The sequence below is a fragment of the Gambusia affinis genome, linkage group LG16 (assembly GCF_019740435.1).
Source record: "Gambusia affinis linkage group LG16, SWU_Gaff_1.0, whole genome shotgun sequence".
NCBI lineage: Eukaryota > Metazoa > Chordata > Actinopteri > Cyprinodontiformes > Poeciliidae > Gambusia > Gambusia affinis.
Window position 1 is genome coordinate 22,093,981 of NC_057883.1, and position 144,179 is coordinate 22,238,159.

The following is a 144,179-nucleotide window of genomic DNA, read 5'->3' on the forward strand; positions in this document are numbered from 1 at the left end:
TTTTCTCATGTATTTTGATATTTTTTGCTATCATTTTCTTCCTTAAACTAAACATATTTTTACATTAGCATTTGAGTTTTTCCATTTTCTCCCTGTTTTTTTAAATAAAGCATAAAACGCTTATTTCAACAAGATGTAATTGTTCTGCATGTTACATTTTGATGTGTTATTAAGTTAATTAAAAGCAGAGTTGAAAACTAATCAACTTTATACATCATGTGGCATATATAATATTCCTTTTTTACTTCTCTTCAGGCTTGTTGGGCCTTGTAGTTTATACACACTTTTATGTCTGAGGATGAGAAAACGTAAATTATTATCAAACTCCAAAGGTAAGCCTAAGGCAGCCAAGAACACCGCTGAAAATTAACAAGGAGTAAAAATGCTACAAGTGGAACATTATGTTATACAAAATGATAGAACTGATAGCAAAGACTCCAGCTCCAGAGTGAGTCCACAATGTGATGATTTACATGAACAGTAAGAAAACATGTTATCTGAGGGCTTGGATACTTACAAAACCGGCACCCTATTGAGAAATTAAAAGTACTGGTGGTGAAATCAATCTATCTGTAATTCAGCAGTGTCATAAATGATTGCTTATGATTAAAACTGTAATTTAAAAACCAACATTTTAGCAGCATTCAGGAAAATATTGTAATATCTACTGAGGAACCAACACATAATATTATACATTTTAATTAGCAATAATTATTTTGCACATAGTTTTAATCTCTTCTTTTTTATCATGGTAAGTAGGTCCACAAATACACAACAGCTTTTTACTCAAAAACAGACACTTTCATGACTAAATACATGAAGGCATTTCGAATAACGTTTCTGTTGTTGCTGAGACTAAAACATTTTCTACACCAACAAAATAAAAAACATTCAACCCAAAGAGTTAGGAAACAGTTTTTTAAGAGAAACATTTGAGACAGTTCTCAGGTCAACAATATTTTTTTGTTTTCATAAAAACTGCATTTTGTTCCAATTCAAAATAAAGTTTTTAATGGATAACATTATGTTGATTTTGGTCAGGTCAGGTACAAAAGGTTTGAACACAACTTATTTCAAGCTTAAAATTATAGTAGAACGGCTGATTGTGATTAATTTGTCTCATATTTTTAAGATTTTAAGTTTTTTTCTCTAAAAGATATTGAAATTTGCCTATTACCCTTATCACCTCAAATATAAATATTTAACTAAGCTGTTTAGGATTTTGTTTGGAGTTTTATCTGTTGCAGCACTCCATAAAAGTGATCATAACCTCTTGTATCTCTACAATGAATATATTCTTGGCATTACTTCATTTATGTGTCACGCAATAACTTTTTATGTTTTCCACAGACCGCCACTGGCCTTCATCCTTACAAGTGGGGAATCTCTGATCTGTAATCCAGGACCTGACCTGATTGCTACTCTTCATTGCAACTGGAACCCGATGGTCAACTCTACATGATGTGGGGCCCATTGGCACTCACTCAGCTCCACAACTATTATTAGCTAAGTTAGCGCCGCCTCTCACAACAGCTGTTGCTGCCCTATAGCCAGCCATGGCTCCCACTGAGGCACAAATTCAAGTCATCTCACAATGGAAAGCTCCACAAGCATCGCCACAATGTGCAGAATTCACACAGCCACACAGATCAGCATGGCTCAGATAAGCACAGGACGTCTGGCTCCTTTCTGCTTTCTTCAGGTTGAGTCACTGCGTCACAATCAGACGCAATTTTCTTAAAGTGGGCTTCATGGAGCTCAAGTTTGTCCTTGTGCGTCTTCGTCTCACCACATCACTATTATGGCAGGCCAACAAAGGCTTTTATGCTGCACTGAGCTGCACAACAAAAGCTACACAAACATGGCGATAGCTCTCTGTTGACGAGGGGGGAAAAAAGAGAGACCGTGGAAGGCAGAGAAAAGGCCAAGTCTGAGGAAGGAAGGGAAAGACAATTATAGCAGAGGAAAGGCAGCATGATGCTGTTTTTGGATTGTGTTTGAGGAGAACATGCTGAATAAAGGGAAAGACACAGTGATTAGTTGCACCTGAGAGAAATGACAAACCGACAGTCTAAAAGGAATCCAGCATGGAGAGAAAGGAAGCGAAGGAGAGAGGTTGTGTGGCTTGCGTCGAGACGGACGGACGGACGGAGGGAAATGGGATGTTGTGTCACTTTGCAAAAAAGATTTAGGATCTGTTATCTACAGAGGGAGGAGAAAACTGAAGATGAAACTCCATTCTTAGCTTTTCTTCTTCCTCTGGAGTGAAAAACAAGAGAATCGAGCCGACAGCTGTCACCTAACAACATCACCACACTCCCTTATCTGAACAAACAAGCTGAATGGGAATGCCCCAGTTTACTTGTAATTTCTACCCCTGTTGAAAATCCCATAATTCATCCATGAGGGTCACACTTGATCACACTGATCAAAGCCGGATTGTGTGTTGCAAGTTTCGGCTCCAACCAGTGACAGATTTATTAAGCATTCAGGAAGTCTTCATCCATCTTCCCCTTTATCAGTCACTTCCTCTTTTTATTTTGTCTCTTGCTTCTTCTCTTGTTGCTCTTATTTTGGTGGTTGTGGTTTGCTCTCAGAAGGCAGGTTGTTAGAATCTGCAGCGAGGGGATTGTGATGTGCAACAGAAATAAATGCTGACCTGGGAACGATTGCTCTTTTTCACATATGCCTATAGACTTCATCCTCATCTGGGGAGAAATTCAGATGTGTCCAACAGAATGGCACAGTGGAGATTTACCTACTTAGCTGTAATAATTCAAAATCCTCATAAATCACTTTGCAATATATTTCAGACTGATATTATTGTTTCCTATCTGTTCTTTACAGAGTCCCCTAGGGGACATGGAGGATTTCTTTTCTTTTGCGTTACCTCACAAAAGTATTGTATTCCTTTTTGCACCAAAGAATCAAGAATATATACACACGCTTTCATTGATGCTCTTTAAATGTGTATATATTTGCAATTTAAAATTTATACAGACATGCATTTGTGTCTGTATACAAAATAGACCTGGGTGTATTTGCTAATTTAATGTGAGGGAACACAAAACTTATTATGAGGGAATGCAATACTTTTGCAAGGTAGCACAAAAGAAAATTTTTCCTGAGGGGCTCCGTAGTTCTTGTATTTCCATGTATCTGTGTTTTATTTAGGTCATTTGGTGTACTTCATGTTGTCACACACGTTCTATGTAAGTCATTTCTTGATTAAGTTCTGGCAATAATCATAACTGGGTGTGACTAGAGTAACTGAGGTCAATGACAGTTAATTCAGTATGTCTGTTATGGAAATATGATTGAAAGCTAAAATGTATGTGTAACGGTGGATTTATCCTTCAGTGTTTTTGATTGTTGCTTTGATTCTTTCTGTGAAACGTCAGACCCTCCCACAGCATCAATGCCTCTCTGGGCAGATTCAATCAGAGAGAATCCTCTGCCTCTTTCCCTTTCGTTACTCTTCCTTTGCAGTGCTTTCTTTTTTCTGTGATCTGTTTTTCTTCTCCTCCTCTCAGGTTTTATCTCTCGCAAACACTCATTTCTTTCCCCGCTATGGGTTAGCGAGCACGCTCACACAGGCAGGTAAACAAATGCGGAGCGGATCCTCGCTGTTAACAATTTGAGACAGACGTAGCGTCAGCTGGACTTCTCTGAGCTGTAATGACACCAGCGAGCTCTCCACAAGGAGGAGGATGAGGAGGGTGTGGAACTTGTTTATCTCTGGCCACTTTTAAGTTTCCCTTCCTGTGATTTTTATGTGTGTTGTGCAGGTTAAAGGTAGGAATCCAGACGGGAGGTTTTCCCATCTCAGCCGTCTGTCATAAGTAACTCCAGCTGTCCTCCTCGCCGTGTCTCAGGCGCGCCAACAGGTACTTCCATCAGCAGATTGCCAAACCATTGGACCGTCTCCTCTACAACACCCAAGGTGACCTTTAACAAAATGCAGAACGGTGTACGGCGGAGAGGAAAGGGTTATTGGAAACACTGCAGAGCTGGAATGTAGCACCAGCTGAATGAATTGTGATAGATATTTATTTCCTCATTTTATTGTTCAGAAATAATCCAACAGAAACTACAACCTTTTTCTGCAGCATAGTCTCATTTGTGAAAAACTGAAACAACAAAAAAAATCTATACTATCCTCTCTCTCTTTTTTTAAGAATCTAGGATTCACTTCGATTTTTGGAAATTGAATAAATTAATTTATGTTCCCAGATGCAACATTTCTACCTTTTCAGGTATAGACCTGCAAAACAATTCTCCCACTTTATAAAATCATGGCAAGATTCTAGGATCAGCTAAAGTATTCACACCCCTTGAACATTTTTACATTTTAGGTTGTTCTATTGTGATTTGACGATAGACCCAAACAAAAAATGCACAACTGTAATGGGAAATACATATTCTATGATCTTCAAAGTCTGACATATATTTGTGTTCAGCCATTTTACTCTGGTTACTGTGGCACATGGTGGTAGCAGCATAATACTGTGGGGTAAAAGTTGATGTGAAGATGAACAGAGCTAAATACTAAACAGAGGCTGCAAAAACAATTGAGATTGGAAAGGAGGGGTACCTTCCATCTGGAAAATGATCCTAAAAATGCATTGATCAAAGCATATGCATGCATTGGAATGGCCTAGTCAAAGTCAAGATGTAAATCCAATAGAATCTATGATTGTTTGTTAGTTTCATAGATGTTTTTTATGTAATCAGACATTTCATGTTCCTTAAACTTTATGTTTGTGAGTGACATACTTTACTGAGACCAACAAAATAAAACAAATACCAATAAAATAAATAAATTGAAACTGTCGTGATCTGTGTTTTTTGGGTTTATTTTGAAGTTTCCTGTGTGTCTGAGTCTCTGTGTTGTCCTGTCTCCCCGTGATTAGTCCCCAGGTGTGTCTCGTTCCCTGATTACCCTCTTGTGTATTTAGTGTCACCTGTGTGTGTCTGTCTTCGTCGGGTCCTACGTCAGTGTCAGTCAGTGTACGTCTTGCTTCGTCCGTTTATGTCAAGGTACGTCTAGTCCTCGTAAAACCTGTTGCTACCTGTTGTGAGCTTTAGCCTTCCGCTCGTCAGTGCTGCCAGGTCTGTGGACTGTATTTTCTGTTGATTTTTCATCATTAAACTCCTCACCTCACCTCATCTGGGTTCTACTGCGTTTGCCTCACCACCACCACAACACCACTTCATGACAGAAGGACCCGACCAAGCTGAAAGGTGAGCAGCAGAATCTATTATGGACCCAGAGGAGTGGCAGGAGTTATTAGAGACCATACGGGAGTATGAGGCTGCCATGGCCAAGCCGTACGCGGCAACAAGACGGCTTGGATTCGCCATCCGTTTGGGTCTGTTGCTGGACTTCTGGGTTCCCCGTTTTCCACATCCTGGGCTGGTGGCATTACAGAGGGAGGCAGAGTGGGAGCGTGAGGCAGCGCTAGCTGTCATGGCTGGAGAACCGCTGCCTCCCAGACCCAAGACTCTGTCCTCCCGATCCACCACCCCCGTTCCGTCGCCTGAAGAGCCAGCAGCAGACCCTCCGCGGCGAAGCCGCCAGCAGCGCTTCCACCACCGAGCCCGTTCCTGCGCGCTCCGGCGGCGCCAGCGTTCCTGCCGCCCGCAGCAGCGCCAGCTTCCTGCCGCCGCTCCAGCGGCGCACCAGCCCCGTTCCTGCCGCCGCTCAGCCGGCGCGCAGCTCCCGTTCCTGCCGCCGCTCCAGCAGCGCACCCGAACCGTTCCTGCCGCCGCTCCGCGCAGCGCGGCTCCCGTTCCTGCCGCCGCTCCAGCGCGCGCAGCTCCCGTTCCTGCCGCCGCTCCGGCAGCGCGCGCTCCCGTTCCTGCCGCCCGCTCCAGCAGCGCAGCTCCCGTTCCTGCGCCGCTCCCCGGCGCTGGACGTTCCTGCCGCCGCTCCAGCGGCGCCAGCTCCGTTCCTGCCCGCTCCCAGCGACTCCTAGTGCTTCCCGAGACTCCTAGTGCTTCCCGAGACTCCTAGTGCTTCCCGAGACTCCTAGTGCTTCCCGAGACTCCTAGTGCTTCCCCGAGACTCCTAGTGCTTCCCCGAGACTCCTAGTGCTTCCCCGAGCCCCCTAGTGCTTTCCCCGAGACTCCTAGTGCTTTCCCCGAGACTCCTAGTGCTTTCCCCGAGACTCCTAGTGCTTTCCCCGAGACTCCTAGTGCTTTCCCCGAGACTCCTAGTGCTCCCCCAGAGACTCCTAGTGCTCCCTCAGAGACTCCTAGTGCTCCCCCAGAGACTCCTAGTGCTCCCCCAGAGACTCCTAGTGCTCCCCCAGAGACTCCTAGTGCTCCCCCAGAGACTCCTAGTGCTCCCCAGAGACTCTAGTGCTCCCCAGAGACTCCTAGTGCTCCCCAGAGACTCCTAGTGCTCCCCAGAGACTCCTAGTGCTCCCCAGAGACTCCTAGTGCTCCCCAGAGACTCCTAGTGCTCCCCAGAGACTCCCTGTGCCAGTCCCGAGCCTCCTCACGCCCAGGCGGCCCCAGAGACTCCTGTGCTCCTCGTGCCGCAGCCCCAGAGACTCCCCAGTGCTCCTCGTCACGCCGCCTGCGCGCCCCAGAGACTCCTGTGCTCCTCGCCGCCGGCGGCCCCAGAGACTCCCTGTGCTCCTCGTCACCGCTCTGCGGCGGCCCCAGAGACTCCCTGTGCTCCTCGTCGCCGCCCCCGTGCGGCCCCAGAGACTCCCTGTGCTCCTCGTCGCCGCCCCCGTGCGGCCCCAGAGACTCCCTGTGCTCCTCGTCGCCGCCTCGTGGCGGCCCCAGAGACTCCTGTGCTCCTTCGCCGCCGCCTGCGGCGCTCCCCAGAGACTCCCTGTCGCCGCCCCGTGCGGCCTAGAGACTCCTGCCGCCTGACGCCGCCGGACAGCCTCCGTGGTTCCCGCCTCCCTGCGCCGCGACGGCCGCCGGACCGCCTCCTCCGCCTCCTGCGCGCGCGAGCCGCTGACCGCCTCCGTGGCTCCCGCCTCCTGCGCCGAGTCGGCCCCCTGACCGCCTCCGTGGCTCCCGCCTCCTGCGCCAGTGGTTCCCGCCTTCCCGTGTTTCCGCCCACCCAGTTGGGTTTGTTTTGTTTGTTTTTGGACTCTTGGCCTTCGTGTGCCTCCGCCCACCCGGTTGGGTTTGTTTTTTGTTGTGTTGGACTCTGGCCCCCCGTCCAGCTCCCCTCCACCCACCCTTGTTGTGTTTTTCTGTTTTGGGCGTCTGGGAGCCGCCCTTTGAGGGGGGGGTACTGTCGTGATCTGTGTTTTTTGGGTTTATTTTGAAGTTTCCTGTGTGTCTGAGTCTCTGTGTTGTCCTGTCTCCCCGTGATTAGTCCCCAGGTGTGTCTCGTTCCCTGATTACCCTCTTGTGTATTTAGTGTCACCTGTGTGTGTCTGTCTTCGTCGGGTCCTACGTCAGTGTCAGTCAGTGTACGTCTTGCTTCGTCCGTTTATGTCAAGGTACGTCTAGTCCTCGTAAAACCTGTTGCTACCTGTTGTGAGCTTTAGCCTTCCGCTCGTCAGTGCTGCCAGGTCTGTGGACTGTATTTTCTGTTGATTTTTCATCATTAAACTCCTCACCTCACCTCATCTGGGTTCTACTGCGTTTGCCTCACCACCACCACAACACCACTTCATGACAGAAACTTGTGTTTATATTCTAACACCAGTACTCACTCTGTGCAGGATAGTCGTTTGGTTTTCCAGTCAGTCTGCATCTGTTTAATTGCTCCAAGCCCTACAGCTAAATGCATTAGTTATTACCACAGTTTGTGTTTCTGTAAGCTTACTAAAACGAGAGGTAAAATGAAGTCGGAACAGAGCGATTTGGGTTGATTAAAATCTCTGACAGATGGCTGAGATGTTCATCAGTGCTGCCAACAGATTTCTGTCGCCCAGAGTTGTGTGAAACACAACTTGTGTGTGCTTGCTGATTGAATCTTTACGAACGCAGTATAACCATTTGTTTCTTAAAGGTTATTATCACTGTTTTTATATAAACAAATGGAGTATTATGAGTGGGCTACTTTACTGTTCAGCCTTGTCTTGCATTGAATGTGTAGTAAAATCATCTCAGACTAAGAATAATCCTTCTACATCTCTTCCATGTGGTTAATTTCTCTCAGTGAGAGGCCTGAGGCTGCGTCTCAACACAGTCAGGCACATATGTTGCATCCTGTCTTAATGGCTGAAACATTTTTATTGTTTCTTCAATAATGGCATCAAAAACAAGGCGTGCACAGAGCAAGTTAAAGCTTCTTACTGAATTTTTCTTTACAGACTACAAAGTAAGCCCTGTGGGGTTAGCTAACTTTGCCCAGCAGGAGCTACCTTTGCTTTTATTTTTTTGTCCCATTAGTTTTGCTCTCATCCTCCATATCTTTGTGTTGCTTTCAGTGATCTGTAGATAAACAATCTCCAGTCGCTAACAAATGCAATAGAATGTTGTTCCGAGCAATTTGGGCTGGTGAAACAAGCAATACCCTCACCGGCCACTTTATTAGGTACACAAGTTCACAAATCAGCCAATCACATGGTGTGATGAAGTTGGCTTCAAAGTGAGCATCGGCCTGAACAGGAAAGGTGATTAAATTGACTTTAAAGCTGGCGTGGTTGTTAGTGCCAGACAGGCTGCTGTGAGTATTTCAGTAACTGCTGATCTCCTGGGATTTTCATACTCAGCCATTACTCCGGTAAACTGAGACGAATAGTTCAAATGAGGCATTTTATGAAGATAGCACAGTTTGAATTTGTCTCACGTATTAAGGTGACAGTACTTGGAAAAATGTAATGTTTCAATTGTTGATTTGTTTTGCATGTTTTGTGATGTAAAGCACTGGGACTGCATTGTTGCAGATGTGCTATACAAATAAACTTGACTGATTGATTTATTGCATCAAATAGATCACCAAAAATATATTTAAACAGATATAATTATACATTGAAATGTTTCATTTAATGCAGTGTAAAATCTCAAACTAAAATTTATTTTTATGAAAAATTTCATAATTGTTTTCAATTGATATGAAGGGAATACGAATGTACAAATGCCATGCGATTGTTTACATCCATCGCTGCCATGATATCGCATGACAAGCTTTTTCACATGTGATTTTAATTTAATTTCTTACTGAATGGAAGCACCGCAATTGCAAAATTGTGCTTTTTCTATGAGGACTTGCACTCATTTATAATGGAAACGCAGCATCAAATGTGCACAGATGTGCAGTAAGCAAATCTGCAGCAGCTGCATGAAACTATCATTTAATTTGGACAAAGAACTATTGAATCTATGCCACCAAGAATTAAAACAGTTCTGGAGGTAAAACGGGCTCCAACCTGTTTCTAGTAAGGTGTATGTAATAAAGTGGCTGTTGATGTTGCAATGATTGATAGGTGTGTACTCTCTCTTTATTGTCTGTGTATGTTTTAGTTTCTAGAGAGGCATTTATTTAATTTCTGCTTCACTCCCATCTTCCTCAAGATGTAAATGACCTAGATTCTGCCAGCACGTTTTCCCCACAGTCCCCAAACTCACAAGTCAGAAGAAAGAATGAGCGATGTTGTTCTTGTTTGTATATCAGAGGCTGTTTGCCTCCTTCACAGCCACAGGCATTATCAGAACTGAACCATACCTCACCATCACCGGCTCCCGCTCACTTCCTGTGCCTGCGGCCCCCAAGGCAAATTGCAGCAAGCTTCGGGGCCCCTGCTGAGAAGCCCGATTGTCTCCATCAGCATACTTTGAGTCGAAAACCCAGGGCGCTCTCTCCGAGCTCATTGTGACTGTGCTAACAGCCTCTCCTCAAAAGAGGTTGAACGCATGTTCATTAATTATCTGAATCCTTGTTAATTGGATTAATTGTTGAATAGAAACCGTGTTATTAAAAATGACGAAAACACAAGGGCAGGGGGAGCAAAAAGGGGGATTAATATTGTTTCTGTTTACTCTGAGGGTGTCAGAACAGAAGGAGACGGCACATACACTCACACACACACACACACACACACACACAGGTTTAGGAGCGCACTGCCACATCACTCTAACTTTCTATCATTATTTCACACAAATCTAACGTTTACACACATGCTGCATGTGACCCTCCTCAGAAGAATGAGCGAGAGGCAAGGTGCAAATTACCATGCACACCGTCAGCGATAAGAACTAAACCCATTTTCAAAGCTCAAAATAAATGCCAGATTCTTTTTGATGCTGGAGGACTGTGACTTTTCCGATGCTTACAGTCAAACAGGAAGCATGGAAGAAAGGGAAACGTGAAGTCAAAACCGTGAACAATTTAGCTATCTCCAAGCCACATGTTAAACTTGGTTTCTTATTCCTGTAGTCTATCTGCAAAGTCTTATCCGATAAAATCACTTATCAGCTTTTGACTTCAAGGGATGCTTCATCATCCCTGCTTTAAGATGGCGCACTGATGCTGCAGACCGTCTGGATGATGGGATGGGACGATGATTTCATGTGGCCTGAGTAATTGGTGGTGGTGGAAATGACAATATGATAAATTCAGTTGTCTGTCATTTCCTGGCATTGTAGATTTTGAGCCAGATAGTAAATCCTTGACTCTTTGACTACTTGCTTTTTAATTATAATTAATAAAATGTAGAAGAAGTATCTTTGGGCTGAAAAGTACTGACACCTAGCAGCCAATTTCACTGAACTCACTCAGTGATGCTTAATTTTAATCGCGTTCAATAGTAGTTTTTGCCTTTTTTTTTAGTTTGTGTCAAAACAGTCAGCATCCAAATGCACTGCAGGAGCCATGAAGGTCACTGGATATTGACCTTCAGCGACCTTTTATTGTGTTTCATACAAAAGTATTAACATCCATTGAACTGCTCCACAATTTGTCACATTTTTTTAAATTTGATTGTGTTGAATTGGAATTTTATATAATAGATAGACAAAAACAAAGGATAATAGTGAAGTAGGAGGAAAATCTTCTGGCTTATGAAACCTTTTTTTTTCTTTTTTTTTAATAAAATAAAGCTCAAAAGTTTTAGTTTTCAGAGGAGCCAATCACATTCAAAAGTAATTTATTTTTTTAAAAAGTAGTAGGAACATCTGCTTTTCTTTAGCACAAAGATGAAGCTTTTTACTTTTTAGTGTATAGGGAGATAGATGAAAGCTGAAAAGGACTGAGGACCTATGGACAGCAACGCTAAACCTTCAGTGTTACTAAAGAATGGGCTAGATAAGAGCATATCGATGACATAGAATGACCGAGTCAAGTCCAGAATCAAAACTAAACTTTGCAACAAAATATGAAAAGATGATGTCTTTCTGTACTGACTAAGAAAAAGATTGAGTCGAAATTTCAATGTGCAAAACTAGTTGCGAAATACCTCAAAAACTTGCAACTGTAATTGCAGTAAAATGTGATTCCACAAATTGTTGACTCAGGGGACAGAATACAAATGCATGTGTTGATCTATCACATAAAACCCAAATAAAATACTTTGAAGTTTAAAGTGACAAAATGTGGAAATGTTCAAAGGACATTAATATTTTACTATAAGGTGTTGAAGGTAAAAAAAAAAGTATCAAATGTCACGTAAGCCTGGCTCACTGTGTTTCTGTTGCAATTAGGAAGACATGCCCCCATACAAGGGTGGCAACACATTTATTCTGCAGACAAAAACTGCTGCCACTTGATCAAAACTGTACTTGTGACCAGTGTTAGAGGTCATCACTCTGTAACTGATGAAAACACACACACACACACACGCACACACACACACACTGCCACTGAGACTCCTTTGATGCTCTGCCAGAGACTGAGAGGATGCCACATTTCTGTGAAGATAAAAAGCGCACAATTCCCTTTTATTAAACTGTGTTAGCATAGTTTGGAAAAATTCAGCTTCTACTTTCACTGCAGCATTTAAACCTGATGATGTGATGATATTATGACTATGTCCTTCTTCAGGTGTCAAATTACATCTAAAATTACTTTTTAGTCATGGGATTTTACCATGAAGGATGACTTGAAGCTTTTGTGATTGGGAATGCAAAACATTTGTGGCCATAAAAATAATCAAAGGCATCTTGGATAGAAATGTTTTATTTTACATAATAATTCAAATAAAATAATTGTTATTCATCAGGGTCATTGGTTGCTGGTTAAAAAACAAAATAAAACAAAAATCCTCCACCAACCAGCAAACTCAATGATGACTAAAGAGCAAAAAGTAAAATTAAACTCATTTTGAAAAACGTAAATCAACAAATGGGACAAATACAATAAAAAAACATCAGAAAAAAGAAAAAATCACTGATTATCATGTGCAATGATGTAAATCATGTTTTTTATAAACTATATTGTTCTTTATGTATGAAAACAATAAGAGATTATTTCATTATTAAGTTCAGGATAATATGTTGCTCTCTACTAAACCGCAAGGCAGTTGTTTACACTGTTGAAATGCAACAAGTTGTTGGGTTTAAATCCCAGCTGGGGTTCTCAGAGTGGCCTCTCTCTGGGTACTCCAGATCCCTCCTTTTTCCATAAATATGCACATTAGGTTCATTAGTCTCTCCAGGTTGCCATTGTAAATAAGTATTTATATGCATGGTGTGCCCCCCAACCCCAAGCTAATCTGCAATCCGGAAAGGATAAGCAGTTACAACAGAGAGCAACTGATTAACAACTCAATAGCTCAAATAATATCTGACCCAAATCCCAGAATAGTTGAAAATGAGGCTTTGTGGGTGCAGAGCAGGACCAAAGAGCAGAGAGAGATGGAGGGAGTTCATGTGCAATGAACTCCCTCCAAATCTGTCAATCACAATGGGCAAAGATAATTTCCCCTACTCCAACATCTTTCAAACCATTCAGCCAGAAGGGAATTTAAAGAGGACTAGCAAAAGCAAATTATTTGGCTTAGTGATTACTGGTACTTGCCAACAACTGATGGTGTCACTGAGGAAACATTACTGCCCCGATATTGAGCTGGGCAGTAATCATCTTGACTATGCCTACTCAGGAGACTAGTGAGAGACCTCTTCAGATTCTTTGCGAGACATTTTCTTGAATAATATGCTTTCCCTTTGGGATAGGTGACATATTCTTGAATTGAATTGAACTGAAAGTTAGATGTCTGAACAATCCAAAAGGTCTCACCATCTTATATCTCTTTTGTACATAATGTTTTGCCAAAGCATAACCACATTACATTTTGTGTTACGTAATTCTGTCTTTAAAGGACCAGTATTATGTAAATTTTACTTTTTTGAGCTTTACATCAAGTTATAGTTATTCCCTCTTCAAAAATATACCCGGAATGCTACCTCCATTCTTTTATGCATTTTTAAGCACCTTAGTCCTGCAACTCCCCCACTCAGCTCCTTCAGACTAGCCAGCAGCAATTAACAAACAATTGGTGGAACTGCACATCTGCTGAGCTTATAATACAAACTACTCTTCAGTGAAACTCTAGTAAAAATGTTGTTAAAAGGTTAATAGAGGAGCAATTTTGTGATGTTGTGATAACTTCCTGAAGGCAGAGTTTCAGAAAGAGCAAAGGTTTTTAAATAGAAAGAGGCCCAATTTCAAAGTCAAACGTCTTTTAAGTTATGTTTAATATATGTATAGTATTTCTATAACAACTGAGGGTAACAGTTATTTGATTGTGCTATCAAATGGCACTCTGTACATGTGGGGCATTCTGTGGCGGTGCAGGGGGTAAGCTCACCCCACGCTTGGAGGCCTTAGTCCTCAACGCAGACGTCGTGGGTTTGACTCCCAGTCCTGACGACCTTTGCCGCATGTCTTCTGCCCTCTTTCCTGTCCGCCTACTGTCGCAAAAATACAAGCCACTAGGGCCGCAAAAACTCTTCGAAGAAAATGCACAATACTGCCTTCTAAATCTTTTGTTTCTCCATCTTACACAAGCACAGAACAATATACAGTATTTGTTGGGGTAATAAAACAGCTCCTGCTTACAAGACCTTTATCCAGTCGACCATAAGAATACTGTAGACTGCTAGCAGAAGGATTATAGTCAATACCAGAAATGGTATTTGACTGTAGAACTGTAAGAGTTTTCACAAATGCATGGAGACAAACTGCAGCTACAGGTTTCTGGTGCAGTTGTTTAAGCGCTCATGCACCCATGTAGCCACAGCACTTCCAAGCACTTCACTGGGTCAGCGGACAAATTGAATGGCGGACAAGGTCAGGGCTCAGATTTAGCCGGGTGCCTCTCAACCAACAGGTGTTACAATCAGAATGTACCCCTTGTGGTTCATCATAGCAGGACGTGAATACCTGAAAGTCATTGTGTGTTGCATTGATCAAGTATGCTAATCTCTGGAGCATTTGTGGAAAGGTGCTTCCAAGGACAGGACAATGAAAGGCAACATTGATCAGTGGAGTGCTGATCAATCAATCAGTGGGTAACAAGATATCTTGAGGTATAGGATTCTTGTCAAGAAATAGACTTAATGTTTTTAGTTTAATTCTCATTTCAACAACATAACTGAAACTCACACATAAATGATTTCATGTTCCTATTCGTGGGCTGGTCTTGGCAACTGAGGAGCTACAGTATGTCTGTCACACAAAATCCTGTGTTTGAAGCAAAAGACTGAACACACACTCAACCCACGTATGAGTATTCATACCAGCTCACTACACCAGATTAGGAGACCTGTACGAGTCATTTCAAAAACCTTACATCTTTACCAAACCTACGGATTATGGGAAGGGAATCCTCTGAATTGCTGTATCACTACTTGCACAAATGTGAGTCATTTGTGCAACATATAATAAAATAAAACCAAATCTATTTTTCTAGCATTTGAAACAAAGAAGAATGATGTCAATAACTTTATGAACTAAAACGTTTAAAACTAAAGTTATTAAATAAGCTATTATGATGTATGGAATCGTAGAACTATTGATGAGGAGCCAAATAATTAGTAGAAACTATGTAATTTAATCACATTTTGCTTGCTTTGCAAATCATTATTGCTTTTTATCCTTTTCTTAGAATATCTTGTAAAAGCAATAACACATCTTGAACTATTGAATATTTTATCTTATATCCACAAACTAATTAGGTTTGTGGTGGTTTTCATGTGATAGACCAACACAACTAGTATATATTTGTGGTAGGACAATGAAACATGGTTCTAAATTTTTTGTTTTGTTTTGTTTTGTTTACAAATATACAACCTGAGGTTCAAGAGGTTGTATGTTTCCACAGCTTTCCACATCTGGATATAAAACATCAGTTTACAAGTCTTTCATCCATTTTCTGGAGCATGAATGTGCTTCGATATAAACCATTCCATTTCTGCTCCAGCTGAATGTTTAACTCAGTTCAGTTCAATTCATTTTAAAAATACTTCATTTATCCCAGACTGAAATTATATGTTAACATAACACATATTACTCTAAGATCTTAAAAGAGTCGATGAGGAGGTTGATGCTGTGGGAAGGTAGTGTTGTTGTCCTGCTGGAAGATGAACCTCTGCCCCATTTTCAAATCTTCTAAGCAACTTTAGGTTCTCTTCTGGACTATCTAATTTCTGTCCCTGCTGAAAGAAAGCATATCTTCAGCAAATTGCTGTCATCACCTTGTTTGGGTGAAGTGTTTATTTTGTGTTAGATGCTCACCTTGCCTTTCATGTCTTTCCAGCCATTTCGCCCCTTTTTGGGAGAACGTTCCTTCACATATCCCCTTGTCTTTACCCCCTATGGACTTTTTGTGTCTTTATCTTTGACTTATGCTTACAGTTCAAGGTAAGCGGTCCTCTCTCCTTATGGTTCAACTTCGGCGGAATGAGCACGTTCAGAAATATGCCAGTAGCCGTAAACGGCGTAAGGAAGAAATAAATAATTTTCTTAATTCTGTGTTGACAACACTTCGGTGGCATTATGTGCATTCCTGCATACAGCTCGCTTTTGGTTGCAACCCCTGTCCATCATTCGATGTAAAAATTTCTCTCCGCCCTCTTGGCATCAACGCTCAATTTGATTGGTTTAAAAATTAGTCCCCGAAACACAAGCTGACCAATAAACATTTAGGGGGCGGGTTCCTTTCTACAGTGGTGGAATCGAACGTCCCCGAGCGCACACGGCGTAAAGGAGAGTCTGTGGAAGGGACATAACGGTTTTCTTTTCGGCCCCCCTCTCCACTCAGACAACAAGAACCAACAAAACCCTGAATTTTAGAGGGGCTTACACAATCTTCTTCTGCTCTAAAGGAGGAGGGAAGCGAGGGATTGAAGCAGCAAGTTCTTTTTTTCTTTTTCTTTTTTTTTTCTCTTTTTCTTAAAAGAGGATTTTGTGTTTTCACGGTGGTTCGCTCTTCGCTCTCGCCGCAAAGATGATGGTCGGAGAGGTCGAAGTGAAGGAGCGACCGAGGCCGAGTCCGGACTATTTGATGCAATTATTAAACGAAAAGAAGCTTATGACCAGTTTGCCAAATCTCTGCGGGATCTTCACGCACCTGGAGCGGCTTCTGGATGAAGGTAAGCTGCGTTTGGATCATGCGGGTGGCGGGGGGTGGCGCCGTGGAAGGGGGAGCGTGACCACGGCGCAGTCCGATTTCGGTACCACTTCTCCGGGTGTCCCCGCTGCGGAACGGGCGCTCCCATACTGTCTGGAGTAGCAGGGACACTAAACTTAAAAAAATAACCCCACCCGAATAAAAAAAATCCAGTTCTGCCCAGTTTGAGATTACATCGAGGGAGTTTTGTTTTGGAGCAAACGGAGTTGGGCGAGCGGAAAACTTTGCTAGACTCACTTAGAGAAAGCAAAACCACATAATACCCTTCAAAAGTATTCTGAGACGAGTGGGTAAAGGGTTAGTTGGGGTTAGGAAGTCGTGGTTTTTTATCGACAGAGCTTCTTCTCACATGTTTCACAGCAGTTTAGCTTGTTAGCCACATTTGAAGCTAGCTGAAGACTCCTGCGTTCCGCTGAACTCTCGGTACGTTTCTGAAGTTGGTAGCCGATTCGATACTTCTCCTTAGGCTCAAGACTAAAGATCTTGTTTCATTTTATTTAACCAAGATACCTTTGATCTGCACTAGTATGATACATAAACCACTTCGTGTGGTCAAATTATATTGGAATATTACTTAAAATGATATAAATTCTTGCCAATACAACTTGTGATCTGTTAAAACTTAAAAGCTGAAAATGTTATCCCTTTATGTCCTCAGATGAGATTGAAATTGCAAACTAAAATGCAAAGGTCACACCAGAACAGAATATTTTTATTCAAATTATACAAGTTATATAAAGTACGCCTAGTGGTTTGTAAAAGCTGTTCTTTTAAGGAATTCATTTTTGGTTTAGCTTCTTTGACAAAAAACAGCATCCTTAAAAAGGTCAAAGCCAGACAAAAATATATCTACAACATCACATTTTATATACAATGTAAATTATTTTTTGTATAACTTTTATTCTGATTCTGAAAACTCACTAAGACTATTTGGATTTGCTTTTTATTGCTTCTTTACCCTTTTTAGATAGGTCCAGAACTACGGTAAGTAGACAGGTCAAACCTGGACAAAATTATTCAACACTGATCACAACTATGAAATACAATTTGTGAAACATCAAAGTTGATTTTTGCAAGGTATGCGACTTCTTAAGTAACTTGGATGAGGATTAACTTGAAAACTAGATATACAATGGCTGGTAAAGCCTTGAAATTAAGAGGAAAAACACAGTTTAGTTTAATTTTCTTGCCTCCTTATTGGTGTAAATGGAGGTTCATCTTGAAACCAAGAGGTGAAGAGGCCAACAAACCTTAAAATGGCCCCATTTCCAGTTCAAGTTTGACCAGATTCTCATCCAGTTTGGTCACGCTTCGAATCGGACACCAACTTCAGCGTCGTCAATTCAGCTACGTACGTCTTCAAAACTCGACCAGGGCTTTAGCTTTATTTCTGCCACTGGATGATGTATTTTTTCTGAATTCCGCCTCCAGTTGTGCCCTTTATTTAGTCCAGGCCAGGTTTAGTTGTCCCCCAGCTGCGGAGGCTACCAGCGCGGTGGAATGTGCAGCTTGTTGCCCGAACAATGGGCAGCGAGGTGCCGCCGCTGGGAGGGAGGAGGGGGGGTTCACCGAGATTACTCAGCCCTCCAACTTTTTCTCCAAACGTGGCGCCGCGTAGTTTCTCCTCTGCTTGAACGTTTGTCCCACCAGCCACGATTTGCTTTAAATACACCCCCTTTTTTTCTCGTGTACTACTCGTATTTATGTATTTTTTTTAATATACATTTTCTTATTGGCAGTCAAAATTATCCTTTGCATGGTGGGTTTTCCCTTCCTCTGGTGGGCTTTATCTGGTTTCATGCTTTTCTGTTGATAGTATCAAAAACATAAGCTGGTCGGAGCGGTATGTTGGTCCTATGGTTTATGTAAGGAAGTAGAGGACACTAGAGAGCGCCACTGTCCCCGTATTGTGGGAAACGTTTGACCTGGACAGGACAGTAAATAAGCATAATGTGTGATGATATACTATTTAGGAAGCTACAGGATAAGCAGGGATTACTCCAAGCAGCGGAGGAGGCAAAGAGCAGCGCATACTTTGTGGTTTCGGTTGCATGTCTGGATGAGTTGGCTCTGTAGTATGTAGTTGCTAAACCGGTCTGAAAGGATTTTTTTGCCTGCTCTGATAGCTGATAAACAAGACACTTAGGACAGAAATAGACAGCACGTCTTCATTTTAGCTCCAAGAAGAAGAAAAAAAAAACCCAATATAGACATTTATGAACCAGTTTTTAATTTTATTTTTAAATTTGTGCAAACCAGAAGAAATGGTGCTTCATATTCATATTTAAGCTCTCATAGATCATGCAGGTATGCAGATGTGTTCTGACGGGGATATTTAAGTCTGGGAGAAAGAGACTGGATTAGAAAACAATTATGCTTCTTCATATTGCTTTTCAGACCTTTTTTAGATTAATGAATTTATAAGACTTTTAATGTGTGTATATGTAGGCGGCACATGTTCAAAGTAAAGCCGAGGATCAATCAAAACTTCTGAAAATTTAGCATTTAGAGTTCTATCCACACACCCAGTGCAAGCTTAACTGTAACTTTTCTAATTTTTTCTGTTGAAGTGTGTTTGTGGTTTGATTTAAGAGGTTTTCAGTCGGCTTCTCTTGTTGCTGGTGTAACTGAAAACAAGAAGCTTCTTTATTGCTTAAGAGAGGTCAGGAGATTTTCGCTTTGATGCGATGTAAAAAATAAAATTTCACTTCCGTTTGGTTTTCCCTCAAAGCGGTTGGTTATTAGAAGGTTTCTGCAGTCAAAATGTTTCCTCACTGAGCTCATGGTGACACTTTTAGAAAGACAGCTAATGTAAGAGCATGAGGAAAAAATGAGCTTTAGCAGGTTGAGAAGCTGTAGGAAAGGGAAATAATTTGGCGGCACACTTGAAACTTTCAGCCCCAGTTGCCCTGGTCTAAACGGACGCCTCCTGAGGTTTACATGCGTCTCCACAGCGCCCGTCCAAACTTTACCCTACTGCCAAAAAGTGCATTTGAGCTGAAGGCCAACCCGGAGCAGCTTGTTGGACTGGTGGTGTTTTTGTGCAGGTTTGTTTACTTTGTGGATGTGGAATTTTTGGGGTCAGGCTCTTAACCCCGTTGTTCTCCTTCACAAGTAAACGGATGACGCCATGTCTAGTTCAGTCCAGATTATTGTACTTCAAAAGCAGCGAAGAATATCAGCTAAGATTATTTTACCACAATAGTCTTGTTGATTATTAATTTTTAGTAATATTACTTGTTTTCTTGTGCGTTTGATTCTCGGTCTGTCTTATCTCAGTGAAATCAGCAGCTTTGTCACGACAACAAATAATGCAGCAGCAATTTGAAAAGTTGTTGAAATTAGGTCAGCAATCCATGGAGAACGTAAAACATTCTTTCCACAAGCGTTTACCCTTCTGGTCATGCTCAAAGCGCTCTCAGTAAGATCAACATGTGATCTCAGATTTGTTGTTGGAATGTGACCATCCAACCTTAGGCCAGTGAATAAGATCTCCAGCGTCTTGTAGCACTTCTAACTTTGTGTCCGGCTCACGACAGCTGCACGTCTCCTTCACCCACCCAACATTTCATGCATGTCTGCACAGCTGTTTCCATGGCGGAAGAAAACCGACACCTCCCTTGTGCGCGGCGGCTGCTCCCACCCTGCTCTGTTGGTGTGTGTGTGTGTGTGTGTGCGTGTGCGTGTGTGTGTGTGTGTGTGTGTGTGTGTGTGTGTGTGTGCCTGGCCGTCCTTACTGTCCCGATATGTGGCCCCTGAAGGTCACGCCGCCCGATTGACAGGCCTCTTTAGAAATCCCATTGCGCTGCAGTTGTTCATCTCCTTGAAGTGACACCTGCTGTGGAGGGTTTTTTTGTATTTTATGTATTTTATTTTTCTTTACGAGGTGCCTGCCAACAAGCTGCTTCAAATTGCTATATATTTTTTTCTTGGCAGATGTAGTTGGACCGTATACCATCTAGCGTTGCAGCTTGCCAGCGAGGAGTGCTGTTTTGAAGCAGCAGGGCACTTAAGGAGGCCGATTGGATGAGCTTAATTTACCAGTTTAAGACATTGTGGTTTATTTGGACATGATCCTGAGAGTTGGGGGCGTCTCTGTTGGCTCGGAGGAATATAATCATATTAATCTGGACATCTGTAGCTGTTTCAGGTTTAGGAAGAATCCCAGTGGAGAACTGACAGTCTGCACAGAATTAAGGAGTATTTTGCTTGTTGGCTGATCAGCCCAGCTGTTTGGCACCTGAGATGTAAACGGAAGCAACACGGTTCAGATGGAAACTTCTGGGTCATTGTCACCGAGGCACACAAAAGCAAAGTTTTTAATGTTTCTGTTTATAGTTACAGGACACAAATGACAACAATCATGATTATTTTCTGAAGGTTCATAGACAGAGGCCTGGCTATGAGTTTTGCCCAGTAGACTGAGGATGCATTCACACCAGCCCTGTTCAATCTAGTTTAAATGAACTCTAGTTTGTTTGCCCAGAAAGTCTTGTTTGTTTCGGGAGGTGTGAATGCGCAAAGGCAAACTCTGGTTCGCCTAAAACCTCAGTCTTGGTTTGGTTGAAGTGATTTGTGGTTTGAATGCACAAGTGAACGCCAAGTTTACTGGAAATTGCTCCTAAAGCAGAAAATGAACTATAGTGCAGAGCATTCTGGGTAAATACAATCAAAACAAACGTGCTGGTCTAGCACTTGCAGTAGAAATGCCTTGTGTTTTTCTTACCAAAAACTAAAGAGAAAAAATACAATCGCTAAAATCTTTTGCCACTCCATTTTTGTTTTCATTTCATGAAGAATTAAATTTCCTTGTTCTTCTTCAGAGGTTTTTGTTTCCTTCGGTGGTTCTTGGTTCTGCACCGCCACATGCGAGGGGTGGAATAGGATTTTGAAAAGGTTTGTTTTGTTTGAAACAGTGGAGTGTGAAAGCAACTGCACTTACTGAAAATGTAACAAATGTTGCAATTTTTGCTCCCCATTCCAACCAAGTCTGCAGAACTATCTGGTGTGTAAACACCCAGAATGAAGCATTGTTTTGTCCGAACATGGCCGCTGTGGAAAATGTTCCCCGTGTTTGTATCTGCACTGCCAGACAGTTTTGAATCTGCTCGCTGCATCTCTGCATCAGGATTTTACCGGGAAATTCCCGGGAGAACTGTCAGCGTTTGGAGGACAAACTGTCTGCAGAGAAGCGCTCCCCTGGGAAAAACTGTTTAGGGAGCGGATTGTGATGAATGGGAGAATGCTAAAAGTCTGTGTTCAGATCTGCTTTTATTCTGAACATCTTTGTTTTGTTTTGTACAAGCACTACACTGGCTAAGCTGACCCAATGTGATACTCCTTCCATTGAGGACCTCCAGTAACCTTTTGACCTGTAGTCAGTTTAGCACATTCATGAGTGAGATGCTGCTTAAAGCTGAGGGAACGCAGATAAAGACAGACAGACTGGGAGATCTGGGGATGTTAGGCCAGGATTGTTGTAGCAGGAAGGAACCTGTTAAACTCCAACCCTTTCTCCTCTCCCTGAACTCCACTTAGAAGCTGGCATTTAATTAACTAAGAGCCATTCTATGAGATGGTTTAGTGAGCTGCAGCCACCAGTGTGAAGAGAGAAGTGGAAGCTTTGTGTTGTCTGCCACTAGCTTCTCCACATGTGGCCCCTCTTCGCTTCCCCTCTGCGGGGATAAATTATCTCTGCACTCTGTTAGTGCTAAAAATTTGACTTCTCCAAGTGTCAAGTTGAAAATGACATTAAGAGAACCAAGTTCAGTGTCTAATGAGCCAGATAGCAGGATTAAAGATTGTGATTATCAGTAACAAACATTGGCACGTAGACGGCTTTGCTTGTCAAAGATTTTGTGATAAATGAATTATTTCATCTTGCCATATTCCTACTCAAACACATGGTCAGCAGCTCTACAATTTTGTACTGACATTTATTACTTAATCCACTGCCTGCAAATTTATACCTGCATTTGCAAACCTCTGGAGTTAAACTGTAGAGTAGAGCAATAATTGAAATGTCAGTGTTCGCCATGTTTCAGTCATAAAGTCCTGTTTGAATAAAATTTAACATTTCAGGCGCCTTGCATTCTAACTCACTAGAATGCAAGGCACATTGCATTTTAGTGGTTAAAATATATTTTAACCACTTTGGTTTTTCAGTGAAGGTTCAGCTAATATTGAGTTATCCCAATCAATGTGGTTTGTCCTTTTGTTAAGCTATTGGAATTTATGAAATAACTCAGTGCTTTTAAAGAGTTTCAAATTAAGTTTTTAATCGCAAGACTGAGAATTTAGTAGGAAAAAAAAAAAGACCTTTTCTATTAATGTTACCATTGAATCAACTGTCGGGGGGCGGGGAGCAGCAATCAGTAGCTGCATTTCCATTACAAAGGTGCCCAAAACTTTGTTGATATTCCCCTAATGTTGATACAAAAACACAGTTGCAGTGTTTCCATGAACTGAAAAACAAATAAAATCACATATGAATACTTTTATTCACACGATAAGTCATTACAGTCAGTCTCCTACCATTTCCTCCTCCTTCTTCTTTTTCAATGATTGTTGGTGGTTGACAAACAACAAAATTGGTGTATTACCCCACCGAATGGTTCCTGCCACTGCCTTAGTCATTTCCAGCAGAATTGTTTCCGTTGGTGGAAAAAGTGTTTCCATTGCACTTATATCAAACTTGTCTAAAAACTTGACTTTTTCCAAAAATTTCTGTGTTTCCATTAAGCAAATTTATTTTTGTGATTTGAGTTTGCACTATTTTATTATCTGTGGAAACCCCGCTAGTCTGGCAGTAAATATGACGAAGTTGCTAAGTAATAAAAATAAAACAAATCTGCAGAATATGCCATTTTTTATATCGCATTAATCGATAAAATAATCAATTATAAAATCAATCATTAGTTACAGCCATAGTATGGTTGTGTACGTACTCTGCTTAGTAATAATTGTGGGTGTTAACGATTAAAACCTTTGAGAGTTTGTGTCTTATTCAACCATTGCTACTTCAGTGCTCTGAAATAGCTTTGTGAACATGGTCCGTCAGTGTTTAATGCTTCAGATGGTTTCTGTTGCTAACAGTTGTTGCCAAAACAAATAGTGAATCCTGCTGTTTTTCTGCTTTGCAACTAACAACCTGTGAACTCTGATGTGACGTCAATCCTGTTAATGTCTGACTGCTGAGTTAAATTAAATGCAGCTCAGTGATTGGTTGAGCTCCAACATCTGCGGCAAACTGAAGGCCCAATAAGCCTGCCGGGGTGAGGTTGGCAGCTTTACACCAGGAAAGGAACCATCCTCTGCTCCGGTTTCTGTGTTGACTCCAGCTTTGGAACCTCGTCACTCCCTCTGCTCTGCCTTGGCCACTCCTATCTGGGATGCTGTATGATAAAGTCATCCAGCGACGGCTCAGCGCTCTTATCAGGCCTCCATCCCATGAGTGCTGGGCCTCCTTATCGCCGCTGCCTCCGCCTGGCCTTCTGTCTTCTGCCCTGCCCCAACCGCCTGCCTGGCTGCCTATCTGACTGTCACCAACACTTAGAGTCGTCCCCTATATGTCGTTTTTGCAAGAGCATGTTTATCTTTCTTTCTTTCTCCCCTGAAGCATTTAAAGTCGAGCGGTTGTATCAAAACCAACAGAGAATGAGCAGAAGGTAACCTGGCTGCACGAGGATTATTCCTGACAATGTTTAGCCGCTTGCTAAAGCTCGAGTCCGAGCTCTGAGTGTTTACTACACAATGACAAACAGGGTTATAGAGGAAGATGTGGAAGAGGATGTTGCAATCATTCTATTACAACAGTCTCCTGACTCAGACTTGTTCTTTAAATTGAGGTACTTTTCTCTTCTTTTTTTGTGAACACTGTGCTCCACCCTGCATGAAACTTGTGTGTGTTTTTGCCAATGAAAACAACATGTACGGAAAGTTACAGGCTTTTCAGGCCGGGAGGACAAGTCAGTGGTTTGTTTTTCTGACTGACAGACATGGAGGAGGAGGAAGAAAGGGGGCTCTTTTCTCACTGGGGTGACAACAGAAGCTCCTCTTCTCTAATTCTTCTCCACAGAGATGGTCTGTCTGAGATTTCCTTTGAATTGTTTAGGTTGCATCACAGATCTTCTCTCATCGCATACCTCCATTAACTCATTTGCGTGCATAAAGAAGTTAAACAGCATTTCTCTTTTCAAAGTGCTCTCCCACCCTGTTGCATTCTTGGAGTGCTTCAGATAGCTCTCCCACTCATATTGGTGTAGTACCCTTCACAGAACCCCCTCCCCTTTCTTTCTCTCACTGTAGTTTGCAGGTTTCTGCGCTGTCACAACAGGTACAGCTTCTGACAATAGTGTTTTCTCAGGAATAATATCTGCAGTTTTCCAGCATTTCCTGAATTTTTTCTCGCTTGTCATAAGAGCTAAAAAATAAATAAATAAATAAATTCTTGAATGCTGCCTCTGTTCCGCTCCTCCTCGCCCACCAGTCTGCATTCATTTTCTCTCTGGGTTCAGAGGAGGAATGGCAGGCGAGCGTTGGCAGCCGGCTCAGAAATTTTACCAGGAGCACAGTCAGAGCACTTAACCTCCAGCCTGATGTGTGTTTACCCCACAAACTCTCACATAGTGCATCTTAGCTCAGTTTAATATGAGTGCCAAAGTGAAGTATTTCAACTTCTGCTTTGGGTTCAGTGACTGAAAATAATTTCTTAAGTTAACTCGCGTCTTGACTGAAAACGTGAATCATCAGTTCGCTGGAAGATAAAAATAAAAAGTGATGCTTTAGTTTTCTGTGACTCTCTAACGTTATTTCTATGTTTTCGACTAAAGGTTGGCAAACTCAGTTTGACTTGAGGCCAAGTCCAGAGGTCAGTCTGTGTTGGTTTAATGTTTTGTGAAAAAGAAATGTTCTTTTAGTGACTTATTTCAAAATATTCATACATACATGTTAAATAAGCAATAACTAGCTAAATAAAACTAATTGCTACTTGTGTAGACCAGCAACCCAAACATAAAGCTACTAATGCTTCACCTTACTGCTGATTGGAGTCAGTCACTGGAGCACACTGACCTCCTTATGGGGCTGGAAGTTTATCAGTGTTTTGACTTTGAGTTGTGAAAATGCTCAGGCCTGAAGGTACGTGCATCAGTGATCTGACTCTGTACTATTTTTATCTTTTCCATGTATGATTATATGTGAATGCAAAGCTGGAAGAGCACTTTGACATTTTTAGTTGATTTTACATCTAAGGATTAAACTTCTTAGCTAAAATGTCATCATGCATGTTCCTCGTGTGTTGCAGGCTTTCTGACCCAACTCCAGTTACATCTGTTGCACAGTTGTATTTTTTCCTCTGGCTTTCTGCCTCACACTCTTGTGCTCTAATGTAAAACACGGTTTGTTTAGCATAATTTATACCCACAAGCAGCACACCCAGCAACAGTTGCAGCACATAAATGAAGTCTGGGTTGTGCAACAGCTAGCAAACCAGTTTTGCGTCTTGTTAGTTATTTGCTAAAAACTGTCATACTTGTAGTAGCACTTAAAGTGGGTCTAACCTGATCACTGGACTGATTTGGAGATTAGACAGTTGCTGTTGTGTGATTTAGCTTTGATTAGTTAGACAAAGAGCCTCTGTAGCCCACAGTGCAACAGGAAGGACTGACATCAGAATTTTACAGATAACTAGCAGGAAAGAATGTGTTGACTAAAGGCTTAGTGTGTGTGTGACCCTCAGTGCCGCTTTGTCGATCGATTATGTCGACTGTGAGCAAAAATGGCAACCAAGGTTGCGCGTGGGGGGAGACGGCGTTTCTGTGCTCTGTGAATGAGGTCATCTGGTTGGATATGAACAGGGCCACTGACCCCTCCTCAGCTCCACAGGCCGGCCCTCTGTGTCCTCTGCAAACGTTACACAATGGCTTTTTGTGCTTTAATGGGCCTGACACACTGACACTGTAGCATTCCAGCAAGTTCACATAGAAGAATGCACACAAGCATTGTTCTAGCCCACAACAATGCATTGCATTTGTTACTTTCTGCATTTATTTGTCTTAGCTGCAACATTCATCCAACTCGAAATCTTTTGTACATTTTAAACACATTGTCTGGATTTAGTTATTTGCCTTCCAATCTACAACATTGTCGCTCCTAAACCAAATACAGTAAATGGTATTTGGAGACAAATTGAACTCCAATATTAAGTGTGATAAATTGGGTGCAAATATTTTGCTTGACTGGATATCTGCAATGAAAGTGGAACCATAGCTACTGTGCTCACACTGTAATACACGCTGTACATTGTTTTGGTTTTCAATTTGAATATATTGCAGTCGTGGAAATAACAAATAGTTGTTTTTGTTTGTGCTTTTGGATTATCAGTTAACAACAAATAATAATAATTTGTCAAGATTCAGAAACAATGCAACTAGGACTTCACCCATCAGTAACATTATATCATAACATGAATGTAATTCTCATATTTTTAATTTGTTTTATAGCAGTAATATGTTATTTATGTCATCTATCTCTTTTTGTTGCCTTTTTATTAGGAAATGTTGGCACCATCCTTTGTGTATGTGGGGGATAACATAAGAAGTAAGTAGATTAAAATAAATAAGAATAGTAAAAAAAAAATTGTAGGAATAATAGGAAAAATGATGATTGAAAAAAAAATGGAAAAAGTAAGAAAATAAAACAAATTGAGAAATATAAAAAAAGAAAATTAATATGTGAAAAATAAGAAATGAAAAAATAACAAGAAGACTGACAAATATAAAAAATAAAGAGGAATAAAGGAAATGAGAACAATATATAAACATGAACAAATAAAAAAGGGGGAAAAAATGGGAATAATGGTGCGAAAAAAACTACAATAATGCAACAAATCAAATGGCCAGAGATCTAAATGGGACAAATTTCTGACTGTTAATCAGTAGGCAAAGTATTGAAAAAAGTCTGATGTCTCTTTCTGTTCATTAAATTCGTCGTTTAAAATCTGACCCAGCAGGTCAGACTTCACTGAGAATCTGAATTCTGTCGGCCAGGAAGAGCACGATTGCTTCATCCGTTATTGCAACATTGCTTCACAGTCTTCATACGCCACACAAAAAACTGTCCAGCAGAAATGTCTGAATCAATGTGTGCATCTGTGTCTCTAGTGTTTTCAGCATGTAATGCACCGTTGGGTCCAGCTGACCCCATTAATGCTTTTATTTTTCAGCCGAATCAACATATTGAATTAGTATCGGGAAGGCCTCTAAGTGCGACCCCTGTTTGCTTGTTTAGTGCTGTGAATGAACTGTGTTGCAACTTAATGCGCAATTAACTCTACTGCTTTTCGATGCGTGAAGCTTAATAATCACATAACAATCCATATTATGTGTTGGTTTAAAGTGTAACAGGTTCTCAGCCTAATTATATTATCAGCTATGTTGGCTGCTTCAAACCTCATCCAATATTCCTTTATCTGCACAGTTCATGTTTGTAATTTTGCGAGTTATGTATAGCGTGTCACTCTGCTCTGTGTTGCATGTATATGTCCTCTCACAGGCACATGTTGTACATTCTTCCTGGGTGTTGGATGTCATTGCAGTCTGTCCAGATGCTGGCGATATAATACAGTAGCTGCCAGCTCATCTTGGTGTTTTAGAGCTTTACCTCATTGATGCTTTTCCCCTCTGATCCTACCATGCTCGTAAATCCTGGGGCTTGAATTTGGGATTTGAGCTTTGGGTCATAGCAGTGACTAATACATTGTTTTAGCTTTCTTTTAGCTACACGGCTTGCGGGGTGGTTTTCTCTGCAGGAGTTAGCATAACACAGTGAGGATAGTTGCTATGCGTAAAAGTAAACGTGATAATACTGTGACCATATTTGTGTAATTGTTCTGACTGGGTATAATGTGTCAAACAGTGAAACTAGCGACTTCCTACTTTGTGGCAACACTGAAACTGACCAATGTAGGGTTTGTTAATGCCAATAATATTTCAGTTGGCCAAACAGGTTGTTTTGTTTTTTTCTTCAACTTGGGATCACTTTTTTTTCTGCATTCGTTCACATTAAACATGTGGAGTGTAAGTGGATTGACTCACTTTCCCTTCTGCAATTGTGGTAGTGGAAATATATAACTTGCTCAACATTGTTTGCTTTCATTTTTAAAAGATACAGTAAAAAAACGAAGCACCCTAAAAGAATGTTCTTCTTTTCCAGTAAGAGGATATTTACATATAGATTTCCTTCCAGTGTCATCTGTGTTGTTAGACAGCACTACTCTCATCTGAAAGCCTCAATGTGCAGAACATCACACAGCAGATGATGCTAATTAGTACTCACACATCTGATTGTGTAAAAAAACAACAAAGGGCTCTTATTTTGCAAAAATGTCAGTTATTCATTCATAGTCCTTTCCTTTTTGTTCAAGTTACAATCAGACTTTTGGCATTAAGTGTCACCAGCCCAACATGTTAAATATCAGAAAATCTGTGAAAGTGCGGCACGTTGTCTATAAATGCTCCTGTATATAACATTAGTGTCTGCCTCGTGAGAAAATAAATGTTTCCTATTTCTCTCTCTCAGAGACTGAGTGAGCTCTCTGCTTATAAACGCATACATGGAGCTACACGTTTTGAGTGACTGATATCTCAAACCGAATGCCAGCTGGAAACCAATCGTAATTAAGAAACTTCCAAACATTAGCCATGTTTTTCTCTAAAAGTTGCATTTGATATTTAATATACTAAGAAATTGGTCAGAAAAATAAGATTATAAATCATCCCCTTTTGCTTTGCAGTTGTTTTTCCAGTAGCTGGCAAAAACCGGCAGAGTGCTCATCTAAATGGTTTATTTGCTGGTCAGTAGAAAAGATAATGTTCACTTGAAGACAACAGCAGGAACAATGTGTTACCCAAAGATATGCCTGTTAAAAATTTGGAAAGTATGCACCGTTGCAAAAAAAAAAAGCACAAATTTATATCAGCCAACCCTCAATATGGAGAAGATTCTGAAACTGCATACCTAGGCCACCAGGATACACAATATCAGAAAAAAACATCCAATTTGGATGAATGTCATAACAATAACGGGATTTGCAATAAACAAATACTTATGTCTTCTGTTTTGGGTTTATTGCAGCCGCAGACCCCCAAGAGGGAGCAACATAGAATTTATATTATGAGGTAATATTTAACACGGTGCAAGAAGTTCATTCTGACAGTTACAATCAGCTGTTGGCACAAACAAGAAATTTGACTTTGGTTTCAGGTTCTCACTGCGTCAGACTGTGAGTTTAAATATAAAACCTTCAGTTGTTTTAAAATAAGAATAGGGGAACAACGTATAGATGTATTTGCAGCCATACTTTTATACAGAAGGAACAAAAGAAAGATTGTGACAGTGAAAATATGGTTACGTTTTTCACCGGAGAGTAGTTGACTCCTCCAGTGTTCTTTGTGTTCAGACTGGGGGGAAGAAACTCTCTGTGGAGGCAGGTTTTTGCTAAGAGAACAAGTTTTGCTGGATGATGAATCGTCCCAGAAACTATTGTGATAAAGGCTAATATTGTCATTTTGAGACCATTTTCAAGTAATATAATGATAAAGGTATTGTAATCCAAATACAATAAGCTTTAATTTCCGGAGAACATTTAGCACTGAAAGTAGAATACTTTTTAAATAGATCCAAAATAAATAATCGAAACAACTACAACGATGAATAAAACGATAAACTGTGTCAAATGTTGGCAGCATTTTTCAAAATGGTGGCTTTTCAATCATAAAGGGCATCATCACGTACATGAACTACAAAAACTATCATGGAAGTGGAAATCATCACACTCATCTTCATTTATAGCGTGATTAATTGATGTATTGCTTATTGTGAGAGGCTTAGTTGCAGTCTGATTATATTGTGATAATATTGCACACAGATATGGAAATGATTGTGATATAATCAGCTACCCTTACACTTCACTTAAAGATTTTCAGCTCAAACTTTAAGCACCGTTTAGTACAATAATTTTAAATCTACTGGAACATTGATGAATCGTTTCATCCCCAGCCCCAACAGCCTCCTCTTTGCCTCTGAGTTTTCTTTTCTGCGATGGTGGTGACTTTGCGAATCGACCGACAAATGTTTAAAATTTAAATTTGATCCTCTTGACGCTTGCGCAAAGTTTATAAATAGATCAATTTCCTTTAAATATGAATGACCCTTTGGGGAAGGGAAGATTGACTGCAGCTGAGGATGGACAGCAGCAGGTGGGGCAGGTGTGGGCATGATGAAGGTGCCAGCTGCTGTTGACACCTTAAGGTGAAGAATAGTCTGGTAGGAGATGGACTTGTCTCATTCTGTCCCCTTTAATCTTCCTCCCTCTGTTCTTCTCCTCCTCTCCCACCGTTCAAGTTTAGCCTGTTGTTGTGGGTGTTCTCCCCGCAACCTTATTTTTATTGAGTAACTGACACTGTCGATAAAAACTCGGTTTTATCGACGCTCTATGTAAAACCCTGGGCTGTTCACCTCCGACAGACACATTCACTTTACTTTCTTCTTTATCTTTAAGCCTTAAACATGCAGAAATCCTTCTGTTCGTCCTCCTTATTTACAATGCAGCAGTCAATACAAGAACTGTTTAATTGTAGTGGTGTTTCCAGCGTGGTTTCTCCCGAGGGGATGACTCATTTTTCCCTGCTTTGTCATTTTCTTCTCTATTTATTTTAGCAGAGTCCCTCCACCGCTCCCACCACCTTCATGTCTTTTCCGTCTTGATGTTTTCTTATTTTTCCAATGTTTTTTTTTTCCCCCCTTTTCAGCTTCCTTCTGTGTATGTGCGACTGTGTGGTAAAAATCCAGCCTTGGGGCTACATTGCCTCTTTCATGTGAGGACCAGTGGTGACATTAAAGGCCTGCATCGCGCTCTGTCTGTTTGCATCAGCCCGGCTCTCAGTAACTGCGCTCAGGGATCGCAGCATCTGCTCGCCTCTGCTACTCACTCTTGGCCGGCCTCAGACATCAGTTAGCGGAGACGACGTGTCCTCACCCGCCGGCTGTAATTGTGTACATGCATATATGCACTTGCAGATTTGTTAAGCCCTCACACCCAAGTGCTTTGAGGCAGATCAATGTTTAAAAGCTTAAGCTTAGTGAAAGCATGGTTAATGACAGTTGAGTCAGCAAGAAGGGTTCTTGCCTTTTCTTTTATCCCGCTCCTTCCCTCCCAGTCTAGCATTCTGACCCAGAAGATATGACGCTTCCTTCTTTCATTTTAGCTCTAAAAACGAGATCATCCTTTCTTGGCAGACTAAACAGATGATGAAGGTAATCTTCAGCAGATGCACAACAAACGGCTTCTGTTATGATCTGTAAATAGATGCGAGAAGATCGGGGGCAGACCTCGTTTCCTTTTTTTACTGCTGCAGTTTCTCCCCGTTGCTAATCTGCAGGCTTATTGACAGGCAAATGTGCTTGCAGTCCATCTTATTATTATTATTATTTTTTTTTAGACTTCTGGAGAAATTCAGGAAGAAAAAAAAACAAATCTGGCATTAAGACTCAACAATGGCTGTGATTTGATTGTTAGTGAATGCCTGGGACTGGGATTGGCAGTCCGATGGGAGCTTCAGATAAAGCAGCAGGTCCCAACCCGCCTCAGCTGGCTCTTGAGATCAACGCAGACAGGCTGTTTGTTGTGTAACCTGTTTGTCTTCCTTCCTGACTCCTGTTCTTTCTAGAATTTTTCTGTGAAGGAGGGGGAGTCTTAATGCGCACACTTGACTATATTGCCAACAAACGTAATGTTAATTATGGAGGCGTATAAAGTGCCTTCAAAAATGTTTTACTCCCCTTGAACTTTTTCACATTTCACTGTTTTCTGAATGTCGTCTCCTCCGTCCCAGTCTCAGGTCTGCAGCCTCTAACAGGTTATGCTGTTGAAAAGTTCAGTTCAGGTCTTATCTGGCCAGAGCACATTCTTCCTCATGTTTGCTGTCTTTCCTACACAGTTTCCATCGAACAGCAAGCAGGACTCTTGTCTTTCTTTCAACAATGGCTTTTATGTTGTGGAGGACAAATTCTCCCACCTGAGATGTGGATCTCTACAGACCATGAGCCTTTCGGCTGCTTCCATTTTGTTGTGATCTGTGCTGTATTGTAGAGATACACCAATCCACTTTTTTCATTACCGATATCTGAGGTTTAGTATCGGCTGATACAGAAAAACGGTGCTGAATTGACTTAAAACGTTTCTTTCTTTAAAACAGACATAGATGTACTGAATTATACATGTATTTGACAACTTTAATTTGTTCGTTCAGTGGAATTAGGACTTTAATAGTAAATGTAAAATAGATAATAAAGAAACATAAACGGGTTGACTTCTTTGGTCAAATATGTAAAAATAAATTGCAACAAAAACTTTGAAGTGTTTCAGAAAGCATAATTACAAATTCAAAATCTAAAATAAATATAGTATGCTGTCGCTCAGAACACAAAGTCCTTATGGATCAGGCACATTGTCACCAATACCCAATCTAGAATTTTTTTTTTCCAATATCGGGACCAATACAGATATTGGAGATGAACTAATCATATGTTTACAGCTTGCAATATTATTTTCTAACCTGACTGCTTTAAGCTTGTCCATAACTTCCTTCCTGACCTGTTTGCTGTGGTTCTAAGGCTTAATGATGCTGCTGTCACTAGAAAACAATCGGTTGGACTAGATTTTATTTGCGGGTAACAGAGAATACAAGTCCATGCCACACTTTTCAGATTTTTATATTTAAAATATTATAACTATTCATCCATTCCCTATATGTTTAGTATGCTGATAAAATACATTGAAATTTGTGGTTGTGACATGAGAAAATGTGAAACGGTATCAATACTTTTGCAAAACACTGCCAATAAGGGCCTGAAAATATGATGTTTTTCCTCTTGTTTGCTGTTAACAATCATATGAAATAATTTAGACTTTAGTTTCACTTTATGTTTTCAGTGAACCATTTAGTTCGACTTTAAGTCATCCTTTAATGCAGAGGTTTCCAAGCAAATGATGTTCTCCTTTTTATTTTATAGGAAAGGAATGTTATTCAATGTAGATCCAAATGAAAAATTATTTTTGCAAGTTTGCTGTGTAAAAAAAAAAAAAAAAAAAAAAAAAGGCATTTAGTTTTTAAATTCCTTTTGGCTTCGGTGAACAAATGTATTCTGAGTCATAAAAACAAGATTTGGGTCACTTTCTTCAAAATGCTTGCTGTATTTAACTGAGTTTAATGTAGATAAAACTGACTTAGGTGCAGCAAAGTCTGCTTTTCAATAAAAGCTGACCAGTATGTTGTAGGAAAATGATGTTGGTAATAATTTCACCCTGATTAAAAATAAAAAGTTTAATAAACATATGTTCCTGGGCTACCCCTGATTTAAAGTGATGTCATTAATCCCATTGAGATCAGTGATGCCTCGCGGTTGGTGACTGAGTTTTAACTCTGCTCTCCAGACCGACAGACAGGAGAACGGATGTTTAAAATAAAAACCAGACCCAAACACTGATCTTTTTGTTCCGACAGCATTCGCCTGTTGTGATCTTGTGACGCGATTCCCTGATAATGAGGAAAAATGACGTGATTTTACCTCATTCTGTCAGTCACCAGCCTACCAAACGTACAACCAATAAAGCTGTGTATGATATTGCATTTTTTTTCCTGTGACTCTGGCTGCTGCCTCCATCTGTTACTTAAAAAATCATGAGCTCCAATCATGCAAAGATTCTTCCAACATTTACAGTAAGGATGTCTTTGACTGTGTTGTTTTCCATATGTAAATAGCTACATTGTATTTTTTCTGCTCTGTCCTACTTATATACATTCATAATGACAGGCCAAATACAGATTTGACCTTTCACATCTGTATTTGAAAGGCCAAAAACAAAATGATTTTATTTTATAAACAGAATGATGTCTGTAAACATCATTTTGGCTATGATGTTTATAAATCCATCATAGCTAAAACTCTTACCGTTTTCAGCCCGCAGCATGCACTTTGAACTTTTTTTAAAAAGTCAGATAATAGTTGAGGACTGAAGCTTTGATGCAGAAATGGGAGTGATCTTATAATTCTTTCATGTTCGGTTTGATTCAAAGCTCCTCCAATTTAGTTTTTTGTGTTCCAGTTTGAGTCTGACCTCAAAGAAAACGGCCAGTTGTTATCAGGCAGGAAACCTCAGATCAGGGCATTTAAAAAAAGAGCTGGATCACTTGAAATGTATATTACACAGATGGTCAAAATCAAGCATGACAGATTTTCCTATTGTCCGTTCCTGCTGGAGGTTGTGTGGACTGTGGTCGCCTGGGCGACCGGGTGGGAACAGGAAGTGCAATGCGTCTTATCATGTCCTCTCACGTCCCCATCCTTTTCCTCTGCTGTTTCCTCTCTTGACAGCTGGACCTTTCCTGTTATTGTTGTGGGACCAAAGAGGCGGCCATGTGTAAACACACTCACAGAGAACAATGACCATCATTTTCGAACTATTTTTGGTCCTCCTTATTTAAACTGCTATTTATTCTGTGTAACTCTTACTTCATTATTTATTCAGACCTGTTGTTTTAATTCTGAGATGGTTTGAAGAACTGCTGCACGTTTCCCTGCGTACTCCAGACTGAAACGGGACCAAGGACTGCTCAGATCCACAGTTCATACTCAGACATAACACCCCATGGGCATGCTTCCTGACTTTGCATCCTGTTATTCTTAACATTCCTTATCTTATATTCTCACATCTTGTTGGAGACATCCTGTACTTCATTTCACTCAGAACCCCTCCCCTCAAACACATTCCTGTGGTGTGTGTGTGTGTATGGGAAATATAAATACTTGTTTGTAAGGCTGTGACTCCAGGTGCCTACTTGGTCAGGTAGAGACATTTCTGACATCCAGACTCCTTCTTTTTCTTAACAACTATGACCTGATAATTATTGTTTACTTTTACCTACATTAACATATTTAGCCCTATGTTGACCAAAAATGATCAAATCAAATTTTTTTTTTAAATATTTATTTATCAGACACTTCTGATGTCAGAGGTGCGACATCAGACTTATCAGTTATATCACTGCAATATCAGCTTATTGAATAATATTTTATGTTTTGTAAAATGAAAGCATAAAAATACACCTATCAATCTCATCATATTCTGCTCTTACCCTTTAATAAAAATGCTGCTGATTTTAGTAGGATTACTGTGATTTTCACGCACTATTTGCCAATCAATCCCACTTTTGGTTTAATAAGCTGCAAACTTTCTGTTTTTTCTACATTCTCTGTAAGTGTGTACTTTCACTTAAAGAAAATAGATCCAATCTCCCTTTCTAAAAGTTTAAGCATACCCAGAAATTAAGTACTTACTCAATATTCTGAATCAGAATCATGTTTATTTGCCAGGTTTGCACACAAACAACAAATCTAACTTTGGTACCACATCAGTCTCGGTGAAGAAATTTAAAGTATAAATATTTAAAAGGTGACAAAACTGTCAGTGTTGTGACAGCCTCAATGTAAAAGTCGAAACAGTTTGTGTCCAGGATGTGTGGTATCTGCTTTCTTCCTGACACTAGACCCATACAAGTCCTGAATGGAGGGAAGGTCAGCCCCTTCCGGTTGTGTAACGCGGGTAGAAATGAGGAGAAAATTATTGGAGCCGTGTCGGGTTATTGAGTTAAACACTGAAATCAGAACTAAGTACTTTTTTCTGCTCTTTGTGCTGCTTAAACACCTCATTCTAGCTGCTCCTCTCTCAACATTTGTACGTTTTTATTTCATAAAACCTCTGCTCTCTGATGCCTAATTGAGGCGGTTTCTTTTCTTCTGTTTTGACAGTATGTACTCTGTGAAATTTGTGAAACCATTTTAAGCTCATGAGGCTTCTCTGAAAGCCAGGCTGTTAAATGACAATCGCTTTAGATTCCAATTTAACGCTACATCCGCCTCTCCTTTAGGTGGAGGAAACTGCGCTCAAGTCGTCTGCATTCGCTTGATATTTTTGAAGGAGTCTGAGTCTGCAATTGTGTGCATTAGGTTGGTTGATTTGGCTGAGGTAGCAAATTGGTTTGCTTTACAAAGTGAAGCAAGAAGAAAGGGAGCTGCAGAGAACTTCTTAAAAATTACTAAAAGGTTAAAGCTGTGAGGAAAAACTGCTGGCTTCCTATTCCTACCACACTACTTCTTGAATGTCCATCTATCTCCCATCTTGGGGTGACTCCCTCAAACGTGCACAAGTGACTGTACATATAGAAACACACCCCCACTGCCCCCCAGCCTCCTGCTGGGAGTTTTAAAGCTTAGCCACTTGCAGCAGCCATTAGAAGCGAACCATTATGGTCCTGTATCAAGTTAACCCTCCCTTTCAGTACCAGCACGCTCTGTGGCAGACCCCAATAAGTGCAGAAAACTGCCACTCCCACGGCTCATTGACCCGCCAGCTTGCCCCCCCCCCACTAACAGACAGCCCCATAAAGCAGTTCCACATCATCAAAGATGGAGATGATCCCGTTTTTCTAATTTTAGATCGGGGTCCTAATGGCTCTCTAGATACTATCGGAAACGCTTTTACTTTTAAGCTGGGAGCTTTGATGGTGTGGTTGTGTCTGGGAGAGAGAAGTTTTATCTCACAGCCCTGATTACGTTTATATTAGCATATTTAATTCAGTTTAAAAAAATTCACAAATGACACTGTAAACTACACCCTTTTTCTAGTTATATTGTTTCTTCTGTTGCTGGTAGTAAATTACAACAAGATGCACTGATTAGGATTTTCATGTTTTTGATGCATTCCTAGACCAAAGATGTTGAGTTGTTGTTGTTGACCTGCTGATCCCAGATCAGAGTTGTTCAAAGAAGAAATGTCTGATTCTGACCAACTGATTGATTGGTGTTTTAAAATATACCCATCAGGCTTTTCTAGTCTGTACATATTTCAGTTTGAGGTCCAACCTGCCATTTTGGGGAGGATATTAAACTAGAATTTAATATTCTAGATTCTGAGATGAAGGTAGTTATTTTGATATTCTGAATAAAAGAACTTGATGGACAAAAAAAAATAAAAAATCCTCATTTAAGCATCAAGCCATCAGCTCCAAAACTTTATCTGCTTTTTAAGAAACTGAATACTCTGTTTAGTTATCTCTTAGTTTAAAACCATTAAATTAAAAGTTAAAAAAACCCCAAACAAACAGATTTTACTTGAAAGAAAATTGGGTGATTCCAATCACTGATCAATTGATTAGTATATCTGCATGCTGAGTATTGCTTAGCATGCAATACTTAGCTGTTAGAAAGACATTAAGTCTAATGTCTAACAGCATTAGACTGTTAACAAATCTAATGCTGTTAGACGTTAGACTTAATGTCTTTCTAACAGCTAAGTTTTAATAAAGCCAGCATTAGATGTAAAAATAGTTTTTTCTTTACAATGTTACATTTTTAAAGGCCCCCTTGAGAGCTTTCTTCAGGTCGCTTACCTGCTAATGGCTCCAAGAGCGATTCTCCGTTTCCTGTCATGGGCGATAGTTTGGCTCCAATTGTATGATTAAGACTCCGGCCATCCTGCAGAATTAATTTGAGTCTAATCAGACGTCTACATGATCGTATTACGTGGATAAGAATCTGAACATCTCCAGAGATTTGATAGTTTCTCTTGTCTCCGTTTCTGCCTCTCACCCGTCTCTGTTTAGCTCTGCCTTTTCTTTTCTCCTTGTCTGCATCATCTGTTTGCTTTGTTTAATCACCAAACTAACACGCTCTGACACTTTTTTTCTAGCACGCTGTCCCCATTACTGCCAGCAGTCACAGAAAGCCCTATTCAGCCAGGGATCTTTTTTTTCTCTTCCTGCATCCAGTCACGCTGACAGCCCCAGAAAACATTGCGTTTGCCACCGATTATGATAAATGGCTTTGGTGATTGCTGTTCTTGGCCATCACCACACCTACATGTTCCCATTTTAGAATACATATTCTCAAGGCTTCAGGCAGAATAGAAGATGCTCTAGACTTCTTGTTGTTTCTGACTTACAAGAAAGTAACAATTAGAGGTGCATCAATCAGACAATTTTGCAGTACCAATTTCTGGTTTCTAAAAGATCTTAACAGATTGATTCTGGCTTTGACAAGTTAAGTAATGCCAGGTTTTTGATAGAGATAGAAATAGTTACCCGTTTTCTTTGTTTGTTTGTTTTTTGCCCCCAAGAAAACTAAAAAAATAAGGCTGAGCTAGATCTGTTGTGATTAAACATGGTCTGACTAAAATACTAAAAGAAAAAGAAAAAATCTCTTAATTTGCTAAATTTACTCTGGTTTTTCTTAATATAAACCGATTTAAAATGTAAACGATGCAAAACAGTGCTCCATTTCTGGTAGGAATCTCCAGTCAGTAACAAGGTTTGTGGATTTTGAAAGGGAACACTGTTTGTTTTTTTTCTTTTCTTTTAATTTTTTTATTTAAACCCCTCATTGTCTGAATTTGTTTCATTATATAAAATAGTAAATTGTTAATGTTTTTAAATGTAGGTTATTTTTAATATTACCAAACCCAACAAATTAGGATTAGGGTTAATTATTGAATATGCAAATTACCGGATTTAAAATTGGTAAATCCGATCAAAAGAATCGGACATAACTCTGAACACTAGATGGCAGCAAAGTATTTCCAGTTAACTGCTTGGTATGCATAGATTATGCATCAAGAGCCGTTACTGCTATTCAATCACTACCTTGGTTCTGTGGTAGTTCAAAATGAATATGAATCAAAAGTTTAAAGCAGTTTTAAGTTAATATTTCCATTGATAATAATAGATTTTGAAAGAAAATTAGGAATTTAAGTATTGAAATAAGAGAATGGATATGCATTGTAAACTGGCTGTAAAACATGCTAGTCTTTATCCTATGTCTTCAAACTTCAGTATTGTTTATGGGGAACAGTGCATGCAGTTTAGGTATTTGTTTTGTTTATAATAATCTGGATTATTAGAGCTCTATGGCGTTCTGTTTTAAATCTCTCAATCTGTAACTTGAACATGAACTGGTGGCTAGTAACTCAAGCTAGTGGAACTTCCTCCTGTATTTGTTTAAGAGCTCTTTCTCCCAGGCAGTCTTCTTCCTCCCTCCGTTATTTCTGTGGGTTCATGCTCTCAGGGGAGCCTTGTCTACAAACGCTCACAGGCTCATTAGCTCGTGTGTGTGGGTGTTTTAATGTTTAGTTAGGAGTTAGGTGTTTGTTTTTTTAGTCTTGTATGTATACTTGAAGTTTTTGCGGGGACACTGTCCAGGACAGTGTTGGCTGTAGTTGTTTTCTAGCCTGTGTTGTTATTTTCAGCAGCTGCAGCTCATTATTGAGGATCACAGAGCAGAACGTGCTGCTTTCAAGGATGGAGTTGGCTGAGTTATGCATATATGTTCATGTGCACACATAAAGCCAGCATTTTTAGGCACACACACAAACACGGTTTGCTTCAGAAAGGTTGTGTTTCTGTTACGGTGTGTAAGCAGTTTTCTAGAAGACAAAGCCTGTCCTCAATTTGTGTGGATGAATAACTCCTATGCTGATTTTCTGTTTACCCATGTGCTGGTGTGTGTTTATTTTTTACCTGACTCAGACAGAGGAGTCCAGAAGCCTTCTTAGGTCAGTTCCATACTTTGTGGCCTTTCCCGATCCTGAACATTGTCACTTTACCTGCTTTAATAAAAAATATTGAGACAAAATCTTCTCCTTGGAATAAAAGTGTGTCTCTTTCCTCCTGAAGACTTGTTTTCAGTGGCTTTCCTAGACGGTCTGTGAATATATTGGAATAATGTCTGGCTTTAAAGCTGAGACTTTTAACAATAACTTTATAAAGGCTGTCATTAAAAGTTTGACCTCTTATGAATGAGTTATACTAATTAGTTTTGTCGTGAATGCAGCCAAACTAGTGTCCAAATTACCACAAATGTTGTTTGATACATACTCCTCTCTAGCTAAGAATACTGTTAAAAGTGCTTTTATATCATCTAGATGTTGGTTAAAAAAACATTCTAGAGATTCTACATTGTTGACAAGAGCAGATCTATTCAGTCTAATTCCATGCTTTGTAATTGTTCTGTATTGGTGCAGTTATCAAATAAGTTTTTTCATTCAGTACATTTATGTCTGTTTTTTAAAAATAGAAACATTTTAAGTTCATTCAGTAATTTCTGCATTGGACTGGGATCGGTCGACACGGTACTAAGCCTCAGGTATTTTTATCGTTATTAAAAAGTGGTGCATCCCTAATTTTGAGTGGCTAAATTTCAGTTTGTATTTAAGGTTGACTCATACTGCTGACTATACAGATTAACTAAAAGTGAAGCACAATTCAAGCTCAATGTGATCTAATCTGGACCCATACACTTTAAGAGCCCAGTGGCAGCAGTACACTATAAACCCCACAGTGTACTATAGCTCTAGGAGCAGGAAAAATAAAATCAATATTCATTTGTTTGAGTCAAAACTTCAATGTAGTAGCTTTCATATTCCAGCTTGGTTGCTATCTGCTTTTAGTTCTCAGGATGTGCCTACATATGTTACAATTTTGTATGACTTGACTCACAGGTTTTGAAGACTTTTGTTCCTGTTGTGGAAAATTTCTTCTGTTGCTTTGCGAAAGCAAAATGCCTGAAGCAGCAGTTTCAGAGTCCCGAAAGAATTTGTGATGAAATCCCCATTCCTTTTTCTGTGTCCAAAGTTCAGCCTAGCTGTATTACATTTTTTTCTATTTTCCAGTCGCTGTTTTATAACAGAGTTAGAACTGTGGTCCAGGTTACTTTCTCGTGCATACGGAGGATAGACAAGACGGATTCACCAGTTAGAAACTGGTAGGCTGTGATGAATTATTGAAAGCAGCGCCTACTTGGATTATGCATTTCAAAATGAGTTTTGATGTTAGATTTAACAATCTTCACAGCTTGACTAAGGCTATTTCACAACCTTCATTAGGCTGGATTGGTTGTGAAACAGTGCATTACAGATGTTATTTATTGTGGTTTAGTTAAGTATTATGTACAAAGTCACAGATTGACAGTTAGGATCATTAGTTTAGTTGTGGTTAACAGTGGGAAGGAAAATCCAGATGGTTAATATAGATTTGTAAACCAATGTCCTGCCAAGATGGATAATTACCATTTTTTTTGCTTCAGCAACTAAATATGACAACAATATAGAGTGGACCTTCAGTATCCATAAGGGTTAGGAACCACAGCTGGCCACTGGTTGCTAAAATCCACAAATAGTTGAGAACCTTTTAAAAAACACTTGTAACATATTTTAGTAATCCAATCACCAAATATACATTAATATCCATTAATACAGTGGAAATTGTCTTGGCAATTCTGCACTACAGAAGCGAACATCCTCAGTCTTCCTTTTTTCCACAAAGGAAAATGAATGCTGCTCCTGGATTGGCTGCTTTGGAAATTCCAGCCAATAGCATCTCAAGCAGCATTGCGTCTAGGTGTTTCTGGTTCCCAAGCTAGATGTTCTTTCAGATATTTTAGAAATGCCCTACGAAACAAGCCGCTAATGGTCAAATTTTAAAGTCAAATTTTACAGAAAATCTGTGAATACTGAACTGCAAAAAGGCTGGGGTCTGCTGTATCTGGATAAAATGATAAACCGTCTTAGTAAAGGTTTCTCTTAAAACAGAGGTTCTTTTTCTAACTTCACCAGGGATTACGTCAAGTAACCCAACGTTTTCAAAAAGCAGACCAAAGTTACATAGCTGTCTTTTTCTGCATGGAGCCATATAGACATACAGACATATCTGTTCTATTAAACCTCTACTGAAAACGATAACATACCATGACACAATACAGCTCACTCAATACAGCCTCCAGTTTTTGGCACTTTTGAAAATAGATTACAAAATATAACATTTTTTTTTTTTTCCAACAAGTTCCACAAAAATAACTTATTGACAAAAAGACTGATTTTCTGTCATGTATTTGATTTGCTGTTGTAGTGTGTGTGAGAGGAAAGTTTGTTACACAGCTCTGTTGTGTCATAACATTTTGTATTTCAAAACACACAGAAATGATTAGAAGTGACATTCTGAAGTTTAGAGACCATGACCCTTGTAATTTCTGGATCAACTTTCCCTGATCCAGAATCTTCTGGACTGGAATTTGACTTATTAGAATTATAAAACTAATGCACATCTATTGGTTGCTGCAGCATATTTCATAACTTATACGTATTTTTAATTTTAAGAATGAAGGACAAACTATGCTTAACTGTGTTGTGAGCACACAAAGTCATTGAAGGAACGGGAATAGTTTTAAGTGTGAATATCAAAAGATTATGCAGCTGCAGACAGAGACAGAGAGCGAGGAAAGATGGGCTGTGAGTTGATAAAACCTAGAAATACAGACACTTTTAAGTTTCAGTCTTCTCCGAAATGCACAGTAGACTTCCGCTTTAAAAGCTCACTCCCTCTCCTATATGCTTGTCCTGCCAGAGCCTTAAACGGCTAAGGCGGAGTGTCATCTTGGATAAAGTTGTCTGCGCCGTGAATAAAGGCCAGGAATGCATTAAACACCCAAATCCTTTCAGTTTGCAAAGGGTAACCAGGCTTTGTGATGGCTAAAGTGCTCAGCTTTAAAGTGAAAAAGCGTGTTTCTCCAGAGAGTCTTGTTTTACCTACCACCGCCACATTTAGGCGCCTTTATGATTGCAGTAGCTTCCTTTTTTTTTGAGGGAATCTCATTACCTTACCTGAACTTGTTAGAAGTTCTCCTCCCCGGTGGAAACGATGGCTGAAGCAAAGCGACTTGTGCAAGCGGATAAAAATGGCCTGCATCTGAACAGTTTTTGATCTTAATATCACCCCACGAAAGAAGACTTTCAAACTGTCTGCAGGACTCTGAACACTTGATCATTTTGGTTTACAGATTAATTGTTGTTGGAATCGGATCTGTTTCAGGTGCCAGATTTTATCAGCCTAATACCAGGCATCACAAGGCAACCAAAGCAGCTTTTCTCTTGTAAAGCGGACAGCATTGATTATTTGGCCATTATGCTCCTTTGCTCTGGTGCTCTGCTCTCCTTTTCTCTGCTTTGCGTGCGGACAGAGGTGCGCTGCTTGGTCAGAGGATGGTTGGCTCTGAGCCCACGCGCCGAGGACAAAGCAGTTACAGAGCACGTCTATTTTTGGCCTCTTAACGGACCTGTTCCCATTCTCCTATGGAGCAGCTCTCATTGTGTGATGTTCACCTGTCTTTAACCTGATTACAGCAGCTCCTCCTGGACCTATCCAATGTTTTTTAATATAGCGCTTGGTTTTTTGAGGTTGTGAATAAAGTTTCTCCCTTGAAGCATCCTGCTGTCAGACCTCGGACCCCTCCACCTGTCATTCTCCCCTCTTTCTCCCTGGGAACGAGATAACGGAAGATGAGGAGAAATCATTTCTTTCCCTGACAAAGGGCAGCTAGATATGCAGGCACTGTCTGTAACATTTTCCTTTTCTCTTCAGAGTTTGACAACCGCAGCAACTGAGCGAAACAAAAAGAGATGGATAAAGTGAGACATGTCTTAACTTTTATCAAGGCAGAAAGGAGCTGTTAGAGTCTAGAGGCACATCTAAGCCTGAATCACTCCACTCTGGCTTTAAATTTTACTTTTTTGATCTAATCGACCTTCCACACACCCTATAACAATGATAAAGATTGATGTTTTGTCTTTTGTTTAATTTTCTTTCATATTTAGCCCTCGGGATCCTTTCATTTTGTGCTCCACCTGTTTCCCTTTGATACAAAATTGTCAAGAAAATATCTGCTATATATGGTGAGAAATGGAAAAAAAATACTGGAACAAAAAGTTGATGCCAGATAATGGTTTTCTGCTTCAAACACCTCCAATGCCAGTTTTAGCGATTAAAGTCTCTCTTTGTTTTAGACAAAAAACATCACCAAGTTGAAAGTTGATTTGGGGACCACAGCCACACAAATAGGTAAAATAAGTTAATACTTGAGACTCCTTCTCAAATGCTTTGGACTGCTTAGTTTAATAGTTGAAACATTAAATATGCATTAATACATGCAATGGACACCATCTTACCAATACAGCGGAAGTTAATAGAAGCTCCAAGTCTAATATTTATACAAATTGATTTGTAATACATCAAAAATAAATTTGCCTAGTGGAAAATGTTGGCATACACTTCACAAATTTCATCCAGGAAGATGGAAATAAAAACAGAAATAACATAAATTGTTCCATTTGGTTTCAAAAACCCATATGAAGTCACTTTAAAATACTAACCTCTGAAGACACTACAAAGTTCCTTTAACTTCCTTCCTAGTATGTACAGTATTTACTAAGACCACATGGGATGGATGTTTTTGTGGGTGACTACTATTTTAACCATTGGTCATCATTTTTTAAATGTAGTTTTCTGTTGCGAGAACCTGTAAATTATTAGAAGCAACACCAAAGGTTTATGGTACTGACCACCAATTCCTGCACAGTGATTGATTGATTGATTATGCTGGACTTCAACATAACGGACAGTTGAAGTCCATTAATACTTTCTGTTTTTGCAAACTGCAGCACAATGTGTCCAATGTGTGTTAATGGCGATGAAGTATGCAGAACACGATGTGGATGTGTTTTAACTTGCTGAAACTTGCTGGTCCAGAGTGGCACATGTCTTCATGGTTCTGAGGAAAACAGAGCTCTGCTTAGCATGATCTGTTAGCAGACACTGGAGACGACTCTGCCCTCAAAATCTGCTTGTAACAGAGTTCAGTGAAAGTCCTTTTCTGACAACCCAGTTTATTTTCTCCTTCTTTTGTTTATTCCTTCCTCTTTTAACACCGCCTCTCTCACTCAAGTTGGTGATCCACACTTAAAACCCATGTCTCCACACTTATGAGGCTTTCTGCCGGGGTGGACAGATAGATAAATGATTTTTGTCTGCCTTGTGAAGCAGGGGGTAATTTTTAGGTGAATGCAGTGCTTCAGAAAAGAGTTGCAGCACTAAAATTAGAGGTTGTCAAATGCCGCACGTCTCCGTTGATGGCCCGGTTCGGCCCCCTTATGTTAATGTGGCATTTCAGCAAGAGGAAATAACAGTTTGGAAGAGGTGGGATTGCTACTGGTGCTTGTTGGGTTGCATTGTCAAATGTGAATAAGGCTTTTTTTCTCACCTTTTATCAGAGGACAAATACTGTTTAGATACTTTGGATCTGTAGTGTTTTTCTTCTAAATAATGTAACTTTTAAAATGAGGTAATGATCTAAGTTGCACAATATTAGCTCATCTTGTCTCTTAACTGTTTGCAACAATTCAACGTTTGTGTTGCAGGGTTTGTAAATGTTCACTTAAAGAGACAAAACATGTAATTCTCAAAACTGTAAGCTGAATAGTCATTACAGAGATAGAAGTAGGGCATAATGTGGCTTGCCTCCTGTGTAGAAGGGATATAATCTTATTTCTGGGTTAGATACCAGGAGAAGGAAGTCATCATATGGAAAGACTGAGACTATCTTTGAATCCTGCAGAGCTAAGGTCATGTGACTCGTAAAAGTGTCACTCTGAAGCTATCCAAGTAGACTAGAGATGACTTAAGCAGGTGTTTTTTTTTTTTTGGTTTTTTTTTTTTGTTTTTTACAGTTTTAGGATAGGTTTTTTTTTCTAACAGAAATTCCATCAGATTTATTTTCCTGTCCATTCCTTGAATCCATTCATTGGAAATTGTGTACTGGAAAAGTACACAATTTCCAAATACCAAATATGTTTCAGAATGACAGTAAAATCTAATGCAAGTCTGGCCTGGCTTCAGGTTTTCCATCATTTCTTTGGCGGTCAGGGAGGCTGGGCTTAGTGCAACTATAGTTAGCTTTGGGTTAATTTAGAAGCTCCTACAGGGGAAAAATTTCAGGATGATGCCTAACTTCCTCCTTAAATCCTCCTGAGACACTGACTCTTTTCTCTCTTAAACCTGTCGCCTCCGATCTCTGCCTATTGATCAGATTTTTCTTTCTCTTTTCGCTCGGTGACAGTGTGATTGTGCGGTAATAGCGTCTTGGCAAGTTGCTGTGTAACCCGAGTCTTTTGTCTTTTTATGTATGTCATAACTGCGGCTGTCGGCCTTCAGTGACATTTCCACACGTGGACATTCAAAAAAGCAACATTTCTTTGTCTTGACTCTTTTGTTCTGTTGTGGGAGGTTGTTGGTCTTGCAATCACCTGGAAATGGTTTTTCATGCATGTGTGTAACAAAGTTTTTCAGTAAGAAGAAGTGCATTAGTTAGACAGGGCTGTCTGGTCTTATTATTTTCCATCTCTCTCAGATTTCTGAGGAGAACAGCAGTGGTCTTAACCCTTAGAGTTGCTGTGGTACAGATGCACAGTATATTAAATTGCATTGCAATCGCAAAGGAAGTGCTTGGGTGCAATACAATAAGCTCAATACTTTCTATTTACTGTTTTTCTCTTTTCTTTTTCTCTGTCTATCGAAAACTGAATGGCTGAAGTCTGGTGCTTTGGTCACAACTAGCCTCCTTTTTTGAATGACATTTTGTTTACAGAGACTTGATAATTCATTTTATTTATAGTTTAAATTGAATTGAATTTGTATATTTAAAATATCGTCCAGCTGTGTTAAATGTTCATTAGAATGCAAAGTTTATTGATGTTTGTGAATATGTTCTTAGATTATTATACCACCATTACCATTATCGTACTTGAAAAGGGTATCGTTTATCACAATAACATTTTTTGTTACATTGTGACAGGCCTACTATTATGTTTATTACCGCATTCTCGTATTATAAAGAATCAGTTTAAATAAATGATTGGACTGTCACTTCTTGACTCCTGTCAAGCAGGAACATAGTTAGTCCCAGTTATTTAAGTGTTTCAGAACCACAAATTTGTACTTTTGATGCACTCTGAGGTAATCTTGTAATTCCCTCATTCTGTGTTGGATTCAAAACAATCATCTCGGTCAAAGACATTTCAGTCCTTTTAAATAAATGTAAAAAAATTCAACAGGTCTGACCTCTTAGAAAGCAGGAAATTGTAATTAGTCATAACAAATCCGATTGGTGCATCTCTGATGGAAAGAAAAGGGAAGATTAGGCGAAATGTCAGTGAGTCGCTGCCAATATCGTCATGGTAACATTCACTACTAGTGAAATATGGCATGTTTTACTAATGGTGCCGTCCTTATCTGTAATATCTTTAAAAAATTTAATCCTATTTTGTTCTTCAGTTTATTTACCTTCTGTTTATCATGAGTTCACATATCACTTTAGGTTTTTACACACCAGTCAAGTGAACATGGCAGCAGTTTTACTTTATGTAAATAAAACCAAAACTGTGTAATTGCCCTGTTGCTAATCTTTGTTCCTTTTTAATTGTGTTTCAGAGATCAACAGAGTGCGTAAAGATATGTACAGCGACACAGTGAACGGCCTTGTGGACAGACACCCGCTGGAGCTGCCCGAACCCATCGGACCCATCGTTCACCTCCAGGAGAAACTGTTTGTGCCTGTCAAAGAGTACCCAGACGTAAGTTCAGCAACTCTGAGCCCCTTTTTGTTCTTCTCAATGTTAAAACTTTGAAACAAATCAGAATCAGAATATTACATTTATATTTATAGCTACTTTGATGTGTGTACTTGGGCAAAAGTGTAGGTAAACACCAACTTAAATTAGAGTAGAATTGAAATGATCGTTAATGTGCTTTATTAAGCTTTAGGTTTGAGAATACGGGAAATGTCGCCTGGAGTGGGGGGCGTGGGGTGGTAGGAGTGGGGGGCAGGCGAACGAATGAACGTAAGATGGGGGTGGAAGGGAGGAAATAGACCAGGGGACAGACGAATGAACAAACCTAATCTGGCGGGAGGGAGAGACACGACCGGTAGACCAGGGGACAAACGTAAGACCGGGTGGGGGAAGCAATACAGGATATTTACGTCACCTTCGTTCGTCACACTCAGAAACTCATCTACCCGCCATGAATCGTGGGTACGCTCCGCCACCCGTTTGTTCAGACCGGGATGATATGAATTTTATTGTGCAGTTCATCCGTAAAGCTACACTTACTCTGTAGGCATCAACTACTCAGTCGTCCGCCATATTCAGTCTATCCACTTACCTGTAAAAATACTTCCTCTGTGCTCGTCCCTGTCGTTGAACGAGCAGCTCCGAGAGGAGAAAGGTTGCCGTACTCCAGGCACCGCTCCCATCATTTTAAGGATGCTTATTGGTCCCCTGAAAACGATGAAAACCTGGGCGTTATCATCAATCAATAAAATCCCCACGGGCCAAACTTGAAAATTGAATGTTATGATTTAGTCAACAACTCAAGTGAGAGCTCCACACAATGCAAATAATGTCCCGACTGGAACACGGTGCGCTAAATCATAAAACACAAATTAACGAAACTTTGAGGCAGATGCATTTTCCTCTGGGAATTTTGGTAATCAAGGTACTCGAATCATTTGAAGAATTGTTTCAGCACTAAAGTAAAGCTGCTGGTGCTGTGGAATATTTAGCCTTTTCTAGTGTAACACTGGGAGTCAAAGAAATTGATATTAGTTGGTTCTAATAGCTGGTAGAGCCTGTAGATTGATGCTGTTTACTTGTCTATTCTAAAACCTGAGATACTGACGCTGATGGAGTTATGCCATCATCGCAGTTTTGCTCAAGTGTCATAATATCTTTTTCATGTGACTTTATTCGCATATCGAAGATGAAAACAAATAATATTTCTTTCTGTGGTGCCATGTTTCTCTTTAAACCCCATGATGTTTTTTAGAGTATGATGTATTTAGATATCTTCGTTAATGAGAAGAGATGGTGTAGATAGAGCAGGTCAGAACCCAGCAGGACATGGAATGAATTTTTTCCTCCTGACTTGATAAGACGCTGAGCTCAGCTGCAGCTGACACTAGAACCGGGCTCCAGTGTCTGAACTTGGGCTAAATCAGTCCTCCACATCAGATCTTTTATTGTTTGTTCCTGTAACTAAGGTTGCTGCAAACTTGGTGTCGGCAGATTTTTAGTTTTAAATTCTTAAAACACTGTAAGTTGAGGGTCTTAAGTTTTGCTACTTAGTGTCGTATGTTTTTTCTCCTCGCTTGACTGTCAAACAAAATTTGAGTTGCGCAGACATCTTCATTGCATTCTGTGACTCAAGGCAATTGAGGCTAGCTAGTTACTAATATACTCTTGCTAGCTAGTTAGCTTCTTTTGCATCTATCATGAAGGGATACACATTTATTTATTCATAAGTGCACTCTGTGCAAAAAACAACAAACAAAAAACCTTTTTAATCCTGGCACTATTGGGTCTATGCATCTGCACTGCACTGCATATGCATATGCATAGACCCATATGCAGTGAGAAGGACAAAGCCAAGACCCACAAACAGACCTTCACATTTCAGTATTTGTTATTCTTGATTGTAATATAACAGATACCTCGACCATCTCTTATATTTATATTCTTGTTCTATCTTAAATCTCATTCAAGGCGGCATTATAATAGTCTTAAAATGTCTCAAATTGAGCTTGCTGACACCCCATGTAAAGGTTTTCACTACATTTGTTTGTTGTTGTCAAAGCTCACGATAATTGCCACCTGCAATGTTAACTAAATCATTCCCACTACAGAGTGTGAAGTGCAGCATCCTTATGTGGCCTTCGTTCTCACTCTGGATGCTGAGCCTCATGCAGAGTTGGGGTGGTGACTCTGCGTTGTGTTTACAACAAACTGTCAAGTAAGCCACTAAATTAATTAGGTTTCCCCATTTTGGTCATGATGACTTCTGGAGATTCACAGCCTAAAAATGACACAGCAAAGGAACACACACATTTCTCATTCCTGTTTTAGCTCTCCTGCGTCTACATACAACCTCCAACCTTGTGAGATTTCTAAGTAGAGACGGAAAACTGAAAATGCCAGACAGGAGCTGTCAGCCGCTGAGCTGAATGAAGTAAACCCTACTTTCTGTGAAACTACGTTTCCCTCCCCCCAACAATTAAGAACACTATAATGCAGTTAGAGCCCCTAGATAATTAGCAGATTTAAAGTCACCACAGCATCGGTGTGACTATCCCAAAGGGCTGCTCAGATGCTTTATTTGTCTCATATTTTCTAAGTGTCAGGAAGGTTTAGCTTGTTCTCTCGGTTAGTTTCCCTCACTTGACACAGACGACGGCGCTCCAGATACTAAAGGTCACAGAGAGAGTATGAGGTGTTTATGACGGATGAGAAACAGAGGAGTGGACAAAAACTGCATTTCTATCATAATATTTAACTACATCACCATGTCTGGGAATCAGGAATCAATTATGATTTATTATGTTTTGATGTTATAATAAATCAATTATTGATGTCGCCACACCCCAGATCACTCACCCACCTCGCTTGATAAAGGAGTAACAATTACTCTTAAATGTACGTATTGTAACAAATATTTGTTATAGCTGTCTTTTTTTGTCATAATTGCATTGAATTTCCACAAAAGAATGACACAAAATAACCAATAGCTAGATATTAGACCTAGATATTCTAGGTCTAATATCTCCAGCATGGTTTGTGCTTTTGTTTCTTTTTTACATTTTCCAAAAATATTAACATCACATAGAAGTAAATTCATCTGGATTTTATAAAGGTTTTCTTTATTTTAAAATCTAAAAATAGATACACAAACTGTGTTTTTTTTTTTTTTTTTAAATGACAACTAATTTCCTGTAGTAGATTTTTATTTTATCTTTTTCAAAAAGTCAGGAAACTTGTGCCACTCTAAACGAGGCTTATTTAACTGGGACAAACGTGTCTCTTTAGCTTGTAAAGGTTGCAGACTGCTGCCAAACACAAATTAACATACTCCGAGATTAAATATTTTAGACAAAAAAAACACAGAATAAGCATCAGAAACATCTGTACCACCAGTGATCTCTGCACATTCCAGACTAAATCTGGACTTGTACATAATGAGTTTAAGATAACCTCATCTGTGACTATAAACAAAATCCTTCTCAGCGACCTGCTGCTATTATGCTACATTCTTACAGCTCATTTATATTTAGAGCCATGCGACTCTCATTCAACGCTCTCACACCTTCTGCTTTCCTTCAAATGAGGACATAGTTTAACTTTAATATAAGGTTTAATTTAGTCTGACTTTTCCATATCTGCATCTCGATGCATTGAAAAATGTATTCCCTCCTCCACCTCCAAACAGCACATCTCTTCCTAATATTGTGTAACATTCATGGTTTGCACCCCACATATCTATATATATATATATATATGCTCTTAACTGCTTGTGATATCTATAACAATACTGGTGCTGTCTTAATATTCTACAAAATTATTATATTTACATGTTTGCCTAATAAGCTGCAGCTTTAAATGCAACTACTGGAACTTCTAAAAACTGTAGCTGGAGTAAAAAACTGGGTATTGCAGACAACCAGTGGAAAAATGTTCAGTGGACTTCCTCAAGAGCTGAGGTTGTCATGTTCTGAGATTTAAGAAGTCTGTACAAAGTGAGTCACGATGTCTTTATATCCCGTTGGTATTTTTAGGAAGAATAAAGAGCGTATCTAATTAGATGCAAGATAAGGGAGTGGATGATGCAAAAAGAGAGAGAGAAAATAAATGAATAATGAAGGAAGGGAAATCTGTCACTTTGTGTCTGCTGAGAGACCCTGCTGAGGACTTGAAACTTTCAAGCTCATTTCCCAAATTGCACAATTCTTAAAAATATCCAAAGGTTCGCATCTTCCTGACTTCCAGGTTCTCCAATACAAACAGATAATGATGTTCTCTGATTTGGCTTCACGTCATCTGCTGTAGAAGATTTGGCAGCTTTGATGTTTTTTTTCTCCTTATTTTCTTGTATCACTTTTGCTCACTTTTTCCTCAGATTTAAAAACAAAACTCTTCCAATGATTTGCCATCTCTTTAGGCTAAGGTCCCACCCACTCACCAGGCCTCCTGCTACCCGGCTGCATGTGCCAGGTCCAGGTTTCTCGAGATAATTAGATTGTCCTGGTGCCTGGCTCCTATGTTGACTCTACCAGAATAACTCTCCTTGCCAGCCCACCTCTGCTCTAATTCCCTTAAGTGTGTCCCTCCTCTGATTTTGTGTCCCCCTCTCCACCTCCCTCCACATCAGTCTGCTAATGTGTTTGTGAGTATGACTTATCGCCATCATTCTGTCTGTCTAAGCGCCCCCTCACCATTCTTGAAAGTCAGCCATTTCCTGATGTCGTCAGCGGTGCAGAACACTGTCAAGCGCCACCGCGGTGACTGCATCTTGACTGACAGCCGAGTCGCATGCTATCTGATAACTTCAACCTTCAATTAAACCGTATCTATGGCTGGGTTGCTCTCAGAGCAAGCACATGCACATTGGCAGGCAGCTGACTGGCAGCTCCGTGTGTCATTTCCGCTGACCTTCAGGCATTTGATCGCATGTGTCGCAGGTCTTTTGAACGCATGTCTGTTTCTGCTCTAGTCCCCTGCTTGGTATTTATGTTTGTTGAAGCAGAACGCTGCGGTGAGCAGGACTGGTCAGCTGCTGGCTGCAAACACACACGATTGTGGAAGTCACCTCTGCTGTGCTGACTGTGTGAAACTGGAGTTAACTGTGTGAGTTAACTGGTCAACAGCACCGTCTGAACTCTAGAATGCCATGAAGCTTGTGAGCACTGAAGTAGCTGGTTCTGACAGTGAGGAGTTTAAAAACATCAGCTCCTGATGTTTTCCCACATTCAGCGATTTATGTCACTTGAGCTTGTTTACTTTTCTAATGAAACCCCTTTAAGCCCCAGTCTCCCCTGTTGTGGCCCAACCATCTTCTCTAAACTAAATAGCCTGGAGAACATCTACATATTTTTATAATTGGCTTGTATTACTCAGGGACAATAATCAATGTTGGATTTTAAATCAGTTTTGTTCATTAAGCAACAGGCCCAGTAACTGTCTGCTTTGTTATTTTAGACAAAAGATCGATAACTTTTGTTAGTCATACAGCTTGAACAAAGATTTGATTCAACAGCTTTTGAACATGAACCTTACATATTTATTGATTCAATTCAAAAACACTTTCATTTAACCTGAAGGGAAATTAAATGTCGCCGTAACTTGTGTCATCTGTAGTGTCTCACGTTTTGAGAATTCCAGACGTTTGCACAAAGAATATCTCGACTCTGTTTCTCTGCAGTGAAACTGTGCAGACTTTCCTGGTCCTTTTTCCCTGGACAAGAAAAGTCATTAAAGTTGTTCCCATGAGGGTGTCATCACTTATCATGCCAGCTTCTGATATCTTCCTGACCCCCTTAAGTCATTACCAGCGTTGGCAATGTGCCGAAACACTCACCTCACCTCACTTCAGAGTGGTAGGTTAGAGGCTTTTAATAATTGCAGCTATCCAGCAATTATGGATGGGGACAATATTTAATGAACTGATGGCTTTCTACTTACCTATTCGATAAGTAATTATAATAATAACTTAAACAAGGAGAATTTAGTTTTTTTCTTTTAAAGCCAGTTTACTTGATAAATGACAACAGTATAAGCTTTCAGGGGAGTAATGGGAACACCTCCAACAACAGCTTGCGTACCGGTGCTTTGATACTGTAAGCGAACAGTCCTCTGTGCTTCCTCACCCAGTCTGCCTGTGCATCATTAAGCTGAGAGGCAGAGATGTGGAAAAACGAGGAGGAAGGACGAAGGAAACAGGTTGACCACACACGGATCACGAGTGTCACTGGGGACACAGTGTCAGCTTTTATCTGCAGTATCAGATACAGCGTTCACATGCCAGATCCCACTGATAGAGGATTCCTGAGACCAATACAACAGTGGCACCTCTGAATAATTAAAGAAGGGAAATGATTGGCGAGGATTTATTCCTGTGGTTTGATTATAATAATGTGACCGCTGGGGTACGAATAAAACGTATTACTCGAACTGATGCAGTAAGATGGATGGATAATTCAAATGAGCGTCACTCCTTTTATTCTCTGTCTTTTGCATTTCCATCCGGATTGTAACCCTAAAATAAACTTCAACAGAATCCACAAATAGAGCTATAGATTAGGAGCAGCACACCAGGTATGCTGATTAGAGAGAGATTTAACTCCTGCAGAGCTTTGAGGTGAACATGTCACCACTTGAATCCTTAATTTTCACTTCTTTACTACTCTAGTTCCTTGTGAGACATCCTAAGTAAAATGGCTGCTGCCTCACATCTTCAAGAAATTTTTACTGCATGGACAATAAAGATAATTAAACATATAACTTTTAACAATAAAGTCGTATATAAAACTATGATTTCTCAAAAAACAACCAAAAGATACAAGACTGTCTTTGTCTCTATCGGCAATTAAAAACTATGAATATAAGGAAATCCTCCATATTGTGGAACACATTTATGACATATTTTGTTTTAAATGTTATACATGAGCTTGAGTCTTGAAAATGATTTCCAACATTTCTGCAAACCCCACACATGCTGTCCCATTGCGTGAAAGGGGTTCTGCAGTTCTTCAGGGTTTCACCGACATTTCAAAACCAAGTCAGCAATGGCAACACTTTCAACTGTCTTTGACATCTTATTATTAGTATTTTGCATGATCAGCTTGATTTGTAAAACCCCTGATCTCCCTTTGAGCTGGGTAACAGTTACCTTGAATGCCTTTATGCTTCTTATTGTATGCTGAACTCTTAATGCTCTGAACAGCTAACACTGTTTTTTTCCGAATGGCTATTTTCACTCTGTGTGCTTCCTGTGAATTCATTTTTTAACTCTTCACTGCTGCTGAAAATTACAAACTTTGAGTGTTTTCCCCAGCAGTTAGCATCTTTTTCCACAGCAGTATTGTTAGCGCTTAGCCTTGGGTATGGTGCATTTGTAGTTTTCAGCCAGCTGATCAACGATCTGCATCGATCAAGCTGAAAATCAACCAAACTCAGTCTCCAGCTGACTTCTCTACATTTCTAATAAATAGGATTGTGGTTGTGGGAAGTTGTCAACAAACTGAAAGTAAATATTCCAGCCTAAAGATGAACCAGTGATTTACAGGGATGAAGCCAGCTGGTGGCCAGAGGGGTTGTGTGTGGTTTAAAAAGATTGATTTGTGCATTTAGAGAGCATTAAACACAAGAGGATGAGAGAATAAGCACATCAGGAAAGACAAGATCCTGTTCTGTAAGCGAAAGAGGAAAGGGAAGCCTGTGTAGTCACCAGGAGTTATGACTGGATGTAGAAAGGAAGATGTTGGAGGGTGTTATGCAAGTTATTCCACTGTAAATTCCAAAAAACTTACTTGAAACAAGACTCAACAGAGCAGTGTTAAAATGATTGGTGTGATAAGTTCAGGGTAAGTGAGAAGATGTAGAGAAATTGAGAGATTGAGCAGGATGATGGAACCTGGTGCACTGCCGTTCCACCTTACTTTGATGCGATGCACTGAATGAACTCCGTCCTATTTCCATAAGCCCGACTGGCTAATACACAATTGGTATTCTGGTGCCGGCCTCGCCCCGCTCTTCGATAAGCCTTCCTCGTACACAGCCAGAGCCCTCAGCATGATCTCATTTCCTGTCTCCCCACCACCACAAACAAACGCAGTCAAAGACACAATTGTTGTAACCATTGTTCATGGAGCTGCTGTCGTCTCTCTGTTGTTCGCCCGCATCTGTGGAAGAAAAATGCCAAAAGTAGAAATCTGTGCATAGAAAGTTCTACGACCATCAGCTGTAGGTGTCAAGGATGTCTACAAGAGTTCACTCTGTACTTTGTGTTTTGCACACACACACACACACACACACACACACGCCCACACACACACACACAGGGGAGATGCTCACAACATAACCCGCCTGTGGAGCAGTGATAACTATGGCCAAACAAAAGCCCTTTAATGTCAGACTGAGCCTTTGTCTTGAAGGGGGCTTTGTATGTACACAGCTGTGTGAATGTGCAAGATTTGAGTTTTCTTAGTAAAATAATTATTTCCACTATCCAAAACCTTTAGAATAAATGTATATTTTACACTTAGTATGGCAGGTTGTTATAGATAACTTGACACTTGGAAAAGGAATGGAGACTCAGATTTAGTAGATTTAGATTGGAGTATAGTCTTTCATCCATAGACCCATTTTCCCCCCCATTAATACACATTTAGAGCCACAATATCTACTGTAGTCATTTTTAAAGAACCACCAATTTATTTCTATTTTTAGGCTTTAAAAATAAAAACGTAAAACATTTTCAAAAAGAGAATGGATACTTTTTCTTACATGGGACGTCAATATTTCTGAAAAAGAACTTTGTTTCCCACCTGATGACAAGAGAATTAGATGGGGTGTTTTCACACCTCACAGTCCAGAAGACTCAGTTGTAACAGTTGTTACATTATCAGCTGAAGCGGTTGGTTTTCACAATGCCCAGTGTCAAATGATGCAAACTCTGTGAACAACCTTTTTGTCCCTCACACCCCCTTACCTGTGGTGGCGCTGCACAAAGAACTACTGAAGGAAATGACACAAAAGCCTCTGAAGAGGACATGAGCACAGCTTCCTTCCTCACAAAATGTAAACAAAGATGGAGTGGTGTTTTAGAAGTTTCTCTTTTGTCTTTGGTTAAAGACCATGGACAATGTCTCTTGCTAGCTTGAGACTTGACTGTTTGTTATGGTTGTGTTTACCCAGAATGCCGTGCACTTGAAGCGGTCTCTGGTTACATATCCATCTGAACCACTTCCAAGTTCACTTCAAACCAAACGAGACATAGATTTTTAGACGGATTGCTTTTTTGGTCCACATATAAGTTTAATTACACATTCAAACCTCCCCAAATTAATCAGACTTCTTTCTAGACAAAAAACTAGAGTTTAATTAAAGCAGACTAAACAGAGCTGGTGTGAATATTCAGTTTCTTGGATCTGAACCTTGTCCATCAACAACCCTGTTGCTGGTTCATCTCTCTGCTTTAGTTGGACCTATTTAAACAGAACCTCTTACAGGAGCTGCAGGTTTCAGAGATGTTCTGTTCAGTTGTGTAGTCATTACACATTATGCAATTTTCCCATCGTTGGATTTTCTTAAATATCTTTTTTGCACATCATCGTCAAGGACAAACTCTATCCCACCCTGCCATGAGTCCTATGAAGAATATAATCAGTGTCATTTCTTTCACCCATCAGTGACCATTATTTTAATCCTGATTGGGGGACTTTTGAGCCAGAGCTACTGACTACCTCTCCATATTGTTTAGAGATACATTGTCCTAAAATGTAGCCGTTTACATCTTATGTTGCTAATTGATAGCTTTGCCAGACACAACACCTGCTCACTTCCCTCCACACACACACCGTCAGTGTGATCCACACAGATGGAGCTAAAGACCCTGTAGACTGGGAACGTGCCGGCAGTGTTGGTCCTCAAATATTTAGCTGCCGTCCTCGGCAGAAGAGGGTCAGCTCACCCGGCCTGGCCTCTCTCCACGTCTCTCTTCTTCCCTCCATCAGGCCGCTGCTGTCTGTCAGAAGTGATTCTCATCAACATTTATGTCCCTGAGAACACTTTCTGCCATCACTTGTACGGAGATATTAGTGACTCTGAGCTGTGCAGAGAGCAGGACATTGAATGTGCTCTGTAGTACTTTCAGGTTTTTACAGCCAGACTGAACCTCAGGCATTATTTGCTGCTTCTTTTTCAGTCTGTTTGATGTGTGGAGCTTAATTTGTAATTCACTGTATGTGTTTAATGTATTCATGGTTGTAAATCTTAAGGGATTTAAAATGATGGAAGATTTTTGCAGCTATTAGAGTAATGTGAAATGTCATAGTTGCTCAACTCCATCCTACCACACCCCCAAAATAAAAACAAAAAACAAAACTAATTATTTTTAAAATCATTCCTACAACAAGCAAACAAGAAACCCTGTCAGTAGTGAAGGAGTTTAACACCTACGTTTCTGTCACTGCAGCTCCCAGGTTAGAAGCCGTGTGCGGCGTTGGAGCACCACTGTAAAGCTCAGAGCGAGGGGCTCACCCTTGTTCGCTCTGGTTGTGTGATGCAGACAGACAGCTGTGTTCTGGGCTTTTATTTACCTACAAGCCAGAAGCAGAGCGACGCGCTGACCACAGAGGACGTGTGTCCTCATGTTCCTCCGCTAGCACGCACCGCAGAACGTACCCTCTGCACTAGTTCTCTGATTAGAGTTAATCAAACAGACAGTTGCCTTGTGACAAAGAAACGGGCTTAAAGCATGTGTGGCCACATGCTCTGATTATCCGTAGGGTGCCGGCGTCTTTCTGGCCACGGGGTGTGTCCTTACTGGTGGAGACTGGCCACCAGGAAGTCTGACAAGGACAAAAACAACAACAGCCTAGAGTTTTAGATTCTCCTCACTTGTTTTTGTTCGAATTGTGTTGGAAAACTATAAAATCTCAAATCCTTCTGTAACCAAATGTAATTTCTCTGATGGTATAAAAGACACATTTTGATGATTTTCCCATGGAGCTCAATATCTCAGGATCTTCCAACTTGCCCAGGTGGTTTCCTGTCTGTTTCCATTGTGCAGTCTAATAATGAGCAGTATGTTTAAATTATATATGTCAAAGCTAAAAAGGGTCATCCCTCCTAATGCTGGAGATTAGACAGACATCTTTCTCAACTTGTGAGGGTCTGATTTTGTCGCTGGGAGTATTTTTTGTTCCCAAAGCTGTGATTTTTAGTGGTTATATTTTATGACTTATGTATCTAACTCAAATCTTTATAGAAAGGTGTAACTGGATCAAATAAACCAAATTTCATTGATTCACACTTCCATTCTCTTGCTTGTCTTTTATATTCAGAGATAAATGTATTTTAAAATGGTATTAAGAACATAATCTAAGGCAGGAGTTGGAATCACAGCCTGTTCTTTTACAGACATAACTCATCATTTCAAAGCTTTTATGGTCTGAGTTTGAATTGAAGTCACTTCTAACACAGAAGGTTTGTAATATCTACAGAGTTTTAATATTTGAGATTGATGCAATTTAAGATTACTTGTTTAAAATCCCCCCTTCGCCCCCCCAAAAAAGGCTTCGTAAACCGCTTCTCCACTGCCACAGATTCTAAGATTTCATTCTGTATTTTATTCTCTGCGAAGGTTTGGTGATTTTAATAAAGCATTTGAATTCAAGCACCGTAAATCCATTATGAATGCCTGGGTTTGACTGTTTGAAAACAAAAGTAGTATTTGCTTCTCTTGCATAATTTAAAATTAACAACTATATAAACTTCTGGAAACAAAAGTTCAGAATATTTGACCAAACTTAACCCATAGTTCTTTTTTTTTTTTTTTTTAGAAGGTAATGCAAGAGTTTAACATTTTTTTTGTCTTTTAAGCTATTTTTAACTCAATTAAAAATAATAATAAAAAAACTTCTTTATGTGAGCCATTTTCATTATTTTTAACAGTACTTTAGGTAAGAAGCTGCTGTCAGTCATATTTCCTCACAGATCAGGCCTTTCTTTCACACCCTGTGTGTTTCCAGGAGATTCACCGGTTTTATTTTCTTGTCTGTATTCACAGTATAACTTTGTGGGAAGAATCCTCGGTCCCCGGGGACTCACTGCCAAACAGTTGGAAGCAGAGACGGGATGCAAAATAATGGTGCGAGGAAAGAGCTCCATGAGAGACAAGAAGAAGGTAAACTAATCAGCCTTTCTCCGATTCTTCTTCCACACAATTAATACCAAATGTGTTTTGTTTCTACTGGCCTATGTTCTTTCTCCTCTCTGTCTGCAATGATTTATAATCTCTTTGGGAATGTTACACAACATTATGAAGTTTGGTGGTATGCTGGTCACACAAGAACTTCCCAGTGGGCCTCCAGAAACACGAGGCAGGCACACGCTCAGTTGATGCCTGCTGTAACATTTGATAGTGCTGTTTGGAAAGTGCTGCGCAGCAGAAAGTGCAGGAGGCGGTAGTAACGGCTCATGCCGGGGGCCGTGTCTATATCTGGAGCTTCTGTGCTGAGATTGGAAACATACAAATAACCGTATACAGTGTAAACACATAGAAATGTGTACAGATCTGCAAAAAGCCTTTCTCCTTTTCCCCTCATAATAGAAAAATAAGGTTGTCAAGTTTAAACAAACACTTCATTCATTAAATTCAGACCATCAAAAACAAAATTGAAATAAGACCTTTTGTTATTTACTCTATCTACTAAAACCTTGTAACCTTTTGCAATTTTTAAACTGTGAACACCTAGATTTTTGAAAAATCTGAGAATGCTGAACCACAAATTGGGTGTATACACACTTTTTTCTTCCACTAAATCTTTCATTGATATACCTGGGTACTCAGATTTTGTGGCTTTCCCTCTTTCAGCTGTCTACAACATAATTGTGTTGACCAGCGCATAACATTTCTGTACAACTAGCTCCAATCGCTGAGCATTGAAATTAACAGAAATAAAACTTGAAATGTATTACTCCATATAAATAATAGATAAATGTAACTTTTAGAAATGAATTACTAAATTAAATCACCTTTCTGCTGACCTGTTGATTTATTGAGATGCACCTGCAGAGACTTTAGTTGCTCTGCTTTGCCAGACAGGGGTGCTATATTGCAGTTCATTCAAATAAGTCAGAGCACTTTTTGGAGTGACAGGCACCTTTTCTGGCTGCTCCCCCCCACTGAGCGTATGATGCATCATGAAAACCTGACGGTGCCCGAGCAGATGAAAACACAGAGCGACACAGATTTTCAGTTGAGTCATAATCTTAGAAATGCCGCTGTGCTGCAGGGACAACTTTTCCATCCCTTCCCTTCTCCTCTCTCCTTTCATTTCCTTTGGTACGTACGTTTCCTAGCAGAATGAGATGAAGACCCTCTGCAATGTTTTTTTTTTATTTATTTATTTATTTTTCTTTTGTATTTGATCCAAAAGTGGTTAAAAGAGATTGAGAATCATTAAGAAGACACGTTCTTTAGACATTAGTCTTAGTTCATTGCTAAAATCTATGATTTTGTTCCTAATCTCCGTCTATTCTAAAACTTAATGATGCATGCCAGTTTATGCATTTCTTTTCTGTCTGGTGCTGCAGCTGGATCTGCTGCAGGCTTTTTCATGTACTCTGCTGACAAAAAAGAGAATATTCTGTAATGTTGAACACTGAGATACACTCAGGAGGCATGTTTTTTCTCATCAAATCAGGGGATCCCCTGAAATATGAAATATTCTATCCAATTATTTTTTTGCAGTTAAAGTTGCAAAATTTTACAAATTGTATCAGCATTTAATTTCTTTACCATGACCTGATTTCCAGTTTTCTTCATGCTGATCTTGACTGTGATTAAAATTTTTATCCTAAGGACTGTAACACAACAAAAGTATTTTCCTGGATCTTTTCTAGAAGTACAAGCTTTTACAGAAAATAAAGAATTGTAAGCCTTTCTACATTTGTGTATAATTTTTTTTTCTTCCTTTTTTTGGCTTAAGTGCATTAAAGTACATGTAGTGGGAGGGTGAGTTTAAAGAAGAAAGATTTCAGAATTTGGATTTATTCAATAAAGAAAGGGAAAAAAAAAGAACTTCTTTGCTTACAAATGACCAGTTAGAGCCAATCAGTGTTGAATTCTGACCTTTGGCTGATCGGTACATCTGTTTTTTAATCCTCAATAAATCATGACCTTCCTTCCTCCTTGGCAATCCTCTGAATATTCTATTAAAGTGCTGATAAGCTGTTAAAAGCATCACGTGGAAAGGATCTTGTTGTCTCCCAGCATTTACATCCATAATCAGAATAATAGGCTGAAAGATTTGCTTGCAGGGCCTCAGCAGCGTCTGGATCAGACCACGTATGTGTGTCATAGCTGTGGCTCAGCCACGAACAAAGCCGCAGAAGTAGCTTCCAGTCACCGGTTCCTCAACCTCCGTATATTCAGCCTGATGCCCTGTGGCAGCGGAGGATGCCACAGCAGCAGCAAAGCCAGTGTGTTTATTCAGGATCCATTAGCGGCAGCATTTTTATGCTCTCAATAATTCAGCTGGTTACTCCCCCTTGGGCCGCGCTGCCTGACAGGGAGCCGGCTCACTGGAGCTCCGCAGTGGGAGAGAGTCAGGCAGGCAGAGCGGATGAAGCAGCAATGTTACATAAAGCACAATAGTGAAGAAGAGGATGCAAAGTGGGTACGGAAAATGAGAAAAATATGGTAAATAATTTGAAGTGTGTGAAACACTTGTATCCCTTCTGAGAACTTGCAGAAATAATTGCATAATAATTTGTGTGTATTGCACGATATTGCACCGTTTCTACAGCCTTTATCCTATGGAAGGGATGGTTGAACATTTCCTGTTTAAAGTTTAATTATTTACAACAGGTACTGCTCAAGCCTGTGTTTACCAAACACTAATACAAGATACCTGCACATCGTTAAAAAGTCTTAAGATGGCCTTAGACATGTTAATCTCAGGTCTTAAATGTTGTCATAGTAAGACTATTTAATCCTGGATATTCTATGATTTTGGTTTTTTGTATTTTTTTGTTTTTCTTCTCTGCCAGGCAAAAATTTGAGTTGTACAGAAATGGCGACATTGCAACTCCAGGCAGTTGAGGCCACCGGTAGCTAGCTGCTAATATACCCTTGCTAGCTATCTGGGTAGCTTTTTTACCATTTATCATGGGTTAAGTACAAATTTATGGTGGGTTGGCTCTTTTTTTATACATTTCTGTCACAGTGCAGGCCTTAAATTTCATTCACAATGGTCTTAAAATGGTATTAATTTTTTCTCCCCTCCAGGGGTCTTTTGTGGGCTCTGGTGTCCCTTATATGAAAGCAGACTGACAGGAAAGGGGGGAAGAAGAGGGGGAAAGACATGCAATAAATGTCACTGGGTCTGGGAATCGAACCTGCGACGGCCGCATCAAGGACTCAAGGCCTTCAAACGTGGGTTGCGCTACCCCCTACGCCACCCCACCATGCACAAAAAAAAGGTGTTAAATTTGAGTTGGGGAAACCAGTAGAAACTCTGTAATAGTTCACCTCTGCTACATTGTTAGAGAAAAAAGATTTAATTTCTTCTATGCTTTTTAGTTCTTACTGTACTTCACCGGTAAAACACATTTAACCAAAGAGAAATTTATTATTCGACTCTGTCACTGATGCTGTGCTTGGAGTTTCTGTTGTTAACAAATCAAAGCCTCTAGTCCCTGCTCACATTCTGAAATATTTAGGTTTTTAATAATATGGCAGTTTGATGAAAAATGTGGAATTGTGTCTGCCTTCTTATCAGAGCTGCACAATATATTGAATAAATGTGTTTATAAGTGCAACACTGATGTGTTGCACAAAGTATACCGATATTTGAAAAACTTATGGTTTTAAAATCATAAAAAGTTTCCAAACTTTCTCCAGTTTAAGTTTTTTTCTGGTTAGTTTTGGTCAGTCACATGGAACTGTCCGCAGAATCATATTTCATAGTTTCTCTGGATAAAGGATTTTCAAGTGGTTTCTCCCTATTTTAAAAAAATCATTTTTCATTTCTGTAATCATTGTTACTAACATCCAGGAGGACTCTCAGAAGCCATCTTCCTATCAAAGCACCATATGTTGTTATAGCTTTGGTCTCTTTTTAGTCATTTCACCCACGAATAATGCAGAACAACGGCAAGAACAACATCAATTAAATTACAGATTTGTTCCATCGACCACTGCACACGCACAGAGGGGATTCCCCTTCCTGTTCGCCAAAGCAATTCCCTAATTCTATTTAGTCTCCTTCACAGTGTGATTACAGTCAGTAGTGCAGACATCTGTTTTATTTAGAGCCACTCTGAAAATCTTTTCAGGCTTGCAGTTTAAGAAAAGCACTCCATCAAATGAATTTTTATTTCTTTCTTTTCTTTTTTTGCTGATTGTGCCAACACATAACAACTAAAACTGTTGTATCAGCACGATCTCTGACTGAACAGAATTGGTCTTCAGCTGCTGCCAGCCGGTAGATGTTGTTACAGCGCTCCTCGTACATTTCGTTCCCTACCAACTACCACGACATTTGCAGCCTGTATGCTACATTTTATTAGCCTCTTGGCACTAAAGTAAATCAATTTTAGTTTTTTTTTTTCTATTTCTCATCTTCGACTATATCCACTGAAACCTTTGTTCCTGCACCGGTATTGCTGTTATCACATTTCCCCTCATTGTCTGCAAATGACTAGAAACTAATGCGATCATTCAGGGCACGATGGTGACATACGGCTGAAGGTTAGGCTACTGCTCAATGTTCGCCTTACTTTTTAATACCCTGGGCTCAGATGTGCTGCTGTATCATCTTTCCAGGAAGAGCTAAAAGTCGTGGCATTTAAGTGACTTGTTCAATGCAGCTTCTTGCCCTCTCTGACCTTTCAGATTTTAGTGATCACGTTGTATGTTATACTCGTATTATTAAAAACAAATCCATCTCTATGAAGAGGTTAAACATTTAACCTGTTTTTTTCCCTCTTTTTTTCTGTGGGTGTTTTAAATCATCTTTATTATTTTGCTTGGCCTTAATTACTTCGTCCTGATTTGGAAAAGTTTTATCGTAAATGTACAGCAGAGCATTAAGTTCCATTGTTGATAAAAGAAAAGAGTCCATAGAGGAGAAAATTTCTGACCAAAAAAAAACCTCTTTAATTCCTACTTTAATTTAACATATTTCCAAAACAACTTGTATATTCACCGAGGTTGAAAAGTTAATTTGCAAGACATAAAGTAAAATTCTCCATAGTTACAGCCATAACTTTACAATGTTTTGACAGATGTTTTCTGTTATTTATTTCTACATTTTATATATCTATATATAAAATGTGTGTATGTATATATATATATATATATATATATATATATATATATATATATATATATATATATATATATATATATATAAATAAAGTACTTATTTTATATCTATAAAATGTAGTTATTTATTTTTTAAAGTTTGAAGTTTAAAAAACAACAAAGTTTACTATGATTTTATAGTATTTGTTACAAAAGCAACAGAAATCTTCTAATACTGAAGTGGTAAATTTAGTAGGTGCACACCTGAATATTTTCCAAGGTGTAAATCAATATAGAGTCGGCACCCTATATTAAGGTTATAACTATAGATATTCTGATACAGAAAAAATTGCTCTGATGTAAAGAAAAGTTCTGCATCCCTTAGAAGACTTCTGTCATTTTTCTGACTTCAATCTTGGTACATTTCTCTTTTTTTCCCTCTAACTTTTAAGAGTTATTTTTATACAAAGTGTTAGCATCTTGGTTTTAATATTGTAAATTTGGGCTTTTAATTATGGATTTTTAAATGTTTTCGTAATCAAAGAATACCAAACTTTTCCCTTACAAACATGAATTTAATCTCAAAAGTTAAATCTTTTGGCGGAAATTTACTCCAATTATTTTTCTTTTACCTACAATGGGTACTTTGGAGCAATGCAAAATAATGGATGGAGTTTAACATATGGTCATAAAGGTTTATAATTTCAAAGGCCAGGTTGTATCCTTACATATGGTTCAAAGTAATATATAGGCTTCATGCAAAGGCTTCGACTGAAATTAGATGCGTCACTCAGGAATGGATGAAATTCTATTTGGTTTCAGATGTGGACTTTAGGGTTTTAATAAAGATGGAAGATGTTGACAGTGAAAGCTTCTTTTAAAAACTGATGAGGAAGAAGGCAATTTGTGGGGGACAAAGCCACCTGAAGTGTTTTATAATATCTTCTTTTCATGTGGCTTCGGCCATGACGGGAAGAGTCAGGTATTCAGGTTTACTGGACTCAAACTGAAGGTTGTAAACTGTATACTACAAACAAGTGCATCTCAATAAATGACCATATTACTGAAAATATCACATATATTCATTACACACAGATTGATATATTGCAAGCATTCTATTTCAGCTAATGAAAACAAAATTCCCCAGAAAAATATATTGCATAAAAATTCCAAAAAACACAAACATTGGCTTACTGACATTTTTATTCTTGTGCTGCACAACGTATTGGTTCAGAAAATGGAAGATGAAGTTTCTACTTGTAAAGCAGAAACGCTTATTGCTAAAGAAGGTCAATATATCCAGTCATATCATTGGGAAGTTAAGTGGAAGGAAAAAGGCTGGTATTGACAGAATTTAAGTTGATTTGGACTCCAGGTCCAGTGTGAAGTCAGAAACCAGTTTGGGAGCCATGTCACCTGCTTTGGTTGGACCGCTGTGTTAAGTATTTAAGGTCTACCAGGATATTTTAGAGCACTTCCTGTTTCTCTGCCCTGATAATCCTTGTGGATTTCTCCGTCCTGAAGCATTGAGTGTATATGCTGTTTCAGAAGGCCACCATTTCATTTGTAAAAATTCTTCTTTTTATTGGGTTTTATGCCATATTGTAATAGTCAAAGAAAATTCTGCTTCCTGTAATAGAAATAACGGCTTGAAATTATAATACACAGCGTTTACTTTTTGAATTGAATTCCTGAAGTAAACAAACTATTTTCTGATTTGAGGTGCTCCTGTAAGCAACGTTCACTGTTTGATTTTGTGCTGAGATTTAGTCTCAAAAAGCGTAGAACTCTCATCGTTTTTGACTGAAACCAGCTCCCCTTCGTACGGTTCCAGTGGAGCGGTTTGTCTGGACACTTCAGAGTTTTCCTCCCGGCTCTCGTCTCTGTTCTCGCCTTTCTAACCTGCCTCCCCCCTCTGGCCTTCATCCTGTTTGTCATGCTGTCACTTTCTCTCAGAGGGCACGCGGTGACCTTGTCATGGTGTGTGTTGGGTGCATTTGCGTTTTGTGAAGCTTCGCGTGCAGGTTAGTGCATCCTCTGCAACTCTAATCGACTGCAGTCTGAACTAAACTCCAGCTCTACTGAACTCAACAGGCTGTAGCTGAAATTACAGATGTGTGTTTTATTATTGTCATACTTTTGAACAGGAACGGAGTGAATTTCCTGTCTGGAAATCCTGATCCACACTCCCCCCCCCCCCCCCCCAGCAGGCCGTAAGCCAGGCGCCGTGATAAAATAGTGGCTCCGCTGCCTAAACTAGCCCCCATCACTCCCACCATCGCCCCACCCACATGCAGAAAAGGGGAATACGCGAGTGCAGAATATTGAACGAACTTGTGTGTGTGCATGTGTGTGTGTGTGTTGTAAAGAGCAGTGCCATGGCAACAGCTCTCTATGGAGTATAAAGCAGGTGGGTGGCACTCGGCTCAGACGCTGAAGCTGTGTGCGTGCCTCCTCTCCTTTACTTTGCAGGTCTTGTTGACCGTATAGAAGCGAAGTCGACGGGACGCCTGCAGAGCAACACTGTGCATTGTTAGTAATTAGACATACTCACAGTAGCTCACCACTCAAATAAAGTCTGATCTGAAGTTGAGGCTGGCTTATAGGAGTTGAAGTAAACAACTCTGCTTTTATCACTAGTCTGCAAATCGGCGCCGCCAGCAGGGGCGTCAGCACTTGTCATCATGAGGTTTTCAAAACTTTTTTTTCTGTTTTTAAGCGGATATTTAATCTACTTTTGTCCTTATTGATCAGCATTGATCAAATTAATTTAGACCTCAGCTCCTCCGCTTTGGGTTAACGGTTGGTTTTAAAAGAACTTGTGCAACTCTTTGCCATATATCACGCTCACTGCTAACTTTCTGGATTAAGTAGCTATTATTTAACATATAAAATCCATCAAATATGAAACATTTGTTCCCCCCCAGCCATGGGACGGCATCAGACTCTGACTGTCTGACTGATGCTCATTTGGACTAAGAGATAATTATACAAAAGTTGAAAAATGTAATGTATAACATGATTTAACTGCTTTAATTGATTGACAGAATTGATTTTAAACTGAAAATTAAAAATTATTCCTACCACTGTGCAATTAAGTCAACCCTAGGATTATTAAAGTTTGAAAAACGTCATTTGTAATATTTAGGGTTTTTTTTTTTTTTTTTTTTTTTTTTTTTGTATTCAAGCTTGGGGAGAAAATAAAAATAATTCTTATTCAATTCAATTTGAAAATACGTTATTTATCCCACAGGGAAATTAGATGTTGTCATAAATCATATCATCCAAGTATCTTCAAAGAGTTGTTGTGGATGGCTGTTCTGTGGGTAGGAAGGATATCCTGTAGCAGTCAGTGTTTCAACAAATGCAAAGAGGCTTCTGACTGAAGATTGCTGCTTTGTGACATATTCATGATGGCTCAATATCCAGGAAGCGGAGACAACATTCTACTGTAATGTCAGTTGTTGACTAGTACTGCTAATCCACCACGTTTGCTTTTGCCGGATGAGACTCGCGCATTAAACACCATAAATTTAATTTTTGACTCCAGCGTTTGGTTCGGTTTGAGTTCTGCTCAGAGTGGATCTGGGGATTGTTGTCACAGGAAGTTAACCTCCAGCCGCTTTAGCATGTTTTTTTTTCTTCTTCTTTTAACAGAGGAGAGAAAATCAAAACACAAAGAAAACATTGACTTGTTGAGGTAAAACAAAACCATTTCATTTGAGGGGAAAACAAACTGTAAGGGTGCATTATGAAAATGGCAGGACAAGAGCAGCAGACAGATTTAGCTACACTTGTGGTCTGACGGGAAACCACAGCCTGCAGCATAGGCTAGTCCTAACTGACTGACAGGAAATATGAGCTGCTAATTAAAATTATAAATTCCTTTCCAAAGATTTTGTGTTTGCTTGCATTGCAGATTTTTCAGTACATTTCTTTTTCTACTTTGGTTCAGTTTTATAAAGAGAAAATAATAATATTTTACTTTATATGTGAGGAAAAACAAGGGAAACTAGTGTTTATGTATTGATCATTTTGTCACAATATTTTGTCGTGCTATTGTGGTAATGATAAAAATTATGCTAAATTGTATTTATTATTTTTTAGGTAACTGTATTGCTGTAACTGCATGGCGCAGCATTCATATTGTTCTTGAAAAACATTCCCATTTTTAATAGGCTTCTTCAAATCACTTAATTAAAAAAAAGATTGATTTATATCCCTAAGCTGTGCAGGGTAAATGTTTTGATCTTATTTTTGAATTTACTGATATTTATTGATGCACTTTTGGAAGAAACTTGAGTAAATAGCAAAAATAAAATTTACAATCACTGAAATTTATCATGACAACAATAAACCAAAATCCCTATCATGATGCTACATTTTTCATGATAAATGATAAATGATACGATGAATGCCCACCCCTAAGAGAAACTGTGTATTGTGATTAGAACCCACAAATAACTTTGAACTATATGTGCCATAAATCCTTTCCCACAAGTTGCATCAATGTAGGTTAAAATCCAGATCCATCTCTCTCTGATCCCTGCATTCATTCATCTCTCTCTGATATTAATTGCTGCAGGGCTTCCTGTCATCTTTGTCTCTGTGAAGCATGGGATCTATTAAAGAAGGGCGTCCTTTCAAAGTTCCAGTTAAATAGCTGACTAACGGGCCGGTCCTGTCATCCTGCTTTTTCTCGCAGCGGCCCGTCTCTTTTCTCCTCTGTCTTATAACGCGGCGGTACCGCTGCTGCTCCAGCACGCCCGCGCTGTCACATCCACTCACCGTCTCTCTCTCTTTGTGTTTCTGTCCAGGAGGAGCAGAACAGAGGGAAGCCAAACTGGGAACACCTAAATGAAGACCTTCACGTCCTAATCACAGTTGAAGACACACAAAACAGAGCAGAGATCAAGATGAGGAGAGCAGTAGAGGAAGTCAAGAAGCTCCTCGTACCTGCTGTGAGTATATTTCCTGCCGAAATGCCAACATGCGTTACATTGTTGACGCTTTCCCAACTGCTATTGCCTTTCTGTCCCCCATCATTTGGGTGTCACGGGGAGACGAAGAGCTTTAATATGTGCTGGGAAGGTTTCCCATATTTTCATAACACAATAGTGCCACTGCATATGGCACAATAACTCCATCCCCACTGTTAGTATCCTGTTTACCTCCATATATGGACGAGGGGAACAGGTTGGCAGTACCTCCAGTTGAGTGGAAAATCAGAGCAAGCTGCACACACCTCCGGTGCCGACCACATTTCATCTCCGCTCCTCCTCAGGCCAGACTTCCTTAACGCTGTGCTCCCGGTGGCGGCTGCTGGTAGCTTTGCTGGCGTGGAGTTTGTGTTTTGTGATTTGACTGTGGGGAACAGGTGGACAGAGCAGCTGAGGGTTGCGGTTTGCCACCAGGTGGCAACGAACAAACCTGGGTGGGACCTGACCAAGTGTGAGAGCATCAAGGAAATGTACTGCAGTTTTTCATTTGGAGCATTCTTACATTACATTAACCTTGAATTATGCTTTGATTTTAAGGCAAAAATAAATTCTACACATGCTGTATTGAAATGAGTAAAACCATAAAGAGGCTTTCTGCCAGCATAAATTGTTAAGGTTTTTTATTTTTATTTTATCTTATTTGCCAATGCTGCCCAGTTCCTGTTGTATTTGTCACTGAAATGCTATGTCGGTGACTCAGGATTTAGTTTTTCCTTTTGAAATTGCTTAATTTTTTTCTTTTCTCTTTATTTCGATGGTTATGGCCTACAGTTAATACACCTCCCCCAAAGTTGTGATGGGGCTTTTCCTTCATAATAATGTCATGGATATGATTTTATTTGCTTAATGCATATTTTCCTTCCACTCAACTTTCCATCAATATGCTATACTTAAGCATTCTTCTCTGTCATTGTGTTGGTCATAAACAATAATAACATGTAATATTTCTCTTTTTAAAAATCTTTTGTATTTCTCAATAATGAAATAATCTAGTTTTTATTAACAATAAGCCATAATAATCCAAACTAACCACAATGAGCCCTTGGATTACTGTCGGTGTGTATCAAATCCATTTGATGCTGTTAAAGTTTTAAACCTTGAACATTTGATGTTTCCAGCGTTTTTGTACTCAAATAAATCTCTTAATATCTGCATGCACATTCAGACATGTTCAACATTTGTGTGCACTATAACTTGAAGAATGAATCACTGTTCATGCAGATCTGTTGCCACATTCACAGCAATGCTTTTATATCACTGACAGCTCTCTGAATATAAAATTCATGAAAAAGGGGCCATAAAAATAGCATCTTCACTCTTTGAGAAATCTACTGTGTGTGCATTTTGCGTCCTAACGAGTACATCAAAGATGGCTCTGAGTCATTACCTGAACCACTGGGTGGGTTAAAAAGAAGCTCTTTTTATTCCTGCGATGTGGGGGAGCAGCTTCAAGGACTTTTGCGAGAAACCAGACACCAATGAAATCCTTTTCTCTAATTTTTCTGCTGCCTTTTAAAGAAATTGTTCAGGGTAATTTTTCTCTCATCAGTTTGCTCATTTCCAGTTTGGATTCAGTCAAACGAATAGCTAAAAATACTGATACTTGCCATTTAAATAGCTTTAACAATTCAGTTTTAAGTATAAAGTGAACAATTTTGTCACATATGAAAACTACTGCTTTAAGTTAATTTGTATGACACATTTCAGCAACAATGCAGGTCAAGGCACTTTACATCATAAAAACACAAAAACAAAGTAGTAGAAGGCACCACACAGTCAACAATTGAGAAAACCAGTAAACATTACATTTTGACAAATGTCATCATTACACATCAAAATGTTGGTCAGTGTTTGATTTATTATGGTTCAAAAGCAACTCTAAACAGGTGGGTTTTTAGTCTGAAATTAGTGTGTTTCAGCTGCTTTGCAGTTTTCTGGAAGTTTGTTCCAGATTTGTTGTGCATAAAAACTGAATTCTTCTTCTCTATGAAACTCTTTCCAGAAAGCAGCTGTGTTGCTTTGTGCAGCTTAGTATTAGGGGCTTTTAACATTTTATTTTCACTGGGAAAAGAGAATCTGTTAAAAGCCGAATGAATCACTCCTTCACTGTTAGAAACATGACAAAGATCACAGCGACAACAAAATAATTCAGTAAAAATATTCTGACCAAGATGACTGGGTTCTTTTCAAATAAAATTGACTTCAGAATTGTATACTCTCCTCCCAAAGCACCAGTTGGTCATGACTAAAACTACAAATCTTTTCCCATCTTTTATGTTACCCACATTCTGCGCTGGTTTTTTAAATCTGAATAGTATTTTTGTCAGTTTTGACCCAAAGCACTAGCTTATCTGCTCTGCTGGAAAAGTGAAGATGGTCTTTAGTTTGTTGAACATTACATTGAGATCAGGCATTTATCCAAAACAAAAAAGTTCTAGCTAGAAACAGGAACTAAATTTTAGAGAAACTCTGCGCCTGAAGAGAAAAACAATGTGATTTCCGTACAGCGAAATTTGGGCAACTTTTGCAAGACGCTCTGCACAGATTGCTAAATCAACCATGTGATGTGTTGGTAGGCTTCCATCAAAGAATCCTGAATTTAGAAATTGAATAAAAATGTGCTTTTACATATTGTTTTAAAGTTATTTATCCTTGGTGTCAATTTATACTCTCTGAATCTGTTGTTTTCTCTGTTTTAGACTTTTTAGTTTCATTATGTCTGTGGAGTCCATAGTAAAAGTATCATTGCGAACCTATAAATACACACACTTGCTCTCTGTTGCCCCTGCTTTTGCCCCTTTGCCCTTTAAATCCCTGAACTTTTCAACTCATAATGAACTGTGAGCAGTGAAGCATCGTTGAGGTGAGAGAAGCAGAGACAGAGGGGAGATGGGTGGGAGAGCTTGATTGAGCTCCTCTTTCAAGTGTGGATTTATTCAACTGATCCAGGCCTACTGCGCACACACACACATGCACACGCATACAAATACCCATTCTCAAAATGAAAAAAGGATTTACATGTGTGTCTACACACACTACTAAAACGCTCCACTCATTGCCTGAGTCTCCCGTTAAGGCCCTCAAACCGAACCTTACGGCAGAACCTCTCTGCACTTTAGGTAACCTCCACTCAGAGAGCAGCGGCGTCTGCATGAATCCTGAGCAGCCTGCTCCACTTTGCCTCCCTGCCCTTTCAAGTGCTGCAGAGTCAATAATATTTTTGCCTGTGGGTAGTCTGAACCCCACATTTGCCAACTATGAAAGATGCAGAAATGTCTAAAATTTTGTAAAGTCTGGGGTAAACATTCCGTTGCTTAAGTCCAACTCCATCTGAATTACCTCCATATGCTGTCAGTGATCTTCTGTTGAGTAGTGTGACACAAGCCAAACAATGCACAGATGGCAAAACACTGAAATTCTTCTGCTGAATGATAAATATTTGCTTGTCAACAGTGAAAACTGCCACAACCGGATGACTTATGAGATGTAACGCTGACATTTGGCTCAGTGAAGGACCTGGCTGGCCTCTGTTTGGCCTGAACCAAGTAGGAATGGTTTACTGTTGGCAGCCAGGATTCTCCCTTCAGTTTTACTGACAGAAAAATGACTGTTGTGACATTGTTCAATTTAACAAAGTGAAAACTTTATGAAAAGCCACAAAAATAATTCCACTGCACAGTTTTTACACAAAGTGTACGTAATCTTATGGCTTCTACTCGAAGCTGCTGTTTTTCACATTTATAAACAATATAGATGCAAATCTTTTAGTGTCTCATGATTAGAATCAGATTCTTAGGGGCAACATTTCATTCAGAAGTTGTTTTTTTTTTTTTATTCAGAAACCATTTTTTCTATTCTTACAGCCTAACAATTCTGTTTAAACTATTTAATATTAAAGAATTATTCAAAATCTAATTTTATAAAAATATAAAATAGGCAGACTAAAATAGATTTTTGAGCTTAAAATAGATTCAGGATTGCCAGGATTAGGAATTGTGATTCTTTTACACGGCTAGAAATATTTCCAAGAAGTTCAGAGATTCTTTTCTTGTAAGGATGAGAAAAGCTTAAGTCTGTCTTGTTTTTTGGTTTTTTAAAAGCCACCTGAGCAGCAGTGCACATGTCCTAGTCTATGATAAATAAATACACAGAAGTCTGATCACTTTGAGTTTTAGGAATGACATGATTGTTATTGTTTCCAAACTGTTGTAAACCTTAAGGCCAAAGAGTTGTCAATATCTGTTATAAGTTGTTGGATGAAAAAAATTGAAGGCTGTAATTTTGTGTTTGTTTTCTTCCTGCATCAATGCGCCAGTCATTTGAATTCCCAAAAGAGATTTGACCACATTTCTCTAGAGTAAAGCTGCTAATCTTCAAAATAATGTCTAGAATTTCTCTGCTTCCCATTTTGATTTGTCCTGTAAATCCTTAGAAGAGTTAATCCTAAATCTTGTCTGAAAATGTAGAGTTAGTGTTAAAAACAAGCCCTCAGTACTGCACCCCATGTTTTCTGAGAGATCAAGTTGCTGCTGTAGAGCAAGAAGTCGGCTGCTTAAAGAGTTTACACTCATGTTCAGTGTCGGTTTGTTGTCTCAAGCTGACCTCTTAAACCAGATAAGAACTTGGTCAATGTCAATCTCTGAGCTCAACCCCATATAGACGAACCAAACGATAGAAAGAGCTGGAAGGGAAACGGCCCACCAAAAGCGAAGATCCACTGTGAACATGGAGGACCATGTACACCCTCCACCCCCACTCCAACTGAAGCTGTCATTCCCGAGAACAAAGTGAGCATGCTAGCAGCCTGGCCAGACAGTGGCCTGGAGCACTAATCTCCATTTGTGGAAACCCAGTCCTGCCTCCTCAGCCCAACACGCTGCTCTCATTCTCCACCTCCTTCTCCACTCACATTCCACTCCATTTTCCTGTCACAATTTTCTTAAGATCTATTTTTAACCCTTTCTAAAGGGGCTGTGGAGCAGGTATTATACACTAAGACGGTGTATTTCTTAACTGAGCTTCGGATCCTTAAGTTCCCCATTCCTCTTGCCCCCCATCAGCCCCTTTCTTGTTTCTTCTCGATGCCGTCCTCCACCGTCGTGAGGAAAGATAAAGGAGATAGTTTTTTTTTTTTTTTTTTTTTTTTTTTGTCTAAAGCAGACAGATGGACCTTAATAGATGCCAAGCTTGGCTATCTGTGGGGTGTTGTGTCTGTACTCACCAGTATGCATCCGGCTTGGCAGAGTGTGGCATGGCAGCGCCATCAGAACTGCTCCGTCTGGAGAGGCAGGCAGGGAGGATGATGCAGAACTTCATTTAAGCAGTGAAAGTGTGTTCTAGGCCACCATGTTCTGACTCCACAATCCGTAAACGTTCCTTTTTGTTCCTCCTCTCCGAGCTCCCGCTCTCGCTGGCTTTCCCTCTCCGTCAGCAGTGTATGACAAATGAGTACAAAACACCATCTGGCTGCACCCATCCATGTGTGCTTCGCCAATTAATGATGTTTATTGTCTATTAGGCCTACCTATCACTACCATTCTCTTCTTATTTGCGCTTAATCTACTTTGCCGCCTTGTGTTTTCATCCATGCATGAGATCCACCTGTATTTATAATCAGAAGCTCACATTTATCATTAAGCCTCCCTGATTAGCCCAATTACTCATGTTTTTGTGTCTTTAAACTGTAAAATGTACCTCCTTTCAGTTATTATATATAAACAGGTGTCTGCAAAACCTTAAGAAGTCTTAATATGTCTCATTAATTAAAAAAAATGTCATTTGGCCTTAAACACTTTAATCACAGGACTTAAATTTAGTCATTTAATCTCATGTATGTAGTTTTATTTTTCCCCGTGAGACTTTTCTGTTTGGCAAAAGCTTTGATAGCTAGTTGGCTATCTTTTTTGCCTCAATTATGGGTAAGTGCGCTTTTATTGCCAGTTAGCCGGACGACTTTTGCTTTCGCCACTGGCTCATTTCTTTTCTCTTTTTTTTTTCCCCACCAGGGGGGTCCTTTTTGTGGGCTCTAGTGTCCCTTTTTTCATAGTAGGCTGACAGGAGAGGGGGGAAGACATGCGGCAAATGTCGTCGGGTCCGGGAATCGAACCCGCGACGGCCGCGTCAAGGACTGAGGGCCTCCAAACGTGGGGTTCTACGCCACCGGAGCACACCCCCACTGGCTCATTTCTGAGTCAACCTACAAACAGACTCCAGAAATTTTCTTTGTTGCTGTCCTTGATTGTAATTTTAATATTTTTCTATCTTACATTTTCCTCAAGGTTGCATTAAAAAGGTATTAAAAAGTCTCAAATTTGACTTGCTGAAACTTGCAGATACCTTTACAGGGGATTAGGTTTTGCAGGACTTTTTATCATGTGACAGCTCGCAAAATATCTATTTTTGCTGCATTTAGAGAATAAATGGATAATAAAAACAGGCTTGCTCTGCTAACAAAGTACGAACTTGCAGTCTGGTTGTAGGTTGCTAGTTTTCATCAACCTGACAGCCTTCCTCTCCCTGTAGGCTGTTATTGCCTTCATCAGGCTAATGAAGGAGCTGGGCTGGATCATATTAACCTTCTGATCTCCACCTCCCTGGACACCAGTTACAACAGTCTGGACTGCACTATTCACTGCTCCCATTATGTATCTAAATATATGTATGGGCGTGTGTGTAAAGAGGAGAGTGTTCGGCCCATCCACCTGCACGAACACACCACACCTCCCACATGGATGTTAATCATCTTTTTAATTGACTTCCTCGACTCGGTGACCTCTGCTTGATACAGCCAGACTCCATCACTGGGCTCCTCCTGCACTGCTCTTAGTCTACTTTATGTGTGTGTAGTCTATTTTCTAAGCTACATGCCGTCAAGCCTGAAGAGTTTATAATATTTGTCTTCAGGCTGCTGCTGTTCTTATCTTCCACATTACTCAGTATTTTTCATTACTCCCCTTAATAATTTATTAAGCAAATTCGTTTTGTAAACCAGTAGACAGAACCAATGGAGTTCAGCTGTGTGTAATTTAGTGTGCATTCACACCAGCCCTGTTTAGTTCGCTTTAATGGAACTTTGGTTTGTTTGTCTAGAAAGTCCGTTTTGTATGAGGAGGTGTTGAATGCGCAATCAAACTCTGATATGGACCAAAAAATTTACTCTAGTTCGCCTAAAAACCCAGGTCTCTGTTCTGTTGAAGTGAACTCTAACGCAGTTTGAATGGATATGTGAATGCTAAGCGGGACAGAGTCTGCTCCAAAAGCAGGAAGTGAACTACAACCTAAGGCATTCCTGGTTGCATTGGTGCCAACAATAACCACTACTGCATGCCATTTATAGAGTTGCTGATTATTTCTACAACCACATCAACATTTATTTCACTTAATTTCTTCGTGGGCATTAACTCTGGGTTTTCAGAATTAGAGTTAAGAGAAAATGCATCTTTTTGTTGAATTCACAAATAAAGCATTCCTTCATGGTCTGTTCACATTATATTAAACACATAATATTATAAATTCATTTATGATCACAGAATCAGGCCATCTACTTTTAGCCGACTGCAAGTGTTGTCTCCTGTTTAAGTTGGCCTTCATTCCTGTATTCGGTGCCCCTTAAAGGTGCTATGAATGAAGTAATTGCATCAAAGAGAATTCTGCTTAGAGCTCCTTATTTTATTAATTGAAATATAAATATCTGCCATAACTCAATTGATTATTACACTTATAAGACACTTTCACACCTATCAGACTAATAAATTAGCTCATTGTTAATGGTATTTTTTTATTTTAATAATTTTCATTCTATTTTCAACTAAAAGACTTGACGTTTTCTGAGAAATTTAACAACTTTTTTTTTTTGCTCTGTCGCTTTCTTGCCATCTTTCTTCATCTTCCATCTTCGTGTTTTTTTTTCCCCTCTATATTTTTGTTATTGCTCTGTATTTTTTTCTCGCTCTCCTGCTGTTCGCTGTTCTTTCACTCTGCGGGTGACTGCAGGGACAAGGCATTCACCACTCTGTTGTATTACTCCATCTGCGGTGGCCTTAAGGCGACCTCATCCCGTTAATAACACACATCTTTAAAACCACTGAAGAGGCTTGAGATGTCTTCTTCTGCTGCTCCAGTCACACACAAAAGAATGACACAAAAGTATATGTGAGTGACTTGCATTGCAGAAACTAACCTAAAGCCCTCCTTACTCTAGTTTTTATTCTATTATTGCATTCAGTTACTAGCAAGCACTTTCTCATGTGCCTGGAGACCTGGCCTGCTCTGCTCTTGTCCCCTGCTATTTTTCCTCTCTACACCTCCATCTGGCCATCCCTTCTCATCTTCAGCTTTGTGGCTCTCCTGAGGGGCAGACAGGTGTTACTGGCCTTAAAAAACTGTAACCTCATGGGGAACAACCTTCCTGATCTCCACCTTTTATGAGCTTGCGTCTCAAATTACTGGCTTGAAAAGTAAAAAGCTTTAAAAAATAAATCCGATATTATTGCTTTTGTTACAGATATTTACCATCATTATCAGCATTATCATATTCATATATATATATATATATATATATTCAGATTCATTGCAAGACTGACTGCTACTAGACATCATTCCTGTCCACAACATCACTTTGATGATATGATGATACTTGGATGACATGAGTTACAGCGTTTAATTTCCTTCTTGCCGTATAAAGTATTTTTGAATTTTAAATGATGCTATACACTCCAGCGACCCTGGAGTGTGTGGCACCAGGTGAGAAAGGCAGCAGTTTGATACTTCTAGCTCCCAATTTCTCGAGAAAACATACTGAGAAGGGCACTCAAAAGGGCAAGAGGTGGATAACGCCAAACACGGCTCATATTTTTAAATGCATAAATGGGGATAATCTCTCAATCCGATCATTTTCTGTTGGATTAAAAGCTGTTAGCTCTGTAATAGAACTAGCTGCGTATTTTTTTCCTCCGTGTTTGAAACAAAAACAAAAAAATCAACGCTCCAATCTGAAAGAAAATCTGATCTGTCCAGATGAAATGTTTGTGTTCATCCATCTGGGGGTGCGCCTGTAGAAGGCTTCAGAAAAACAAGAACAGGAAACATCAGGGTGTGATTTCTGTTAATTTCACTGCTCCTGTTTCCCTTCTCATCACCACTCTCCTCACGCATCCAGCCACAGGAAGTGGTGAAAATCCAAGGCAGAGTGGAAATTCCGACTGCAGTAACATTAGTCCCTAACAGCGTGTTTGAACTCCTTTCCCATCGGAGTGGAACGGATAAAACCTCCTTTTGTCTCACTCTGTCCTCACCAACTTGCTGGCAAGAAGCATAAATGGTTTCAGCTTCATCTTGTCTTAAACATTTTCTCCTTGGGTTAACCTGTTACTAATCATTTCATACATTCTGTTCATCTGAGGTCAGATGGTTTGGTTTGTTTCTTGGTTTCATATGTAGGTTTTTAAATTGGCTTCATTCCCCAGTGCAGGTGCATTCTGTGTAAGCAGGCCCCTAGCAGCATGTCTAAAATTGCCTTGACGACTTGTCCTGTTAATTTCAGTTCACAGTCCCTCACATCATTGTGAAATAACCACCTACTTAATCTACCTGGTTGTGTTTGGCTCCTTCAGGGGCGTGGGGGACTGGAGATTCCTAATGCACTACACACTAAAAGAAGTCCACTAACAAGGCTAGCTAAAAGGCCCGGACAGTTTTAATCTGCCCTTGTCCTCCTGTGGCGTGGAGTGGGACCAAGCAGGCCCCCGGCCAATCTTTGCCTCTCTTTGAAGGTTCCCCTAATCCCTTTACAGAGAGGCAGGGAAATGCAGAAGTGTGCATACCTCTGTGGGTTGATTTCAAGAGAGTCGCAGTCAGGACTCTACAGGCCGACTGCTGACAGAACCCTTGGCGTCTCTCTGCCACTTTGTCTTTTTGTCTTACACATTCAAATCCTCCTACAGTAGTTTCTGAACTTGTGGTGGAACCGTTCTGCGGCCAAGGTTCAGCATTTGAAGTCAGAACAAACACCCACACATGCGCACACGCATGGCTTTCATGTCTCCTCCTCCAGCGAGCATGCGCCCCAGTGTCGGAGGCAGGGAAATAGGATTGTAGAGCTCTATCATTTAGAGCGCCTGAAGGCTGCTCGTCAAATTCAGCTCTTTCCTCAGCCTGTGATGCGTCATTCGAGTGGCTATGGCTCAAATAGTTGTCCCACCACTGGCTTTCTGCACCCTCTTGGTGGTTGCATAGGAAGGTTGTTAAGTTCTACCAGTGGAGCAAAAACAATTTGATACTTTAATAACATCATGAATGACATGTTGTTATTAAAGGGGCAGAATTATGTTAAATCAGCTTTTATAGAATAGAATAGAATTCAACTTTATTGTCATTGAACTGTCACAAGTACAAGCAACGACATGTAGTTTGCATCTATCCATAAGTGCTACACAGGATATAAATATTTATTTATGAACTTTATATTATGTTATAATGCTATTCCTTCATCAAGAATATACACAGTGCTGCCTTGATTCTTTCATGCACGTTTGAGAAATCCTTTAATCTCCCATGGCAACCATTCAGGTGTCCAAAACTCCTAGGTAGACTTATCTAGTGCCAGCTTTGAGACGTAGCTCCTCCGCGGAGCTGCAGTTTCCAGGTTTCCAAGCTGCCGCCTCATACAATAGTCCTCCCTGTGACTGCACTTCTCAGCTCCTTCAGACTAGCCAGCAGCAATAGCAAACACCTAGTGGACCTGTGCATCTGCTGAGCTCCTTACGTATGCTTCTTCTCAGTGCAACGCTGGTAAAAACATTTTTAAAAGAGCGATGTTGGAATGAAAACTTAGTTTTTAAAGAAAACACCCAATTTCGAGATTATATGGAGATATAAGTAGAAATTTTATAACAACTGAAGGAAAACAGTTACTTTTTTGTGCTATAAAATGGCACTATGTGGCTGAAGAACATAATGCTTAAATTAACCTTGTTGACAAATGCAAATATAGGAGAATTTATATATATAGTGCTAAACTAGTTGCCATCAATGACATTAGATATAATTCACTATTAATATTTTTAGTCAACATTATTTTTTATCAGTGTATCTTTTTTTACAGTGTCCAAAAATACCGGACACTGTCAGAAAAAGTAAGTATTTTTTTCTGACAGATATGCAAATTTAAAAAATATATATATTAAAGATTGATTAGGTCAAAAGTTGAAGAATTGGGATGTTATAATCGTTTAACACAGAACATCTCAGATATACTGTCTGCTAATAATAATGAGCCATCAGAGAACGTAAAACCAACTCACAAGGTCTCTTAATGTGCTTTTAATCTCTTAGATTTAAAAGTCAACTTTAGACAATAACAAGTCTTAAATGTGGACAAATTGTTTGTAATGGCTCCCAAATTCCATTTAGGCACATCTTAAACATGTGGGACTGTTTAATCCTTCACAGTGTGGCATTAATTTGTTTCATTTAATGCAACTCTTACTGAGGAATTTGGTTGTTACTTTGCATTGTAACAAGGCTACAAGGTTCAAGTATTCATTCCTCCCCTGCAAAACCTTGAAAGAACTTTGCTTCTCAAACAGACATTTTGCAAATTCCTCAGGAAATTAAAATAAAAATATTCTTACTTCGTTATTGAACGTCCAGTGCTTATTGTTCTGGTTCGGTGGAGTTCCTGATTGAAATTTGTGCTATTTTGGCTTGTTTCTGTTTTAGTTGTAGCATGTTTGACATAAACAAAAACATTAATAAAATTAATGGATTTTATTTTCACAGTGTAATCCAGATATTTACACCCCTGATAAAAGACAGGTGTGGTTTATGTCATTTGGGATTAACAAAAGCATTCCTAACTGCTAGGGTGAGAGATTTTAAAGATTTTTTTTTTTTGCTTTCTTCAATGTCAGAAGTTTACATTATGGACATCATGGAAGAATCAAATAAAATATGGAAAAATAACAGAGAATTGTGGAACTCTACAAATCTGATTATCTATACCTGGCAAATCTTTTGGCATCCAGCAAATGTTATAATTTTGGTGATCCAAACTGACCTAAAACAAAAAATAAATTAAGAAATGCCCAATTTAATTGAGCAACAAAACAGACCAACTTTTACTTCTGATTGAACTGTGCTTAGTTATTTGGAGAAATTCAGAAATATAATAAAAATAGGTTGTTGTTGATGCCAGCCTTGGACTTGATGAATAATGTCAAATGTTTGGCATCGTCAGGTTCCATTAAGACATACAACCTAAGGACAGTGTCTCCAAAATTTATCCCGGTTTGCTAACGTACACACACAAACCTCCAAAAGGTTTTCATTACCATCTGACATGAGATTCTCAAATTTCTGCTGTAGAAGGCTTCAGTGATCTCCTTTGAGTCAGGATCTCTGAATCTGATGCAAATCCTTTTGCAGCATTTAAACCTCCCAAATCATCCCTGCCCAAATCCCTTCAAGATATTCCCCGCTCGATTGGATGGCATTAAAGGATCGTGGGGACAGAACAATACATCATCTGCCAGTGTGGCAGAATGAGGTATAAAAGCTGGGGTGGCGAGTGAGGGGAAAGAGAAATGGAACAAAAACGGACGGTTACTCTAAAGGTTGCAAGAGCAGATTGAGTGAGAGTTTATTTCCATGCAGAGAAATGTTGATTAAAAGAGAGGAGAGGATAAACTAACAGCTGTTTGTTGGGCTGTACAACACGGGAATATCATGAGACACAACTTGGCATCAGTTGTGTCTCATGATGTGTCTTTCTGACAATCTACTGTCTTCCTCTTCTCTGCTCAAGAGCAACTGCTTTGCAAAAGTCGGTCAGTAGCATGTCAAGTAGCATCAAGTTCCAAAGTTACATTTTTGTTCAAAATCTGTATCCTTAAAACGGATGCAGATGGATAAACTTGAGTCATTTATCTAACTTGAGTTGTAAAATCTAGGTTTCATTTTCTAGGTTATTACTGAACTCTGATCTGCTGGTAATGATTAGCACATGGAACCCCAGCCCGTACTTTCAACAATTCAATTTTTTCCACAAACCAACGTTTTTATTAGAGAAAATCAACTTTTTCTTCTTTCTGAGTCTTTATATGTGCAGGTAACGGGTTGAAGGACAAATTCTCTTTTGCCCCATTGTTTTTCTCTTTTCTAGTTTTGGTGGCACTGAGTCTATGTATAAGTCTGTCAGCAGATATTGATGGGGTTAGCACACAGCACCAGGGCAGCCCACTTCACTCTCCTGCAGTGGCTGTAAAAGGCTGTAATAAGCCCCATAGATCTAGGAACCATTGCCAGGTCTGGGGCACAGACTGTGCTTGCCACCCAGACATTGTCCATTTCTCCTGACCCCTGAGTAGCTGTTGGCGTGAACTACGCTTTTCCAATTAAATTACTGCTTTTCTTGAGCATTCTGCCTTACATACAAAGTACCCACCAGTGTTATCCTAGCCTGGGCAACTTTATTAGCACCCTTCAGACACAAGGTAAAGCAAAGTGCTTTATGGAAAAATAAAGGACCATTTGTGAAAAAATCTGTATTTAAGAGAAAAATTCTTAAAGAGTATCAGAAAAATGTAAGCATCACTTAAACAGAAATACATTTACAACCAATTAATAACCAAGACCAACATTTTCTGCTTAAATTACATTTTCAGGATGTTGTTGGTTTTACTGATGCGCACGTTTTCCAGCCCAACACAGTTTAGTGCCTAATAGAGCAATCATAAGATTTTAAACTCCATCTTTTGATTTAAGAATTGATGTGATATGATCCATTTTCTTAGTGTTGCTCAAGACCCAAGAGGAGCACTTTGGATTAGCAGCAACTGCCTGAATTATTTTATTTTGACAAATTATCAAAAATAGTTGTAGACTGAGTTAGTAATAGACTCCATGCAGACTTTGAAATGTAACACGATTAATACGCTCAGTTAAAACCGTCTTATCAGTACTGCAGAAGGTAATATCTCCTGCTCTTCTCTGCTCTTGTTGGCTCTACCAACAAGAGCAACTGCTTTGTAAAAGCCAGTCAGTAGCATCAAGTTCCAAAGCTACATTTTTCTTCAAATATCATGGACACGCTCTACGAATAAATATGTAGATGGACTGGATTTTGGGTAACGATCTACTGAAAAATCCACAAATACTGAATCGTAAATAGGCCCTCAGCATGGTAAGATGCTGCCAGACTTGATCATTCTTTTTAAACGAACATACAGGGGTTGATTGAAAGTGGCCTGAGAACAGAGCTTTGTGCAACCCCACATGTGATATTTCATTCATAAGGTAATTGTAGGTTTAACTGTCAGTTATCTGACCAAAAGTAAGTCAGGAAAAGCACAGAAATGTGAAATAGCATGTGGAGTAGCAGTGAAGCAGGAAGAAGAAAACAATGACAGCAGAGAGCAAACCTTTTCAGTTAGAGGCGTCTGCACTAGTGAGGTTGGTTATGATGCAGAAATAAAGGCTTTATTAGAACAGTTCATTCCTCACTTTGTAATCTGCCACTCTGTTCTGTACTTCGCTAAACTACAGGATTGACAGTAATGGGGCGGAGCAGCCCTGATACGTTTGTACTAATCTGCTGCAGTCAGGTTCCCTTCTAATCTAATGAGCCGGTGTGTTGTTGGTTTTGCATGGCTAATGGCACACACTACTAAAAGAGCTGTGTGCAAAGGAGAAAAAGAGGCTTTGCATGAGGACTCTGAAGGTATAAGAAAGCCAGAGAGGAGAGTTGCAGCAGATTGCATTGTTAGTCATTGGTGGAAAAAGAAAATCCAGTTGAGACCTAATTCCCCTGGTAGATATGATCACAAAAGCTAAGGAGCAAGGCAGAGAAAAGAAAATTGCCTTTGAAAGTACAGCACTGACTTTTTTTTTCTTTTTTAAAAGCATGACCATAATGTGCTCCAGCACAGACATTAGATGTTCTGTCTATTAAAGGAGCAGAAAAGGTTTTTGAGCTCATTTGTCTATTTTTACCCTCCTAAATTATCAAAAGCCTCATCATAGAAAATACTAATTTTATGGATTGGTTTGTTTTGGCACCTCTGTAATTCCTAAAGAAAAAGAATTTGTTTAGCAGCATGTTCTGACATTATTTACTCTGCAGTTGTCGGATTTACAGTCTCTCCCATGAAAATGCCAGGAGAAAGTTTGCTGCATATGTTTTTATTTCTGTTTGCGATCCATGTTCCAAGTTTGCTTTAGTCGACTTGAATCGATTAAACTTCTCGTCAGTAATTCATTTTGTGTGGAAATGTTTTGAAGCCTGCTACAAGTACTCATTCCTTCCTCTTCTCTCACCCTCTGCTTCTGGAGAGTGTGGAATTGTTGATAAGTCGTCTTGGCAGCTTGGCGGGAGTAATCATTTCCCTCCAGATGTTGGAGTTTGGGAAAGAACCAAAAGGGGAGCGGTGACAGGGAGGAGGGGTAAAGTTGCGCCGGTAACACCAGCTCCAGCCCTGTACATGTAGTCAGCCGCTCCTCCGTTCCCTTCCTCCCTCCGTTCTCGGCTCTGCACACACAGCCTCTGTTTCCCAGGTGGCAGCCAGGGCAGGCTGTGTTTACTGCTCAGGTAATTGGAGTAGTTTGGAGAGAGTCTGACCCTGGCCCTGCTGAGGCCTCAGAAATGTGTGTGTGTGTGAGGTTGGGCGTGCACACTTGCGTCTGTTTGTGATGACGGGCAGCAAGGCCAGGGAAGGAAAGCAGGCCTTAGCCAGTGTCAGGCCACTGGGGAGCAGACAAATTGGCTTTCACCATCCTTTCTGTCTTTTCTTGTCTCCTATTCTCCAGCAGTCCTTTTCTTCTCTTTTCATATCTTTCCATCTCCTCACTAACTCATAGATGATCTTTCATTCTGCCTCTTATATGTGTTATGTGGGCCTTTTCTCCTCCTAGACTTATTTGTTCCCTTCCTTTTCATTCTGTTTTCTGAGCTCAGATGCATTCACAGTCACTCCTGCCAGATATGAGCAAAAATCCCCTCGGCTGTGGCTATAAACATGAGCGAATTCAGCCGACCCAACCCAAGTGGCTGTTTACATCAGTTGGTTTGGCAAAGAGAGGGCCTGAAAGTGGAGTGTCAGAAGGGGAGTTTGGGTGCAGACAGACACTCAGTCATCTGTTTCTTGTTGTATTTCAAACGTGCCTACAGAACAAAGCAATAAACAGAAATCTGGCTTTAGCTGCAGTTTGTATATGTATTCGTATTGTAACAAGCTTGGGTCAGAACAGGCATCAAAGTAAGGAGCCTCAACAAGATTTCTTGGAGAGATTCCCAAACACGTTTTTATCTGTTTTTACAAAACTAATGACCATGCTGCTATCCGTTTTAACACAGTGGACCCCCGCCTATTTGCAGTTTAGTGTTTCCAGATTTCTTGCGGAACACAACCCCAAATTATTTGCAGAAAATGTGCCTGATTTGCCATAAACTCTGTCTGAAATATTTTAAAGAAAATTCTGTTTGGGAAGCTGAAATACGAAAGTTTAACTCTACATGCCTTTCATTGGTATTTGCAATGTAGCCAACCCAAGAGCACCATTACATTTTCTTAGCGCTCATTGACTGTATGCCCACACTTCTGCTGTGGTTCTAAGATGTTTTCCACTGTGAGTATTAAAATATATTAATGTACATTTGCTGTTTGAACTATTAAAATTGGCAGCTTTAAGTATTTTTAGAGAAAGTATCAAGTACTTGCGGTTGTGCTGCAAATATAGGGATCTCACTAATCAGAATATGGACGCATCTGAGGAGTTTTGAGTGTGTTGACTTTCTATTGCTCTTCTACACTTCCCACATTTTTTCCATATATCTACCAAAATTAATGATTGATCTGGTTAATGGAAACAACTAAAACTTTACTATCATAGTCTTGTTTTGATATAAGGATGAATGTAAGTGACAAGTGTTTGTAGAAGACAAAAAAATATTACTAAATGTATTGTTGTGCCTGCTTTTCTCTCTTTTTTAAAAATTTTAATAATCCCACCAAAGATAATTATTTGTCCGTAATGTTCTCTTCAATACCTGCTGATGACTCAACAGTCCATCAGCATAATGGCTTTTACTGACTGCATGTACACTGTCAGATATTTCAGATTGGGTTCTTTGATCATTTTTATACTTATTTATACTTAAGTTGGCATGATTAATCAAATAAATTCTGATATACATTATATTTCTTAAACAGGTTTAAAACTCTGAGATATTCTAGAACCCATACAGTTTAAAACACATACAGTTTAACACATAATCACCCAACCTAGATGTCTCTAATTTGCGTCCAAATCCAGGCCGTGGGACCGCTACACTAAACACAGAAACATGACAATGATGTAGTTTGTGTCAGCTGACCTCATCGCAGGCTCGTCAGGTAGGACATGGCTCACCTACTAGAGCTCATCTCCGTCCTCTCCCCTTCCTATTTCTCCCTCGTTCCCCTCATCCCTCTGTCTTGCTTGTCTCTGATAGCTTTTACCGCTCTGCTGATTTCACAAATAGGCCTCATTGATTGAATCAGATTCTTGTGGATAGAGCGGCTTTATTGAGTGGCTTTTCCACTGATGGACAGCAACAGGAGGGTGTGTATGTTTGTCACATGCACGCATGTGTGAACGGCAGAGAAAAGCTAAAACTTCCTCCCCTCGATTCCCCTCGTCCTCTAATCAAGCATCCGTCCCTCTCCCAGGTATTCAGCAGCCACAGCATTACAAACTCTTGCGGGATCGCAACACCGCCATCCTCTGAGTGACTGACATATCATGGCTTCTGCGTGCTGACTGAGAAGTGTGTTAATTGTGACGACACCCTGAGCAAGTTGACGTTAAACAGTTAACTGCTCTTCATGGTGGTGTAAAAGCTGTGCTTCCGCCCAACGTACATGAGGCAACATGATGAAAGTCAACCCAGCTTCTCCACAGCAGAGTCGGCAGGATCATTGTTTGCTTTATGATCCTGTGTGCATTCACTTTGAGTTTGTCATCTTTTCCTACAAACCTTCCCAGGAATCACAATACTGGATGGAAGTGGGGGGAGTTTCACAGGAATCTTGCACAGTCCAGAGATTCAGAGTTTAATTTAATTTGTTTGATAGAAACAAATTATGTATTCTTTACATGTTCCATTGTCTAAATCCACTTCTTTATGCAACTGCCCTTCCTCTTTCCCAACAAGAGACTAGTTGGAATAGTTGGAGCTGGAAGACGTTAAACAAAAGCTAAAAATTTGAGAAATTGCACTGCTTACTCAACTGGTGATCTAAAAACAAAATCAGCAAAAGCGTTTTAAGAAATTATGTCAGTTTACTTTGACATCAGGTTGAATTTTTTTAGGCCCAATCTAAACTCAAATTGCTGATCAAGCAATTTACGATCTGCTAACATTTATTCATTTGTTTTCCTATTTGTCCATTCATTTATATATTCATTTGACTGCACATCAGTTTGGTAATTCAGTCATCTGTAAAATCAGTTGTTCAATAATCCATCTATCCACCTATTTATTGTGCTTCCTTCCATCTATAAATCCATCTTCTGAAGAGCGTTTTACAGTAAGCTTTTCTGTTAAATTTGAAAAATAGGCAAACATTATTACTCTAAATTTAAGTGTGGAAAAGTATGGGGATTTTTATGGATGTTTAAAATTATATCCCACACATATGTAAGACACATTTATACATCAAAAGAGATAAGTGATTACAATGATCCTAGTTAGATTGCATATTTATAAATTTTATTCAAGAAAAAGTCCAGCGTACCTTGACCACACCATTCTGTTTTCTCTGAAAAGAGTCAGCAGTTCTTTGAAAGTAGGCCAGGCCAATGGAGAATAGGAAGTTACCTTAAAAATTTGTTGCTTTCTCAAGTTGATTTTTTTGGGACTACATTTATCTTTGCTGTGGTGATGTATAAAAAGCTGCATGAGAAGGATTGTGGCAGGGAATCTCTGGGTATCAACGAACACGAACCTGCTGCCCAATGGAAACGGCAAGCATCTTAACAATGCTTTCATATTTAAAGGGTTGTTGGAAGAAAAAGCTGGAAAAAAGAAGAAGCTCTGCAGCAGAAATGTTAGAGAAGCTTATGTGCATCTATGTGCATTTTATTATGACAGACGTGAAGGTCTGCAGGGGTTTAACAAGCACACGCAAAAGATCCCAATCCAACCTACTCTGTATAGGTGGCAAGCTGCCTGTTGAGAGCAGAGAGAGACAAAATAGAGAGCATAAAGACGGGGGAGCTCTGATGCTACAGCTAGGATGAGGAGAGCGCTGCTCTGTGGAGAGGCTCAGCGGAGGGCAGATGATGCAGCTTCATGTTCACTAAGAGTGTGCTAGCAAGCCAGCCAATATGAAATTAGATAATTTATGACGTGAAGTTATTAAACCAATAATTCCTCTCTTATTTTATCTAAAATTAAGGCCTTAAAATCATTTAAAAATGTAGCTCGGCCTAATCAAAAGTCTTAAATTTTGGCCTGGCTGCCCTATTTAATCTCATATGTAGCTTTATGTTTTCTTGTGGGACATTTTTGTCTTGCAAAGGTTTATGGGGCACACAGGCATCTTCAGTGTGTTTTGTGACTCGTGGTGGCCGTTAGCCAGCTGTTGATATACCCCTTTTCTAGCTAGCTTTTTTTTTTATGTCTATCATGGGTAAGTGTAGATGTCTCACCAACTGGGTGAACAGTGTTTGTTTTTGCCACTGGCTCACTTCTGTTGCCAGTCCTAATGAGCTTATGGGATTCCCAATTTTAAAGTTTTTTCTGTATTAAAGTTCATTCAAGCTGGCATTAAAAAGGCCTTGAAAAGTCTTTAAGTTGACTTTCTGAAACCTCCGGATACCCTGTTAAAGTGCTCCTATAAAAAGGAAGCAGGCAGATGTCTGCAGAGGAAATGAAGGCAGACTTCTTTTATTACGTGGAAGTTGTGTGACGGACTAAACAGTACCCAGCTCTGCAGCCTTATATTTAGTCAGGGGAGACCAGCCTCTGTCACTCTCTCTCTCACTGTGGCTGTGTTGACGAGGAGTCTCGAGGGAGGGCTTAACTCTGAGTCCTCCTTTTCTTCCCCCTCCACATCCATTCTTTCCTCATCATCCTCTGAATGCGACATGCTGTTGCTGAACTACCAATTTGTCGAAGAGGCCCTCCGCTCCGAGACTGAATAGAGGAACGGAGTCAGCTGCCTTTTATTTCTTTCTGTTGCGTTCACATGAAGATGCGGTGTGCGCACAGCGGAGCAACCAGTCCGCATTTTTGAACTGAAACGTTTAGCAAAAAGATACAAAAAAGCCATGAAATTGATAGTTACTTTAGGTTGGAGTGAGGTCAGTGAAACTTGCCGCTAACGCTTTTGTTCTCCTCACTTTGGCAAATGATTCACATACCAGCCAAGCTTAAATATGATGCACTACCTGGGAAATTACAGGGGCTTTTGTGTTGTCATGGTTATTGAGTGTCTGGTAGCTCTGGGGGAAATGGAGTTTCAAGGTGCTGGGGGAGGGATTGAGGCGACGGAGGGAGAGACGGGTGTTAGGAGAGGGCTTGCGTGGGGGGGGTTGCTATCTTAATTGCTTTCCGTGAATAATTTCAGTTCCCTAATTTGGCAATAATGACAGTGGCTGCTGCTTTTGTATTTATTTATCCAAACATTAATTGACAGGACTGACATTAGCTAGGGCGGTTATTGCGAGTTTGATTGCGCACAGGGGAGCAAAGAAAATTACAGTAATTATCATTCTGATATGGATTATGAATATGCATTCTCACACTTAATGTCTCTGTCAGCATTTTCGCAACAACAAGCCACTCTGGAATGACAACGGCACTTTAGCTTATCCCCATCCATGTTTGACTAAGCCCTGTCCAGGCAGTGCTTGTAGAGAACATTAACATGTCGTGTTGAAACGATTCAGCGGCTCCATGGGAGCACATAAACGCCTGGCGTGTAGGTTCCTTCACTGTGTTGGGATTAAGACTGAAACGATTAATTGTGATTAATCTATTACTGAAATAATCACCAGCTAATTTAGTAATCGATTAATTGTCACCTGGGGTATACAGACTCAAAAAAAGGGGCCCTTTTCTCAAAGAACAACAGCGGTACTTAAGCCAAAACTGTATAAAAACTATATACCTTTTCCAAATTTTCTATTAAGCATCTTTTGCTAATCAGTTAATCCAAAAAATAATTAACAAACCAGCCCTAGGAAGTATTAGAAGTATATTTTAGCTGTAGATGCATCCTGTGCTACAAAAGATTTAACCTTCACTAAAGGCAATAAAATAATCTCCTTATTTGTATTTTTTTTTTTTTTGAAAGAGTTGAATTATTTATCTGAATTTATGAATATATTTCTAAAAGACTTAAGTAGTTAAATAAAAAATATGCAGATTGTGCCAGTTTTTTTTATGTGTTTAATTGATTATCATATTAAATTATAGAGTAACCCTTTGCTAAAATAATCGTTAGTTTCAGTTCTAGTTTGGATTAGGTCTGAAGTCTGTTGCTGAAATATATAGATAAATGTATAAATATTTGTCCGGCTCTCTTTTTCAGGCTGAGGGTGAAGACAATTTGAAGAAGATGCAGCTGATGGAGCTGGCTATTCTCAACGGGACATACAGAGACAATAATGTCAAAACACGTAAGTCAGCTGATCGGTCTGTTAGGCAGCGTACATGGCTAATATCCTCATAACACACACCACATATAACCAGGCCAGAAGTTCATCTTCCTTGTGAACTAACAGTGGATTAATTTGTAACAAGATTTAGTGTTTTCATGTTGTCACATTAACTTAGGCCACAGCAAACAATTAACAAGCTTTCTAAGCAATCAGGTTGTTGTCTGCATTACATCCAGGGCCACTTCTGTTTTTAAATGTTTCTTTCCTTCTCAACAATTATCCTTTCATCCTGCCTTTTGTTTTCCATAAATACATCGCCATACATTGGATATCATTGAAAACATTATTTATTTCAGTAATTAATTTTTTTAAAAGTGAAAATTATTCATTATGCCAAAACGTATGAGTGTTTATATCTGTTGATTTAGATAATTGTGGCTTACAACTAATAAAAACGCCAAATTATTATTCAGGGATATGTCACCTCTAAATAAACCGGATTAAGATAACCAACAAGATTAGTAGAAAGTAGAGTGGAAGGTAAAACTGTGGTAGAAAAAAGCACATGACCAGATCCACACCCCATGCGTGATTCTGTAGTGTATTGCTAAATATTAAAAGTGAGTCTATTTTTATGGCTTTGTATATTTACTATGCATTTTTAAGTCCTTGAAACTTGAGCAAGTGTTTTGCAGTGATTCTTAAGAATTAATGCAAAATGAGCCCAGACCAAGTATTGAAATCTTTCACAGTGCAGTCGATGGGCATTGTGTTTAATAGAGCAACATTACTGTATTAAAAGCCTTGTTTTTATTCTAATTTTCTGAAATCTAATTATGGGTCTTCATTAGCTCTAAGCTGCAATCATCTGAATTAGCACTCAAAATGTGTCCCTCTTGTAGTGGGTTCACTTTTTGAATTGAATTACTGAAATAAACAAACATTTTAATGATGATTAGAATTTTTGAGAGACCCCTGTACATCCTCCTCCTCACCTGTTTTCATCCTCTTGATTCTGCATGTCAGTCACATGGTTTCATTAACATTCAGCTTTTATGCCAGCCAGTCCAGAACCTGTGCATGTGATCTCTGCTTTCATTTCAAATGGTTCTAGAGTTAATTATTCTGCACATTTGCACTTCAATTTGTGAAATTTGCATTTTAATTGATCAATTTAAGCATTTATTTATTTATATGGGTTTTTTTTATGTGTTACATTAAGATAAGCAACTAACTGCAGTCACTGAAGCGCTTGATTTATTTAGAAAACTGCTAAAAAATGTTTATCACATCCAACAGAAGCTGACTGCTAACAACCCATTTAAATTGAATTGATCAGCAATATGTTGCAATATCAACGTTTGTGTGATAAACCCACAGTGTTTCTGCTGTGGCTGTTTTTATCGGTGTTGTCTGCGGTCATTTCTGCTGCCATGTGTTTTCTGTACCTCACTATTCCCATTAAGGTTGTAGCTGTGGTGGTGATGGGGGCGCGTCCAGTGGCTCACAGTTGTATTTTGTGTTTTTTTCTGTTTTGGTGTGGGGAGGGTTTCATTAATTTTTTTGTTTTTGGCTGTGTTGATTTGTTGTATTGATAAAATTTTTTCGCAACAGACTATCGCTTTTATGGTTCACCACCATGATCATTGCATGGACTAATTTTCCTTTTTGCTCCTCTCCTCTTTTTGTCCTCTCCCCTCCTCCCCCCTTCCTTCCCATTCACCTTTCTTTTCCTCCTCTGTGTTTCCACCCTTTTTCTGTCCATCTGTGATATTGATCGACCACGCTGCACTTTGTCTTCTTTCTTTCTTTCTGCGCCTGTCCTTTGCTCTCTTGCTTATGGCAGCCCCCCTTGCGTTCTCTCTTGCAGCAGCGGCGGCGGCCGCTCAGGGCCCCCGCCTCATAGCGGCGTCCACGGGTCAGGTGTTGCCTCCCCAGACACTCCGGCCCCCAACGCCGGCCGGGACCCCCATCATGAACCTCATCCGGCCCTCTCAAATGGCCGCTATGCTGCCCAACGGCACCCCCACCTTGGTGCCTCCCACACCAGATGGCGGACTAATCTACACCACCCCTTACGAGTACCCCTACGCCTTGGCACCCACCTCATTGCTGGAGTACCCCATCGAGCACAGTGGGGTTCTAGGTAAGAGAGCCTGGGGGAGCTTGGGTACAGCGTTCAACTTTAGCCAGCCTGGACAGGAGGGCAGCTTGTTTTACCCCGGAGTCGGGGTGCTGGACGCAGCTACCATGAGCCACAGTCAGGACTTGTTGAAAGGTAAATATGTTGTGTCCACCTGAAAATAAAAACAGATAAACTCACAGGGTGGATGTGCTGGTGGAGCTCTTGGTGTTGGCTCATATGGACACTGCAATATACTGAAAGGGGGACAGACGTTACAGTGTGAACGCTGGGCTGTTGAAGTCTATCTTTACTCCAAAAGTGAGCTTATATCACTGTTTTTAGTTTCTCTCTGGCCAAACAAATCCGCTCTCAGGTTTACATCGCCTCTTCTCTGCAAGGTTTATAGCAGAATCTGCCTCAGTATGAAGTGAGGCACACTGACAGAAACACACTTTCATACATGCAGCCTGCTCTCTAACCTTTTCATGCACTGGCCTGGAGGCATATTCAGTCTGGCGGCAGATCCCCTCGGATTTCTGCAGCTTTTGAAATCATTTCTGCGCGCTGTTCTCCGCGGGCAGGCCTTGATGCCTAGAGACGGTCCCTCTCTCGCTCCCACTGGGGATGTTCATTAAATTCCTCCAGTATGCCCTTTTTTCTCCCCCCTCCCTTCCTCACGTCATCTTAGCTTCACCCCTGTTAAACTTGAGCTTTCTCTGCTTTCTACCTGACATCCTCCTTAGTTTCTGTCAGGAGGGACAGTTAAATATTTAGCTCCACATATTATTCTTATTCTCAATGGTGCTTAAAGCTCAGCACATCTGCTACCAAAGAGACATCTGTTGAATATTCTGACATGTGCAGCATATGTTGTGCTAAGGACTGTTGGAATGTTGCTCCCAGGTTGAGACAAAAGAGCCTCTGTCAGTTTGTGCAGATCTCTGTTTGACACAAACTCCTCTAATGTCTCTAAGATCTCATGCCGGCAGCTTTTTTTTTGTGTGTGTTCTTTGTTTTAGTTTTTTTTAGTTGACCTGAGCGTCATGAGTGCCGCTGGGAAACGTGTAGAACAGGCAGGGACAGCTGACTGGCTTTTCTCTCTTTGACTTGCAGGGTTACACCAGCTTAGTGCATTTTATTTACTTGCACTATCGATCGGTGCCTTCAGCAACACACACCTCTCGCATTCACACACTCTCACGGATGTGGCTCTGCTTTATGCAGTTCTGTATCCAGGCACTGGCAGGTCATCGGCTTCTTTAGAGTTGTGCTTAGTGAATATAAAACGTATACACACCCCTGGTAAAATGAGACACAGATCAATCATTTCAGTGAAAAACAGGCCATAAACCTTTTGGAATAATACTATAATTTATTCCATACTATAATAAATTACAGTATGGAAATAATTTTATTATAGTGCTATGCTCTGTGTTTTTGCTTTGAGGTATTGACATTTGTTCACTCTTCTTCACAAAAATGCTCCAAATCTCAGATTGAGAGAACATTTCCTTTGCACAACCTTCTTCAGGTCTGTGTTTGGACTGGGCCATTCCAGACTTCAGTCCTCCTCTGTTGAAGCTTTTCTTTTGTTCATTGGAGCCGTGCTGTAAGTTGGGGTTGTTGTAAGTTGTATGGTTTGGATCTTGTACGCTATACTTGCAACTAAGGTTGCAAGTATAACCTTAGTTGCAAGATTATACTTGCAACTAAGGTTGCAAGTATTATTATTGAGCAGACACAATAAAAAAGGCAAGAGAAGTTTATTTGTGGAAAGAATATTTTGTGCTTTCATCTTGGACATCCCGTTGTAAGTGGAAATTCCTCTTCCTGTTACTGAATTTGTGCCAATATTGACTTGAATTTGGGCTTTGTCATAATTTCTTACACCTTGACTCACTTTCAGCATGGGGTGAAGAAGAATAGGCCCAAAGCATTACGCAGCCATCACCATGCTTCACTGTGGATTTGATGCTCTTCTGTAAGGTTTGGCATTCAGCACAGTTGGTGTAGTTTGGATTACAACATCCAACAGTGGTTTTGATAACTACAGAAAATATAATATCTTTGTGGATGAAGGTGTGACTGAGAACATTTAGTAAAGGTTCTGAGAGTTATGAATGACTGCAGCTGGATATTTCTTGTTATCTTGAGTTCGTTTCAGCTCTGATCCAAGAGGCTTGAAACTTTGGAAGTATCAGCCTTGCAAGTTATCAGAAACAATCTCAGTCATTGCAAACAGAGCACTGGCCCAAATGTCTATTTAATTCTCTTTTGGTGCCATTTAACAATGACAATCCAAATGAGTCCCCAACAATACCAACATGTGCATTGTTTTGTTTACATGTCTCGAGGTGTGTGTTTCTGTGAAACTACTTGGGGAGCTGAGTAAAGGCGACACTATAGGTGTTAGAAAGATGTAAAGCCACGTTCGAGGTGGAAAATGTTGTGAAATTATTTGTTTTGGTGTCATTACTTTAAAAGAAGCATAATCTGTTTCCAGGGGTGTGTAAACTTTTTAGATTCTTTGTAGACATATGTAGACACAATCCCAACTCGTCGCAATAGTTTCAGAACAACGATCTTGTTGAATTTAGGCCTCAAATAATATGGCGGTGCTTTCTCTGGGAGATCTTCTGTTTTTGTTTTAATCCCTGCACACATCACTTTTTTTAATAACTCTTGCACGTCCTGCGACACGCAAACAGTTTGTTTGTGTCATGCATATGAAGCCTTGTCAACCTCTGCAGCAGGGGGAAAATCAGTTGTGACAGATATAGGTGGAAAATGACTGGCTGTGCCGTCAGTGAGCAGATTGACCAGGAGAGAAATGGTGAAAAGCTGGAAGGAGAAAATGAAGGAGAGGTGGAGAGGCAGGTGGTGTCTGCCACGATTCAATTACCATCAGAGCTGGATTGGATTTCCCCACCTTTCAAAATAAAGAGACAAATTTCTCTCGGTTCCCTTCTGGATCCCACGGGGAGATTCACATTATTCCTGTAGACAGCCCAGCACCCCCTACTCTTTACCACCCCATATATCTCTGAGCACTGTGGAAGTTTAGTACTTAAGTTATACAGTTTTTAAAGCAAATCTCCAAAAAGATGTATTATTTTTTTTCTACCAAGTTTTTCTACTTGTAAAAAGAAAAAAAATATATATATGTGTTGTGTATATGTACCATAATCTGTATTATGTTAATTGTATTGTGTAATCCAAGCATTATAAGTCCTAATGGTTGAAATGTGAATGTTGTTACTGTAAAAGATGACTGTTTTTTTCCTTCCTCAAAGTGAACGGTTTCTAACCTTGTGGACCTGTTACAATCTAGGTGCAATGGCTACTAAAGTGAGACGGCATGACACGCGGGTCCATCCTTACCAAAGGATTGTGACCGCTGACAGAGGTCAGTTTAGTCTCCTAGTTACATTTTGCTATTGACTGATGCATTTATATGAATATTATGCCTATTATGCCTCACTGCCTTAGTCAGAAACGTGTACATTGTCTGTATTGTACTATTTTTTTTGTTTTCCTCCCCCACCTTACCTGCCCTATGCAGAGAATCTCAATAAATTAGAATATTGTTGTAAAAATCATTTATTTTAGTAAGAAAATTAGAAATTTAAAGCCTTTTATTATAGTGATCCATTACACACAAAGTGATGCATTTTCAGTGTTTATTCCTGGTAGCGCTGGGCAATAGGGCATTAAAATAAAATCTCAGATGCTTTAATACCAGATCTGATTCACAATTTTAATGGCCCTTATTTCAATCCTCCCTTCAGTGACTTGTATGACAGAGTATTTGGGCTGTTTATTGTTTACTTATGAGAATAAGTCATAATATTAGCAATTTTATTAGGAAAAAAAAAAATTTTTTTTTATTTTTTAATAAGGAAAAAAAAGCTTAGTTATCAAGATCTGACATGATCAGACATGATTCTGTTTTTCTTCAAAACAGACAATTGTTTGTGAAATAATTTCAAAGTCCTGCTACGGATAATAGTTTGATGCCGACATGTTTAAATGATTAATATTTCTATTAAGTGTTATATGTAAGACGTATACCAAAGTTCATCTTCACAAGATGCTCAACATTCATCATTTTATTTTTTTATTTTTCACATGAGAGTTCTCTATAAATTACTACTTCATTCTCACAATATTACAACTTTATTCTTGTAAAAATCGTAGTCTGGCCCTGATCCTTAGATAGACTTCAAATACATAGAAGTTGTAAAACACGATTGTCAAACAAGATGGCCGACCTGGGAGCTCTGACATCACTCTGAAAACTCAAGGATTGCATTGTTAAAAAAAAAAAATTAGTCGATTTTTTTACCCAGCCATGATTTCTGATGATGTTGATGGTTATTGCTTGCAGCTAATAAAACCCCCAAAAATCTGAATGTTAGATCTGGTCGATAAGCATTTTAAAACAGAAATGTGAGCCTACTGACAGCATGTAATAGTATATTCAGTATGGCACTCAATACTTTGTTTTTTGCATGATTTACTGCATCAATGCAGCATAGCATGGTTCTGGTGAGGTGTTCAGGAAGCCCAGGTTACTTTAATATTGGCCTTCAGTTTGTCTGCATTGTTGGGTCTGGTGTTTTCCTGTTGATGATGCTCCATGGGTTCTGAGATTAGGCCAGATTAATTTGCTGGCAAACTACCTGCTGTGGTAAAATGGAGACTAAAGCAGGTTTTGGTAGTTTTGCTAAAACCACAGCTTTTCCTTCCATTCAATTTTTTGATTATTGGCAATGGCTGTTGTGGCTAAATAAGTAAAAGTGAAACCCTGTTAGGCAAATATTAAGGCCACATGTAATCTGTATATATTTTTATTTCGGCCTTGTTTGGGATTTTCATTCTACCAAACGTTTTTCTTCCACTGAACTTTATGATAATATTGTAGGTTGCAGTCTTTAGCTGCGTTTCCATTGCAAATGTGCACAAAATTTGTCAATATCAATATGCATATAATTGTGTTTTTTCCATTAAACAAAAAACACAATTAAAATCACACGTGAATAAGTTTGTCCATACGATAAGTCATTAAAAAACTGCCGCACTGACACTGTACTACTTCCTGTCAAATTCTTCTTTTTGTGCCTGAGGCAACATCCAGTTGTTGATCATGTGACTCATGTAAATAAAGATTTCCCATTGCAGTTTTGTGAAATAATCCAATTTACATATGGACAAAAAAAATCTATCTCACCCTAGAGCCAAACTTATCAAAAAACGAGCGTTTTCAAAATTGCTGTGTTTCCATCAGTGAGGTTTAATTTCAAAATGTTAACTTGCGTAATTATATGGTAAGTGGAAATGCAGCTAATTTATTTAGCAAAAAGCTCAAACTGAATGTTGGGCTTTCATAAGCTGTAAGCAGTGTCTTTAAAAGAACAGAAATAAAGAGTATGTCACTTTGTGTGTCATGAATCAATATGCTAGATGAGTTTCTTTTTTAATGTCACTGAAATAAATTATATCCTAATTTATTGAGATGCACTTGTACATCCACACACCTGCTAAATGGTTGAGTGTGGTTTACACATTTTGTTTACATGTAGTACTGAACAGTGACAGTGTGTGTTTAAGTCAAAGCTCAGGCGAAAACGATCTTAAGAGATTTGGTTCATGCAGCTGTGAAGCTAAAAGAAATGACTAGTTTGCAGGCAGTGCTTAATATGTAGAATGACATTCCTCTGATGTGAAATTAGAGCCCAAAAAAAGGGAGCAACTTGCTCCTATCCATCATTTATCTCCTTTGCTCATAAGGAGCAAAGACAAAGGGGGAGCTTTTCTATCCTGTATCTGAGAGACAAGTAGCTGCGCTGCTGCCAGCCACCATTTCACCTACGGGATTTAAATTTCTTTATTATTTTTCTAGAAACGATAGACGCGCGCAGACATTAGCTGAGGTAGCTTGCGTTCTCTGCAGTGTATTGCAAATATATTGAGAAAAAAAGCTAAATACTTTTTTTTTATATTTCAGTTGTACACGAGGTACTGTCATTTTATATTTGGAACATTTTATATCAAATGTATTTATGGTTTTGTGTATATTTATATTCTATAAAAATATACTGCGAAATAAAGAAAGAGAATCAGAAAGCATTGATTCATCTATTTATTGCACCTCGTAACTAGTTATTTTGATCAGCTTACCACTAATCACACTGTTTGTGAAAGACACTAAAACACTAGATTTTTGTTAATTTCTTTGTCTTTTTATATTTATTTATTTATTTATTTTTTTTTTTTTGGTTCGGCTTTTCTTTGCTTCTGTTTTGTGGTTTCGGGGGCAGTGTGCGCTTAAATTAAACCAACCGCCTAGCGACCTGATTCAGGGGGTGTGGCTTAGGCTAGGGTCACCTCATAGCAGCGGGTTGGGAGGGGCCACATGTGAGATTGCATTCATTTTATTGTTAAAATGATGTCATTCCAGTCTCTTCTTGCTGACACTAATATCCTTTCTATCTTTTTTTGTTTCTGTTTGTTTTTGTTTTTGTTTCTAACCACCTAGCCGCCACCGGCAACTAACACATGACCTTCTGACCTCTGAACTCTTCACCCAATGACGAGCCGCCCCAAGCCTGCCTGCTGATCAGTTAACTGGTAATTGCCTTTTGCTAGCCTCTCGGACGCAAGTGGCAGAGAGAGAGGCGCCTGCCCATACAGTTACCCTAACACGTTCTGACAAAAAGATAGAAACCAACGCAGACTCTTCACTGAAACACAACAAAAAAACCAACACAGCTGTGGATTATTCATTTTATTTTTTTTTCCTCTGTTCATTAGTTCAGTTCCCATTCTTTCTCTTCCTTTTTCCTCATGAATCACGCACCGGGCGGATCTGCTTGTGGTATTACTCATGAATCTGCACTGAATTATAAAGCAATAAAGAACCCCCGAGCCCACCCGCCTTTAATTACTCTGATTAGGTGACCTCACTCGCTCTCCATCTCCAGTCTGAGACGCAGACCGTTTGGGTTTCAGAGGGATAACCCACAAATTGCCCCAGAACCTTCCTTTAGCGACATCCTACCTGCCCCGCCCGCCCCTCAGACCCCCGTCTGCCGCAACGGAGAAAGAAACAGAAGGAACGGGAACGTTCACTTGCATTAACATGTTTAATTTCTGTCATTTTTTTTACCAAACCCCCCAAACATGTATTTCAGTTGTTGAGCTTGTAATTATGAGCTGACACATTCTGGGTGTGCCCCTCTAAATGGCTTTCTGTCTGTTTTTTTTTTTTGTTTGTTTGTTTTTTTAAAGCATGGCTAAAATGATTGCAAAAAAAGCTTTTTTTATGATTTATGGTTTTTTTTTCTGTCTTGATTTTAATGCTTTTCTTTTTTTTTTCACTTTTATTGTTTTTAATTTTTCAGTTCAGATTGAACTAATTAGCTTCAGTCACTGAAACAAAGCAGGTGGTAATCTCTGGAAGTCAGAACAGAGTTTTAGCGTTTGAGGCTGAAAACGAAAGGCGTGATGGGAGGGGTTAGTTTGGGTTGATGGGTTTGTGTGCGTGCGTGTGTGTGTGTTTTTGATTAATACTACAACGAACGTGGGGTGAGGCTTCGGGGACGTGGGCCCCATCCACACTACATCCACTATCCAGTGCCTGATGTATTTAGAAGAATATCTCGATGAGTTAGCTGAGCTGTAATCACAAAGATTAAAACAAAAAAAAAAAGTATTGTGTGCGTATTTAGCCAAAGGGTTTTCAGTGACTAATATATCTGCAGTTATGCATCTGTTTGGCAGAGGGCTCTCTTTGTGATTTTTAGTTTGGGTGCCTGCCTTCAGCTGAAACAGGAGTTTTACCCCTTCCCGCTCAGTTTTATTTGTTCTTATTTTCCTGAGGTCAAAACAGGCAATTAACACTAAAATTACATGCTTCTCGATGATAGTGAAGTGCCAGGGGAAAAGACACTCATGACAAGCAAGAGGTTTACTGTTTTTGTGTGTTGTTTTTTTGGCCAATTTTTGCAGATTTATTCCTACTACCGTGGATTTTATTTCCTCCTTTTTTTCTGTTTAGCTTTAATTTTTGTCCTGTGTTGTGTGTGTAAGTTGGGGCATGAGGTCGACATAATCCTGAGCTTTCTGCATATTATTCTTTTAATTATTTTACTAATGAAACCTAACATATGCCAAACCATCCATAAGTGCATCCACAATGTGTCACACCTCCCTCTGATGGTAGTCCAGCTTCTGAGCCCACAATCCTTTGTTTAAATCTCAAGAAAAAATAGGATGTGAAAGCCATGCCTGCCTGTTCAAATTGCTTTATACATACGTCTTATATATATATATCTATAAATATATATAAATATATAAAAATGTAGATATCTGTCAATGCATATAAAAATACAGATGAGAACAAAAAATAGATAATTTTACAGGGTGCTGGAGATGAGAAAAAAATCAATCTATTTTTGGCAATTTTAGCTTTTGATACTTTACTTGCAGTTATAAAATAATAATAATAATAAAAAAATTTACAAAAATGTTTCCGACGGAGGAAAACTGAACGTGAGTGGGTGAGGAAAAGTTGCCTGGAATCTAATTGGAAAAAGGAAAGACTAAAGCAGTCAGAACCATGGGAGATCAGAGCGAGACAGGATCAAATCAAAGTGCCTTATCAACAGTGGTTTCTGTTTTTTAGTATTCCAGTTGTGTTTTAAAATAAAACAAATAAAAAAAAAAAAAAGGATATCCAGCACCCACCAAGATGGCGCAGAGAGGAACGGCAAGTGTTACACACTCGGAAAAAGTCGAGCTGGGCCTCCGCCGCCGTACCGTGGCGCCGCCCAAGTTACTCTATGCAAACAGAATAGCAGTCGTTTTGACCAGCTAAAATATGTGCCATGGTTTTTGTCTTCCTGAAAATGATTTTAAGTTTTTCTTTTCCTTCACTTGATGGCCCTTTACTCTGCTGTACGAGCAGATCTTGTCTTTTAATTTAGATTTTATTGATGATATGAATTATTGTCTTTTTTTTTTTATTTTGTTTTTACTTTGTATCTTGAACAAATTGAACTGCCATTAGCAACCAAGTAGTCTGCCATGAGACGCTCTGATGATGAGCTGAGACAAATACGCAGCGTTCAGGGAAACGAACGGGAAAGTGTTTGTTTTAACAGCGTCATCCGGACCACATATCTCCGTGTCAATTTGACAACAAACTATCAGTACAGTAATGAGATTTCTAACGGACAAAGGAAGCGCTGGGTAATGAAACAAGCACCTGCTTCACAGTCAGATAGTTTCCAGTTATTGAAACGACTGACAGCTTATTGCTGAAAGGTGAAAAGAAAAATTAAATTGAGAAATTCTTGGATCCAACAGAGCCGTCGGCAGTCTGTTTTCTCCCTCTCGCTGTTGCACCAAAAGGTCAATGAATTATTATTATTTTCTTTTTTGTTTTCTACTTCAGTGTTATTATTTTAAATTGAAATGCAATATTAAAGTGGAGAAAGAGATGGCAAATCAGCATCTGACAGTATTAAGAAAATCCCCTCTGCAATGTTCCACCATGCTGTGTCATTGTGAAAGGCTGGATAAGTCCATCAGGTGAAAGGTTGACTCTATACCTACCGTATTCTCTCTGGCCTGCCTACTACATGTATGATAATGTAATTAACAGCCATTGTTACAGGTTTATAATGTATTTTTCTAATCTCATTTTATATGTATATTAATCATGTTTCTGAGTGGTTTTTCTTTTCTTAATTTTTATGAAACCCACTCCCAGCTCCCCCTGCCCTCCCACCACCTCTTCTCCATCTCAACCTGTCTCCTGTGGGGAGTTTTGCCTTCTTCTCTGTTAGATTTTTGTTTTTCTTGCCAACTCCCAGCTTGTTTAACTCATTAGCAACTTTATTAGTTTCCTTGTCATAAGTATTTTTACATGCTTGCATTTAGTTTTCATGGTGTATGCTGTTATTTTTCTTATTAACCTCTTGGCATTTATTTTAATAAAACATTCTTAGTAAGAATTTTACTAACTTGCTGATATTTTGTCTTGTGTTTTTAACCTGTTTCATTAATGTTATTACCCTGGTCTGGTTCACGGACTAACACGATTAAAACCAGCGTATGGCCACGACTTTTACTCACCGACACATGGGGACACACACACGCATATGCACACACACACAACCTAACTCAGGGGTGTCCAAAGTGCGGTTCGAGGGCCATTTGTGGCTCTTAACTGATTTTGTTCAAGAATAATTCAAATTTGGATGCAAAAAAACCCCAAAATCATACCAAGTATTTTTAGTCTAGTTTCCAGTTCATATATTTTACTACACTTGAATTAAGACAAAACTAACTTACAAGTTGCTTCTTAGCAAGGTAGAAGAGTTTGTTGATAATTCCTTAATATTTATTTTTAAAAGTACCAGGTCCACCGGAAGATTATTTCACTTACAGCCAAACATTTTCCCAAATGTTAAGTGAAATAATATGTTAGTTAAACTATTAGTTTTTGTCAAGATTACAGAATGATTTACATTACATTACATTACAATAAGCTCCCTAATTGCAAGTTAGTTTTGTCTTATTTTATGTATACTAAGATATTTGCACGACACACTGGACCAACAATACAAGGTAAGCTTTTGTGTTTTTGCAGTGCAGCACAGGTGGTTGATGCAGAAGGAGACATTTTATTTGTAATCAGGGTAAAACTATTACCAGCATAATTTTCACACAATGCAAAATGTTAAATGTGGCACAAAAGATTAGTTTTTTTCATAACTAAACTTTTTTTATAACTTAACAAATTCAACTGAAAAGTTGACTTTGCTGCACCCAAATCGGATTTTATTTTATTTATGAAAGTTGGCCAAATCTATCAACAAGAGTTCTTCAAGCTGGGAGTAAACTTGTTGTGGTGAGGCCAAAATAAGTTGAAAACTAGATTCCTTCCTTTCAATACAGCAAATATGAATAGTTTTTAGTTTTTTACTTTTGACTCTGACTTTGTCAAACGTGACAAAAAGTTTGGACACCCCTGACCTCAGAGGAGAGAGCACGGTTCGGGTGGGATGGTGGTCACTGCTGCTGTCACGCTATCTGCTCAGTTCCAGCACTGCTGCTGCGTCAAGTCGTCTATTTTATGGACAAATCTTAGTCCTCCTGTCCTTCTGCATCACTGATTCCTGCAGGAAATGAAGGAGAGTGTGAGCTACATGCTTGTATATCAGGGTTTGCTCTTAAAAATCTGCGTAATGTCAATCTCGAAAGTGTCAAATTGCTTGATTTTTGTGACTTTTCTCGATGATTGCAAAGCGTATTCCACTTCTAATGTGACCGACATCCTGTACAGTTTAGCTGAAAATAGGCTAATCTGGCTCTGAGAAAATCAACAGCAACACAGATGAAGCTGCAGAACCACAACTAATTCCCTCTAACAAAAACATTGCAACATGACTAAAATTAAATAATAAAAGCTGATTTTATGATCTGATGATCTAAAATTAAATCTTTGGGCCACATTTCTAATATTTGCTCAATAAAACAACTAAACATCACAAAATGAATATTATTCACACAGTGAAGCATGGTGGTGGTGGCATCAGGATCAGGGGCTCCTTTTTTATTTTCTTCTTTTGATAGAGTTCCAAGTAAGTCATTTTTGACACCAAAGCCTTCAGGTGTTTGCTACAAAGTTGAAAATAAAGAAGAATTTTATATTTCAGGCTGACATTGAGTCCAAACTAAAAAAAGGACTTCACCTGGAAAAAATCTGAAGTTTAAAAGCCAAAATCTAAATATTGTGCCACCTACTGAGGAGGACTGAATGCTCCTTTTAAATTGAATAGTTTAAGCTATTTATTTTCAGCTTAATTGTTGAGGATATTTATCTTATTAAATGCAGTAAAACTTTTCCTGGCTCTTGTTATTTTCCACCATAAAAACGTTTTTTTTTTTCTAGCTGGGACGTGTCCACTTTTAAGAGCCGCTCTAATCCCTGAAGATAAAGCTTTTCTCCTGCCATTAGTTACTGCAGCACTCATCACAATCTGTTCAAAAAAATAAATACTTCACATTAGTCATCTCAGAGGGATTAAAGTTACTGTGAACGTGTAGGGCAGAAAGCCTCATCAGCACACATTTATAAAAAAATAAAAAATAAAAATGGGGGAGTTATTTACAGCTGACACTCTGAGCAGATTTATGGAAGACGGTCTAAAGCCGGCCATTTTTGTTGTTCCCGAGGGAACTGCGGCGTTATGGTTATCTCCAGCTGTTGTCTGTTCGACGAGCACTTCTCCCCGTCCAGCTTATTGATGGAACAACTACCGCTGGGCCATTTGGGAGCATCTATGCTGCTTAGACACACACCAGTGCACCGTGCCAATATGAAGTACTCTGGGATCAAAACAAGCTCAGTGTTTCAGACTTTCAGCGGAAAATGTTTGGCTTTCAGCTGTCCGCCACTTATTGTTTTTCTGGTAGTTTTATTTATTTATTTTTTTCCATTTGAAGCGCCGCCAGTACTGCTTGTTTATTTCTCCTCCCTGGGTTCACTCAGCTTTTTTCCTCTTTCCACTAATTCGGGGTATTGACACTGACTCAACCAAACGATTAACGATATTAATCCTGATTCCTTAACACAACAAATGGCACTTCCAGAGTTATTTTTTTACACTCTTTTCTCCCCTTTTTTTCCCCTTCCCCACTTCACTGCAAAAATAACCTTGCCATTAAACGTGGTGATTGCTTTTATGTCTCAGCAAGAACAAAACAACAAAAACATCAGAGCTAACATCTCTACTCTCTGAAATTAACATTCAGATTGTTGCTTTGATCTGAAGACGGATCGGCTGCTTTAAAACTTGCTAGCAGGGATGTAATTACAGGCAGCAAAATTGTTTTCTTTTTTTTATGAATGTAGGGTTGTCAGAGTTACTCGTCTGAGTGGGTTTTAGTGTTTTTCCTCTTCCGTACGACACCAAGCGACTTCAGCTCAAATCCGTCCATTTTGTTCAGATCAGAGAGAATTTCAGATTTCCGTGAAGCACATACAAATGCATCTCAGTAAATGAGAATATAATAGAAAAAAATTATTATTTCAGTAATTAAATTAAAGGGAAATTCATATTTTATATAGATTAGACACAGAGGGATAAATGTCAACCAGTTAATTGTGTTGATGTTGATGATTGGAGCAGAAGAAACGTAAACTCCTGTGTTGACTCGATAAAACCCAGTGGACTCCAACACGGCTGGATTCTGTGCCTCTGCACTCTTCATTCAGACTCTGAGACTTTACGTTTTGAATTAAACCCAAAATTTATTCAACAAATTTATATTTTGGTCTAGTTTTTAAACCAAATATCTTATTACACTTCAAATAAGACAAAACTAAACTTTTCAGCCAGATGTAAGAGTGTGTTTTAAAGTCAATACTTTCTTAATATTTTTGAAAAATTACTACTTCCTCTCGCAGATTACTTAACTTATATATTTATATATATATATATATATATATATATATATATACTTATATATATATATATATATACTTATATATATATATATATATATATATATACTTATATATATATATATATATATATATATATATATATATATATATATATATATATATATATATATATATATATATATATATATATATATAATTTTTTTTTCTCATGAGTGAAATAATCAGCTTTTTTCCTTTAAGGAATTATCAACTTAAAACAAGATCCTATTTCTTGCTGATGAGTTACTTGTAAATTGGGTTCGTCTTGTACTAAGACATTTGCATTAAAAACTAGACCAAAATACTAAGATTTTATATTTTGCAGTGTGCTGTTCCCTGTGATCTTGCACAGGTTTTCCTTCCACTGAACTTTCCAATGAGTCCAAGGTAGCATTCTTATTGAGTCTCTTCGGCCAACTCATTTCTACCTAATTTTTTTTTTATTTTTATTGTGATTATGTTGTAAACCATAATCATCAAAATTAAAACAAATAAAAGTTTGAAATAAATCTGTTTGATTTTAATCTATAAAGTATGTGAATTTCCCCTTTTCAAATGAATTGCTGAAATAAATAATTCTTTCAATCGTATTTTAATTGCGCTTTGTATTAAAATCACTGCCTAAAGTGTTTCAGTTAGACTGTAGAAGTGCCTTTTTCTCTCAGATTTGGAAAATATATATTTTTGTACCTTTTTATTATTAATGAGCTAATCTTTCTCTTTCCCTTTATCTCATAAAAAACTGTTTCAGGGTAATGTGTAAATATATTTTAAACTGGAAGGCTTTCCTCCATTAAACTTTGAATTTATAGTTTCTGTTTTCTCTGCACCACTGAGAACGCCTTCCTCCTCCTTCTTCTTGTCTGACTGGACCACAGTGTCCAGGAAACAGCTGTTTGCACACTGCTGCCATCTCTGGCGCAGTTCTCAGTTATTTTCGGGGCATTTAAATGTGTTCATCTACCAACAATCGTTGACTTTTACTTCTGTTTAACAAACATTCCTCTGTTCAGTCAGACTGCAGGTTAACCCTTCTGGGTGGTTAAACAGTAAAAGCTAACAAGATTCAAAATGGAAACAAGTTTATCCCCACTGGATTTTACTTTGTCTCGTTTTTACAAATGTGATGAATATGCAGTTAAAAGTACTAAAAGTTTTTCAGAAACCTATGCTAGCATGACTGTAAACTGCTAGTTTCTTATTCATATAGAAATACCTGGGAATTATGTTTGAGTTTTTATGTGAAGTAGCCTTTATTTGTGTGTTTTCTTTTGTTATTGAAGGTAATAAATTTCATAAAATTGTTGGACATGTATTGCCACTTTTTGTTGCCCACTTTCCCTCCCAAAAAAAGAAAAAAAAAATACCTGAAGTGTGCAATAAAAAAAAAACATATTTTCAAGCTCCACTCTGACTGCTCTACCTGGACTGATGATTGCTTCTTTATCCGTGACATCCTGTCTTTGAATTTGCTCTGAGATTTCAGGTAGGTGAAACACTTCAACAGGAAATTAAAGGGAAAACAAAAAGCTGAATTTAAGAGTTCAGATTAAACTGAACTTTTTTTTTTTTTGCCTTGATAAAGATTTTCTCTTTCCCATTTTTCTGGTTTTGTACCTTTAGCAGTCATGTATCAGGCTTAAAGTTAACAGAGCAGTGTTACCACTCTGCAAGATCAGCTTAAATGAGGCTGAAGAGACAAATATGTCATCTCATCTTTGCTGCATGCAGCAAAGTCAAAGCAGAGGTCGGTCACTCGCTAACAGTTGCACGTCAACCTGAAGGAGCTGAATGCTGTTTATGCAGTGCCCTGCAATCGTGTTCCTGTTCACCCAACTTTTCCACATTTTGTCACATTACAACCTCAAACCTGAGTGTATTTTATTGAATTTTATGTGATGGACCATTGTGTTTTCAGGATAACTTCCTTAAACAAGAAGTGCAACTAACTGTCTTCATAAATGACCTAATGAGTTTATGTAAATGTAATTTACTCTTCCTATAAATCCAGCTGTAGTGTGGTGGCATTTTCATTAAAGTTAAGAAACTTTCTAAATTAGCTTCTATTTGCATTTTTGTTCAGTCAAAAAACTACAAATTTGACAAAAATGTATTCTGTTTGTTAATATTTTGCAGGAGTTTATATTAGGAAGCATAAAGCATTTTTTATAAAAGCGGTTGAAGTTGGTTTTGTTGCAGTTAGAGTAAAAATGAGCAGATTTAGTTGGTAGACCACAGGTGTCCAACTCCAGACCTCAAGGGCCGCAGTCCTGCAGTTTGTAGATGTACCACAGCTACAAAACACTGGAATGAAATGGCTTCATTACCTCCTCCTTGTGTAGACCAGTTCTCCAGAGCCTTAATGACCTAATTATTCTGTTCAGGTGCTGCAGCAGAGGCATATCTAACAGTTGCAGGACTGCGGCCCTCGAGGTCTGGAGTTTGACAACCCTGTGGTAGACCTTTGTGTTACTTGGTTTCATTCATTTAAAACAGGCGACAATGTGCTAAAAATATTAATAAAAGGCGCTTAGCTTAAGCTAGTTTCCATCTGTAGTCCCTGAACAGGTGAGCTAATAAAACTCTTACCATAAAACTTACATTGAAAGTCCCCATATAACCTGCATTCAGTGAACAAACTCATAAAATCACAACAATATAAAAAGTGCTAAATGCCAAACTTCTGCTCTGTAATCACTGATGCCAAGATTCGTTTTTTTAACTCTGTTCCCTTAAAGTTGCATTGTGGTTGATGATTGCATCCAATCATCAACCACAATGCAATCAGTGAAAAGAGAAAAACCTTTCAATAGGAAGAAACTTCTTGCAGAACCAGCCAACTCAGGATCTGAAGCTTGAAGCTGTAATTGCAGAGTAAGGTGCTTCTATAAAGTATTGACTAATCTATTGCTGTTGGGTTTTCTTGGGAAGAAAATAGCAAAAAAGTGGATCAGTTTCCCTCACAAAACAAAACTATACTTCATGTTGAAATTTTGCTTAAAATCCATTGAAGTTTGTGGTTATAAAGTGACAGATTGTGGGAAAAAATCAAGTTTTCGAGGCTCTGCACATGCAAGCATCAGAAACAGAAAGAATCTCAGTGTCAGTAACCTGATCAAATGTTAAACATGAGCTCAGATTCCTCTGAATAATCTTCTGATGATTTATCATATCATTCATTCTCCATGCCTTGTCTTTTTAATAAAGTGTGTCTGTGTCAATAATAAAGATACTTGAAGCTTAATTCTGTGTTGCCCCTTTCATCAAACACACTCTGAATATAATTGACATGGTCAGGCCTCAAAAGGTCAAAGAAACAAACGGAAAGATATCCATATAATCCTTTCTGTCTGTGGCTCCTAAGCTAAAAAGGGAAGGTAGCAATCAATAGCACATGTTTGACATCCATAATCATGACCGGATTTCATGGTTTGTTACCCAAATAGCATCCTGCCTGATGCAGGAGACAGCCTCTAATCTTCCAGAAAGGTAAGAACAGACGCGTAAAACCTGAAAATCTCTGATGCTGCCGCCGTCCAAACAACCTGCGAGGACTAAAGACCGAAAACAGAAGCTTAATCCCATCATCGGGAAATGAGTAAAGGTATGTATGTTCACTCTAATCTGGGCTCTGGATTTTCCTCCTGTGGATCCGCCAGCTGGATGTAAAGTGCTGTTTCTCATTTACCCTGATAAACACACATAATCTCCACTGTGAGTTAATGAGATTTACTGCATCTAAATCTTTTTTAGGGGGTAAGTTTATATTTCGCTCTGTGAAAATGATGTTAGTGGAAAGTTAAGGGCAGCATACATCCACCTGTAGAAGTAAAGGAGGTGCAGATTAATAAGTGGCTGGATCCCAGAGGTGGCTCCTGCAAAAATGACACCATGGTAGAAAATTATTGATTTTATATTAATTAATCCAGACCATTTTTACATTTGTCTTAATATAAAATAAATAATAAAATTTTTTGAAATAAAGTCTAGTTGATTTAATTTTTTAAAATATAGCAATAAGGAAATTTTAAATTAAAAAATAAAGAAATAACATAAAATAACACACGTATGTTGTGAAAAGACGTTGAGTGTTCTAATTTTTTTTTTCACAAAACCCTATGGGTGACACAAAAAATATTTTTTTTCACAGATTTGTTGACTTTTTGTGGCCTCCCTATGCATTGCTGCCCTGGCATGAAGCCGTACAATAAATCAACCAAACTGCACAATTTATCAACGTAGAAATCCAGATATTTTGCATTTGCACTTATTTTATCCGTATTTAGTAAAGACAAATAAGCTAAATGGTTGGAATCAGATGTCTGATTGCGGCTCATGCTGGCGCCTCTGCAGGAACGACAGGATGTCTTCCTCTCTCATTGCTGGAGGACGGAGCCGCCTCTGAATGGGTTGATGGGGAGCAACAGTTTATGAAAGGGTGGAAGGGGCTGCTGGAAGCGACTTTAATGTTATGCAGGAAGCGGGTAGTGAGGAAGAGCAAAGGAGGAGGGTGGTGATGCTGGCGTTGGCCCCCGGGAAGATGCATCAAAGGAGCATTTGTTGCAGAGACCAGCTGGGAGTATAATGGCAGAAAGAGAAGCGGCGTTAGCGCCCGCGTGTGTTTTGAATGGGGAGGCTGGAAGGGTTGCATCAGTGGTGACAGATGAACCTGCTTCCTGTGGAAAGAATACGGGGCATTCATCAGCGTGCAGCTGTTTCTCTCTGTCTCTCACTCCACATGAGACTTAAAGGCCTTCAGAGGCCACAGTTGTTGCAGGACTCAGGCTCACATGTTGATGAATGGAGCTCCATTTTTCCTTTTGGACACCTGTGGAAAGTGACAGTAGAAGCTGTTGGATTTTGTTTTTCAGATTATGCAGCGAGAAAAAAAAAGCCCAAAAAACTTAAAGAAAAAAACTTTAGTTTGTTTGGAGGCAAGCGGAATAAGCAGGAGTCGCTGCTGACATTTTGTGAATTTCATCACCAAACTACCAAAGAGCACAGGTGACGGTTTCCTTTAAAGGGAATCCACAGTTCCAAGAAAAGCTCTTGGAAAACACATGAGTTGTTGGCGGATGTGTCATAAGATCTCCAGGCTCAAATGTCTTCATGTGGAGGAGAAAAACCCCAGACAGCTCGGCTGACGGTTCCCATACAGACACACAGAAGCCAAACCGCTGAACTGTTCGTCACGCCGCTTCTGTTTAGACAAAATGATGAATCCTCCTCACCAGTGCAGCTTCTGCTCTGTTTCTGTGTTGAGTGATCCAGACAGGTGTGAATACTGCAGGCCTGCTGTGTCACTGAATGCTGACAGACATCGTCTAACAGGTGTGTGTGTGTGTGTGTGCGTGTGCGTGTGTGTGTGTGTGTTACTTACTTCATATCCCCCTCCAACAACAGCACAGCGTTTTGCTTCCCCGTCGAGGTAAATTCTCTCTAATTGGCAGATTTGATACCAAACTAGAAGAAGCAAACAGGATGAGGTGACCCCGCTGTAGCGGGAAATGGATGAATAACGTAAGTGTGACGCGTTTGAGGAACAAACAGAACAGACCGGCATTTTACTGTTGTAATTATGCATCTTACAAAGTATGGGTGTCAGATTTTTTGCCATAAATAATTTTTCTCAGCTGCTGCATGGAGGAGCAGTTGGTTTCCTTGCAGTAAGAAGATTTTGGTTCAAATCACCGCCGTTCTGCTGTTGCCAAAATGTTTTTATTAGAGCCACTCAAACAGATCATAATGAATAGAAAACCTATGCACCTACTGACACACTTCACAATACTGACAAATTACTGTATAAAAAATACAATACAAGTTGTCACTCTTTAACATCAGGAGAAAAAAAAAACTAACACACTTTTACATTTCAGTTTATTAAAGTCAACCCAAAAAATAATAAAAAGAATCAAATCTGAACCTTTGGATGTAACATTTTGGTGATTTTGCAGCTGTGTTAAAGTGGATGTATGTCGCAAACTGGATTACTATCATTATTATTACTGTTAGCTGATCTGCTGGTTCAAGTGATCCATTCTGGAGGAAACTTTAAGCAGCTGTAACGCTGACCTGACAGTCTCCTCTATCAAAGTGACCTTCACGTCACAGGTCATTTAGAAGGTCAAAACCTCTCTTCATTTTTCTTCTTCTAAGTGCAAACAAAGAAGAGAGAGAAGAGAAAGTGAAAACAAAACGGCCTGACATGGATGTCAAACAAATATTTAACGCACAAACTGGAGTTCCAGCTCCTTCAGTTGGTCTCCTCTCAGAAAACATCCTTCAGGATGATCGTCTGGGATCGATCTTTAGGTCTCAGGCAGAAGAACAGAGCAGAGACAAAGTGGCACATATTACTCAAAAGAACAAAGCCTCATAAAATCCCCATTGTAGTTTCACTGACCGTGCTTCTGTTGCTGCTGCTACAGCTGCTAGGTTTGATGCTGAAATATTTTTTTCCTCCTGCCTTTGTGCTCAAATTTCCTTTCTTATGCAAGTCAGTAGAAATATCCTTTCCTTATCTACTCCAGAAGTTTAGCAGCTCTGAAACAAAAGCGCTTAAGCTGGACATCAATCAAGTTTAGTTTGCTAAGCTACAGCTACAGTCGTGTGTTTACATCCAGTCATTGTGAAAATCAATATCCTATTAGTTTTAGGTCATGAAGAGGACATGAAGTTAGTTGGTGTGAGGGTGGAGGACCAGAGGGAGGGGCTAAATGGAGACAGATGATTCACTGTGACGACCTCAAAATAGAAAAACCAAAAAAGATGAAAAAGACTGATGAATTTAATGCTCCTAAAAATAAGATTTAGGAGCCTGCATGCACCTGCACACATGCTCAAATATTTCTTGTAAACTGCATAGAAATCAGATACCTTGGTAAACTTCTGGATCTTCTTGGCAGAGTTTGTAAAGTCAAATTAGCTGCTTTCTTTGCTCTTGAACAACTTGACGGCATAAACCTCTAAGATGTTTTTAGTTTTGTTTCTTATCTTCGTCGCTCTGAAACTCTCCAGAATTTCTTTTATGATGAGTCTCTGATCTGACTGCCTTATTTTCTGTGCCCATGTATTTCAGTTAAACTCCTCCTCTTACATCATGTGCTAATTTTACCTTTTGTGACTTTCTGCAAAATAATAATAATAATAATAATAATAATAATAATAATAATAATAATAATAATAATAATAATAATAATAATAATAATAATATTAATAATAATAATAATAATAATAATAATAATAATAATAATAATAATAATAATAATAATAATAATAATAATAATAATGTAGTCACACATTGGGTAGTTGCTACATTGGATAGTTTGGGATCATTTTTAATTAGATGTCTGATTTTCTGAACTGTCAGATTTATTTCATTCTTACTAAAGATGACCTGATCAATATCTACATCAGTCCTGACATAAAAAAATCTAGATTTTGTATCGGTGAAAATGTGCTGGTTCTAAAAGGGACGATCTATTCAATCTAATTCTATGCTTTGTGCTCTGAGCAACTTCATGCTTTATTATTTATTTTGTATAATATTTAAAATTCCTAATTGCATTTCTGAACCATTTGTTGCAGTTTAATTTTACAAGTTTGACCAATGTAAGGAACTTATTGATTTTTTGAGTTTCTTTATTATTTATTTTACATTGGCTGTTAAACTCCTAATTGAATTGACTGAACAAATTAAATTTCCATGTTTTATTAGATTGTGATGTTATGGGTGTCTAAGTGTGCTGTATTGGTGGAGAGTTATCAAATAGATTAGTAGTTCAGTACATCTATGTTTAAAAAAGAAAAAGATTTAAGTCAATTTAGCACTTATTGTTATCGATTGACACTAAACCTCAGATAAATGTTTCTGTATCAGAGGTGGAAAGAGGGAATCGATGCGTCCCAAATTCTTGCACTTACTCTGTGACTCAGTGGATCAAATCAAAACAGCAATAAAAAGGAATGTCATCATTTTCTTCTGTCACTGACAAACGTGTCGTTTGAATTTTAATCTTTTCATTTGCATAAGAACTGCTTTGCATGAATAAACATAAATCAGACTTGCGCAACCATCTACTACAAAAAAACAGAGATTATGATTATATATTCAGCTAATTATCCTGCATTTATGTTTCTAATAGTCAAATTATGCCTGCATTGTGTGCATGTCAGCAGCTACAGCTTCACGTCCTTTTAGATCCTTATTCTCATGTCTGTGCCGTTTCTTTTACTCATAACAGACTCCAAAGCTGTATTTTTTCATGCAGAATCAAACTGCAGGCTGACGAAGTGTCGCCAGCGTGAATCGACCTGGTTTCCACTGTCTGGCAACAGACAACTCTGTGCTGCTTTGAGTCTCTCTGCTATTTTTCTTTGTCTTCTTTGATATTTGTTCAGCTTCGCTGTACTGTACATTCCCGCTGCTTTCCTCCATTGTTGCTGCTGCCGTCATGGAGCGACTTTCATGATGGAGTTCAGTCATGCGGAGGTAAACATGAGGAAGGGCGGTCACCATAAAAATGGGCACACGGCTGAAAACTTCGTTGGATTTTTTGACGGAAGCCGGAGCGTCTTTGATGGGAAGCGACCTTTTTCTGACTTTTGCTCTCCGGAGGTTTGAACTGTGTGTAAACACAGCTTCCTCACACACACTCAACACAAACAGAGACACAAATGTTGGGCCGAGGAGCAACCTCCCTTCCTCTCCTGCTCTCTGATTCAGGAGGAATCTTTGTCTTGATGCAAAAAATAACTCCTAATCCGACTTATCAGTGGAGTGTGTGAGCTGATGTGGATTGTATAAGTGTGTGTAGGTGTGTAGGTGTGTTTATGTCAGGGTTCACAGTGAATGGTGTTAATGTGTGTTTGTGTGCTCACCCTGGGAAATGAAAACGCTGACCCAATTTAATACACCTGTGTCTCGCTGCACTCTGGCCCAGCACTCAATCTAACACACACACACACACGCACACACACACCCACGCACACACACACATCTTAACCCAGCTGCAGTGGAGCACAGCTCTCAGAAACCACATTATCCTGCTGCTCTGACTCGGCTCTGCAGATAAACTCTGACGATTCGAACACACAATCGTTTATTTTCCGCCACAAAAAGTGTGGAATAATAAAACTTCATCCTGATCACAGATTTCTTTCTGTTCTTTCTGCGCATGACTGCAGGTGTGAGAGGAAGCTGGAGTCAAGCTGCATGCCTCTGAATCAGATTCCCGCTCCCGATAATTGAGCAAAAGGAAGCTGTGAGGATGTAATCACCTGCAGGTTGAAGCTGTGAAGATATTTAATGACAGTGCTGAGGCTGCAAGTTTGAGGAGCAGAAACTGGGTGGGATTTGTTTTAGGTTGTTTTTGTGTAAGTGAATCCATACTGACGGTTTTCCTGCTCAGAGTGATTTCCCAGCATGCCGTTCAGGTCCCGGTGTTGAGTGATCCTCACTTCCCTTCAGAGTAGCCACAGCTAAACGTAGCATTGCAAATGTATTTACTCTCCCTGAACCTTTTCCACCTGGTTTTACATCCCAACCTCACATTTCAATGTTGTTATTGGCTGTTCAATGTTATATTTCAATAAAAGTGGTCTGGACTTTGACTAGGCCATTTGAACACATGAAGATGGTTTGAGCTTAGCCAGGAGTTTCAAACTCGTTTTCATTTTGGGCCACAAAATGATCATGAATGTTCCTAAGAATCTGTTAAAAAGGCTGTTAAGAAGTTGAAAAGTTCTTCTTAAAGTTAAATAATATTTAACATCTTTTCACAATGATCAGTCCCTCCAGCATTTTGCAATTGTTTTTTTTTGTGATAAAAATCACTGATTTGGAAACTTTTTTCAATCATCAAAATTATAAGGCACAAACGAATTGTTTTGCTGCACAAACCAGCTGACTGACACCATATTCCATTTAATTTTGTAAATGTGGTGACTGATTGACCTTTGATGACCTCTGGAAATATTTATTAATATATTTAAAATGATAACAGCACAAGTGTGAGGAAAAACTTCACTCAGGTTCTGCCTCAGAATAAGCAGACCCCATTTAATCTATAAATAAAATCAAATGCAACTAATTACCTACAGAAGACAGTAACTCTGAAAACTGTGTTTCTTTTGTGTGTTTTCAATAAGACAAATGAAGGCTTTGTATCTAGATTTATACTTTCAATGTGTGGGTGCAATTAATTCTGCCTGCATCTGCTGTGAACATTAAAAAGGCTTTCTCTCTCTCTCTCTCTCTCTCTCTCTCTCTCTCTATCTCTCTCTCTTTTTCTCTCTCTTTCTCTCTCTGTCTCACTTGGATTAATTTGTCTCGTAAGTTCTGGATCGGCACTAAATCTCAAAGCGCCGACCCGGCAGGTATTCATGAACGCAGGCCATTAACTCACAAAATAAAGACGGAGTGTTTCCAGTCCGTTCTGACTCTTTCTGCTCTGCTTTTTAACTACACTTATGAGTCAAAATAATGTAAGAGTGTTATAGTAAGTCAGAGATGGACTGAACAAACAGAACTCTTCATTCTGACTGCTGCCTTTAGGTTCTTGTGCTTTTAGACATTTTCTGTTTGCTTTTCACTCAGTAAAGCAAAAGGCAGAAAAACATCACTCATAAATCACTTTTTATATGTATAATTTAAGAATCTAAAATAAAAAACTTTGGGACATGGACTCTGTCAGTGAAAAGCTTGAACTTCTGTAACTCCATCGGGTCGTATTGCATCCTCTGTGTAAAGACGTTGCATCATGCATAGATTAAGCAAATGTCTTCCTTTTGATCTAGGCTCAATGTGACTCCATGTAAAAAATATTTTTTAAATATTCTCAGCTTTGTGATGATATTTGCCTCAATGAAGTTTTCATATTGTAATTTAATACTGTTTGCATCACGGGTCAGATCTTTGTTGTGACTCAGGCTCGATTCAACAGAACTTTTTATTGATTTTGAACCCAATGAAGCTGCTTTAAACCAATAAACTTGGCGTGAGCTGAACTTATTGTGCAAACTCCGATTGCACGTTTATTTTTCACATCATCAGACCAGAATGCATCAGACTTCACAACACCAACTTCTTACACCACAACCTTTTGTCCTGTGGGCCAAAATTGTTAAATCAGAAGGACTTGCAGGCCAAAAACATGAGGGAGAAGAAAGATACAAATATTGTCTTTTTTTTTACCTGCTCAATAATAAACTAAGCTGCAATAATTTTATTAAATTAGCAAAGTAGTGAATTTTTTTCATGTGTAAATTATTCTAGATCCAAAATGTAAAAATGAATATTTTTTACAATACAATAATGTAATTGTTTCTGTGAAATCTTAGTAATAAAATCATAATTTAGGCTGTTTAGGAGCAAAGCTTCATAAATTCCTTAAAAGCACATCTGGGTGCATCAGTGCCTGATGGATACATGTGGTCCAAAAGAACTGGTCACTGAACACCTTTGTGTAATAATTTTGCCTGGATTAAAAATAGAAAGTCAAATTGTTATAATTTTCGCAGCACAAAATCAGTACATAGTTCTCAACAGGCCCCCGAGCCTCACTTCAGAAACTCTCTTACACTTTCTACCTTCAAAGCTCACATATCAGTTTGAAGCAATATTAGCTGGAAAATGTGCTTCCCAACATCTTTTTTCCTGGCTTTACTAACAACGTCTGACTTCTGCAGCTCTGGCGGCCTGGAAGAGCAGCCAGCAGCATTTTAATGCCCGGCCTTAGAGAAAGGCGAAGCCTCGGGGCCGACGGCAGGAAAAGCCACGGGGCTCAGAGGTTTTAAAAATCAAGCTTGACTTTTATTAAGAGCAGCTGTCTCTGTGTCTGTAAGGGGAAATTATTGGATAAGCCAGGAACATACAAACACGCTGATGACAGTTAATGAAATATTTAGGAGATGTTTACGTATAAAGAGAGAAAATGTTTCAAGAGTCAGATATAAAAGTAGCCAAAAATGCTTCTTTCATCTCAAGCATTTAAGATGTTCTTAAGAGGCTTTTAAAGAAACAAACAACACAGTTTTTTCAAACATTGTCTTAAAGAAAAAGCACAAAAAGCATCAATGACACATCTGGTTTAGTGGCCATGTAAACACCAGAACCAAAAGGATCTTTTTCCTTTTGACTTTTTTGATAAAGAAATTGTAAAACTACGTTTAATGACATTTTTATTAGCAACATTTCTGAGAAACGTATTAATTCTGTTTACGAGGTCAAGGCTTCAGAAAGGAGGCAACGTTCTCTCCCACTCTGGAGAATATGTCAAGCATAACGTCACAATTGGTAAAACCTGCAGCTGCACCCTGGAACGTTAAACATTTAGTAATAATGATAACTGATAAAACTGGTTACTGACTGATAAAATTCTTTATTTCGCTGGCAGATTCAGACTCAAAATGATTTTTCTTCAACAAAGAAGTTTGCTTTTGATTGGGAATTAGGCCTGGCATCTTTCAAATAGTAAAATAAAATTGCAAAAGTACTATTACTTGCCTTTTAGCAAGAAAAGCATTGCATATTGAAAGTTATTTATACTGTTTTCAATAAACCTGGAATTATTTAATTGCCATTACAGCAATCAACCCTTTGAGGTTGGAGCACCTCCTTTCCAACACCCTAATTTTTAAATCTTATTGCTCCAAAGCATTAAGATTACTTCCAGTCAACATAAATGTGTTGGTAAAATTAAAAGATTACTTAAAAACAGAATTTTCTTGGGGTATGACGCATTTTGGGAATAATTATACTTGCCTAGAAGTTCATATATCTGGTGTTGAATGGTTAAGTGTGAAGTTATAAATTATTTGTAGTTGTTCAGATTGGATGCAGATTAATTGGACTTGTGAAAACCTGAAACCCCAATGCAGCTTTGAAAATGCTGCAACAGCGATCCAGACACACAACCGATATTCATCTGCGTTACATGTTACGGCTCTCTAACCCTTAACCTCAGTTTTTATCAACCAATCAGTTCTGTAAATGTTCAGTCACCCACATCTCTTCTCCCGACCTCCACCACACCGGCCTTTGCCCTCTGACCCCTCCACCTCTCCTCCATCGCTGCCCTTCACTGCGAGCCCCAACATTTCCTCCCTCTTACCCTCTCCTCCTCCTCCTCTTCCTCTTCTGGACCTTCTCCAGGCAGGCCGCTCACCTCTGATCAAAGAGCGTTGTGTCTAATTCAAGCTGACAGCCGCATCAGTTCCACAGTCTGTTGAGATGTGGCACCATGCTGCTGTACTGACACACAGCTCTGAAGAGGCAAACCCTCAGTCAGAACAGGGAAACCCATGTAGGCTCCTAACACATACAGCTGAGTCAGGGCAAAAACGAAACTAGTTGTTGGAGGAAGAACCAACTGCAGAAGAAAAGTGTTTAAAGGAAGAAAATAGGAAAAGTTACAGGTCTTCACATGAGGAAAACCGAAAATGTGACATGGAAACCAGTTGAGTCTAATTAGGGAAGTGCTGAGCAGATGGTCTGAGGGATGCAAACATTTAACTTTTAATTAATTTTTGATTAATTTTTTTTAGATGAAAATTAGTTTCAGTTGATTGACGTCCACTTGGACCTCCTTTTAGTTTTGCAGTTTGGCCTCCATCCAGCAGAGGTCATCCTTAAGCAGAGCCAGTTGATAGAGAACAAAGATGGTCGGATCATCCTAAAGAGAAGGACTCCAAACAGAGTCCGATTTAGGATGCAAGGTGCACTTCATGCTGTATGGTTATGAAATATAAAACTCCAAAAGCTTCTTCAGGTTCAACTTGGCAGAGCAGCGTCATTTTTTCATTCAAAAATTACTGATGTGCTCCAAAGGCGAGGATAATATGACAGAAAAGCAGAAAGCATAACAGAGAAAATTACAGGACTGCTTTGTTATATTTTATAAATATGTCTAAGTTTAATAATATGAAAAAAACCCACAATTTTCTATTTATTCAGACAATACTTCAGTATTATGGAAAGATGGTCGTCCCTCTTTGACACAACAGAAAATGGCTGCTTATCAATTAATACGTAGTCGATCAATGAGATCAATCAATGTTAAATCAACTCATTACTCGATAACTTCCAGCAACCAATTAACACAAAGAGAGCTAGAATAAATAGAAAGGATGTAGAAACCAAAGGAAAGAAGTCTAACTAAAAAACAAAGGGATGATAAACAACACTAAGTATGTTAAATTAACTGAATATGTTAATGTCTTTCTAACAATAATAAACAGCCCAGGTATGATCAGAAACGAAACAGACACAAAACCCCAACAAATACCAAAACAAATTGTGGATGACGAAGCATCTGGGGTTTGCAGTCGTGTCTAAATAACTCCTGAAATGAAGCTGAGGTCACCGTGTTTCTGCTCTGTTTATATACGTTCTGGTTCAAACTAGTTCTTCAGCCTCTCTGCCTACTGCGCCTGCAGTATTCAGAGATAAAAACGTATAAATTTACTCTCTGCCTTCTGTCTCCGACCTTCTTCTTGTCAGTTTGTGATGTGTTGAATGTCACTTTAGAACGTTTTTTTTTCCTTGACAGTAAATACACAAACAGACGAGTTTGGATCTGTAGACTCCTCCGGGGAGTTTATTTCATTTCTCCTTTGACAAGAGAACCTGGCAAAGGAAACTATGTCTCTTCACATGAAGAGACGAAACGTTTAAGGATATTAAAAAGGTTGTGCGACCATGTTTTTGATGCCTTGGTGACTTTTGATCTCTGCCTTACTGATTCATGTTGAAGAGATTCAAAGATATTAACAAAAGCATGAGACGCTCCAAACCTTTTTATTTATGTGAAAGTCTGCTTTTGAAAGTAGAATATGATAATAATTACATCATCTAATCTTTCAGGCTTAAACTTCCTTAAACTTTTTCTCATTAAAATAAAAAAAATACATAAGACAAACTAGGCTGGTAGTTTTGAGCGATGATGGTGAAAATTATAAAAATGCCAGGATCTTGTGTTTTGAGTTTTGTTATTATTTGTGTTCCTTAATTCTATTAGTTCCGCCTTGTTTGTATTTTTACTTCAGGTCCTGTCAGTGTCTAATCTTTTTCCGAGTCAGAGGTTTTTATGATGCTTTTTATGTCTAGTTATTTTGTTAGATTTATTTCCTAGTCCCCAGTGTGCTTTCCCTCAACCCCTTCTTCTTCTTCTTTCCTTTTTTATGGCAAACAACTTATGGGTGCATTACCGCCACCTTCCAGATTGGAGTATGGATCAGACTTCCCTCGCACCCTGAGTCATTTCCTCTTTCTCTCTCTCTCTCCCCACACCTGCAACCCGTTAACTCATCATATCAATCCCTATATATATATATATATATATATATATATATATATATATATGGCGTGATTTGGAATAATAGTTATTAAGTGTTTTCCTTCTTTTGTTTTTGCTTTTTTCCTCTTATCTCAACTCAATATTTTTCAAAATAACTCTTTCTCTTTTTTTCCTATTACAGTTATATTTTTTACCAGCTGCTTTTTCTTTTGTCTTGTTTGTTGTTTTGTTGCTGGTCAATCCACCGTATTTCCTCGCAGCAGGACGGATTCCTCACTGATTGCTAATTGCTGCATGTTTTGCTCATTTGTAATCACTCAGCTGTCAGATATCACATACTCTGATCAAACCTTCATTATGTGGCTGTAATGTAACCAGCAATTATGTTTATTAATATCATTTGTTTTAAATATCTGGCTCATTTAGAGTTTAATCTTGCACTAAGTGACCAGATTATTTGGATACAACCTCAAGATGACTGAACTGAATCTGTTTTGCAGATGAGGAGACATACAGACCCAACAGAGTCGAGGAAAAAAAGGTGTCTGCACTTGCACAATCTAACAGCTGTCGTGGGCGCGGCAGACGTGGTTTATGCTCACTGTAGACATGGAGGCCGCAGAGAGGCTTGTACATGTCTGTTCTTATCAAAGTCTGCAACTCTGCCTGTCTCACGTTTTGCTCATATCTGCCAGTCCACAGCAGCTGGTAAAACAACTCCCACCTCCTACATTTTTCTGTCTTGTTTACTATTTGTGAGTTTCTTAGCTTTGTCCACTTAAAAATAAACCAAATTGAACTTCTAGTTGGCCAAAAAAAAAGGTCAGTTTTTAAAAAAACGTTTTTTCTAGGACAATTGTATTTTAAAGATACAATAAACTTGTTGTATTTTAAGGATAAAATACAACAATAGATAAAGATAAACTTCCTCTTTCAATAAATATTGATCATAATAAAAATTAACTTTTTTGTGAATGGAGTTATTAACTCAGGGGAAGATATAATTCCCACTGAATTATATTAATTAGCTGAAAGCTAATTTCCAGCAGAAATTAGCTTTCATGATAAGTGATGAAATTGTTTTGAATTCTGATAATCACCAATTGCTGCATCATTTGTATCTTGTCAAACTCGTTTGAATCTATAAATCTTCTAATATGTGAACTTTGAGGACAAAATGTTCACCTGCTCCCTGACAGGTGTCATGACAAATTGATAATCTGTGTGATTCCCTTCACTTGTCAGTGGTCATAATGTTATGCCTATTTTATGTATATTGCTCCTGTTTCTGAAAACTTGCACAACATTCAGTTTCTTTGGAGCAAAAAGAAACAAACTATAGGCTACAAACAAATCGAAAATAACCAAGGTATGTTTTATTATTTCTGCATAATTTTAATTGTTTGAATAAATAAATTGGCTGCACCCCACAGGAATACTGCCTAGTTTTATCTGACATTGCAGGAAGGCTGCAGAGTAATAATAAAAATGAACAGAAAAGAAGCCGTTAAGAAGCAAAAACCAGCGTCTATAAGGACTTCAGCAATGTATATTTGAACAAATGGAAAAATAAGTATTTGCATTCAATAAGCAGCACATCATCAGTTTGCTGAAAACTGTTCCACAGGAAATCTTTACAAAGTAGATCAACAGCAAGGCCTCTTTCTGCGAGATACACTTGAAACTGTTTTAGGTTTTGTGCTTCATGAAATGAGCTTTATTTTGGCTGCAGGTTCAGTGAGTTTTACACGTAGAATGGTGACACTTATAACCCTGGAAGAGCAGAGTTTGGGCTTTCATGTAAAGGGTTGCTTTGTGGGCAGAACTGTGTTGCACAGTCATTGCTTTGTGTTTTTCCAGGGATGTGTTGGGGGTGCAATGATTGCAGTTTTTTGGCTGCTTGCTGATTCCCAGTCTGCCAGTTCTGATTTTGACCAACAACAAGTTTTCCGTAACACTGACCTTTCCTAAACTTAACCAAAGCGTAATTCAAACCACACCTCTAAATTGATCTAGTAGAAATCAGAACAACTGGATTGTACAACTGTTGCATGTACAAGTACACACATGGCACCGTGCTCAGTCATGCAGACCTGGAGCAACTTATCATTAATGCTGTGACATAACTTCAAACTTATTAATCCAAATTCAATAATTTCTGCAACTCTCCCTGTGTGCGCTGGCATCATGCGTTCCTCTATCAAAAGGAGGAGATTCATTATCTCTTGTTTAAAAAGGGATTATGCTGATCGCTGCGTCTTAAGGCAGAAGACATAAAGACTCTTACTAAAATTCCTCAGCCTCTGCAGCAGTGTGCAATCTCATCTAAAAGCAGTTGGACGCCTTAACAATATCACACACATGCACAACACTCCCTTTCTTTGCTAAATCTTCACTTACCTTCTCCTTGTTGCTGTTTCACTCCCTTCCAGATAATCCCTGTTTCCTCATCATTTGGTGCTAAAACCTGCATTGAAATGTGTTTCTTAGCCACATTTTTTAATCATTCGGAGTCTCATAAGATTATCTCCTGCGCCTCCAACCTTTTAACCAGCACAAAGACCAACACAAATGTTTCAGTTTTGCCTTAATCTTCTAAAGAGCTTGAAGCACCTTTAATGAAATGTTGTAGGTTTGTATGTAGTAATTCATGAAGTGAAAAGCAAATTAAAAGTAGGAGGACGTGAGAACCCATGCATGCACGGGGAGAACATGTGTGGGTTCTGTCAGTGTCTGTTCGATTCCTGGTCTGGGAATCAAACCACGGACCTTCTTACTGCAAGGCAACAGTGCTACCAACTGCACCACTGTGTAGCTGCCACTGTTTATCTGGCAGTGGAGTTTATTTTATTAAAGCGTCTGTTGACTTGATGTCCTCACTCTAGCTCTTTATCAGCTGAACTTGGCGAATGATTGACTGCGAGTCATAATGCTTTCCAGACAACGTTACAAAATTTTCTCGTTTTTTGCCTGACTTTTCCCATTTGTTCTCATTTCTTTTTCATTTAGTTAGGTTGTTATTCTTACAATTCACAGTTTGAGGTGCAGGTGGACTTTCAGTTTGCTGACTGCCAATATGGAAGATACACATCCATCAAACCATCTTATATTCCTTCTTAATCCTTACAGGATTATCTCCAAAGATTATTTGGAAGGAGATGGGTCACTATACCAGTCTATCACAGACAACCACAGGAATATTTAGAGCTGCCAATAAACATTTGAACATTTGCATGTTTTTGGATTGTGGAAGTGAACAGGAGTACATAGAAAGAAGCCATGAATACACCTGGAAAGCATGCAAAAGCCACACAGGTAAGTGACTTAAAACCACAAGCTCTTTACTGGAAGGCAACAGTGGTAACAAATATACCTTATTTGGCCGTCCTTATACAAACCACATGAGCCAGACTGCATTACCGTTTGCCGAAAGCAGCTGTCATGTAGAGCGCTCAGGTGTTAGGTATTTAGTTTTCGGTGTCTGAGAGCATCGTATTTGCTGTATCTATCCCAACTTCATGTAGTTCAGATTTTAATCAGGTGATCTTAACGCCGGTGCAAGAAAACATGAGTACGGCCATGACTAGGACGTATTACAGTCCTATAAATTCTAAAGAAATTAACATTTGTTAATTAAACAAGTCTTTCAAATCACCAGACAGAGTGAATGAATCTGTCAGTCATTATTGATGTTCAGACCAAAGCAAACACTAGAGCTCTATATCCAAACCTGAAAAATAAATACATAATATATGACTTGTTCAGGAAGAGAATCAATGTTGCATGTTTGTCTGGAGGAAAGCAGCAGATGCATTTGCAGTGCTGACTTTTCCAATTTCTACATCTGAGATTACCATCGCTTTCGAGTGTGCAGCTCATTTTGAAAAACCAAATTTCATTCAGTTGCTCCTGTAGCTGTACGCCCCGAGGCTCTGCGGGAGAGGGGGGGTCTGTGGGGTTTATTAATGAAATGAGAGACAGTGTTATTTAAATCACCTCGGCAGCATAACCTGAGGCCTAACACAGGCACTCAGCTGCTTTCAAGACCCGTTTTCATACTTCAGCCAGACAAACAGAGTCTAATCGTATATAAAAATAAGTTTGAATTGATACACACGGGTAAACTTAGTCACACTGCATCTCATCAGCATATTGAATAAAATCAGAAGTAATTTTCTTCACACCTGTGCACCAGTGCTCTTGAAACAAAACAAACCTACCGACTAAAAAATACTTTTACATTTCAAGGAATGCAATCATTTTCCGTTTGAACTCTTTTGCTTAGTTCAAGACAATACCTGGGTGCGTTTTTTGCAGCGTTTGTGTTCCTTATTGTCAAAGGACAAGTGATGCCGTGGTGATGTATGGTTTGTGCAACCAGTAAAGAACAGAATTTACAAACACAAGCAAGCAAACATATTTTTGACAAGAATAGCAAGGGAAGATATAATTTACAGAGACCCTGGCAAATCATGGTTCAGTATTTGTGGATTTTGTTGTAATGTATATTTAAGACTCACTTGGGAAGCTGAAATACTTGTGCAAAATGCTACTTGACATGCTACTTGACATGTGTGGAACGACACATTGTGTTGTCCTGGAAAAGATGTTATCCATCAAAGAGAAAACATCCATGGACTCTTGCTTCGAAGCGGCTAACCCAACATTGCCATTAATTTTTCTTAACACAAACTGGCTGCAGCCCCAACAACAGAGATAAGGAAGACTGTGTATATTACTGCAAATATGATATATTTGAACAAAATGCACAGCTATAATTGTTTTTAGAGAGGGATTTGAGCTATTTGCAGGCGGCTCTTGTTCCCAACCCCAGTGAATGCCAAGGGTCCACCACTATAATTAAAATGTTCTTGTCCAACAACAGGAATGGTACACTGAGTTTGTCCAGCGTTATGGTTTTGAAAACTATAATAATGAGGAGCCTTCAGATGTCTTAAAGCCACTGGCCTCCTGTCGTCCTGCACTGCTGACTTCTTTTCTTAAATCTCAAATCTCGACTTCACTTGTGATTTATGAACAGCCAGAGGGGGCTCAGAGGTGGCCGAAGATGGAAATGTTTTATGAAAGAGTATGTTGGTGTTGCACAAATCTCCCTATAATTAGCTCCTAAGGCTGTATTAAAAATAAATCTGCTAATATTTTTGAACATTTATTAGCAGTCTTCACTGGTTTCTTGGCATTGTTTCTGATTTTTGAAACATGCGCTGCCTGGCCAAAAAATAATGGCCAGCTAGTTATCTAGACTCAGCTGATGCAATGAGTAGCTTCTCATTACATCAACAGCTGTGTGGAACGACACATTGTGTTGTCCTGGAAAAGATGTTATCCATCAAAGAGAAAACATCCAGATTGTCCAGAAAATACTCAAATTAGGTTGAGAACTATCCAACATATTATTCAAAGACAATGCTTTTGGATTTTCCTTCCAAAAACCATTTCATTTTTGTCTTCAAGGCCTCCCGTTGTTTTACATAGTCTTACCAGATAAGATTTGAACATTTCATGCAATCAAGAAATTTGTTTCTGATGGGAAATGAGGCAAGTATCTCTTAAAATGAGGAAATGAGGAGGAGCAAGCTTAACAGAATTGATCTATAGTGAAGGTAAAATAATACTTTAAACTTGAATGTGCAAGAAGTATGAAGAATATTGAACTTAATTGTATTTCCACCTCTTGTCAGCATTTTGTTGTTGATTTTTAAACACAATTTTGACACTCAAACAGTTTCTGCATTAATTTTGAATGAAATTAATGAAAATATTACGAGGAGCCACAAAGATAAAGATGTGAAACTAATAAACTAATCCTATGAGAGAAATCCTTCTGGTCCTTTAGTACTTAATCTGGTTATGGATCTAATAAACAGATAAAGTTAACTTAATTTTAAATGTCACTGTGCCTGTTTGTACGAATTGCACATTAATTGGAATTATCTTTGATTATTGTCAAGTTTCTTGTTAACTCTGCACAGCACAAAACATTTCACACAACTGATCTGTGAACTAGGAAAATTGTTTGTGCATTCAACAGGATCTCCAAAGACAATTACCCACCAAAGGCACACGATGTATTTAAATGCGTGTGTGTGCGTGTGTGTGTGTGTGTGTGGTGTCTTCAGCGTGCTGAGGCTTTAGAAGCTACCTGTTCTCCCAGAACAATTAAGTCAAGCCTCTTTACAGTATCTCCACTCCAATTAATTTTAATATTTAAACAGCCATGCAGAGACTTCTGAACCCGCTAATGCAAGATTAGAGTAAACTCAATTAAATATTGATGGCCATAAATAAACATTCTAATTTGGAAAGCCGCCACGGAGTGCCGTAAATCTGGAGAAAAAAAATTTCCTCAGCTGAAATGCTTTACTTATTAGCTGAGCAAATGTTAAATTTGGAGGTCAGGAAAGGAGGTGAGAGGAAGGATGAAAGACAAGTCCTGGAAGTCGCATAAAACAGAAGCAAAAACGTCAAATTTTTGACATTTTTGAATATAAAAGCTTGTTTAAAAAGGATCAGGCATGGTTTGTTGCCATAAACTGACAATAAAATTGCTTCAAATAATGATTTTGTTTTTCTTTCCTTGTCTTCTTTGTGTGGTATAAAATAAAATACCATTCTGAAGATGTTTCATTCATATGAAGATCTGTCAAAACTTGGATGATCTTTGGAAATTTTTTATTTAGGGTGCATCAAGAATGTCGTGAGGAAGAACTAAAAACTTATATGACGTCAAAGTTCATTGTCGTGGTTGTTGCATGTTAAAGCCTGGTAACAGCAGTGGAAGCTTTTCAGAAGTTGGTCCCTACACTCAGCGGTGTAACTTGGTCCCTGCAGAATGTAAATGAGGAGTGGCAGCGTTGGCCTGATTCAAGTCACGGCAACAACCTCATCATGCCAACACTGAGCTTATTGCAATGCACAGCCAAGAAGAATGCAGTAATTTGTTTTGTCTTTTCCTGCAACCATTGTGCAGTGGCATACTGTGGTAAAACCAGCTGACCAAATGTGCTGGAGTTCCGCTCGAGCTGCTGGGTAACGGCGAAGTGACTTAACAATCAAGGTTTTTGAAACGGCTCATTTTCTAGACACCAAAAAATATTAACTTATTGGCAGAAATGGCTGGGTGGCTTTTTATTAAGCCATTGTTTTGATGTTACATTCTGACTAATATAACTCATAATAATTAGCTTTTTCATTTTGGATGAGCATTTAAAATTAGACTTAAATATATTCAGAAATGTTTAAATATGGATATCTTGTAAAATGCTACACAATCCAACTACACCCCTACAAAATACTTGAATGGTAAAGAAACTTCCTGTTTGATATCCAGATTTTAAGGAATAATCTTTTAGCCGTCACAGATAAACATGTTGGATATTCTGCTCTTCTAGATGCCACTCAAAATGAAGCAGAACTTCCAAATTGCTTATCTTTAGATTAACTAATCTCTACCAGCTGATTGGAATAAAACTGATCTGAATAGAGTGAGTTGGAAATTTTGGTCTCATGAATTTGGAGTGAGATTTAGCAACCCTGGATAATTATTGTGGTTGGATTCAGAAAGCAGCAGGTAAAGATCCAATGGTGAACTCCTGGGATGCAGCAGGATCACACCTGTTTTCACACCAAGCTGCTTTTCACACCTCCATTACTCTGGTTTTAACTAAATGCAATGGAGGCCTTAAGATATAACCTCTGTGTCTGGAATGCACCGTCTGGGCTTGTCTTTATCAAAGTCCAATTAGTCTTCGGCGGCAGTGGCACTCAAATGCATACTTGAACTTGCAGAGGACTTAACCTCACATCTCTGACCTGCGGGACATTGCTGTGCTGCCAGTTTATCAGAGAGAAGTTTTCTGTGGCTTTGAAATGATCCCCCTTCAAGCTAACTGAATCACTTTGTCTCATCTTAAAAGGCTGGAAGAAGCAGAAGAAGTTCTAGACAGAAGCCTGTCCTTGAGAGGCTGTCCACGTGCTCGCCTCTGACTGACAGTGAATCATTCATGGAGCTCAGGAAACATGATGAGGGCTTGATGAAGGGAAGGGAGAGATCGGCTCCAGCGGTAAATCAGTCCAGACTGAGAACTGATTAGACCAGATTTTTTTTACATGAAAAACTGAAGGAGCTGAAAAATCTTCTGCCACACACGCCGGTGAATCTATTACCCCCTAAATAACTGCAACTCTTTTCACAAATGATTCATGTCATACACACATTATTATCATTAATACGTCATGTCGGAACATTTACGAAGGAAAATCTTTTTATATTTTCATCCATATTCATCTTTTACTGCAACATTTCAACTAACCGCCGTCGAAGATGCTCCACCTGAATGTAAATTCATAATCAAAGGCAAACATGTACACTCAGACAACTACACACACACTTCAACAGAGCATTTTCAACTTCAAGCTCATGAATTCATAAGACAGCATCTATGCCAGGCACAGCAGACTAACATGACAGCCTCCTGACAGCTCCTGTACACAGGCAGTCTGCTCTGTGCTTTAGATATACAGTATATTTTGAAAGGCATTCAAGAGTCAGGAGTTGGGGGTTGGGGGAAAGAAACAGCACATGCATAAATAGAAATCAAACATTCAGCCGCTGAGATTTTTGGCACTTTGAGTAGAGAAACTGGGGGAGGAGGGAGGTGTCAAGGGCTGTGGCAACGGGGTTTGACAAGAAAGCCACGATGGGCAGCAGCCGCTGTCAGAGCGCCAGGTGGTGATGCGTGAACTGGGAGGAATGGAGATGTGAAGCCGCGGATTCACCCGATGGTCGCCAAAGACAGCCAGGGGCGGCGCGACCCGCTCTCAACACGAGTCGACCTGTCAGAGGCCCAGCCAGCTTCGCAGACTCTCCTGCAGAGCAGATCTGCTGCTTTTAGTCGCCCCAAAATGCATTTGGTAGAAGGTGATTGCAGCTTTTCACTGCAAAACTCACAGTAGACTTTAAATTCCAGTCTTATTGTAGGTGTCATTTCCAATGATGCAGCTTTTAACTGAATGCATTTCAATTGTCTAGTTTAATCTTTTGGTTTGACGTTATATTATAAGCTGTCTTCACTTTAACTTTTAGGCTAAATTCCACTGACTGCTCTCTAAACGTTAAATATTCACTGAATCCCACTCAGAGGTTTACTCTAAAGCCATTTCCTCTTAAAACACTGAAGTGTGGAGATTTTCTAAAGTCTCAGAGTGGAAATTGTTTCATTTAGTAACACTGGTGATATTTATGGTCAAGTTGGGTTCAAGTTAGGGCGTGAGGAGAAATGCAGGAAGTTGTTTTTCTCAGAATCTCACATCTGTAGGTGGCGATAGGATCAACTGTCATAGAAACATATAAATCAGTTATTTACAGTATCCATCATTTCATCACAATCATTTTCATTTTCAGTTCATGTTTTAAGTTAATTGGTCCTATAAGCAGAAGAAGATGGATGGATGGATGGATGGATGGATGGATGGATGGATGGATGGATGGATGGATGGATGGATGGATGGATGGATGGATGGATGGATGGATGGATGGATGGATGGATGGATGGATGGATGGATGGATGGATGGATGGATGGATAGTTTTGTCTTTGTTTTTGTCAGCAGCAATAATAACTGATCGAGTTCACAAAGTGCATGTAAATCTCAGTCTGCTCCCTTTGTAGGACTGGACACATTGATAAAATTTAAATTGAATTAAAGACAGAAATTTACAACATTCACTTTAGTTTCTGTATTTCCTATCTTGTGACAAAACAAAAGTGAGTTGGTTTTGTGTAATTTTATCAGTCTGATGCTATTTTCTATTTAAATAAAGAAGAAAAACATAGAAAATGCTTTTTCATGCACTTCATGTATGTGGGCCAGTTTTATCCATTATAAACTGGCCCTTAAAAGTTCTGTATTGTCTTTAAAACCCAAAACAAAAGATAGATTAAAATTATAACTTGAATTATCTTTTGTATTTTGTCATTTTCTCAGATTCGTTCAGTCATGAACTAGTTTTCTGTTCTTTTATCCAAAGTGAGATGAGCATTTAATGGTGTTTACCAAAGACACGGCCAGTTTATTTTTTATAACACTTTATACAACTAAAATATCAGAAACTTGAAGAGTGAGACAAATTCTAAAAGTAAGAGTGTTTATTTCTTAAGGTCTTAAGGTTTTGGACACTTACATGAAGTTTTGGATTGTTCCTCGAGTGACATACAGAGTTAAAGAAATGTTTATCTCTTTGTATATTAAAATCATTACATAATCTCCAACTCTTTTGGTTTTAGGAAGTTTGGATACAAGTCAGAATAAAATCCCCAACTCGTGTCTTGTTGCCCTTTTCTCTTTCTCTCTTTGTCCATCTATCTCTTTGCATCTCTGGACAGCGGATGTAATTTCTATTTTTTTTTTTTTTTTGGAGTCAGCATGAGAAGCAAAAGGCAAAAGGCTGCAAAGGAGGAAAAAAGCGTTCATTCATATCACCATAATACTCTATTCATGAAACCCCATGCGCTTTTATTATTTAAAGCGCTCTCACAGCACAGAAAGCTCCATCCTGTCTCATTGTGGAGCCATCATCTGAGGAGCTATTTCCACAGAGGCAAAAAATAGTCCCATTTGTGAAATACTGATTATCTAAAATGGGACCCCAGGGCCTCAGCGGAGGGGAAGACCGGATTCCACATTCTTCCACATCCCACTGGTGGATTAGGATTTTCCCCCCCTTTTCTTCACCGTAACTCCGCTTGATGCTAATAAAGAACAATGCAGATTTGAATGTTTCTGTGGGAAATTTATAAAAAGGCTAAATGAAGACATCATTTTTAAAGTGTTTGATTTTTTTTTTTTAGCAGATAAAATGAAACATGATCTGTGATGAAGACAATAAAGTAAATGCATGTGCGCTGTCCTGCTTTTTCCCCTTGTTTAGTTCCATTATCTAATTTGCCTCGACACATCTGCCTTTTGTTGCCTCCAAATCATGTGAATCCCAGACTAATTGAACATGTATTGATGGAAATGCCAACATCTCAGCACCTTTATCTCTCAGAGGGTGGAACACCGCCGACACTTTGACAAAGTCTGGGGGGGCCGCTGCAGAAAGAACGTGGAATATGAGGTCAGGACTCGGAGACAAAACCAATCTGATTTACTGTGGAAGAAAAAAGACCTCAGCCGTCACATGTACTGTACGCGCCTAATCAGGATGAGGGTGCTAAATACAGGCAATCAAGACGGATTCATCAGAGCTTTCTTTTCTTGCCAACGAGGGCAGCGAACTGTAATTACGTAGACAGCAGCCTCTGCGACAGCCACCCGCGCTAGTTGTAATTTTGCCCAATTTACACTTGGAGCTTTCAAAGAGCCTATAATTTGGATGCCTTCAGCATGGCAATAAAGTTAGCATAGACGGATGCACCTTTTGTGCTAACATGAAATGAGCACACGTGTCGCAAGAAGAGAGGAGAACAGGAATTTTTCAAATATGTTATTGTTGAATTATCCCGTAGTGATAGAGATTTTAAGCTGCTATTCTGTGAAGCCTGAGCTATCCAAACCAACATGTCTCTACATGAAAAAGTAATTGCCCTCTTAACTTAATAACAGGTTGTGCCACCCATAACGGCAGCGACTGCCAGTAAGCGTGAGTCTTTCAACTATCTGTGAAGGAATTTTGACCCACACATTTCGGCCATTTTGGAGGGTTTTTAGAGAAGACAGGTGATACTTTGGTCATGTTTATGGTCAAAGTCTTTGAATTTGCATGCTTCTTGCTTCCTGCTCTTCCAATAAGAGAAGGGAAAGGCAAAGCAGGGATTAGTGCCATGACGCATTTAGTTTTTCTGATTGGGGAAAACAAAAAAAGTGGGGCAGGAAGTACCACGCCACACTGATAGGGGGCAGTGCTGAGTCACACTGGCACAATAGTCCTTTTTCCATGCATTAAAATGACTGAAAACAGTAAAAATCTGTTTCAAGATAATTCTCCTGCTTGGCGATTTTCACCCCCAAAGTAGACAAATTTTCAGAAAGGAAGCTAAACAACAGATATTAATGGAGAATTATAGAAGTGTGTAGTTAATTTACAAATTATGTTAAGATTGTACATTATTATTTAAAATTTGAAATATAAGCATCTATTTTGGGCTTTAGATATTTGTACACACACAACACACCAACAGATTTCAATCGTGAGCATTTAGACGTCAGACGGGAAATGTCACTAAACGTCTTGAGATCAAATGTGAGTTCAGAGTGAATAAACATGCAAAACTCTGACGTCCACCGAGCTTTCTGATGCACCATTAAAGTTGTTTTGTCTTCCGTGTTTTGGATTTTCCATTGTGTTTCAGTGACTTTGCTTTCTGATTGGCTACATGTCACATTCAGCAGGCTGCATTTGTCCTGGAGAGAGCGATCCGCCTCCTCTGGGTTGATAAACAAGTGTGTTGCTTCTCTATATCATCCATTTGGGATGATCAGATGTCATTCCCTCATGATGTTTGCTCTTTAGTCATCTGTCCCAAAGTTCATATTTTGGAGGAAATCACAACATCACACAACTTTAGAATAATATCTGTGTCACTGAACATTTATTACTCCATATTGTCATGGAGCAAACAAAATGACAAAGGGGAGAAATAAGGAGTTTTCTGGGTCAGACACGTCTGACCACATGACACAGCTGCCATGTGTTCTCCTTTTCCTGTCCTGCTCCGTCTCTTCCTCCTCTCTGAGGGCTTCTTAATGACTAACCTGCCAGGATTAGCATCTCTTCCTATTTCACACTGTGGTATCCAACGCCTGCTCATTCTCTAATGAACAGCCCGGCTCCAAGGACGGAGCAGATGAGGGGATGGAAACGTACGAAAAGCACAAAAGCCCACATCACAGCTGAGCTTCACATTTCAGAGCCTTCACCCCCCACGTTGAGCCAGGGCAGGTTTTTTTTTTCCCACTTCTCGCACCCTTTTAACACCCTCCATCGTTCCCGGCTTCCGATGCCGAGGACAACTTAATTAATCACTGTACAGCTCTAATGAATTGACTAGCCGGGTTATATTGATCCCAGGGGTATCAACGGCACGTCTTTGTGAAGTCTAATACCCTCTTCTGAGCACAGAGATCAAACATTTTGAGGAAAAAAGTGGGAAGGGATATCACACTAAAACCTTTTCTTCACTTGAAGAGTGAGGTCAGCTCAGAAGACATTGACTGGAGCCACTTCAGCAAATATGTGCATTAGGTAGAAAGCAAATCCTCATCTTCATCCCCCACACGATCCTCCTCTCTCCTGCAGCTTGTGTTACACGTGTCACATTTATAGAAATAACATTCCTTTCATCAAGGGAATTAGCGTTATATTTCAGGTTGTCTTAAATCAGAAGGGGAGCTTACAGCATCACGCCACCGCTGCAGAGGAGGCGGCGGGGGGGCGGTTGGCTGACTTCCTCCGAGACTGGATCACAAGGATCTTTTTCTGGGCCGAGGTTAGATTTGGTGTTGATCTGAAAGGCTAATCTGATGGCGCATCACAGCTGTGAAATTGCAGCAGTTTGGGCCTTATTTAGGAATGTGGAATGGACAAGACTGTCGCCACTTCTATGACATCACTTTTGATGCTACAACTTAACATTTTCTTCAAACAACCTCATAGTTTCTTTTTTACTAAAAAGACTGTTTTACTGTATCCAACTGCCTCATTGGAAGGAGCCATGCTGTGGAAGCTCAACAATCCTGCGATGTTCATAGACAGAAAGCCTTTTGTGCCTTTGCCACAGAAAGGTCAGGACATGTGAGTGCTTGACAGAAAATGACAGGAAAGCCATATTTATGAGCACTTCTCTGTTTTTCCATTTCTTCATTTCTTGCCCTTGTTTCTTCTTTTTGCATTTTGAAGCTCTGGTTGTGAACCAACAGCACAAAATGTAAATGGTTGTAATTTCTTCCTTGGTCTTAAGATTTGATCAGGCAGGAATAATCAAATTAATCCAATCATGCAGACAAATTAAAATTTAATATTGCACTTTAAATATCATCCTAGTTCATTAAATTATTTGATGAGAAGTTCTCATCAGTTCAGTACATAGAGTTTGTCCAACGTTCTGCAGGGCAAAAACCACATTGATCCAGAAGTTCGACTATTCAGCACATGCTACTTTCCAGAATTTTTTTTCCCTTTATAAAATATTTATTCTATCATATTACAGCCTCAGACATTATTTCTGAATGTTTCCAAAGTTTTAAAAAAGGTATATTAAACTAATCCTTGTAAGATCAAGGCTCAGTCATGCCTTACGCCGGTTTGTTGTATTCCTCTGCAGAGGTGACGTCAGCTTCTCACAGGTTTTATTCACTCATCCGCTCCAGGCACAGCAAGTCCAATCTTCTCAGCAAATTAAATGTTAAAAGGGGTACATGGAGAGAAATGTCCCCGTTCGACTTGTAATTGAGAGACTAATCCAATGTTATGTTGCAAAATAAGCAGGTAATGAAAGTAGCAGTTACCGGAGACATTCTGCTTTAATCTTTGTTGCCGCAGACTCTCGGGTCGAAAACATGCACAGACGGATTTAAGAAGTTGCTTTTTCCAATCAAGAGTTAGAAATTATCCCCACCTGCCTGAGGGGTGGAGGTTAGAAAGGTTACGCTCAGAGGTGCACCTGTTCTAAAGAGAAATGACCTGAACCATTCTCTGGTCACTTTGTGACGAGGACGCTGCAAATTGTTAATGTGAGTCAAAGTGTTTTTGAGAACATTCTTGGTAAATTTGTTTGGCTGATTAATTCAGAACTGTGCAGATGTGAAAGTCTCTCCGCCTTTTATTGGAAGTGGTTAACGTGTTTTTCTGCGACTGGAGATGCCAGCAGATTTAAGCTGCGAAGACGCAGACACTACAAAGCCCTTAAACAATAGAGTCGGTCAGCAAAGTTTCTCTGCCATAAAATAAATCCCTCTCACTCTCTGCAACTCCCTGCCTCTGTCTCCGCAGCACAAACTATATATCTACATTTGTTCACAATGCCATGCTTTTTAAGTTAGCAGAAAAGTGCAGCATCCTTCCATACCTCTCTCATGCCTCTGCACTGGGTGGGATTATGCACAAAGGCTGTGCGCCATGCTGTCCCCCCCTGCTGTGCCGGGCTGGGCCAGGCGCTGCTGGTCCATGTCTGCATGGCTGACTGTATTAAACATAAGCTGCTTTCCTTGATAGGGCTCTATCCAGCTTTAATTAACACAAACTCACAAAGTCTGCGGACAGCACTCCTCGCTTCTGCCACTCTGCAGAACAAGCAGGGTGAAAGCCACTCAGCCACACTTCTGTGAGTAAAAGGACATGGACAGAGAGAGATGGCGCTGATGCCAGGACAGAATCTGCTGATTAAAGGAAGCATGCAGATCACATTGACTAAACGTAACTGAAGTGTCGACTTCACAAAGCTGTCTGATGAAAAACTGATAGTATTTTTTCATTTTAAAGGCAACTTCTGCTATTAATTGTTTGATCGTTGTTAAAGATCACTGTTAAACATTCGTCCTAGCTGATTTTCAAGAAACAAGCATATCTTTGAGCAGGACAGCATTGCCATTCTCTGTGAATAAAGGGTGAAGCATCGGATGCCTGAATTACTGTTTATCAAAAAATTAGTCTTTGGTCATTCATTCTACTAACTCGGCTGCAATGAGACGTCTGTGTGTGAACAGTTTAAGTCCCAAAGCAACCCGCAGGCGCAGAAGAACAACGTAGATGTCACTTAGGAGCCATTTATGGATCAATTTTAAAGTTTATTCACAAATGGCTGCTGACAGTATCTCCACAAGGTCATAAGAAGACAAAGGAGGAAAGTAAAATGAAAGCACAGCTAATAGCAAGGGTTGTTTGTGGAGCATTGAAAGCAAAAGTGTGTTTGGATGTGTATCAGATCCAGGAATGGTGGGATTGTGTTATTATGCACTTCAAGTAACAAGTTTATATATACATATAATTGTAATTTTCAGCTATTGTTTGCATCTTGATTTACTGCCTCTGCCTTTTTCTGGTGCAGAATGAAGCATGTTAATGACACAAAGCTGGATAAAATGTGACATGGCCATTTAGGGTTCAAATGCTTTGAAAACAATCGGATACATATCCAAAATAGTTCCACATGTGGAAGTGGCAAAAATTTGATTCGTTGTTGGGTGAAAAAATTGGAACTGGTTCATTCAGACTGCTGTGAAAAAGCCAGATAGAGTTTGCATGTGGGCTAAAAATGCAGATTTAGGTCGCATTTGCCTGCTGTATGAATGTAGAGTCAAAGTTAGAAGCAGTCTATGTAAACTACTTTCAGAAAAACATCATATATACAAGAGAAACTGCAAGTCTGTTTTCAGAAGCTGCTGTCATGTGTGTCTTGGGCTCTGAGAGGTGTGAGAAGCTACCATCCTCCTCTTATGCTCAACAGCTGAATGAGCCAAAACTCTAGAAACTCAGTTTGCTGCTCACAAAACCATGCTCCCTCATTATAGTTAAATATATCTTATTTTGCACACAACACATAAACATCACTTTTAGACTGTAGCCTCTAAAGAAATAATGACTCGTGAGTTTCAACGCATTCTGCTTCCTCTCGTTGGAAATTCTCATAAAATCTGTGTTCTTATGCTGCATAGCAATTTATTTTTGTTTTCCTAAATATCAGACGCTATTGTACTAACATCAAGTTTGAAAGGAAAACCTTTTACTGATTAGGTAGCAATAGCTACCTGATATCGGAGGTAAATTATTTCCATCTGCCATGATTGATATCCAAACTTTCATACCATAGACACGTTGTGATGTATGTTTAAAATGTTGCATTTAATGTTGCAGTTTGCTTTATCAAAACTACTTTGAGCAAAAATAATTTTCTTGAGGACAGAAAACAAAAAGCAGGTTAACTTTAAACACAAATGAATTTCATTTAAAGTAGCTGTTTGAAATAAAACATGAACAGATCTGGGAAAGACCTGCCACGGATGAAGTACTCATATTTGAATACTTAGGAAAGCTCTGAGTTTTGAGTTAAATCCCGTCTCTGTCATGCTCTACAGTTCACATTCCTCAGTGTGTGCAGCTCTAAAAAGCTTCTGCTTTTCAGGGCTGTTGCCTTAATTTGGCTTCATGCAGAGGACTGAGGGGCTGTGAGACCATTTGTGCTGTTTGATGTAACATACTGACCTAATTACCCACTAACAAGTTACACTGAAGCACAGCCGAGTACCAGAATCTTCTCCAGCTCCATCACTCCTCTCAGTCGGGCCTCAAGCTGCAGCAAGGTTACCTTGAAAGTCTCCACAGTATAAAAACTGTTTAATTTTATTTTATTTTACTCCCTCTTACCTTCCTTCTAAGTGCTCTTACATTTTTATGTCTTTTCTTCCATCTTTCTGTCCTTCCTTTACAGTGTCCTTCTTCCTTTCTTTCTGGTGTCTGTCCTCTGTCCTCCCTCCTTTGCCTTTCTTTTTCATCCTTCCTTCTCTCCTTACTTTCTTCCTTCCCTTGATCTTTCCTTTTTTCCCTTCCTTGTGTCTCCTCTTTTTTCTTTCCTTCTTTACTTTCCATTTTTTAAGTATTTTCTGTTCTTCCTTCCTTTCTTCTCTGAATATTCTTCATTGCTTCCTTCATTGTGTCCTTTTCTACTTTCATTTTCATGTCTCATCTTTCATTTCCTTGTTTTCTTCCAGTCTTTTTCATGTCTTTCCTTCCTTAATGTTCTTTCTTATTTCATTTCTTTCTGGCTCCGTCCTCTATCTGTTTATCCTTTCTTCCTTGATTTCTCCATGTCTTCCTTCTTTACTCCTGCTTAGCATTATAATGTCTTACTTAAGGATATGGTGAATTTAACAATTTTTTTGTCCAACACATAACAAGATGCACAGACAAAGCATAGAATATCTTCAAAATGAATATGATTTTCTGACCCCGTCACTTCTTTAACTCCTCTCTGAGTCAGGGTTACTATTTATGTCTTTTTTCCCATCAGACTCCCACAACAGCTCTTCATTCCCCAGTGGAGTTTTATTCTTGATAAACTGCCACCTCACAATTGTCTGCATCCTGCCTCCCAATGCCTCATCCTCATCACCTTCAAAGGATAAAGATATTCAATATGAATTACTGTCATTATAGCAAGGGCATTGTCAGAGAGAACAGGAGAGATATAGAGAGATAAATAGCCAAGAAAAAGGAAAAAAACAGTGAGATGGGAGGTGGAAAGGATAAAATCTATATTAAATCTCTCTAACATGCCAGTGATAACCACCAAGGCCAAGTTCCGTTTTTAGAAACCGTTGGATCGAGGGAACAGCTAAAGCCTGAGAGCCTCTCAGCCAGGCCTTACCTCATGGCTCGTCAATACAGAACCACCGCAGCCTTTAACCGAAGACAATAAAAAAAGAAAGGCACACATAAACCCACATACCCTGCAGCCAAGTGTTAATTTAAGACACGGTTTCCTGTGCATCCAAGATTGATCCCTCAATTACTGGAATATCAGAAGAAATCCAGAAACATTTAAACGCCGTTTAATTCCTGACATGCAGACATGAAGGAAATGGGCCACAGAAGACAATCAGGCGATAGTAGTTCATGGCTGCAGACAGATATGCTCGTATTAGTGCTTACTGACCCAATCTAGAGGTAAATTATGTTGAGAAAACTATAATCATGCAGGAAAAACACTGCTTGTTACTAAAAAACATGATGTTCTCTTCATTCTTTATGAACTAAGACATTTCCTGGTAACTTAGGGCTTATACCACATGATGATATTTCAAGAAGATGGCAGTTTTAAAGCTAAGAAGGCTCTTAAATGATTATGATCTTCAAAGGTCAGTTTATTTTCTTCCTCGGTTCTAACTAAAGTGATTTAAAACCAATTTAAAACTATGTGCTCTTCTTTTATTCAATCTCTTCAAGATCCCTTGACATTTCTGAGTTTGTTTTCATTTGTTTCAATATTAATAATTAACCAAAGCCTGGTGCCTTTTTCATCCTAGGGTCTCTGACGTGAGATGAATGGGGCTCAACGGCTCAGAACTCAATGTTTAAAATTACTCCAGGATTTTCTTTTGTCACGCATCAGACTACTCTACTTGGGCTAACATTTAAAAACCTGCAGTTGCAAATTGTGTGTGAGTTTTCTCACTCAGAAAGCTGTAAGTGAGAAAATTTACAAAAAAATAAAAATAAAAAAATTGCACATACGCGCCTTTAATTGATCAGAATTTAATTGTGCATGTGAAAAAGCATCTGACGTATCTGTTGGGCCAAAACACTGAACTCCCCCTGCTGGGTTCTGGTCCGATACTGATGTCTTCTCACTTCTTTTCGGCTTACGATTGCTGTACATGGAATAAAAAAAGAGATTTTCCAACTAGTCAATCATTATTTTCCACATTATAAACCACATATTCATATTCCAAAACACCATGACATAAAAACTGCAATGCTGGGACCTTGTGACCCAAACATCAGGTCCAGTTTATTTGTTCAGCACCTTTCAGCAAAAAGGCTTTTCAAACTAATTTACATCATTAAAATATCAGACAGCCACCAGTTGTGAAACAAGCAATAAATATTATATTTTGTCAAATGCAAACATCGAGTACACTGATCAATCTTCCAGTTGCTACCAATCGAAGGCAACTCTAAACAGGTGGGTTTTCAATCTAGATTTTAAGGAACTCAGTGTTCCGGCTGTTTTACAGTTTTCTGAAAGTTTGTGGCGAATAGAAGCTGAATGCTGCTTCTTTGTGCTTGGTTCTGGTTCTGGGGATACAGAGCAGACCAGAACCAGAAGATCTCAGAGGCCTGGAAGGTTGATACAACGTCAGCAGAGATTTAATATATTTTCAGTGATTTATGAACCAAACTATCGACTGTTTGATTTCAGCCTGACCATTTGAGCTCTTATAGATCTTTGATCAGGACAGATATCCTGCTGGTTGTACTGCAAAAACATCAAATCTTACCCAGTACTTGGTCTAGTTTTTTGCTCAAATATCTTAATGCACCTGAAACAAGACGAAACTAATTTACTAGTAAGTTTTCATCAAGATATATGAGCTTGTTTTAAGTAAATAATTCCTTAATATTTTACTTCTTTAAGTTCATAGCAGGACTTAGGAAAGTAATAACCAATTAAAAAAGTGACAGTTCCACTGACGGATTGTTTCACTTACAGCAATAAATTATTTCAGTAATATTAGTGAAATAATCTACCAGCTGAACTACTACATTCTTATCAATATTAAGGAATATTTACTTATTAAAAGCTCTTATATTTTGTTGAAAAGTTTCTTGTCAATTTTGTCTTATTTCAAGTGTACTTGAATATTTGCACGAGAAACTAGACAAAATACTCGATACGATTTTGTGTTTTTACAGTGTGGTGGGGGATCAAATGCTTAGTTCTTATTTCAAATGCTTATTTCTAGTAATTATAAGCACACTAAACTTAGTCTTCATTGTAGTAATGAGCTGCATTTAAAGCTAATTTGCTGAAATGTTACTGATATCCTTTGTCACAGTGAATTACAGATGAAATGCAACCAACCAAACTCAAAGCGCCGTCTTGCAGTCAGCATATAGATATCGATGAGATGAAAGATCGGCGTGTTCACCTGGGAGTCCAGCTGATCAATAAGAGGAGACGCCTATGTAGTTTGGTCAATACATTGGAGAATATCTTGTACCATTGCAGTAAGGTGCAGATGGTTGCTAGCTTTAAAAACAATATTATGACAGGGCAGCTGGTGTATGGGTCAGTGGTTGTGTGATGCAGCTTCGATCTACAACAGATGGACCCTGCAGCGGTCCTGGAAATCCCCTGGCATCCCCTGCAAAAAAAATAAAAAATAAAAATAAATAAAAAATCTGCAGTACTGAGCTCTCCCTCCAATTTCCATCCAGGAACTGTGTTTATTTGAATAAGTCCTCCAAACCCATTATCTAATGACATGACTCAATGAGTCACTATCCCCCTGATACCGCTGAAGGAGAAACGTTCTGCTTTTGGCAGAGAGCGACTCAAATGCAGTGGAAAGTGGGGTTTTCTAATGAATGTCAGAGGAGCAGAATATTCCAGTGATTACAGCATCTCAAATCTGCATCTCTCCAGGGAGCAGATTTCAGAATTTGGAGAATTACCTCCA

General features: G+C 39.2%; 1 protein-coding gene across 7 annotated transcripts; it reads left to right on the forward strand.

The window, feature by feature from the left end:
* Nucleotides 1–16,070: 16,070 nt before the first annotated feature.
* qkia (QKI, KH domain containing, RNA binding a) lies at nucleotides 16,071–104,192 on the forward strand. 7 transcript variants are annotated; one of them, XM_044142038.1, is made up of 8 exons: nucleotides 16,072–16,509; nucleotides 47,972–48,114; nucleotides 60,158–60,274; nucleotides 70,219–70,362; nucleotides 91,974–92,061; nucleotides 93,890–94,321; nucleotides 97,500–97,574; nucleotides 100,707–104,192. In XM_044142038.1, exons 1-8 carry the CDS (start codon nucleotides 16,365–16,367, stop codon nucleotides 100,721–100,723), a joined length of 1,161 nt encoding a protein of 386 aa, XP_043997973.1. In that variant the 5' UTR covers nucleotides 16,072–16,364; the 3' UTR covers nucleotides 100,724–104,192. The 7 variants fall into 7 exon arrangements, with proteins under 7 accessions (XP_043997972.1, XP_043997974.1, XP_043997973.1 ...); XM_044142043.1 differs by having other exon boundaries at nucleotides 16,074–16,509; nucleotides 93,914–94,189; XM_044142041.1 differs by having other exon boundaries at nucleotides 16,075–16,509; nucleotides 93,890–94,189.
* The last annotated feature ends 39,987 nt before the right edge of the window (nucleotides 104,193–144,179 follow it).

Bases quoted from the DNA above. Each gene is read 5' to 3' on its own strand.
- qkia (XM_044142037.1), top strand. From the start codon at position 16,365: ATGATGGTCGGAGAGGTCGAAGTGAAGGAGCGACCGAGGCCGAGTCCG. The intron at 48,115-60,157 runs GTAAGTTCAGCA...CTGTATTCACAG, and splicing joins CTGTCAAAGAGTACCCAGAC to TATAACTTTGTGGGAAGAAT. The intron at 92,062-93,889 runs GTAAGTCAGCTG...TGCTTATGGCAG, and splicing joins AGACAATAATGTCAAAACAC to CCCCCCTTGCGTTCTCTCTT.